Source organism: Taudactylus pleione, unplaced genomic scaffold (assembly GCF_031769625.1).
Source record: "Taudactylus pleione unplaced genomic scaffold, aTauple2 ptg000034l, whole genome shotgun sequence".
NCBI classification, from domain to species: domain Eukaryota; kingdom Metazoa; phylum Chordata; class Amphibia; order Anura; family Myobatrachidae; genus Taudactylus; species Taudactylus pleione.
Window position 1 is genome coordinate 1,169,723 of NW_028284436.1, and position 144,179 is coordinate 1,313,901.

Consider the following 144,179-nt stretch of genomic DNA (forward strand, 5'->3'; position numbering starts at 1 on the left):
GTAAGTGCCAGTCTAGGGGGTGGTATCTGTATGCAATGGGCAGCAGGGGTGTATTGTTTTCTTATTTCTGGGGGAGGGAGGTTGGAGTGTGTTTTACTGTCTGGTGGGGTGGTGTATTAATGTAATAGTGTGTGTGGAAGGGGTGTATTAATGTAATAGTGTGTGTGTGGGAGTGGTGTATTACTATAGTGTGTGTGTGTGTGTGTGTGTGTGTGTGGGGGGTGTATTAATGTAGTAGTGTGGGGTGTATATAAATGTAGTGTGTGTATGGGTAGGGGGTGTATTCATTCTATGTGTGTGTGTGTGAGGGGTTTGTTCATATTATCTGTGCTATAAGTTATATGAGGGTCAGTGATGTTCTCTGTTATATGGCTCTCACTGTGGGTCTCTCTGCGTTATATAGCGCTCACTGCGATGCTCTCTATATTTTGTGCTGCTCACTGTGACACTCTCTGCGTTATATGGCGCTCATTGCAACTCTGTGTATATAGCGCTCACTGCGACGCTCTCTATATTATATGGCGCTCATTGCAACTCTGCATTATATGGCGCTCACTGCGACGCTCTCTATATTATATGTCGCTCACTGTCACACGCTCTGCGTTATATGGCGCCTTTGCATTATAGGGTGCTCACTGTGGCACTCTCTATATTATATGCAGCTCAGTGTCTCACTCTCTGCATTATATTGAGCCTTTGTATTATAAGGTGCTCACTGCGGCGCTTTCTGCATTATATGGTGCTCACTGCGGTGCTCTCCATATTAAATGGCGCTCACTGCGACACACTCTGCATTATATCTTGCCTCTGCATTGCACTCTGCATTATATGGCGCTACTAATACCCTATCTGCTGTGAGGCCACCACTCACTAGTTCCACCACTGGGCTGCGCCAAGTAAAATAGACATGAGGGCATGCAACTGCAGCCACTCCTCACATCTCACGGCTCCGCCTCCATCCATAGCCCATCACCCACCAAGTCCAGCAGGGACAGGCCAGAAGCTGGAAAAGCAAGCAGGGTGGGCACAACTGCCTCCTTGGTCTTGAAGAGAGTGAGTCTAAAGCTGGGAACACACTTAACGATGTGTACCCAGCGTGATATCGCAACAGCGGACCCGGCAAGGACCCCAGTATCAGCAAGTGCACACACACACTTGCCGGTGCCGGGAGCGACAGAGCGATGGCGGGGCCATGCTGCATTCCACAGCATAGCCCCCGCTGATGATATCACCCGTCGGAATATATAAAAAGATAGGTGCAGAAGCGCTGCACAAACACACATTAATCTTAATTAATTAATATTAATTAATTAATATTGTTAATAAACCATTTTAACGCACAATATTATAAAAAAAATATATATAAAACTGTTCGCTAGTGTTAATCTAGATATCTGGTATAATTGCTCTTAGGTCACACAGAATAAAGTATACTAAATCACTTGTACAATATAATATGCATAAAGACGTACAGAAATAAAATGGAAAAGCTATTTGTAGTAGTCCTGAGCAAGGATAAAGTCACTAATGTAACCAATGAGATTATCCATATAATTGAGTGGAAATCTAGCGAACAATGATATGGGTAAAAATGTCTTGTAGCTCTGCTGGTAATTGTATCAAGGATAAGCGTGGCTATATGTAGCCTGAAGCACAGTATCCACATAAAGTTCACATACCCATAAATTCACCTCCTCGGATGGACAAATCTGTTAACATTGGTCATGAAATACAGTATCCTCCGGCAGCACAGTGGGATCGCTGTTCCTACCAGCTTGATTCTGGATTCAGCAGTGGGATCCGTCCGCTGTTAGAGCAAATAGCTATACCACACTTGTGGGAGCCGTATCCCAGCTGCAGATGGTGAACGTGGATATGAGGGGACATCCAATGGCACATATGCCAGACACGCTGGGTTAAGCGGCTATAGAGAGGTCAAAAGAGCTGGATGTGCACAATCTCCACAGGGTGGCAGACAGTAGCTCCGTGGGGGCGGGTATGTGGAGTGGAACGTCTGATGATAAGTCCCTTAACGCGTTTCAACGCTAACAGCGGCTTTCTCAAAAGGCAGATATCACGATCGGACCTGCATTCAGGTCTAACGGATGATTCTGCTGGCATGCACTATCTTCAGTGATATAGCGGGTACACACTGGCCGATGTGGACAATATGTCGTCCGATCCGCCAGATCGGACGACATAACATCTAGTGTGTAGCCGGCATAAGGGCCCCATTTATTAACAAAGCTAAACACCGGAAGCATTTTTTATTTAGAGTGGCAGTGACACAAACGAAAAATGCCCCTCCGGCAAGTTGAAGCAAAGTCCTTCTTGTCGGCCACATCCTCTGCTCAGCTACTGGCAGCCTAATGCTGCACGCGATGGGCTTCTGTGTAATGCGCATGCGCGATGGTCCGTCTGCGCATGTGCATGCCACTTAACCCAGAGGGGACCCGGTAGTGCCTGGAAGGCTTCACTGAAGCCGGAAAGGCAGTGCTGGATCCCCGTTGCCGGCAATGGGGACCGCATCGCTCTCGCCATCTAAAGATGCTGTGACAATCAGAAATGTTAAATACCGAAAGAATGATAAACCCTTTTAGCGAGCGCTATAGGGGTTATACATCATTGATAATGGGGCACCAAGTAAGTCAGCTGAGCTCTCAGCTGGTAGAGGGACGCTGCTGGATAACTGCGGACTGTTCTGGGAAATTGGTGCATAGAGGCCATCCTGGCCAGGGATGCTGACTGTGCTGGATGGCTGACGGGTGCTGTGCTGGGAAAGGGGTGCATAGAGGCCATCCTGGCCAGGGATGCTGACTGTGCTGGATGGCGGACGGGTGCTGTGCTGGGAAAGGGGTGCATAGAGGCCATCCTGGCCAGGGATGCTGACTGTGCTGAATGACTGACGGGTGCTGTGCTGGGAAAGGGGTGCATAGAGGCCATCCTGGCCAGGGATGCTGACTGTGCTGGATGGCTGACGGATTTTGTGCTGGGAAAGGGGTGCGTAGAGGCCATCCTGGCCAGGGATGCTGACTGTGCTGAATGACTGATGGGTTCTGTCCTGGGAAAGGGCTGCATAATTAATGAGCACAGGGGGGCTGTGCTGAATGGGTGGAGTATAGATCCCCTTCAATATTTGTACCTGGAAATGACATGCAGTGTGGGCGGAAGTTCCATGCCCATACAGTCCACAAAAAGAAGAAATTTGATCACTTGCGGGCTAGTTTCGCTCGCCACGCTTTGGGCACAGTGGCTCGCTTTGCTCACCACAGGTTTATATTCCCCCTTTATGTCCACGCGGATAGTAGGGAATGACATTGGACAGTAACTGATGACATCAGGGTACAAATACTGAAGGGGATCTATCCATTACCATGCTGAATGAGGGTCTCTAACTGCTTGATAAGGGGTGCATAATGAGGCCAGGGGTGCTGTTCTGGATGTGGGGTGCTGGCTCTCTCGTGCGCATGCGCACTGGGCCAACATTGACCCGCTTGCGAGCGCTCATCGCTCGAGAGCAGGTCTGAATCAGGCCCAGAGGTGAAATATTTGCATTACAAGGGAAGTTGTGCAGTGAAATCAACACTTAGGGTGAAAATCCCTGTGTACTTATGATGTTACTGTCCTATCAGTATTTTGTTGGGTATCCTTTATTTTTCAAGACAGCAGCACAGCGACGAGGCATTGAGCCAACCAATGTTTGGAGCTCTTCCTTGCCATTGGACAATTTTAGCCTCAATTAATTGTCTTTTATTGGATGGATGCCTCAGATGTACCAGTTTTTTTTTCAAACAGAACCACAAATGTTCTATGGGGTTCAGGTCTGGGCTGGTTCCTGGCCATCCCAGCACCTGCATGTCATTCTCCGTGAACCACTGTTGGCATATCTGTGCAGTGTGGCAGGGAGCTGAATCCTGCTGGAAAAAAATGGGCCATTATCTAGAAAAAGATCCCCGATAGAAGGTAGAAGTTTTGGTTGTAGGATGGTGTCAATGTACTTTCTGCTGTTCAGTGTGCCATCTATGACATAAAGGCGGCCTACAGCATCTGCTGTCACACATGCCCAGATCATAACACTTGTAGGATTCTTTGTTGTTGCTTGAATGCAATCTGGATGTACCTCTTCCCCGATGTGACGTCTCGCATATTTTCCCCCATCACTACCAAATATCGATATCTTAGTTTCGTCACTCAATATCACTTGTTTCCACTGACCTTCTGTCCATGCAATGTGTTCTTTTGCCCACTGTGGGCCTGATTCAGAGCCGGACGCTATTTGCGCTCGCTCGTTCAGAAAAAGGGGCCGGTTATTTAAATTGAGCGCTCGCTCTTTGCGGTCTGTTGACGCCTCTATGTCTGAGCGAGTGAATGAAACATGCGCTCGCTATTTTGTAAAGACGCCCCCTGGCCGCTCACATCTTACGTCATCTCCGCTATTTATTTGATTAATCGAGTACATCGAAAGACGTATGAACTGCTCGCAGTGCTTGTGGTAGCATTTTCCTACCGCAATCATGCGAAAAGTTCAACCAAGTGACGTGGTCGATGACGCTGCGTTGTTAATTATGCACACTCTTAAAAACGCCCGTTTTGACCTTTTGGCGCGCCTGCGTTCGGATCACCACTCCCCGTTTTCAAGCACCTTCCCCTGTTACCACCCACAAACGCCTCATCCTGTCACTCAAATTAGCAGGCACTCGCTATTTTGCGAGCGCTCGATTTCCGACCGCAATGACTGGTTGGCGCATGCGCATTACGACTAGGGATGTGCAGGCTCGGTTCTACTCGGTTCCGTTCGTTTTTTTTTACCGAATCTTATTGGCTGTCCAAAACTCGTGACAGCTGAAACCCAATAAGATTCGGGAAAAAAAACCGAACGGAACCGAGTAGAACCGAGCCTGCACATCCCCAATTACGACCCATACGCATGCGCAGATGTGCGAACATCGCTCGGAGCGACCGAGCGGCTGCTTACGAGCGGCTCTGAATCAGGCCCTGTATTCGTTTCTGCCGCTGCTTTTTATTCAGCAATGGCTTTTTTCGGGGAATCCTACCTTTTAGGCCAACCTCCGTTAGTCTTCTCCGTACCATTCTTGCACTGACAAAAACACCAGTTGCACTCAGTTCACTGCTAATGGCCGCAGATGACATCCATCTGTCCCTGACGCAAATTCGTTTTATTCTCCTATCATCAATAGCTGTTGTGCACTTTTTCCGGCCTTTTCCTTCTTTGTTTTGTATAGATTGTGTTTCCTGATAGCGTAAACAAAACTTTCGTACTCCTGATGTTGTCACATTCCCACCAATTTCTCTCGCAATTGCTGCATACAAAAGACCATTTTCACTTAACACCACAATCCTGGATCACGTCGCTGTGCTGCGGTCTTGAAAAATAAAGGATACCCAATGAAATACTGATAGGACAGTAACATCATAAGTACGCTGTTTGCGGTCTGTTCACGCCTCTATGTCTGAACGACCAAGTTTTGAACGAGCGAACAAAACTTGCGTTAGTTTTTTGAAAAAATACGCCCCCTGGCCGCTCGCATCCTACGTCATGTCCGCTATTTATTAGATTAATCGAGTACATCGACGAGGGTATGAACTGCTCGCTATTCTTGGGGTTGGTGTTTGCTACCACAATTTTGCGAGCAGTTCTGACTATAAAATAACCCAGTGACGTGGTCCATGACGCTGCTGTTTTAAATATGCACACCCATAAAACGCCCGTTTTGACCTTTAAGCACGCCTGCGTTCTGATTTCCAATCCCCATTTTCAAGCACCTTCCCCTGTTACCACCCACATACGCCTCTTTCTGTCACTCAAAATACCAGGCATTCGCTATTTTGCGAGCACATGAATTTCGGCCGCACTGACTGGTTAGCGCATGCGCATAACGATCCGTACGCATGCGCAGTTGGGCTAACATCGCTCGGAACGAACGAGCGGCCGCTTACGAGCGGCTCTGAATCAGGCCCTGAGGGGCACCATCCAAAATCTTGCCTAGGGCACCAAATTGGTTAGGGCCGGCCCTGCCTGCCTACCCGCACCGGGTGTAAAAATATGTAGGGACGCGCAGTGATTACTGCAGGCTCCCTTCTTGGCAAACTGTCCACAAGTCCTGGACAGCAGCAGGCGGTATGTTTTACCATTCCGCCTTAAGTACAGTAAACCAACTGTGACACTGAAGGGGGTCGAGACGGCCTAGAACGTACCTGTCGCTCCAATTGGTCCCAGAGGTTCTCAATGGGGTTAAGATCTGGACTCTGAGCTGGCCAGTCCATTTGGCTTACCGAATTTTCTGTATGCCAGTGTCGCCCTGTAAACGTGAGAGGTGGCATTGTTGTCCTGATAAAAACATTTGTTGATTCCATAGAACTGAAGTGCATGGGCCTCCCTACCAAGTGTTCTTGTCGGCACCGCCACATTAGTCGCCATTTGGAACTCGTGTGCAATGGTGTCACGACCCTGTCTAGTTGTCACCTTTTTGTCTTGAGACTTACCCCTGTCAGCTGCCCCATGGATCTGTGTGTGTAATTTGCCTGGAGGATTTGCTCTGATTATTGCACCTGGCCTCTCCTCGGTCTGTGAGCACTGCTAGCCCTGATTGGAATCGCAGGTGTGGTTCTGATTCTCAGAGCTGCAGAGATGAATACTCCCTCTGCATGTTGTGCCTTCCAGCACTCAGAATGCTACTACCAGACCACCTGTCCGTATCCACCAATTGCTGCCAGACCCATGGTATATATATCCTCTCCTGATAGCATTCTGGGCCTGAACATCTCGTCTTCCCGTGGTGTATGGTTCATGCTGTTTCTGCGTTCTAGTGTATCCCTGAAACCTGCTACAGCAATCCCTGGTGCAATCCAGAAAACCTGTTACAGCTATACCTGGCAATCCAGTAGACCTGCTGGCAGCAACCCCCGGTGCATCCAGAAAACCTGCTACAGCTAAACCTGGCAATCCAGTAAACCTGCTGACAGCAACTCCTGGTGCATCCAGAAAACCTGCTACAGTAATACCTGGCATCCAGACGTCCTGTTACAGCATTACCTGGCCTGTGCTCTGCTGCTAGTCCTACTCCTGGTTGGTCCCTGGCACTCGTAAACCTGCATCGTGTCACCCTGCCTTGCTTCCTGCTGTGGATCAACTCCTGCTTCTTTTACCTACCTACTCCCTCCCTGAACCTAAAATTCCCAAACCTACCCATTCCATCCTGAAACCTGTTATTCCCAATTATCCAATCCAGTCTGCACCTGAGTTCCAGCCTTTGTCACAGAAATTCCAGATTACCCTGTTTAGCCCTCGTCTCAGCATTACCTGACTTCCCTTCAGCCATTGTCACATTATTCCAGTTCAGTCCACGTTGCTCCAGTCCAGAGTCAAGTTCCAAGTTCATCAGTTCAGTCCACGTTGTTCCAGTCCAGAGTCAAATTCCAAGCTCATCAGTTCAGTCCACGTTGCTCCAGTCCAGAGTCAAGTTCTTAGTTCATCAGTTCAATTCAACAAGTCTTCCTGCCGGTCCCAGTCCGGTTCCTCCAATTCCTGTCATTTATCATCAAAGGCAGTTTTCACTGCTACACAAGTCTTGTAAATAGAGCTATCTACATCACCCATGGTTCCGGTTCAGCCGGCCTCCAGAGAATCCAGTTCATCACCTGAGACAGGTAACTCACAAGCACCAATCATGACAAATGGTATGCATTTCACTTGCACGGGGGTGTCCAGTCACTTTTGTCTACATACTGTAGTGTGTTTTGGCTTACTGAATTTCAAAGCCCTACATAACCATGGTCCAAGGTACCTGCAGCAACTTCTGATCTCTTACTGCCCCGCTCACCAACTGCGATCTGTAGATTAAGGACTATTAGCAGTACCTACAATCCCCCTTAATTAATTTAGGGGCCCAGCTTTTAGCCTCTCCGACTCTAAGGAACTCGTTCCTCGCATAGTCTGAGAGGCCTCCAATCTAGCATCCTTCATTAACAGACTCAAGACCAGCCTATGTATGCATGCATTTCACTAATCTCTTTAGTGTGTTTTCTAACCGCAAATGTAAAGCACATTGTGGGGCCTGTTCATCATCGGAGGCCGTGCGGTCCCCCATGATGAAGTATTGATCTCGCTGCGAGGGATACTTAACTATCCAACTCGCAGAGGGGGAAACTTGACACCAGAGCAATTCATCATTGTTCCGGTGTGGGGACAGCTGCTCCGAAAAGCAACTGTCCCCTCGGTTAGTGTTGCAGCTACAGATGCAGCTGCGTTACCTACCTACAGCCACAGATGTAGCTGCGTTACTTACCTACTCCATGTCATCCCGGCTACGCTTGCGTGACCTTGGGTCACGCATATGTAAAGCTGCCAGGGAGGGAGTGAGGAGGCGGCGGAGGGATTCGCTCAGACCCCTCTTCTCATTTCCGGAACTCCTTCCCATAGGAAGGAGCCAGGCTAGGGGAGTGAGCAAGCGCTGTCTGAAGATGGCACTGGTTCTCGGAAGCAAACTCCGAAAACTTTCAGTTTTCAGAGTTTGCTGAATATCAGGTGGTCCATTTGGGACCCCTGATGACTAACCTAAACAGTGCATGTTTTCCAGGTCTCCTCACAGAGGGGCCTATTCATCATCGGAGGCCGCATTAGTTACCTGCTCCCGTCGTCCTGGCTACACATGCGTGACCCGAGGCCAGGCATGCGCACAGCCGCCGAGGAGGTAGTGAGGAGGCGGTGGACGGATCCACTCGGATCCCTTTTCGCATCCCCAGAACTCCTTGCCATAGGAAGGAGCGGGGCTACGAAAGCAAGTGCCATCTAAAGATTTGCTGAATATCAGGGGGTCCTATCGGACCCATGATCGTGAATGGCCCGGTACCTAAAATATGCGGAGACTAGTGTTTCCACATAAAATAATAATATAAGCGCACCTAATGTATTACAGCTGCTTCCGTGCTTCTTATTTTCAATAGGGAGTGGAAAATTGTGTAATATGTGGGAAGCGCTTTGTGTAGGAGTTATGTTATACTAAGAATATTACAATGGTGTGTGCATTTAATACTTACTGGTGTATATGGTGGCTGCAATATGTGTGTTTAAAATTAAGTGTATATGTATAGAAATATGTGCGTTCAAACTGAGACCACTAGAACAAAATAATAATAATGAAATAATAATAATAAAATAATAAAACAAATGAATCAGCAGTGGAATGATGCACATATTGAATGTTTAAGCTCTTTTGCGGGTTGTTGTGGTGCCCGCTGCTACGGTGCAATTCTGCGGGCAGCTGTCCCTATCTTACCCTGATCCTTGACGGAAGTTTAGAGACACTTGTCTGGACCTCCCTCCGGCGCCTGTGGTTGTCAAAACCACTTGCCGGCGTTCTGCAGTCGAAGGACACTTTAGCGCTGAGTACCGTCTTCTGCACAGGGGTTGCGGTGGGCTCCTAATTCATTTGATTCGTCCTCCGGCAGTCTCTTTGGCTTGTAGCTCTATGCGGTAAGAGCCATCGGTGGGTTATTGTTTAGGCTCCAACGCGTTTCATCCATGTGCTGGACTTTTTCAAGGAAGTCGGATTGTTAGTAGCTCTTCCTCTTAATAGCCTTAGATCTAATCTAATTGGCTAACAGGGTTGGTTCCCCAGCTGGTCGTTAACTAATTAGTCGTTCTGTTCACTTTATTGAAAAAAAGAGCTTTGCGGCCATGTATGATCCTTGTTCCCCAGTTGGGAGTCTGAGATGGGTAACAAGGATCGTGCACGGCAGCAAAGCTCTTATTAGTTAACGACCAGCTGGGGAACCAACCCTGTTAGCCAAGAACCCGCAAAAGAGCTTAAACATTCAATATGTGCATCATTCCACTGCTGATTCATTTGTTTTATTATTTTATTATTATTTCATTATTATTATTTTGTTCTAGTTGTCTCAGTTTGAACGCACATATTTCTATACATATACACCTAATTTTAAACACACATATTGCAGCCACCATATACACCACTAAGTATTAAATGCACACACCATTGTAATATTCTTAGGGGGGTATTCAATATGGGAGCGAAAAGTCTGTGCTGGACTTTTCGCTCCACATCAGAGGTTTTGCAGGGATAAAGTATCAGGCACGCGCGCTCGCTTTATCCCCACATTCAATTAGAAAGCTGCGAAAACGGGCCATGGCGCAAAGAGAAGTATCGGAAAAAATTCTGATTTTTTTCGGGAATTCATCCAGGGATCTCTTGACATGGGGGAATCATTATGGGTAGCCCCGTTTTGGCCTGCGGAAGTAAAGTATGGTTTTTAAATAGCCGGGGCAGGTGTGAAGAAGAGCACTTAGTTTTAGTTTTATAAAATAAAACTAGGTGCATCAAACTTGGGGTACATGAAAATGGGTGTAAGCATATTTTTAAGTCCCTAAGGTGCATTTTTTAAATTCTTCAAAAATGCACCTGCCGCTACTACCCGCAATGAAGAAATCACCTGCCGCATACTTCCTAACCCCCCCTGAATTAATTTAGTTAGTTTCAAGCTTGTTCCCCATATTTATTTATTTTTCACCCCAAATTTAAACTTTATTTTTTTGGGGTGTCCCGATTTTTTTTTTTTTTTTTTTTTACTTTTTTGACACAGATCTTTTTTATTGGTCAATTAACAATGGTGCAGGCTTTTTTTTTTAAGCCTGCACCCCTAAACCCCAATTCTGCACTTTTTTTTGCCATGTAAAACATGGTGAAAAGTTATTCCTGTTTTTTTACAAAGACTTTTCGTAACGGCAAAAAGTCTGTAATTGAATACGGGGATAATTGAAACATGCGAAAATGACATCACCGCAGCCTAATTGAATACGGCCCTTAGTATCACATTACTCCACATGCTTACAGCGCCATTTATCGATGATGAATAGGCCCCAGAATCACAAGTGAAATAATTAGCTCCACCTGTGGATCTTTAGAAATGTGTCAGCTAGTAATGAGTACACCTGTGCACCTGCTGGGTGACCTGGAAAACATGACCTGCGTGGGGTCCTGAGGACCGAGTTTGAGAACCACTGGGATAGAATAGGGGTAGGTGCCAGTTTCCTAAGAAAAGTTCTGGATTAAGGTTTTTGGGGGCCCAGGTCACATAAATCTACGGAGATTAAGAACACAGAGTCATCAATCATAAAGGAAATACTAGAGATCAGCAAAAAAACAACACGTCTTTCTTAGTTGAAGGAGTGCCAGGAAGTGGGTTATGGGGAGCACAGAGCGTTGCCGGGCAATGTCGGTGTTAACAAAACACCCCAACACCAAAACAGTATAGACACAGGGAACCACATTACATCCAAGGGAAAGGTATCAATATAAAAATGTCTTCTAGTTAGGAAGCAATAATTACTAATTTTGAAGACCGTTTTCTTTTTGTTGTACTTAACATCTATAAATTATATTTCACTTGACTTTTGTACAGTATCAGCATGGCAGATCCCACTAGTACTGTTCAATACAGCTCGTAGAATAATTAGGTCATGGTATAAACTATTAAAGATCCCTTTTATGTATAGTAAAATAATGACCAATAAACTGTATAATTTTAATATTAATGCTAGAAATACAAATATTTTCCCCTGCAGTACAATAGGTAAAAGGAACAGGTTATATAACACTGTTACTGGCACAATATGTTCCTGTTCTGAGAAATTTGTTTGAGCAAAGTCTGTTTCTCCAGAAGGATTTGGTGCAGAACTTGGAGCCTCTATATTACGTACTGTACATATACCTCTGTTTCCCATGTCCGAGGCCAGGACCTGCAGAGGTCGGACATAGCAAACATTGGCTTTGATAAGAGAACAGCTCACAGATTAGTCAACGCTGAATTCATGCAATACTGGAAACGCTGACGCAATTAGCTTTACCAGCAGTAATGGTGGTCACACACCATCTATTGGGTAAGGCATTATAGTATCTTTTTTTATTACTTATATTTAGCCGTCTATTGCACCAGAGATAGGCAGAACAAAATTAAATCCACTAAGATCTGAATTGCCTTCAGGATGGAAAACTGGTTTATCCAAAATCCTCCATTGGTGTCAGATCCTCAACTAATTCAGTAGGGTTGGGCCGGATGCACAATCCAATCCAAGCGATTGGTGCAATGCTGAAGGGGTGGGTTGAAAATTGCACAATACATTAGCAGCCGGGGCCAAGCTACGGTATTCTTTAAATCTTATAGTATGATAGTTACGATAACCTAGAAGCGGCCAGCCCTCCAAGTTTCTCCTCCGCTGATGCTGCTGGGCTGTACATGATTTAGGGGCCTATGTATCAATCTGTTTTTTTTACATCAAATTATGTAGAAACTGCAGTTTCTGCATAATTTAATGTATTGTTCCTATGTACTAATGGCACAATGCAGGAGAATCCACGGAAATCTACGGCAAAGTGCTAATTAGTGATTCATATCTCAGTCCCCATCATCAGGGGTGCCGAGAGGGGGGGGGGAGCGGGTACAGATTGCCCGGGCTTCTTGAGGGGTCCGGTGGGGGCCCGAGTCCGGCGTCACTCCCCCCCCCCCCCCCTCACAGCAGCCCAGCACACAGCGTGTGCTGAGCTGCAGTGGAGACTGCTCGTGGCAGCAGTCTCCTATGCCTGTGCGTGGGAGCGATCACACTGATCGCGCCCCTCCTGGCTTTGCGCCGGACTGAGGGGGCTCAGAGCGCCCCCCTCCCCAGCGCGAAGCTTCGCTGCAAATCTTTTTTTTTTCCTCGGCAAGGGGGCGTGGCCACGCCTCCCGCGATTAGGCCACGCCCCCTATTACCGGGGCCCGCCACGGCTCTTGGCGGGCCTGCCCATCATTATCAATGGGGACTTACCCCTATGTACTAAAGTTTAGCCCTGGTAGTTTACACCATCTTCAGATGGGATGCAGTCAGGATGCCAACGGTTGAAATGCCGACCGCCGGCTTCCCGACTGTCAAATCCCTGGCGGGGGTCTAATGATAGGCGCCGAAATCCCGATGCCTATCATTATCCCTATGCCGGGAGCCCGACACCCGGCATACCAAACTAATGTAAGCTGGACAGTGGGCACTGACAGCCTCGGGGGGAGAGTTAGGTTAGGGGCTTAGGTTAGGCACTCTCCCGGGAGGGTTAAGGTCAGGCTAGGGGAAGGGGTGGACAGGCACCCCCGGGGGGAGGTAAGGGTTAGGCACCCCCACGGGAGACTTAGGGTTAGGCTGAGGGGATGAGGGGGTTAGGGTTTGGCACTAGGGGGGAGGTTAGGGACCCTTAAGGGAGAGTCGGGGGGGAGTAGAGTTAGTTTTACTTACCTTAATCCCCTGTTGGGATCTTCACTCCTGCTGGTCTTCCGGCGACAGGGCCGACGGTCATTCATGCTGATTCCTTTCAGATTATGTAAACTGCTGTAAGCCTATGAAGGCTCCAGGTGCAGGAGAGAGAGATCTTTCGATCTCTCCGCCGCAACCCCCGGCCGGCCCCGGAAGCTGACGCTGTGGGGCATGTGCAGCGTCAGCTTCCCCCGGAGAAGTCTTTCACTTCTGTGAAAGATTTCTACATTTTGTAGCGGATATAACTCACAGGGAAAGTGATTACCACAACCGCTGTCCCTGCGAGTTCCCCTTTGTACATACCGAAAATATCCCCGGCAAGATGGATAAATAATAATAGCAGCTGGTCTGCAATTATTAGTGCTTAGACGCCTTAATGATGATGCATCCTCTTTGACAGCACTATCAGCAGTCTGTCATGGGTTAAGCCGCTGCTGGGGCTGTGTGAGTACTGGTGTGTTGGTGTATGGCGGGGACACTGCACACATTCCTGTGGTTTTGAAATGCACTTGTTTAAAAAGCTTTCTGGCTCAACACAGCTCTGCAAATTTACTGTGCATCCTTCTGAAGGGACAGAGGGTCTCAGGGAGCCTCTGTAAATGTAACACCTTCCCAAAACTGCTGCAAGGACTTCAGAACAAACAGCATGAGGAGATGTTGTTTCAGGGAAATCTTTAGTGCAGTCTAGAAGTGTAATGACTGGTGCACTGCTTCTAGGTAATCCTGTAGAACGATCCTCTGCTATTCACCTACAGCAGCCCCTCTTCCCCCAGATGTGCTGATCGGTACTGTGTTATCCAAAGGATTTATATGCAGGCAGTACAGGTTTACAGAAGGATTGATCCTGCCATATGTGGGTAATTAATGAGACAAGATGCACTCACTAAACACAGGGCCGGATTCAGCTTGGATCGCAGTTGCTAATAGGCACGCAATCAGCCGATTGTTGCGTACTGCGCATGTGTATGCATCGCGAACCGGCCACTGCAATTGGGACTGCGATCGCAGTGACTACGCAGACCCATCGCAGAGTGATTGACAGGAGGTGCTGTTTGTGGGTGGTGACGGGGGGTTGGTCGGGGAAATGCAGGCGTGTCAGTGCGTTTCAATGCCGTTGCATGGGCGTGCATAAATTATCCACAGCGATGCCGTACGCAGCCTGAGGCCTGATAGCGTGTGATGAGATTAGCAATTCCTGACTAAGGTCAGAGCTTGTGCAAGTGTGCGTGAGGCTGCGATGGTACTCCATTGTACCGATGGATTTGCAGCCTTGCCAAACATTACGGATGTGTGTAAGGTAAGGCGGGTGTCTTTGTGTAGTGCTGCGAGGGCATAGCGATCGCAGTGGATTAGCATACTATCGCAGTTGAACTACGTACGTATTCGCAGCTGCGATTGCAATAGCGATCCTTGCTGAATCAGGCCCACAGACTGTACATATAGTATGTATACGCAGACAGCACAGCAAAGCATTAATAAACAGTAACAATAACTGAGTCGGGGAAAGGGTTATGGGCTCTGTTCCGCAAAAGTGACGATGTTGCCCTGAATTTTATCAGGCAACATTGTCACTATTTTTTATCAACTATTACAATTTATGGCTGCTATACAGAAATGTTTTATGCCGGGACAGAGGTTGCGTTAGCACGCCGTCCCTGCAATGTTATAGAAGGCGTTGTTTTCAGGATTCCGCAAACAAAACCGTCTGGTTCTGCTTCTGCACGTGCTCAGTCATGCACTTGCGAACAGTCTCCGTCCCTGCTTTGTGGTGACCGGCGTCGGGTCAGTCCAACTAGAGCCTGTCAAAAGTGTCCAAATTGGTTGAAATGTGTACACAGGCTTTATATTAGTCTGTATACATTTATATTTTTGTGCTTTTATATTTAAAATGTATATATAAATTGACATATAAATGTTAAATATAAAAGCACATAAATATAAATGTATACAGACTAATATAAAGCCTGTGTACACATTTCAATCAGTTTAGGCAGTTTTGACAGGCCGGTCACCGCAAAGCATGGACTGAGATGGGGCAGAGTTACAAGATCCTCTGTCCCTGCAGTTTTCTGGATATTTAAGGATTTTCTTCATATAACGCCATTCTGAGAGGACGTTATATAACGTAAAGATTTTTCAAGTAATCTAACTATTTGCTTTGCTGAACAGCAAAAAGCGTTATAAGCACTGTAGAGAGCAATGGCTGATCCCTACAGTGCGGTACTCTGCCAGATGGGAATTAATGGAGAAGATAATTGCGTTATCTTCTCCATTATCCCATTACTGAATAGTGGAAATACTTCAAATATGCATAAATGATAGTTTCCACATTTTTTAAGTAAATAAAATCATTGCTTAATAATAAACCCCTATATCACATAAGCCATAGACAGGTCAACAGTCAGGGCAGGGGGCTAGATGCATAACAGTCTGACATACAGGGGAAAGCAAAAGCAAGATAATATCAGACAGCCGGGGATATATTTACTGAAGTGTTTTTTTTTAGAATTGGAGATGTTGCCCATAGCAACCAATCAGATTCTAGCTATTATATTCTAGAAGGGGATAGATAAATGTTAAGTAGAATCTGATTGGTTGCCATGGGCAACATCTCCACTTCTAAAAACCCACACTTTAGTAAATATACCCCACTGAGCGCTAATACTGGCCATCAATCTTCTTGTATAGGACGAGCTCTTCAATTACAGGATCTCTCACTCTCCTGCTAACTAGTATGATACACATAGACCAGGGGCAGGAATGGAATCACCCTGTTACGTCAAGGAGTAGAGAAATGACAGAGATTAGTTATGTTCTTTTCTCTGATCCTTACACTATTCCTGACTAGAAACAGTTGAGATATAAGTTTTGATGTTTCCAATGTTTGGACCGAATGGCTCATTCACAACGACTTTGTGTGAGAGTTGGCACGCCTGTTATCAGAGCCTAATCTTCTGCAGATGCATCTTCAATGGACATTGTTAGATAACGCGTTTATGTACTGACGTGTTTTGCCGTTTTCGCTGCCATTAAGCAGTAACAAAAGAATTATGCTTGCAGAATTTTTGATACCCGAGACGTAATCCTCTTTTGTAATAAAACATACACAGGCAAATGTTTCTGCGCTGTGGAAATGACATGCACTGCGCAGCTTTGTGAAGTGGGGTTACAGTTTGGTATTTTTGAAACCCCTGAAAACAAATTGCTAAGAGGCATAAAGAAGAAACTGCTATTCAGTAGGCCAGAAAATAATCTGCCCGTGTGAAGGAGCCTGAATTGTTTAGATCAAATGTATTTTGCTAGAAACTTTCATTGTGCGCTTAAGAATAATACAATCAAAACACATATTAGTGCACGGATGGTATAATTACAATATAAACATGAAAAGACAGCATAGACCTTACTAGTTTGTGCCAATTAGGGAATACTGAAGGCCAATGAGCAGAACAGATTGCAATGAAGCTTATCTAAACTACATAGAAGACATAATTCGTCATCACTTATTTTTCACAAAAGCATGTGAACAGTAACACTTGATGATATTGCTGAACACCACTTTCAGGTGGCGTTCAGCCCCCGATAACCTTCAGAGGCTGCTGTTTACACGGCAGCCTGTGAAGATTCACAATGCAGCCACACAGCACAGGGATCTACTCGGATCCCTCCCCTGCTGTGTCTGCACTGCCGAGCCCCAGAGCTCAGCTCGGGGACTGCAGACACGTGGCTGGCTCACCGAAAGAAGACAGGTGAGCCGGGCTAAAGAGATGCGGCAGAACGAAAGGCAGGTAAGATACCGGGGAGGATCGCAAACCCGCAGGGAGAGGGAGTTGCAAAACCGCGCTGGGGGTGGAATGTCGGATAGTACACCCATGGGGGAGATGTCGGACACCCGCAGGGGGGGGTTTCGGACACCCGCAGGGGGGGAGGGGGCGCTGGAATGGATTGTACACCGAGGAGGGAGGAGGGGTGTCCGATTCGTACGCCCGCGGGGGGGGGGGGGGCACTGATGTCTGCAGCCTGTCTTCAAGATGCACATGCGCAGCTGATATGACCTGACAGCAGAGTATCGGGGTGACAGCAGGCTGGGTATGACCTGATGGCAGAGTATCGGGGTGACAGCAGGCTGGGTATGACCTGATAGAGTATCAGAGTGACAGCAGGCTGGATTTGACCTGATAGCAGAGTATCAGAGTGACAGCAGGCTGGATTTGACCTGATAGCAGAGTATCGGGGTGACAGCAGGCTGGGTATGACCTGATAGCAGAGTATCGGGGTGACAGCGGCTGGATATGACTTGGTAGCAGAGTATCAGGGTGACAGCAAGCTGGGTATGACCTGATAGCAGAGTATTGGGGTGCCAGCAGGCTGGGTATGACCTGATAGCAGAGTATAGAGGTGACAGCAGGCTGGGTATGACCTGATAGCAGAGTATCGGGGTGACAGCGGCTGGATATGACTTGGTAGCAGAGTATCAGGGTGACAGCAAGCTGGGTATGACCTGATAGCAGAGTATTGGGGTGACAGCGGCTGGGTATGACCTGATAGCAGAGTATAGAGGTGACAGCAGGCTGGGTATGACCTGATAGCAGAGTATCGGGGTGCCAGCAGGCTGGGTATGACCTGATAGCAGAGTATTGGGGGGTGACAGCAGGCTGGGTATGACCTGATAGCAGAGTATCGGGGTGACAGCAGGCTGGGTATGACCTGATAGCAGAGTATAGAGGTGACAGCAGGCTGGGTATGACCTGATAGCAGAGTATAGAGGTGACAGCAGGCTGGGTATGACCTGAGGGCCTGATTCAGAGCCGGACGCTATTTGCTCGTTCAGAAAAAAGGGCCGAATATTTAAATAGAGCGCTCGCTCTTTGTGGTCTGTTGACGCCTCTATGTCTGAATGAGCGAACGAAACATGCGCTCGCTATTTTGTAAAAAACGCCCCCTGGCCGCTCGCATCCTACGTCATCTCCGCTATTTATTAGATTAATCGAATACATCGAAAGGTGTATGAACTGCTCGCAGTGCTTGTGGTAGGATTTTCCTACCGCAATCATGCGAGCAGTTCAGGCTAACAGAGAACCAAGTGACATGGCCGATGACGTTGCTTTGTTAATTATGCACACCCTTAAAACGCCCGTTTTGACCGTTTGGCACGCCTGCGTTCGGATCACCACTCCCCGTTTTCAAACACCTTCCCCTGTTACCACCCACAAACGCCTCATTCTGTCACTCAAATTAGCAGGCAATCGCTATTTTGCGAGCACACAATTTCCGACCGGTTCGCGCATGCGTATTACAACCCATACGCATGCGCAGTTGTGCGAACATCGCTCGGAGCGAACGAGCGGCCGCTTACGAGCGGCTCTGAATCAGGCCCTGATAGCAGAGTATCGGGGTGACCGCAAACTGGGTATGACCTGATAGCAGAGTATTGAGGTGACAGCAGGCTGGGTATGACCTGATAGCAGAGTATTGGGGTGACAGCAGGCAGGGTATGACCTGATAGCAGAGTATCAGAGTGACAGCAGGCTGGATTTGACCTGATAGCAGAGTATCAGAGTGACAGCAGGCTGGATTTGACCTGATAGCAGAGTATCAGGGTGACAGCAGGCTGGGTATGACCTGATATCAGAGTATCGGGGTGAGAAGAGGCTGGGTATAACCTGAGGCCCTGATTCAGAGCCGGACGCTCTTTCAGAGCGCTTGCTCTGAATCAGGGCAGTGTTTTTTGAGCCGGCCTTCTGGCCACTCGCTAAGCTGTGGGTGACCACCCACAGCTTTGTCGAGCGGCCAGGTGATTGTCGCGATGGTCCCGACCATCGCGGCTTGCGATGAGACCCTATGGTAGGGTCTTTTCTGCCGCAAGCCCCAATGAGCTTCTGGCTCTAACAGAGTCGGAGGCTCACCACTGACATCACTCGTGATGTCAGTTGGGCCGCCCCCAAATGGCAGGTGTTCCGTTGGGAACGCCTGCGTTTGTGTAGCCACCCCCCTACCCCGCCTACAAAACGGGGCGAGCTGTCGGTCAATATCAACAGCCGCCCCTTTTGTAGTGAGTCCCGGAGCGAGAGAATTTCTCTCTCACTCCGGGGCTCGCGCATGCGCACGCCGGAGCCGGCTCTGGCATGCGCAGTGGGGGACCATCTACCCGCTGGCGAGCGCTGTGCATCGGGTGTGGTAGTGACTAATAAACCTGCGGATGGTAGTGTGATAGAGTAGATAAAGAACTTTTAACTGTGGAGGAGGAAAGGGAGGGGGGGGAGTAGGGGAGGGTCTGCTGGCATTGTTGTGCTGGTTTCCCTTTGTTCGTAGGACCACATGTGCCTGACTGGTAACTGGCATCTATAGAGCACCACTGAGCAAGTTACTGGGTACTGCAGCCACTGTGGGGGAACATTACCGAACACTACTACATGGTTTTAGTTATCCTATTATAATCAGGAGAATATGAATTTAAAAAGTATTTAAAAAAATATTGTGTGGACATAGACTTTGGTTAAAACATGCGCACGTGTGCGGAGGTGCAGGAAACATATGAACAAGGTGCGTGACGCCGGGGCCTCTTCACCAGAGACAGTCATAATTACAGAGCGCAGGACGCAGGCTGACAAGCAGATTACATGACTGCTCTCTGTGTGGTTACCTCTGCACCGCAGGATGGCCCCGTTTACTAGAAGAGAATGAACCTTTCTATTTAAAATGCACTAAAAATAAACATTGAGAAAAAAAAAATAATAATTTCGGCATTGCCAGGACGAGACGCCATAATATGGTGCAGCTCCCATCGCAGGGTTTTTCTTCTTAAATAAAAAAAAAAGTTCTGAAAACTATTTAAAAGCTATTACACCGCAGAATACCGACAGGATTAGGTAGTGTCCTAACCCTCCCCTTAACCCTCCTATCCCTAATCTTCTCCCCCTCTGCATCCTAACCACTGCATGCAGCCTAATTCTTTCCCTTCCCCTAATGCCTAAACCTGTCCCTTCCCTCAGCCCTAATACTTACCGTTGGAATTTTGGAACCGGGACTCCGGCGCTGACATTCTGCCTGTCGGCATCCCAACCGTCTGTATGCCGACTACATTCCCACATTACTCCCTAACGCACAAATATCTCATGTTAACATTTCTCTGACCAGTTAATGATACCTTGAGGGCGCTAATAACCATTATTTTAGTATTTCCTACATTGAAGCCTTTATTAAACCGTTACCCTATAAAGAATTACAGACAAAAAGGGTAAATAAACAATATTTACTTTTATTTATATAATTAAGGAATGTTTTATAAATTGTTGTTGTTTTTCTGTGATGGCTTATTTATATGATACAGCAGTGTGCACAATTACTAATAAAATGAGCCTTAGGACCCATATCCACTGACATTAAAAGCTGTGCCTGTTTTTAATTCATGTGCAAAGCATGCAGCCACTCATGTAAATGGAGTATTTATTCCAACTCCCCCCTCCCCCCCCCGCCCATTTATTCTAATGTAGCTGTGCAATACATGTAGAAACCCCACTGAAATTAATGGACCACTGACAAGAATGCAACTCCCCATCTTCATTCCAATCCCCCATTTATTCTAATAGAGCTGTGCTCTACATGAAGAAACCCCACTGAAATGTATGGACCATCAACGAGAATGGAACTCCTGAACATCATTCCAATGCCCCATTTATTCTAATGGAGCTGTGCTCTACATGTAGAAACTCCACTGAAATGGCTTTGCCATTGACAAGAATGGAACTCCACATTTTTAGATAACATTATTCTCTATTGCATGTTATAAATGTAGGGAGACTCTGGGACTCTCCTAAGTGCCAGCCAATGCAGATAGCATTGAAAACTGATTCTGATTGACTCAGCAGTTAAAGAGGTTCCAGGCCAATTCAGTACAGCCAATCTGTGGATTTTTATTTTTATTCCTGTGGATTACATATAAGGAATATTTTCTTGTGGATTACAAATTAAATATTCCATTGAATTGCTATTAAAAGATTCTGCGTGAAATTACAAGGAAATAAAATACAATCCAATTATAAATATGTTTTATTACTAAATTGGTGAACAATGTTTTTTTCCTATTAATTATACTTTATTTACAAATTACCTTGTGCTATATTTAATAATGTTTATTGTAGTTGTATATGGGAAAGATTTCTGGACTGCACAACCTGACTATATATGATGGGAGGTGCTACCTGATGAGACTAATTGCAGGCACAGAAACAGACAAATCTCAGGTGCACAACTCCAAATTATTAATAATATATATAAATGCAATAAAATTTTACAATCAATAGAGGTTTTTAGCATAATCATGGCCAAGGTTATGGGCCTACCCACCATATCCAGGTAACCTCTGTAGGGTAGGTCCCTAACATACTAGGGTTCAAATCCAGAGCGCAGGACCCCCCAAAACTGGCCCAGCCAAGCTGCCCCAGGGCACCGCCATAGTAAGAAAAGTAAAGAGATAGCTAGGAGCAGCTGCAGCTGCATATGAAGAATGAAAATAATAAAGTGAACTACATGTATAATAAACACACAGTGAAGGGTTAAAATGTGTTCTAAAGGAAAATGTGTTGTAATGCGGTGCCCTGAGACAGATTGACCAACGCAATCCAGGGGGACCCACACCCCAAAAATGAACCAAGTTGCACTACAGTATATAACTTGTTGTGCACCTGAGATTTGTCGGTTATTGTAGTTGTATAATGGGCGGTGGTTTTAGGGGTCCCTTAATATTATACTGGGACCACTAAGGTTGCAAAATTTCCACTACGGGGTCCCAATATTGTTGATTACCCTGTTACCCCCTTTTTTTGCACCTCCCCGCCATACAGGCTACAGATTACACTGATCACATTGGGATTGGAACCCATTACGAAGGCAAATCTCACACTGTGGGTTTTACTGTTAATAATGGGAACCAGGCTTGTATTCTATGTATTTAATAGGAACCCACTCTCATTGTCCCCATTTTAGAGAGCCCTAGCCCATGCTGTCAAGTCCTGGGGTAGTTGAAGAATTTGCTGTGGTGGGCACACACTGCTCATTTTTAAAGTTATTTATACACTGTACTTTCCCATTAATTTCAATAGCCATGTGGAAAGACCACTGAAATGACTGGACTACACAAGTCAATAGCAAAAGCTCAATACTGTCTTGGAAGCATTCACAAATGTATATTGAAAACACATCTACCGTATTAATAGCTACTAAAATACATAACAAATGCTAATCGGTCTTAAATCATAGCTTCCAAATGCGCTTTGCATTTTATAATGCAATGCCAGCGGGTAACTGCCTTTAGTACAACCCTCTTCTCTATATTTAGAAATTACAGTTGATTCGCTGGATCCTTTGATTGGTACCTATCAGTTATAGTGTTCATTCTAGCACCCTGCATCTGTCACAACCTATACAGTAATTATTTCCAGCCTGGGGTGTGGCTCTCTGCTCTGGTGCTTCTAGCACACTCAGCCGACGCAACAAACTGCTGAGATACAGACCACAGTGCGCTAGAAGCACCAGAGCAGGAAAGTGGAACTGCGCGAGTTGTGACAGGTGCAGGGTGCTAGAATGAACACTAGTAGTACATATTACTACATTAAATGAGAGCCACTCCAAGGGGAAACTCTGCATGAATGTTCTGTTATTTCTTGACTTTACACTATAATCTATGTAACAAAAGATCTCTGATCTCTGGGATACAATATATAAGTGGTGCACTTATTTATCTCTCTATCTCTTTATGGTGTTATGTAACAGGTATGGGAATTATTACATTAGAACTATTATTTTATATTTCTTCTGACTTAAATACACAACATGTTACAACATACTTACTTTAACTTTGCATGTTAATAGTTTTTTTCTCTTTCTTACATATTAATCTTATCTACTGGCTCTCTTTAAGTCCTTTTGAGTGTGGAATTATAAGACGTGTGCCCTGATTAGGGTGGCAACCTTGTGACCCACAGTAATAATGGCGCAAAGCCTTCATGTCCCCTTCTTTCTCCTGTCTGCCGCCCTCGGAACCACTTTCTTTATATGGTTCTTGGAGTTCAGATTTCTGGAAGACAGCTTTTCTCTTGACCCTGACGACGCTTTTTCCCGCGAACCAGACAACGCTTTTTCCCGCGAACCAGACAACGCTTTTTCCTGCGACCCTGTTGATGTTTTTTCCTTGGAACTTAATGGAAATTTTTCTTTTTTCAACTCAAAATTAAGCTGCAGGATAAAATTAAACAAAAATAAGACATAATAAAACATGTATAAACATCATTTATATGACTACACATAAACCATAAATAAAATGATAGGTTTCTGGTTTTTATGCACTATTTTAGTCCCCCAGTCATATAGGGCAGATTCATTTAGCCGCTAAGTTCTTTCAGGATATTAGATATTACACAGTACTGCAATGTTTAAGTACTATTATTTATGGTTTACATATTTCGGGGTCAAACCTATTAGGTGCAAGCTTGCAAAAGCAAGTTTGCTTTCTGAAATTCGCAAACATTGCACGAATGCTCGCTCCCGAGAAACGCAAGATCCAATTAGAAATACCTATTCGTGGCGAGGGTGATTTATAATAGCAAGCGACTTGGGAGAAGGACATGAAAAAGTGGGGAAACCATCCTCGACCCCAAAAAAGTGACAACTTTGTTAGCAGAATCATATAAAAGGCTGTTATTGGACACAAGGAAAGTTTTTAAGCGTTGTCTCAAACGGCTAATTTGTGCATTTTCTTTAAAAAAAAATGTAAAAAACAATTCTAAAAATTAAACTTTTTTTCGTTTAATCTCAAACTAATTAAACGGAAAATGCAAAAAAAATAAATAAAAGTAGATAAAAAAGTTGATTTTGTGTTAATTTCAGGCCACTTTAAATTATTTCAATAAAATGTAAAAAAATAAAATAAAAATATATATCATTGGAAATATGCTTTCAATAAATTTGGGGTACCTAAACTAACAAAAAATTGGTAATGGTAATTTGAGGCAATTGTTTTTTTTTTAAACCCAAAAATTACATGTAATTTTTGGGCCAATTGAGCTAACTGAAACTTCTAATAGCCTAATTAGTCAGTAGAGGGGAAGTCCAATGGGTTCTGCACAGTGTCCTGACATTGTTATCTTAAAATAAAGATTTTCCCTACCACCTCACACCCTTAGGGTGTGCGCTCAAAAAGTTTGGAATTGGATTCCAACTGCACTTTGCAGTGTGAGTTCACCGAGAGAACTGCTCGCACATGCCTAATTGGACTGCCCAATTAATTTGTAACATTTATTGGAGGCTGAAAACCACCCGCACTTTCCTCATCAATTGTTATTCTTCTCCCTTCTGCATCACGTGATCCCCACACCTCTTGTAAGCTCATTTGGGCAGGGCCACATTTAAATTCTGTTTCAGGACACAGTACTTAGTTTCTTTGTGACTTAGGGATCTATGTACTAAGCCTTGGAGAGAGAGAAAGTGGACGGAGATAAAGGGATCTATTAATTATATTAACTGTCAGGGTCCGTGCGGACCCCGTTAATTAATATACTAACTGGCCGTCATCATAGCTCTGGCACGGAGACAGCTAATCCAAAAATCAGTTGTCTCCCCAAAAAGCTTCACTGCTCCTTTCGGAGCAGTGAAACTTAGCACTGCCAAGTCGACTCAGCAGTGCTAGTGCGTCTGCGAGACCTAGAGCCCCGACGTACCGCGGAAGGAGCCGGACAGGTGCGGAGGAATCCAAAAGGATCCCTCTTCACAACCTGGGACTCCTTTCCAGGGAAGGAGCGGGGTGGTGCTGCAAGCGGGAGCAAACGCTATTTGAAGAATGGCGAATGCTCCTGCAATCAAGCTCCAAAAATATTGTATTTTCGGAGCTTGTTGAATTTCTGGCCCCATACCAGTGTATGGGAACAGCGGTCCATTCCGCAAGAGGAAGGTAAGTAGGAGATATCTGTGATACTTGTGTATGGGGACAGCGGGCCATTCTGCAAGAGGAAGGTAAGTAGGAGATGTCTGTGATACTAGTGTATGGGGACAGAGGTCCATTCCGCAAGAGGAAGGTAAGTAGGAGATGTCTGTGATACTAGTGTATGGGGACAGCGGGCCATTCCGCCAGAGGAAGGTAAGTAGGAGATATCTGTGATACTAGTGTATGGGGACAGCGGTCCATTCCGGGAGAGGAAGGTAAGTAGGAGATGTCTGTGATACTAGTGTATGGGGACAGCGGTCCATTCCGCAAGAGGAAGGTAAGTAGGAGATATCTGTGATACTAGTGTATGGGGACAGCGGGCCATTCCGAAAGAGGAAGGTAAGTAGGAGATATATGTGATACTAGTGTATGGGGACAGCAGGCCATTCCGCAAGAGGAAGGTAAGTAGGAGATGTCTGTGATACTAGTGTATGGGGACAGCGGGCCATTCCGCCAGAGGAAGGTAAGTAGGAGATATCTGTGATACTAGTGTATGGGGACAGCGGTCCATTCCGGGAGAGGAAGGTAAGTAGGAGATGTCTGTGATACTAGTGTATGGGGACAGCGGTCCATTCCGCAAGAGGAAGGTAAGTAGGAGATATCTGTGATACTAGTGTATGGGGACAGCGGGCCATTCCGAAAGAGGAAGGTAAGTAGGAGATATATGTGATACTAGTGTATGGGGACAGCAGGCCATTCCGCAAGAGGAAGGTAAGTAGGAGATATCTGTGATGCTAGTGTATGGGGACAGCGGGCCATTACGCAAGAGGAAGGTAAGTAGGAGATGTCTGTGATACTAGTGTATGGGGACAGCGGCCATTCCGCCAGAGGAAGGTAAGTAGGAGATATCTGTGATACTAGTGTATGGGGACAGCGGTCCATTCCGCAAGAGGAAGGTAAGTAGGAGATGTCTGTGATACTAGTACATGGGGACAGCGGCCATTCCGCAAGAGGAAGGTAAGTAGGAGATATATGTGATACTAGTGCATGGGGACAGTGGGCCATTCCGCAAGAGGAAGGTAAGTAGGATATGTCTGTGATAATAGTGCATGGGGACAGCGGCCATTCCGCCAGAGGAAGGTAAGTAGGAGATATCTGTGATAGTAGTGTATGGGGACAGCGGGCCATTCCGCAAGAGGAAGGTAAGTAGGAGATATCTGTGATACTAGTGTATGGGGACAGCGGGCCATTCCGCAAGAGGAAGGTAAGTAGGAGATGTCTGTGATACTAGTGTATGGGGACAGCGGGCCATTCCGCAAGAGGAAGGTAAGTTGGAGATGTCTGTGATACTAGTGTATGGGGACAGCGGGCCATTCCGCCAGAGGAAGGTATGTAGGAGATGTCTGTGATATCTCCTGCATTACCTTTTTGATGCATGGCCCGGACACTTATTATCTACAAGCAGGTGAAAATGTTAATTTTCACCTGCTTTTGTAGAAATTAAGTGATAATGAATATTATTATTATTATTATTATTATTATTACTACATTTTATTGATAGGGTGCCACAAGTGGTCTGCAGCACTGTACATAGTAGGACAGTACAGGGTACACAAACATTACATAACAATACAGTAACCACAACATAAACAGAGCACAAGTAACAATTAGCACCACAATTCTCAGTACACAATACAGCTGGGAAGGTGAAGGCTGTCATTGAAATGCTAGAGAAGAGGGCTGTAAGACAGTAGGGAGGAGGACCCTTCTCCTAGGAGCTTACAATCTAGGGAAATAGACCCCAAAGTGCCAACCAATCAACTCCTAACTGTCATTTTCAAACACAGCCTGTAAAGTAGCAGTTAGGAGCTGATTGGCTGGTACTTTATCTCCATCCACTTTATCTCTCTCCAAGGCTTAGTACAATAATCCCTAAATATACAGCTGTTGCTAAACCCCATTCCCCAGCGTACTTATCCCCGGCTTACAAATACAGCCAATCTTACCACTGTGGCTGCGTCCGGACCAACGATTACTGTTGAGGTCTTTGGATAATAACCATTTGCCGAAGCAGTTACAGTATACGTATCTGGTAGTAATAAGCGGAAATAATCCCCTCCTTCACCTACAAGAAATAATACGATTTACAGGGGTGAAATGTATTGTTTAAAATTGTTGTAGTAAGGAAAAACAGGAGTTTGGTACTTACTGTAAAATCTATTTCTGGGGACACTGCTACTCTGGGTAAAGAGGCTGGACACTTGGAGCTGGCACTTGACTAGTAACTAGTAAAATAAAGACACAACTCCTCTATATGCTCCCACCATCATGGGAGCTCAGTTTATTAACTAGCAAAGCCCTAAAGGATTACTAACGACCCACATCGTTCGTCGGTCAGTGCATACACACTGGACGATTTGAACAATATCATTATCGTCCACATCGTTCATAAATATCGTCTACTGTGTATGCGGCTTAAGTTTCTGCCTTCCGTCCAAGGCACCATGTCACACCCCTAGGCAGCACTCACTGCAGGAGTAGATTGAGCCTGGATGTTTTAAAGTGCTGGCCAGATGTGCACATATGCCTATTGGATTGTCACTGGGATACCGACTATTTAGATGCTGGCCAACCCCATTTGTGAACATTGTAGAGAACAAGGAGGCCATCTGTTCTATGGTTGGGCAAAGTATTATCAATGTAGATTTTTAAGGCCTGGACCAAATCCAGAACATGTAGAGCAGTGATTTCAAACCTCAGTCCTCAAGGCACACTAACAGTCCTGGTTTTAGTGATATCCATGATTGAGCACAGATGGTTAAATCAAAATAACTGAGGTTCTAATTAAGTCAGCTGTGCTTAAGTATGGCTATCCTAAAACCTGGACTGTTAGTGTGCCTTGAGGACCGTGGTTGGGAACCCCTGCTATAGAGGTTTTGCAGAACAGGAGGGACTGTCCTACTTGAAAGCTTTTAGGACAAGGTCCTGATTGAAATAGAAAGTGGACAGAACCTTTGGGTGAAAGAATGACTGAGCTGGAAGAAACAACCTATCAAGATTAAAACCCAACAAGGAAGATATATAGGACAGAGCTGTTTTGTCTGCCAATGGCCAGCAATGATGCAATCTTCTATCCAAGAAAGCACAGCTCCACTGTTTCCAGTGACTCAAACTGGACCCAGATTAAATATAAATGCCAAGGAGGAACAGGCGGGACATTAGATGGTTGGATGTGAATACCCTCCTATCTATACTTTAATAATCCAGGCCAATTTCCGTTGACATTTTTTTTTTTTAAATCTAAGCCCTGATCCAAGCTAAACTGCAAGTAGAAAAGGAGGCGTGGAAGCCTAAACAGGCAATGTATGTCTTCCAGATCCGGTGGTAGATTATTACAGAGCTGGCTTCTGGATCCGAAGCACGGTCTAGATGATCACACTACAGAGACCGACAGCCTTTAGAGTCTTAACTTCAAGTTCCATGTCGTTAAAGACAATCCACCAAAATTGGGATAACGGACCTCGGCCAAGGTGGCTCCCACAGCATGGCATGAAGATCTACATCTTAGAATTATCCTTTATTTATATGGCACCACAAGGGGTCCGCAGCACCTTTACAAAGTACATAAATAGAAACATAAGCAAGAAAAAAGTGCCTTATAGTAAAGACCATTTCAGGACATGGTATAAACATTGCTGCATCAGTGATCATATTACTCAAATAGGCAACAGGATGACAAAACCCAAGTGTTAGTTTCCATTGTAGGCAGTAGGGAGTAGATGATGGAAAAAGTAAGGGAAGGAAAAGCACACGAAGGAAGAGGGCCGTTCTCATGAGAGCTTACATTCTAAAGGGAGGGGCAGACAGGGGTGACACAGGTGGGGGAGACAATGAGCAGGGGGCATGGAGAAGTGGGTTAGGATGAGAAGTGGATGGCTTTGATATAGAAGTGAGTCTTGAGAGCCCCTTTGAAGTTTAGTAGAGAGGTTGAGAGTGTGAAAGGGAAAGGGAGAGAGTTCCAGTGGTAGGTAGCAGCACGGGCAAAATCTTGGAGACCGCAGAAATTAATCAGTTGGGAGGAGAGTTGGCATTCGTTTGTGCAGCAAAGTGGGCGGGAGGGTGTGTCAATGAAAATAAGGTCAGAGATGTAAATGGGAGAGGATTGGCTGAGGGCTTTGTAAATGAGTGTGAACAGTTTGAATTGGGTTCTGAAGGGGAAGGGGAGCCAGTGTAAGGTTTGTAGGAGAGGGGAGGCAGATTTAGTATGTTTGCAGAGGAAGATGAGCCGAGCAGCAGCATTGAGGACAGATTGGAGTGGTGGAGATGAGAGGTTAGAAAGGAGGAGGTTACAGTAGTCCAATCTGGAGATAACCAGTGAGTGGATGAGGGTCTTTGTTGCCTCCGGGGTGATCCTGGAAATATTGCTGAGATGGAAACAGCAGTACTGCGAGAGGTACTGGATGTGTGATTTGAAGAAGAGGGAGGAGTCAAGGATCCAAGACAGCACACTTGGAAACTAAAGGAGATGGTTGTGCTGTCAATAGATAATGAAATTGTGGGAGGTGAGTTTATTCAGGAGGGTGGGAAGATGATCATCTCAGCCTTAGACATGTTAAGTTTAAGAAAGCGCTTGGACAACCAGGAAGAAAAAGCACAGAGACAGCTGTAGATACAAGTGAGGACAGAGGGCCAGTCTGGCGCAATGAATATCATGTAAGCCCCTTTTCTCTTTATACTTTTGAGCACTGGCGTGAGAATGGAGATCTGGCAAAACAAGTAGCCCAGATGAAACAACCAACTGACTGTCATGGCGGCAACCAGGAACACTTGAGGATCCCTGGTTCGATCGAGCTCTGTACCTGGGAAACTTATAGTTCAGTGAGAAGCAGTAAAGTGTACCGCAGTATTCCGATACGAGGCCTGATTCTGAAATGCGAGTAAAGCAGTTCCGGATTAAGGCTTGTGGAGGCCCTGGGGAATCTAAGTTGCGGGGGCCCCCACAAAGTCACACGGAGCCTACCCCTCCCTCCCCCTCCCCTAGATTACTTACCTCTAGTCCTTTGAATATGGCTCTGTGTTCTGAATTCAGCAGCATAGTCAGTGCTACTGCATATAGCATCTCCTGAAGCCCCACATCAGTGATCAGCGTTATGGACATGATGTGTCAACGGACGCTGATGAGGGGACTCGGGAGCCGCTCTGCGCTGTATGCAGCAGCGCTGACCGTGCTGCTGCATTCAGAACACAGGGCAGCGGCACCCGAGTCCCCATCCGGCAACAGGAGCTGCTGGACACTTGTTCTCAGCAGGGTGACCGACCCTGTGTGGGGGCTCCTCTGTGTGTGGGGGCCCTGGGGCGACTGCCCCTGCTGCCCCATCCTTAATCCGGCCCTGCATTATAGCAAAAAAGAGCAGTAACTTCGCCCTTTACAAAGCCCTGTTGCACTGCATGTGTGGCAGAGAGATTTAGATTTGGGAGGGACGTGTCCAAACTAAGATCTAAATTGCAGTGTAAAAATAAAACTATCCAGCATTTGTGGGCTACATGCAAAACTAGTCAGTATTTACCCCACATGCAAAACTAGTTAGTTAAGTGCCTGCTCCAAGTGCCCAGCCTGTATACCCAGATTAACAATTCCCTCAAGAATGTACATTAGAGAAATACAATTGTTGGAGAATAAACTCACCAGACATAATGTTATGATTGATACCGGCAACTGATATCACGGCATCGGCTATGCCATTATTATTTTCATCGGTCACCATTCCTTTAATACCTTTGTGAACCTTGACAGGAAAAGAAACAAGAAGTAATGGGAGCACTTAGTTGCTGCCAATCACTTATCCCTGGGTCACTGTAACTTTATACTATGCACACAACTTTTTGTGTTTTTAACTACAGATTAATATATCACAGGTTAAATGAGCCCTGTTTCTCCACTTCCACTGAATGTCAGATAGTTATCTGCGCTCCACATCTTGCTCATCTCGGCTTAAAATGAAGGCCAGGAAAACAGGATAACCTAGTCCTAATACTTTTGATTATTTTACTGCAGGAACTGATCTCTGCCACTGAAACTCCACCGACCATTTATATTCATATTAATTATAAGTGAAATAAATACCAATGTTTGGAAGGGTTCGTTATGAATGACCACCGGACGAGAGCCCGGCGGTCAAAATCCCGACGCCGGTTGGTCAAGCAGCGGAGGTCCCAACGGAGGTGAGTAAACTACCTAACCCTCCCCTCACCCCCCTAACCCTAACCCTCCTTTAGGGGTGCCTAACCCTAAACTCCCCCATTACTGCCTAACCCTAAATCCCCCCCGGGGTTCCCTAAACCTAACCCCCCCCCCTGCAGCTATGAGGATGTGCGGACTGTACTTACCTCTTTCAGTCCCGCGTCCTAGATTCCGGCGTCAGGATTATGATTGGCGTCGGTATTTCAATGCCTATCAATAATCCCTAGCCGGCATTATGCCGCCGGGATTGTGACCTCACATGACTGCATCCCGTTTTGTGGCACAGACTGAAGGACAAAGGCTGCAGAACTAATACGTGTCCAGCTAAATACAGTACAAAGCAGCAGCCTCTGTACAAATATAAAGTACAAATAATTTGATTGACAGCAACCATTTAGGACGGCACTTCTGGCCACAGCGCCTTAGAGGTGTAGCTACAGGTCAGCAGGAGGGAATTACAGCCTAATACACCTACATACAGTAAAAGAGGGGAGCAGAGAATTTGTCTGGGGGCTCACAGACACAGGGAATGCTTCTGTAGAATCCGGCCCCATAGAGGAAGCAAGTGACTCACTAATCAAAGTGTCACCTTAACAAAAATGTCCTTTTCAAACAAGACATACACATACAACATCCAATCCTTCACAGAGTGCACTGTGTATTTAAATGCCCCCAATTCCAGCTCGGTGAGAAGAACATAGAGACAATTCTTCTTCTACCATATGTCTATTACCAGTACAGTTTGTAGAGTTTTAGGGCCTATAAAACAAAATTTAGGACTGAGCTTAGTCTGTTCTAGGTTTGTTGGCCAGTTTCATATGAACTGTAAAGTTGGATGACCAACAAAGTGAGTAGTGTATGTAGTTAGTGTAGCCGTGAGCAGGTAGGGTGCACGATGTGTGCTCTCTGTATTACACTCTTCCTACATCAATTTCCTTGTTTACCCTCAGAGGTCTGTTGGTGAAAGTAGCTCATTTACAGGAACCTCACAGCTATAACTACACAGGAGCCTCTGGGGGTCTAACAGGTCCGATACGTCAGACAGAGCAAACATATAAAACATAATCTCAGTATCCAAGTGTCAGGGAAACAGAACCGATGTTTCATAACAATGGCTCAGTGATGGCACCAGTATCCGATGGTCAGGGCCTGAACTAGGTGTGTGCGAACAGTGCCGCCGCCGAGGGTGCAGGGGTCCCTGGCACCTACATTCGGCAAAGAGAATGGAGAGGACAGCATATGGGGTAGGAGCAGAAGGGACCACTGATAAAAATTCATGGTTACCTACATACTTAGTCAAAGGGAAGACTGGGTTATAGTAGGACATTCTGTAAAAAAAAGCTACATGTTACAAGGAAATAAAATGTCCTTTACATACCACCACATTCCCACCGAGCCTATGGATTGTGCCTGCACCTGGATCCCCAACGCTGCCCTCATCCCTCCTGATCTCCCCATGCAAGCTACTTATCCACTCCAACTATACCATACTGGACGAAGCAGCAAGATGACCCCCCAAATGGACCATGGTTGTGGCCCCCAAATCTTGAGGCTTGGTGCAATTCTGCTCAACTCATTGTCTTTTCCTCTTAAGTTTAAACTAACCTCTCCATAGATGTTATATTACTGTGACCCTTGTATCCAGCCGATCTGTGTCACCCCTGTCTGTCTGCCCCCTCCCCTTAGAATGTAAGCTCTCACGAGCAGGGCCCTCTTCCCTCATGTGTTTCTCCTTACACTTAATTATACTTTAATATACAACAGCACATTACCCTTCTCTGCTGACACCATGCTGCTTATCTAAGTGTTATGCAGCAATGTATTAATCATGTATCTGTCCTGCATTGTTTGTACTGTTAATCAGGGCCGTAGCTAGGGTAGTGCGGCCGGTGCCATCGCACAGGGCACCACAGGTCAGGGGGCGCTGTTTGGGCCTGTCAAATTTCTGTTTATTATCATTCTCACTTGTAGCTTCCTCTTATTTCATCCCCAGCATCTCCTGGCCTCTCCTATCTCTTCCCTGGTCCTTCCCCATAAGTCCATTCCCCTTTTTTGGGTGCATTATGTCCCTTTGAAAAATGAGGGGGGCGCCAATGCTCTTTCTGGCACAGGGCACCAAAAAGTATAGTTACGGCTCTGCTGTTAATAACTGTATTCTTGCGTGCTCATTTGTTTATGAACATTGTAAGGCGCTGTGGAACCCTTGTGGTGCCATATAATTAAAGGATAATAATAACTTAGGACGCTCCAAGCATTCCTCATGTTTGGGAGCTGGTCCGGCACAGGTGTATTTCTATGTTTTCAGACAATCGGTGGTGATCGAAATTTTAGGTTTTGTTATTTTCTGAAGACGCTTGGATGCCTACATATACAGAAGGGGATCCAATCCAAGGGTTTGGAGCGTATGACATTTATAAAAAAAAAAAAGATTAAAACATGCGGTGTGCAAGTCTTGTCTTTATTTTAATATTTTTTTTACAGATGGACTACAGGTGCCAGCAGACCCTTAATGTCCAGGTATGCTGATATTTGTTGTTCCACAAGTGTCAGTATGCCGAGGCAGGCTTGCTGGTTCCTGTAGCCTGCCTGTAGAGGACAAATTACTTTCTATTTTTTACACATTAACCCCGCACCCACCGCCACCGGGGGGAGCCCAGTGCTGGTAGATACTCAGGAGGGTGGGACCCCAATTTATTTATGAGGTCCTGACTTGCCTGGGCTGACCAGCTTGGGGCTCGTTAATGGTATGGCAGGAGGGACCTCACGTCAATTTTTACCACTATTTTCCTGTACCAGAACAAGCTCATTTGTCATGGGGTTTGACCTGAAATATTAAAACAGACGGCATTTAGAGCTGCAAAAACTGAGAGACATCAATGCCGGTAAAGTTACCCCTAAGGGGCTCATTTATCAATGAGTTTTATCATACACGATAAAAACGAGTGATAAAATTCATTGCGTATGATAAATGGTGCTCCAGCCAATCAGCTCCCAACTGTCATTTTTCAAACAGATGACAGTTAGGAGCTGATTGGCTGGAGCACGATTATCATACGCAACTCGTTGATGAAGCCGGGTACACACTAGACGATATTTTGACCGATCTGTCCTCATCGGGCAGTGTGTGCCTGCTATGTCGCTGATGATGCGCGCTCCTGCAGGTCCCATGGGCGATATCGTCAAATGGGGCCATGCTGCTGAATGCAACATGGCCCCCCCGTCCCATCGCTGCTGGCATCGGCAAGTGTGTACGGTACCCGCCGCGGACAGCATGGTGCTAGGTACACATCATTAAGTGTCTACCCAGCATAAGTCTCAACATGGGCCCCTAACAGTGGGGAATGACAAATCTATTAGTTTTTATTGTTGACTTTGTAAAAGGGATATATCTTTCACTACATTAGTATATGGTAATGTGCTGCTTTACATAACTTATTCAGACTCAGCCAAACCAATTTCAAGCTGAATAGTTATAACATTATTACCTGTTCTAGGAATGTGATCAGAGCCTCCCGGTTACCGTACCACTCTCTTTCCAGCTCTTCCTGACGGGGAAACTTTTGGCAGCTGAGCTCCAGTGTTATATCAAAGCAATTTTTATGAAGGTAGTTAAAGTCCTGCATACCTGGTGTGATCACAAAGAGAGGAAACAGAACTGGATCAGAGAGGTCGAAGTCGTACAACAATTCGAGAGAACGTGCTGCTTAGCTAGGAAACCATTGTCATAATGGTATCCGGTTAGATGGTCGACAGCAACCATTTTGACATAATGTCTACACCACAATCAGTGGCGGGCTGGGCCGGGGGGCAGGGTCTCATGTGCCCCCTGGGCCGCAGCGTCATGCGGGCCGCGGTGCAGTCTGTGTCTCTGTGACACAGCTGCACCGCGTGTGTTGCGCTGACCGGACGGAGTTCGGTCAGCGCTACACAGCACAAACACACAGCCGCCGGCGCCGGCAGCTGTGTGTTTGCTTTAGCAGCTGATGAGAGTCAGACAGACTCTCATCGGCTGCTGCTCCCGCAGTGGGTAATGGGAGTGACGCGTCACTCCCATAATGCAAAGCTGCAGACGGAGGAGCTGATCTCGGCGGCGGGACCAGGAGCAGGAGTGGGTGTCAGGTAAGTGTTTTTGTTTTTTTTTATATATTATGTGTGTCTACTGCGGGGGTTCTGGCACTATAAGGAGGAGACCACTACTGGGGGCGCTACAAGGGGGGGGGACTACTACTACTGGGGGCACTACAAGGGGGGGGACTACTACTTCTGGGGGCACTACAAGGGGGGGGACTACTACTGGGGGCACTACAAGGGGGGGCTACTACTACTGTGGGCACTACAAGGGGGGGACTACTACTGGAGGCACTACAAGGGGACTACTACTACTGGGGGGGACTACTACTAGGGGCACTACAAGGGGACTACTACTAGGGGTATTGCATAGGGGGGAGGGGACTACTACTAGGGGCACTACATAGGGGGGAGGGGACTACAACTGGGGGCACTGCATCGAGGGACCACTGCTGGGGGCTCTATATAAAGGGCAATAGTGGGGGTACTGCATAGGGGGAACACTACAACTGGGGCCACTATTTAAGGGGCACTGTATAAGGGTTACCACTACTGGGGGCACTATATAAGGGGCTTACTACTGGGGGCACAAGGGGCACTGCATGGGGGGGATCACTACTGGGGGAACTACTCGAGGCCTGCATATGGGTGTCCTCTCCTGAGGGGGGGCGGGCACCGTAGCACACACTTTCTTTCGGGCACCCTGGCTACACGCTACTCCTCTGCCAGGGCCGCCTGCATGCATTTGCCTCCAGGCTAAAAGCTGCCAGCCAGCCCCTGACCACAATGTTGACTTTAGAATGTAAGACATGTCGACAGATACCATGTCAACATCCTCAGAATATCGGCATATCCACAATGTCAACGCCTGAAATGTTGCCATGTGCAATTTCAACATTTTGAGGACCTGTTAGAAGATGCTGGAACCGCCGCTGCTGCCAGGAGCAGGTAAGACGCAGCTAGACCACCAGGTATGATTGCTCGACAGTTATCATATTGACCTGCATCATGTCAACCAATCATACCACACCCATCAACATGATCCCTTGGCTTAGAGAGCGCCACAACCTAGACATAGTGGAGGTTGGCATCGTGTGGGTGAGCCATTATTCAGCCTACCATACCAATAGCGACTAATGATATACCTAGAGCAGAAAACATTGGAAGTTCCTAGTGAACACATAGGGGGAGATGTATCAACCCTCGAGAAAAGGTTACCCATAGCAACCAATCTGCACCTGTCATATTATAGGCTTTGCTAGATAAATGACAGAAGCTGATTGGGTACTTTGCGCAATTTCTCCACTTTATCTCTCTCCAAAGCTTGATACATTGTCCCCATTGGCTGCATTGTTCCAGCTGCCATAGTTGCTTTGCCCACTGGATTAAGGGTATATAGATGTATTCCTCCTATAGTACTAACAATGAGTAGTAATGAGAGGTCAACAAGGGAATTATAAAGAAATTATAAGGATATTAGACAAGCTCCATGACTATATGAAGACATTAGCATAGGCAGAGAGCTGTTGTATCGATCATACAACCATGGCTATTTAGATACAAAAGGTTGCAGGACCAGTCCTGTTATACAGGTCATTGAAGTGTGAGGGAACTTTGGATATGCTTATAATCTACAGAGACTCAATGGGGCATATTTATCAAATGTTATGAAGCCTCACTGTTGGTGAAAATGCAAGGTTTTATGGCGAAAAGTGGGTTTTGTTAAACGTTTCGCCCTATACACTATCAATAAAAGTAATATCAACAGGGATAGCCCTCTACTACTACCGCAGCATCTGTTCTGCTATTGCCATTTCAGGATTGAGATCGTCATCTAAGGACAGCGAGCAGACTATGCTGGGCACACACTGACAGATACTTTGGCCGATCAATTGAGCGGCCAATATATAAGCTGCTCGTCGGCCAGTGTGTACCCGTGATAAGCCGGTGAACGTCGGTGTTCACCGACATATCGCATTGGCTGTGCTGCACAGCCGATGGACAGATATGTCTGCAGACATACAGTTAGGTGCATAAATATTGGGATGTATATATCTCTGCTTTTTCTTTTATATAACAGTGTCATAAGGGGGTAAGGTGAAATGAGGGAGATTGCTAGACTCTTCAGGGAGACAGGGAGATTGCTGCTATTTCAGGGAGTCTCCCTGACAATGAGGGAGAGTTGGCAAGTATGCATTACACCCAATATTGCACCCTATTGCTACCATGCCCAGAATTCTGCAGACCGCCCATACACACTTACCGATGGACCAGATACAGTCAGGTGCATAAATATTGGGACATTGACAGAATTTTCATATTTTGGCCTCTATTCACCACCACAATGGCTTTGAAATGAAACAAACAAGATGTGCTTTAACTGCAGACTTTCAGATTTAATTTGAGAGTAATTACATCCAAATCAGGTGAACGGTGTAGGAATTACAACGGTTTCTATATATGCCTCCCACTTTTTAAGGGGCCAAAAGTAATGGGACTATCAACTCAAAAGCTATTTCATGGACAGGTGTGGGGTATTCCCTCGTTATTTCATTATCAATTAAGCAGGTAAAAGGTCTGGAGTTGATTCTAGGTGTGACATTTGCGTTTGGAACTTTTGGCCCCTTAAAGAGTGGGAAGCACATATAGAAACCGTTGGGGCCAAAAGTAATGGGACAAACTAAACAATCCTAAATCTAACTTTCACTTTTTAATACTTTGTTGCAAATCCTTTGCAGGCAATTACAGCCTGAAGTCTGGAACGCATAGACATCACCAGATGCTGGGTTTCATCCCTGGTGATGCTCTGCCAGGCCTCTACTGCAAATGTCTTCAGTTCCTGCTTGTTCTTGGGGCATTTTCCCTTCAATTTTGTCTTCTTCAAATGAAATGCATGCTCAATCGGATTCAGGTCAGGGGATTGACTAGGCCATTGCATAACATTACACTTTTTAGCCTTAAAAACTCTTTGGTTGCTTTTGCAGTATGCTTCGGGTTATTGTCCATCTGCACTGTGAAGCGCCGTCCAATGAGTTTTGAAGCATTTGACGGAATATGAGCATATAATATTGCCCGAAACACTTCAGAATTCATTCTGCTGCTTTTGTCAGCAGTCACATCATCAATAAATACAAGGGAACCAGTTCCATTGGCAGCCATACATGCCCACACCATGACACAACCACCACCATGCTTCACTGATGAGGTGGTATGTTTTGGATCATGAGCAGTTCCTTTCCTTCTTCATACTCTTCTCTTCCCATCACTCTGGTACAAGTTGATCTTTGTCTCATCTGTCTATAGGATGTTGTTCCAGAATTATATGGCTTTTTTAGATGTTGTTTGGCAAACTCTAATCTGGTCTTCCTGTTTTTGTGGCTCACCAATGGTTTACATCTTGTGGTGAACCCTCTATATTCACTCTTGTGAAGTCTTCTCTTGATTGTTGACTTTGACATATATACACCTACCTCCTGGAGAGTGTTCTTGATTTGGCCAACTGTTGTGAAAGGGTTTTTCTTCACCAGGGAAATAATTCTTCTGTCATCCACCACAGTTGTTTTCCGTGGTCTTCCGGGTCTTTTGGTGTTGCTGAGCTCTCCGATGCGTTCTTTCTTTTTAAGAATGTTCCAAACAGTTGATTTGGCCACACCTAATGTTTTTGCTATCTCTCTGATGGGTTTGTTTTGATTTTTCAGCCTAATGATGGCTTGCTTCACTGATAGTGACAGCTCTTTGGATCTCATATTGAGAGTCGACAGCAACTGATTCCAAACGCAAATGTCACACCTAGAATCAACTCCAGACCTTTTACCTGCTTAATTGATAATGAAATAACGAGGGAATAGCCCACACCTGTCCATGAAATAGCTTTTGAGTTGATAGTCCCATTACTTTTGGCCCCTTAAAAAGTGGGAGGCATATATAGAAACCGTTGTAATTCCTACACCGTTCACCTGATTTGGATGTAATTACTCTCAAATTAAATCTGAAAGTCTGCAGTTAAAGCACATCTTGTTTGTTTCATTTCAAAGCCATTGTGGTGGTGAATAGAGGCCAAAATATGAAAATTCTGTCAATGTCCCAATATTTATGCACCTGACTGTATCTGTCCATCGGTAAGTGTGTATGGGCGGTCTGCAGAATTCTGGGCATGGTAGCAATAGGGTGCAATATTGGGTGTAATGCATACTTGCCAACTCTCCCTCATTGTCAGGGAGACTCCCTGAAATAGCAGCAATCTCCCTGTCTCCCTGAAGAGTCTAGCAATCTCCCTCATTTCACCTTACCCCCTTATGACACTGTTATATAAAAGAAAAAGCAGAGATATATACATTCAAATGGGATCATTAGTATAATTTCCCTGCATTGGTTATAAGGCACAATGATCCCTATGGCTACATGTATATTCTGAGAATTATCAGTGTGTTTTCATCAACAAGTAGATCTTACTAACTGCTTTGGGGCTCATTTACATGTGGATATAAGTCATTATTATGACACGCCCACTTTACCGCCGCGCTCATAGGTGCTGCTTTCACAGTCTCCCTGAAATGCTTTTTCAAAAGTAGGCAAGTGTGATGTAATGTAATATTAGTGCAGATTTGCTGGGGTGGTTTATTTGTCCAAATGAGTTAAATCAGTGTTTAAAATTTTGTGTTTTCTAGTAGAAAAGCGTTATTTTGTAAGGCATCTTATTTCACTGCAACAACAAAATATCACTTATGTAATACAGAACATTGATTTTCTCATACAAAAGTTTTTTGGTAACACAAGTGACTGAGTTTTGTAACTTACAACATTTTCTTTTTGTACAAAATGTCCTTACTGTGTGGCATAACACCTATTCTGAAGCTTTCAAAATCAGTTTTGTTGTGCAAAGTCTATTTTATTAGAACAAAGCTGGTTTTTGGCATCTGGATAATCAATTGGTAACAGAAACTGATTTTGTGGGACAACCACTAACTCCATCCAGGCTTATTACTTATACCCCTTTTCCGTTAGATTGCTGTGTCGCACCCGGGATTATGTTCACGCGCCCATCCCGGGCGTGACCCGGCTGAGACCCCCGTCAGACAGGCGGCACTAATGATGGGTTGGACTTTATTTGGTACAGGTGGGGCAGGACAGGACTTTATTTGGTACAGGAGAGGCAGGACAGGACTTTATTTGGTACAGGAAAGGCAGGACAGGACTTTATTTAGTACAGGAGAGGCAGGACAGGACTTTATTTGGTACAGGAGAGGCAGAACAGGACTTTATTGGATACAGGAGAGGCAGGACAGGACTTTATTTGGTACAGGTGGATCAGAACAGGACTTTATTTGGGTCAGGTGGGGCAGAACAGGACATTATTTGGTACAGGAGAGGCAGGACAGGACTTTATTTGGTACAGGTGGGGCAGAACAGGACTTTATTGGGTACAGGAGAGACAGGACTTTATTTGGTACAAGTGGATCAGAACAGGACATTATTTGGGTCAGGTGGGGCAGAACAGGACTTTATTTGGGTCAGGTGGGGCAGAACAGGACTTTATTTGGTACAGGAGAGGCAGGACAGGACTTTATTTGGTACAGGAGAGGCAGGACAGGACTTTATTTGGTACAGGTGGGGCAGAACAGGACTTTATTTGGTACAGGTGGGGCAGAACAGGACTTTATTTGGTACAGGAGAGGCAGGACAGGACTTTATTTGGTACAGGAGAGGCAGAACAGGACTTTATTCTGGATAATGAAATAGAAACAGAGACTGATTTTGAGGGCCACAACCCCTAATTCCATCCAGGCTTATTACTTACAGTAGTAATGTCCTTCCTGAAGAGTGGTGGAAAGTGCTGCATGGGATAGTCCACCTCCTACACATGTCATTTTCTGGGCATACTGTAAGCTGCACACCTGACATTAAAATCAACCACAGCAGAAACACAGAACAGGACTTTATTTGGTACAGAAGAGGCAAGAAATTTTTTTTTTTTTTGTACAAGAGAGGCAGAAAAGGGCTTTATTCAGTACAGTAAAGATAGGGCTGGACTTACATTTTTACAAGAGAGGCAGAACAGGACGTTATTTATTACAGAAGAGGCAGAACAGGACTTTATTTGGTACAGGAGAGGCAGAACAGGACTTTATTTGGTACAGGAGAGGCAGGACAAGACTTTATTTGGTATAGGAGAGGCAAAACAGGACTTTATTGGGTACAGGAGAGGCAGGACAGGACTTTATTTGGTACAGGAGAGGCAGAACAGGACTTTATTTGGTACAGGACAGACAGAACAGGACTTTATTTGGTACAGGACAGACAGAACAGGACTTTATTTGGTACAGGAGAGGCAGGACAGGACTTTATTTGGTACAGGAGAGGCAGGACAGGACTTTATTTGGTATAGGAGAGGCAGGACAGGACTTTATTTGGTACAGGAGAGGCAGGACAGGACTTTATTTGGTACAGGAGAGGCAGAACAGGACTTTATTTGGTACAGGAGAGGCAGAACAGGACTTTATTTGGTACAGGACAGACAGAACAGGACTTTATTTGGTACAGGACAGACAGAACAGGACTTTATTTGGTACAGGAGAGGCAGGGCTGGACTTTATTTGGTACAGGAGAGGCAGAATAGGACTTTATTTGGTACAGGACAGACAGATCAGGACTTTATTTGGTACAGGACAAACAGAACAGGACTTTATTTGGTACAGGAGAGAGGCAGAACAGGACTTTATTTGGTACAGGACAGACAGAACAGGACTTTATTTGGTACAGGAGAGGCAGGACAGGACTTTATTTGGTACAGGAGAGGCAGGACAGGACTTTATTTGGTACAGGAGAGGCAGGACAGGACTTTATTTGGTACAGGAGAGAGGCAGAATAGGACTTTATTTGGTACAGGAGAGGCAGGACAGGACTTTATTTGGTACAGGAGAGGCAGGGCTGGACTTTATTTGGTACAGGAGAGGCAGAATAGGACTTTATTTGGTACAGGACAGACAGAACAGGACTTTATTTGGTACAGGACAGACAGAACAGGACTTTATTTGGTACAGGAGAGGCAGGACAGGACTTTATTTGGTACAGGAGAGGCAGGACAGGACTTTATTTGGTACAGGAGAGGCAGGACAGGACTTTATTTGGTACAGGAGAGGCAGGACAGGACTTTATTTGGTACAGGAGAGAGGCAGAATAGGACTTTATTTGGTACAGGACAGACAGAACAGGACTTTATTTGGTACAGGACAGACAGAACAGGACTTTATTTGGTACAGGAGAGGCAGGGCTGGACTTTATTTGGTACAGGAGAGGCAGAATAGGACTTTATTTGGTACAGGACAGACAGAACAGGACTTTATTTGGTACAGGAGAGGCAGGACAGGACTTTATTTGGTACAGGACAGACAGAACAGGACTTTATTTGGTACAGGAGAGGCAGGACAGGACTTTGGGCCTGATTCAGACCCACTCGCAAGCGGCTGTCCGCTCGCAAGTGGGTCGATGTTGTGCACTGCGCATGCGCACGACGGCGGGAGCTCCGTCGTGCGCATGCGCCAGACACGACGAGCGAAGGACTTTCCTTCGCTCGTTGTGTCTGTTCAAAGGGGCGTGCTGTCGATGTTGATTGACAGCACGCCCCCTTTGGTGGGCGTGCCGGGGGCGTGCCTCTCTGACGGGGCGTTCCCACGGGAACGCCTACCGTCAGAAGCCGGCCCACTGACATCACTAGTGATGTCAGTGGGAGTGATTTTGGCTCTGATAGAGCCAAAATCACTCCGGGCCTTGCGGTTGAAAAACTCAACCGCAGGCTCCGGCTCGCAGTGGCGATGGTCAAGACAATCGCGGCCATCAAACTGCATGCTCGTATAGGCTGTGGGTGGTGACCCACAGCTATACGAGCGTCCAGGAGGACGCTCCATAATTATGGAGGGCGGCCCTCATTCAGAGCGTGCGCTCTGCTCAGAGCGTACGGCTCTGAATGAGGGCCTTTATTTGGTACAGGCAGGGCCGTTTCCAGGGGCGGGCGACCTGTGCAATCGCACGGGGCGCTCCGCCCTGATGCGAGGTGCTCCGACCTGATGTGGAAAGCCGTGCTGGGATCAAGTGGCTGATATCAGCATCAGCACAGTAAGTAGTGATGTGTCCCCCAGCGGGACACATTGGCAGCAGGCGCTGGGATGCTGTGTCTGCTCCCAGCGCCGGGTAAGCAGTGCCGGCGGGTAGCCGGCGCTGGGACAGAGTATCTGTTGTACTATATTTGGCTGTACTATATTTGGTACAGGAGAGGCAGGACAGGACTTCTCTGGGGATACCCTAGGAATTATGAGTGGATATGCACTACATGAGTACTTATTCAACCCAGTAACTGCATTTCCTCATATCCAACCTACTTTATCCATTACTTTTCAGAAAAATAGGTGTCTGGTAAAGGAGATTTAAAAAGGCATAAATAAAATGAACATTAAATCAATTAATTGCTGCCCTCTGATGAGTGCAGACCAGCATAGTTTTAGTATACCTTAATTGCAGCCCCGGGACAGGATAGTATCGGTTATAAAACATTAGTGTACTGCTGCCTGTAGCATATATATAAATTAGGGATGCCCATAGTTAAAGCCATAAATTGTTCTATGAATATATAGTGGAGGATTTTACTGGGGGGGCTGCAGTCTCGCAGCCCTTAGGTCAAATCTGCCACTGCATGGCACTGTAGGAGGATTGAGGCCAGGGTGGTATGGAGACCAAGGACTAAGGAGAGAATGGGTTCCCAAGCCGCAGGAGTTCAAGAAAAGCAATAATGTGCGCAATGTTCTAATGAATTCTATGACACAGAGAAACAGGTTGTCAGGAGTTAATTAAATGTTTCCCAGACACATCATTGGAGCCATGAGTTATGGACATAACTTTAACTACCTGTAAAACCTCCAATGGGTTAGTGTATGGGTCTTCAACCTTTGGCCCTCCAGCTGCTGTGGAACTACACATCCCAGCATGCCCTGCCACCATTTTGATATAAAAGCATGCTAAAACTGTTGCAGGGCATCCTGGGATCTGTAGTTCCTCAGCAGCTGGAGGGCCAAAGGTTGAAGACCCATGGGTTAGTGCATTTCCATGGGTCTTTTGTCGCAGTTGCATGCTACTCTAGTTTCAGCCCTTTCTCTGGTGTACAAATGTGCTTCTGAATGTACAAGGACTTGGGCACCCACTTTGTACGTCTTTAGACGCTCACATGCATACAGCTTCCAATGGGAGCGATTAAGCGCCTGAGTTTGCGACCAGTAACGCGACACAACCACAACACTCCCATAACACACTCATAATATGGTGCATCTCCCTGCATCTGAATAGCTCCCTCCCAGTTAACGGGATCGGTATGAAATACCGCCGACGTCGGAAGACCGGCAGTGAAGATCCCGACAGGTAAGTATTTTTAACTATTACTAACCCACCCCTCCCCCTAACTCTCCCTTAGGGGTGCCTAACCCTAACCCCCCCTTCCCCGCAGCATAAACCTAAGTCTCCCGGGGAGGTGCCTAACCCTCACCCCCCCTTCCCCTAGCCTAACCCTAACTCTCCCGGGGGAGGGTGCCTAACCCTAAGTGCCCCCAGTGAGCCCCTAACCTAACCCTCCCCCCCCCCCGTGGCTGTCCGCGCCCTGATTACCTTCATTCAGTATACCAGGCGTCGGGCTCCCAGCATAGGTAAAATGACAGGCGTCGGGATTTCGACACCTGTCATTAGACCCCTGCCTGGATTAGACAGCCAACCGTGCTCCCTAATAGCAACTGTGACCATTGCCTCAGACTCAAGCCCCATGTGTGCAGCTGTTCTTAAGGCAGGTGGAGTGCTTCTTTCTTGGTACCCCAAAAAGGTAAAACTACAACACACATTACTTCCTAACAGGGGCAGATTGGGAACTTAAAGTGGTCCTGGAAAAAATTCTGAGAGTGGCCTCATTCAAATTTAAACTGTAGGTGCCCCAACACAAACATGCTAGCAAGTAGTCAACTTGACAGCCATACAACACAGAGAGCATCTTTGTGCCTGCCTCTTGGCCCCCGACCCTCTCCCTGTACAGAGTTACACTGCCATCTCCTGAGCCCCAGATTTTCTATTCTCAGTGCTGCTGCAGGGCATCTGGGCCCAGAGCTGATCCAAGCTACAGCCGTCCCTAGCTGATGCCTGCATGCATTGTGATGTCACAATGCAGGTCACAGCCCTATATAAAGGATTCCCAGCAACTGGCAGCCATTTTGTGGTCCTACATTGATTCTCTCTGAGTAGTTCCTGCTTTATTTAGGCGACTTTGGATAATGACTATTGATGTGAACTTTGTATTATATCTTCCAATAAGGTCCTGAACAGCAACATCTTCAAAAAAAAGAATCTGAATAACATCTTCAGGTAAGGACTATATAATAAATTTTGGCCTGTCACCCTTACCCTTTCAGACACCTCCCTCCATTTTATCTGCAGTTTTTAATTTAGAAACAATGGATAAAGCTAATTATTCATCTGATATGACATTGCATCACCTAAGACGGATACACACTTGTCCATTCCCCCGGGGATCCAACTCCAGTCCAGACTGTTGACAGAATCCTACTGGAGACCTGGATGCAGACTCAACAACCAGTATATGCCTATGCACCTGTCCAATTTATAGCAGATCTCAGACAGTAGATGCAGAGAATGAGGCTGCTATGGGACCCAGGCCACCTCTGAGTGTTGCTGTCACTGACCCAGCCATCTCTGCCTCCATCTATCCTCACTATCTGCCATTAGGTACAGACAGCATTGCATTGAATGTAATACAGTACATTGAGCATCAAGATGATGCCATACAGAATATCATAATGATAATACAGTAGCACCCCAGACTTGTAGCTTGACCACTTCTGGATGACAAGCTCATGTAACAGCTCTCTGGCCATAGCCCCTGTCCAACAGACTGTGTGGAGACCGGCATGGAAGATCACCATACAGTGGCAGAAATGAAAAGTAGTGCACCCACCCAGTGGGGTACGGCCAGCAGAATCACAGTACTTGTTTACGTAGTGGGCTATGGCCCAAAGAGTCACAGTGCACAATCTTATTCACATTACACCACACATAGGGCCTGATTCACATTACACCATAAAGTAGTGTCTCTTATTTATGTTACGACACACAGTAGTGCCCCTTTTACACAATGTCCACAGTAGTGACCCTTTTACACAGTAGCAGGCCCCTCAGTAGTATGGCCCCCCCAGTAGCAGACCCCCCCAGTAGCAGACCCCCCCCAGTAGTATAGCCCCCCCCAGTAGCAGGCCCCTCAGTAGTATGGATGCCCAGTAGCAGACCCCCCCAGTAGCAGACCCCCCCAGTAGTATAGCCCCCCCAGTAGCAGGCCCCTCAGTAGTATGGACCCCCAGTAGCAGACCCCCCCAGTAGCAGGCCCCACCCAGTAGTATAGCCCCCCCCCAGTAGCAGGCCCCCCCAGTAGTATGGCCCCCCCGCATCCCCAGTAGCAGACCCCCCCAGTAGCAGACCCCCCCAGTAGCGCCCCCGGCCCTTGCACAAGTAAAAAAAACAAAAACAAAACTTACCTGTATCCCTGCTGCCGCGCCGTCCGCTCTGCTGTCACACGCTGAGGAGGGAGCCGGAAGACGGAGCTCATGTGTGAGCTCCAGCCGGCTCCCTCCGTGCAGCAGCCAATGAGAGTCTGTGTGACTCTCATTGGCTGCTGTAACAAACACACAGCTGCCGCTGGCGGCTGTGTGTTTGTGTCTGTGTAGGGCAGAGCGCTATCACAGCCCTACACAATAGGAGCCCTGATGTCGGATTCTCTAGTGAGAATCCGACATCAGGCGGCCGCCATTCGGCCCTGAACGGGGATCTGAGTCAGGCGGTGAACACCCGAACAGGGTTCGGGTGGACTCGGATCCCCAATGTTCGGAGCGGTTCGGATTCCACAGAATCTGAACCGCTCATCTCTAACTTGAACCCTTGTTGCCCAATTCCTGTTTCGTGTTGGACAAAACAAATTGCATACATCTACCAGTGAAGCCTACGACCATTTCGCCCTGCTGTTTAGGTGCTCATAGTTATTCTAGTCTACATCAGTATTTTAAGTCATTGTTTCCTATAGATTAGTAAAATTAGCCAGTATTTTGGTTTACATTATTATATAAGGTACGTTTTCTCATAACTTGCCACTCGTTAGTTAGTATTCTGCAGACTAGAGTACGAGAATGCCAAATAAGTATACGTGAGTTAGTTTAATCACAATTGTACTTTGATTGCTGGTAATCTAAATATTATATGCAGGCCGTAGCTAGGGTAGTGCGGCCGGTGCCATCGCACAGGGCACCACAGGTCAGGGGGCGCTGTTTGGGCCTGTCAAATTTCTGTTTATTATCATTCTTGCTTGTAGCTTCCTCTTATTTCATCCCCAGCATCTCCTGGCCTCTCCTATCTCTTCCCTGGCCCTTCCCCATGAGGCCATGGCCCTTTTTTGGGTGCATTATGTCCCTTTGAAAAATTAGGGGGGCGCCAACGCTCTTTCTGGCACAGGGCACCAAAAAGTCTAGTTACGGCTTTGAGTATGTGTTTCTGTTAGTTTGATAAAGGGATCCTCATATGTGCCCTGTATGTTTGGATGATTATGTATTTCCCTCACCCCATTTATGAGAGAGGAGGAGTCAATTAAATGTTGAGGAGGGGAGGTCTTGTTGGCTGGGACCCACTCTGTTAATCCTCAAAGGTGAATCATACTTACCTACTCTCCCGGGGGTGTCGGGAGGCTCACAAAATTTTGGGGAGCCCCCCGCACCCCTGGAAGAGTATCCACATCTCCTGAAAAAACAGTCCCCAGGTGCATGCACACCCCGGAATTCCACAGAGGCACTCACCCAGCGGCTGGAAATGCTTGGTGTCCACAGCTGGCTAACTCATGATGAATGAGAAGATAGTCTCTAGGGGTCTGCAGGAGGTGGATGGGGAGAGACGGATGACATCTGCTGCAGCGACTGGGAGGGGCAGCAGCAGCCGCAATCCCATCATCCACAGAATAGATCCACAGGAAGTCAGTGTGTGTCTGTGTGTGTGACCCTGGCTTTGAGACACTGCCTGTGCTGCTCAACTCACATCCCTACTATCCAGCACCTGACGCACGGGGATCAGGAGGGGATGGGCTGATCTGCAGAGCACAGTCATTGGTGGCTGGTCCCTGGGGAGAGGTCAACCGCCACGAACAAATCATGTCGGCTTCAGCCGTTAATATGCCAAGGCCGACTCCCGTTGGGTGGGTCAGGTCACATATTTTAAAAACAAAAAACAGAAAAATAAATTTGAATTCAGTGGCCCCATAACAGTCTGACCAATGGGAAAACTCCCTGTGAGGTCTATGGCCAGTCCGCCCATGCATCCCGTTTTTTTTTTGCCCTTTAGTTTAACTACTTTGCTCGCGTGGTCACAATCTTCCAGCAGCCGCCAGTGTCAGAGGGACCTTCCGGCCCCTCTGCACTCGCGGCTCCACTTCCAGTTTGTCCCAATCGTTGCTGGCCAAAGTGGCTACACTGTGGGGGCAGCTCCTCAGCACCCCCACAGTGAAGCTGCGGCTCTGCCCACAGTGATTGGGCACTTGAAAGACACTTCCCATCTGGCACTGTGATCAGGCAGCCCAGCATCACCCGGCAGCTGCGGCTGACTGAAGCCACGGCTCCATCCCTAGTGTCCTTATCACGGCTAATCACAGTGATCAGGTAGTCCCCAGTGTCACCCCCACCCCACCCAGTGGCCCCTCTCTCAGGCATCATGCGGAACACCCACCCACTGCTGCTGCTCTGGTTTGTCTTGCAGGACTGTGAAGTCCTGCAATAAGCATTTCCATAGTGTACAATTATAAATACTGTGTGTATAATGCGTGTATATATTATATATATATATAATATTATGTTATAGTATAGTGGATACCTTTGATTGCCCCCCACTCCGCCCCATCCCATTCCACTCTCTCCAGCACTGACACCCTCCCCAACTCTGCCCTGTCTTTGCAGCTCTTTCATCTCTTCCCCCAACCCCCACCCCCACGTCGCTACGTCCCCCTCGGCTACCATACATACATCACTCCCAGCGGTTAGTCCTCCTCTTCAAGATCTGTCCCATCTCCCTCGCAATGAGAGCCATTGGGTTGCGCGCCAGGCTTCCACTCCACATGCATTGAGTAAACGGGACTGACCTTCTACAATTATATATATATATATATATATATATATATATATATTGAATGAATCAGGTTTAAATAGCTGTTATTTACATTATTTGATGATAAAAAAAATCGACAATTTTGGGGGCTTTTTTGGAAAATAATAGTAGCCAGTTAAGTGGTTTAATTGTAAGAGTAAAGTAATTGGAATGCACTGCTATTCTTGCAGCTACTTAGGATTACTCTGCATCACTGACACCTTATAGCGGTGTCACTTTCCCTGTTTTCCTGCAGCAAATATGTCAGGAGAAATCACAGCTGTAAATGACTGCAAATATTATTACATCTATTAACTCTTAATTGTTATTTAATGATATCACAGCAGTGATTTCCTCTAGCGATCTGCTGGCTGTTCCTGCTCACAGCCATTCAAAGCAGTGGTCAAACCAGACGGTGCTGCCTCTGTAATGAAATGAATAGTATCTGACAGCTACCTTGCATCCAGGGCATGGATACTGTTACTGAGCAGTGACATATTACTGTTCTTTGCTCTGCATGTCCTCAGACCAGAGAGAAAAAAATCATAATATTTATAGTAGGAAAACTGCAGCTGAATTTCTCTAAAAAGCTCAATAAGGGGTCAATAATATGTGGGACAGGTATGTGGAGATGTAAATGATGTGGGACAGGTATGTGGAGGTGTAAATGATGTGGGACAGGTATGTGGAGGTGTAAGTGATGTGGGACAGGTATGTGGAGATGTAAATGATGTGGGATAGGTATGTGGAGGTGTAAGTGATGTGGGACAGGTATGTGGATGTGTAAATGATGTGGGACAGGTATGTAGAGATGTAAATGATGTGGGACAGGTATGTAGAGATGTAAATGATGTAGGACAGGTATGTAGAGATGTAAATGATGTGGGACAGGTATGTAGAGATGTAAATGATGTGGGACAGGTATGTAGAGATGTAAATGATGTGGGACAGGTATGTGGAGGTGTAAGTGATGTGGGACAGGTATGTAGAGATGTAAATGATGTGGGACAGGTATGTAGAGATGTAAATGATGTGGGACAGGTATGTGGATGTGTAAATGATGTGGGACAGGTATGTAGAGATGTAAATGATGTGGGACAGGTATGTAGAGATGTAAATGATGTGGGACAGGTATGTAGAGATGTAAATGATGTGGGACAGGTATGTAGAGATGTAAATGATGTGGGACAGGTATGTAGAGATGTAAATGATGTAGGACAGGTATGTAGAGATGTAAATGATGTGGGACAGGTATGTAGAGGTGTAAATGATGTGGGACAGGTATGTAGAGGTGTAAATGATGTGGGACAGGTATGTAGTGATGTAAATGATGTGGGACAGGTATGTGGAGGTGTAAATGATGTGGGACAGGTATGTAGAGATGTAAATGATGTGGGACAGGTATGTAGAGATGTAAATGATGTGGGACAGGTATGTAGAGATGTAAATGATGTGGGACAGGTATGTAGAGATGTAAATGATGTGGGACAGGTAGGTGGAGATGTAAATGATGTGGGACAGGTATGTGGAGGTGTAAATGATGTGGGACAGGTAGGTAGAGATGTAAATGATGTAGGACAGGTATGTGGAGGTGTAAGTGATGTGGGACAGGTAGGTAGAGATGTAAATGATGTGGGACAGGTATGTAGAGATGTAAATGATGTGGGACAGGTATGTGGAGATGTAAATGATGTGGGACAGGTATGTAGAGATGTAAATGATGTGGGACAGGTATGTAGAGATGTAAATGATGTAGGACAGGTATGTAGAGGTGTAAATTATGTGGGACAGGTATGTAGAGATGTAAATGATGTGGGACAGGTATGTAGAGGTGTAAATGATGTGGGACAGGTATGTAGAGATGTAAATGATGTGGGACAGGTATGTGGAGGTGTAAATGATGTGGGACAGGTATGTAGAGATGTAAATGATGTGGGACAGGTATGTAGAGATGTAAATGATGTGGGACAGGTAGGTGGAGGTGTAAATGATGTGGGACAGGTAGGTGGAGGTGTAAATGATGAGGGACAGGTATGTGGAGGTGTAAATGATGTGGGACAGGTAGGTGGAGATGTAAATGATGTGGGACAGGTATGTAGAGATGTAAATGATGTGGGACAGGTAGGTGGAGGTGTAAATGATGTGGGACAGGTATGTGGAGGTGTAAGTGATGTAGGACAGGTAGGTGGAGGTGTAAATGATGTAGGACAGGTATGTGGAGGTGTAAGTGATGTGGGACAGGTAGGTGGAGATGTAAATGATGTGGGACAGGTATGTGGAGGTGTAAATGATGTGGGACAGGTATGTAGAGATGTAAATGATGTGGGACAGGTATGTGGAGGTGTAAGTGATGTGGGACAGGCATGTAGAGATGTAAATGATGTGGGACAGGTATGTAGAAATGTAAATGATGTGGGACAGGTATGTGGAGGTGTAAATGATGTGGGACAGGTATGTAGAGATGTAAATGATGTGGGACAGGTATGTAGAGATGTAAATGATGTGGGACAGGTATGTGGATGTGTAAATGATGTGGGATAGGTATGTAGAGATGTAAATGATGTGGGACAGGTATGTAGAGATGTAAATGATGTAGGACAGGTATGTAGAGATGTAAATGATGTGGGACAGGTATGTAGAGATGTAAATGATGTGGGACAGGTATGTAGAGGTGTAAATGATGTGGGACAGGTATGTGGAGATGTAAATGATGTAGGACAGGTATGTGGAGGTGTAAATGATGTGGGACAGGTATGTAGAGATGTAAATGATGTGGGACAGGTATGTAGAGATGTAAATGATGTGGGACAGGTAGGTGGAGGTGTAAATGATGTGGGACAGGTATGTGGAGGTGTAAATGATGAGGGACAGGTATGTGGAGGTGTAAATGATGTGGGACAGGTATGTAGAGATGCAAATGATGTGGGACAGGTAGGTGGAGGTGTAAATGATGTGGGACAGGTATGTGGAGGTGTAAATGATGTAGGACAGGTATGTGGAGGTGTAAATAATGTAGGACAGGTATGTGGAGGTGTAAATGATGTAGGACAGGTATGTGGAGGTGTAAATGATGTGGGACAGGTATGTAGAGATGTAAATGATGTGGGACAGGTATGTAGAGATGTAAATGATGTGGGACAGGTATGTAGAGGTGTAAATGATGTGGGACAGGTATGTAGAGATGTAAATGATGTGGGACAGGTATGTGGAGGTGTAAATGATGTGGGACAGGTATGTAGAGATGTAAATGATGTGGGACAGGTATGTAGAGATGTAAATGATGTGGGACAGGTAGGTGGAGGTGTAAATGATGTGGGACAGGTATGTGGAGGTGTAAATGATGTAGGACAGGTATGTGGAGGTGTAAATGATGTAGGACAGGTATGTGGAGGTGTAAATGATGTAGGACAGGTATGTGGAGGTGTAAGTGATGTAGGACAGGTATGTGGAGGTGTAAATGATGTGGGACAGGTATGTAGAGATGTAAATGATGTGGGACAGGTATGTGGAGGTGTAAATGATGTGGGACAGGTATGTGGAGGTGTAAATGATGTGGGACAGGTATGTAGAGATGTAAATGATGTGGGACAGGTATGTAGAGATGTAAATGATGTGGGAAGGTATGTAGAGATGTAAATGATGTGGGACAGGTAGGTGGAGGTGTAAATGATGTGGGACAGGTATGTGGAGGTGTAAATGATGTAGGACAGGTATGTAGAGATGTAAATGATGTGGGACAGGTATGTAGAGATGTAAATGATGTGGGACAGGTATGTAGAGATGTAAATGATGTGGGACAGGTATGTAGAGATGTAAATGATGTGGGACAGGTATGTGGATGTGTAAATGATGTGGGATAGGTATGTGGAGGTGTAAATGATGTGGGACAGGTATGTGGAGGTGTAAATGATGTGGGACAGGTATGTAGAGGTGTAAATGATGTGGGATAGGTATGTGGAGGTGTAAATGATGTGGGATAGGTATGTGGAGGTGTAAATGATGTGGGACAGGTATGTGGAGGTGTAAATGATGTGGGACAGATATATGGAGGGGTAAATTATGTGGGACAGGTATGTGGAGGTGTAAATAGAGCTGGATTAAGGCTTTGGGGTGCCCAGGGCTCCTTGAAGAAGGCTTAAGGCCGAAACGCGTTGGAGGCAACACACCCCTGCGCAGGACTACTGCACTACCCCACCTTGTACCCCATCATCAACTCCACGGCAAGGTGGCACAGAATTATGAACGCGGACCGCCGCATCATCCCCTATCACAAAGCAGTGACGAGCGCCCGTCCGGCACACCCTGCGGGCTCGCAGGGTGCCAGTGACCACCGGACCGATACCGGAGTACCCCACATCTGTACAAGGACTAGAGACTGCAACCTACCGGTAGGTAACTACAACATCAGTGCGGGACGCCGCCACTGCCACTTCACGGGACTGTCTCATAGACATCATCACTATCCTGGTCCTCTAAGACTGTGACCATAGGTCCAGCAGAGGGGACGTGCAGAAGTAAGGGCCGCACGGAAAGGAGCCCCATAAAAGGGCCCACCAACTCCCTGACCAGGAAATCACTAAACCCGCCACTCAACCCCAATCTCATTCACGATACCGCCTGGGGAGCACTGTGACTCACCAATAAACAGGTTGGATTCGATCTCAAGTGTCTGGCTTTTCATTACACACCAACAACACCTACACAGTAGACAAACACCAATACACGCCATCTATTGTTACTACATAACCACCCATATTCCGCTTTCCCACCTAACCTCCCCTGTCACCTCCCCCCCCCTTTTTCCCCCCCCCCACCCCGTTCCTCTCACCCCACCATCATATATACATACATTTCTCCCACAAACCCCCCCCCCTTTTTTCCTCCCCTCGCAGCATGTATCCACATACAGGAGCGCACGTGTAAACCCCCCTCGTCCAACATGTCCTCAGACCAGAGAGAAAAAAATCATAATATTTATAGTAGGAAAACTGCAGCTGAATTTATCTAAGAAGCTCAATAAGGGGTCAATAATATTTGGGACAGGTATGTAGAGGTGTAAATGATGTGGGACATGTATGTGGAGGTGTAAATGATGTAGGACAGGTATGTGGAGGTGTAAGTGATGTAGGACAGGTATGTGGAGGTGTAAATGATGTAGGACAGGTATGTAGAGATGTAAATGATGTGGGACAGGTATGTAGAGATGTAAATGATGTGGGACAGGTATGTAGAGATGTAAATGATGTGGGACAGGTATGTGGATGTGTAAATAATGTGGGACAGGTATGTAGAGATGTAAATGATGTGGGATAGGTATGTGGAGGTGTAAATGATGTGGGACAGGTATGTGGAGGTGTAAATGATGTGGGACAGGTATGTAGAGATGTAAATGATGTGGGACAGGTATGTGGAGGTGTAAATGATGTGGGATAGGTATGTGGAGGTGTAAATGATGTGGGACAGGTATGTGGAGGTGTAAATAATGTGGGACAGGTATGTAGAGATGTAAATGATGTGGGATAGGTATGTGGAGGTGTAAATGATGTGGGACAGGTATGTAGAGATGTAAATGATGTGGGATAGGTATGTGGAGGTGTAAATGATGTGGGATAGGTATGTGGAGGTGTAAATGATGTGGGACAGGTATGTGGAGGTGTAAATGATGTGGGACAGATATATGGAGGGGTAAATTATGTGGGACAGGTATGTGGAGGTGTAAATAGAGCTGGATTAAGGCTTTGGGGTGCCCAGGGCACTTAAGACAGTAGGACCCTAAAGCCTAAAATTAAAATCATAGCGTCAATCACTAGAGAGACAATTACAATCAGGTGGTAAAATATCAAAGATTCTTTCTAAGAAGCAATATTTATTTTAAATGTATTTCACAAAGATAGTATACAATATTTTTTAATCAAAGTTTTTTTAAATAACGTTTTGATAGATAATATATACAATATTATATATATAATATATATATATATATATATATATATATATACAAACATCTATCTATACACATATACACATATTTCCAACCCTCATCTTCCCTGCAGCCTGTGCGCCAACCAGTCACTGAGATCCGCAGTGTTAAGGCTTGGGCAGGACCATAGGGAATCAGTCCTGCAACAGCCTTGAGGGATGGTATACCTTGGCTGGATGCGGCCATGCAGCAGCCTTGCGGGCTGGGTGTGACGTGACTAGTCGTGACCTGACGGCCAAGGGTGTGATGCAGCCTTCGGCTGTGGAGGCAGCCTTGAGGGCTTGATGCAGCCTTTGGACTGTGGAGGCAGCCTTGAGGGTTGGTAAGTTTCTGGTGTAAAATGCCCAATGGTGAAGAGGTGCGACCAGTGTTGCCGGGTTGACACTGGTGGTGATGCGCTGGATTGTGCACTTTAGACTCTGAGAAGAGACGAATGTCGCCGGGTTGACACTGGCGGTGGTGCGCCGGATTTCGCACTTTGGACACTGAGGGGCAACCAATGCGGCCGGGTTGACACTGGCGACGGTGCGCCGGATTGCGCACTTTGGACGCTAAGGTGCTACAAATGTTGCTGGTTTGACACTGGCGATGGTGTGCCGGACTGCGCACTTTGGACGCTGAGGTTCGGCCAATGTCGCCGGGTTGACACTAGCCGCCGGACGCTGGCATGCGCTCCAGGAAGAGAATGCATGTCGTGCCGCCTAGATGACAAGCAGCACTAGCAGACAGCGTGCGAGCCGGGCTGCCTGGATGGGACAAACGGCAGCGGGTAAACACAGCTGAACAGGATACTGGAACTCGACTGACGAACAGGAGACTGGGCGCAACTGGAAACATGAGAAGCGCTATAACCGGCAAGGTGGCAAAAGTCCAGATGATACAAATAGGTGAGGGAGCCAATCAGCAGCATCTGAGACCACACGTCACTCGCTGCGCCTAGTAACAAATGGAGCAGAATCCGGTGCATTTCCAGTGAGAGGAAGTCCAGAGCCGGAAGGAGGCAAGACGCTGCCATGGCTTGTGACACACAGGCTGCAACTTTGCATCTCATTGGCATGAAACATGCCATCAACATGCCTGAGGAGTAACTGCCCCTTTACCACATGGGCAAGACTTTCTCTGGACCCTAGTTTTCATTGAAACCTGCAGTATCTCCAGTAGTTACCACGGCTCTACGGTGCCGGCGTCTGTGTAAGTGGCTGCAAGTAAACTAGAGGCTGCTGCCCGCGCTGTAGATCAGATCGGTAATAAGGATCCGATCTGCTGCAGGTGGCGGGGGGCCCTCTCAGCGAAGGGAACCCGGCGGTACTTCCTCCCCAGTGCTACCCCCCTTAATTTGGCCCTGGGTGTCAATGATGCGGGACAGGCTGTTGAGGCCATTAATAAAAAATTAAAAAATCTGCCATTTGACACCTTTTAAAAAAAAGCTATTACTTTCCTTATAGCCAGTAACAGTCTTCTATAGGGTGCTGCTATCTCAGTTGTCACTTGTTTGGGGCCTAGGATGGTTTCCCCACTTTCTCATGCACTTTGTCCATTTGCTTATGCCCATTTTGCGGCTCTCTGCCCCGGTATGCACACATGGTGACTCGGGTACCAGTCTTAAATAAATATAAAAAGTTGGAATGAATGGGTTAATTCTTCCTACATTACGAACGTGCAATGCAGTCACCACCAACCGACATTACCATAACTAATTATTAGCATATAAACATGCGCTCCATGGCGCTAGCACAGACGGTCTATTAATAAAACAAAGTTGTCCTGAAGTCTTTCTTGCTGAATAATTAATATACGGGCTGGAATGCTGTGTATTATAAGCACAGCACAAGTATGTAAAGTGTCTGTAATAATTTATACTTCTAGAAATAATCTCATGAACTATTTTAGGCATTTGCTTAATTTAACCTTCAATGACCTCAAACAGCCAAGTTTTTATGTATTTTGACGATTACTTACAGGAAACTATGAGTATTCCAAAGTTGTTTAAAGAATGCAATAGACTCGCGGTACATTAAAACAGCTGTTGCGTTTCCTTTGTATTTTTACTTTATTGGCACTTACATGCAAAACTAAACCAAATCCGCCCCCCCCCCTCCCCTCCCACTCCGGCCCATCAATACATGGTCTGCACCTAAAATTAGAAAAGCTACAATGGAACTCTGCTGGTCCATATGGTACAATTTTTGTAACTATGGCGGTAAATCGATTGTTGCTGATTGAGATCAGGAGTTGCGGGAGGGGTAACTTTCCATGGCCTGGTTGAAATGTCAAAATTTCTGAAAACAATATGCCGTAGGAGTAACTGCCCCTTTGCTACATGGGCAAGACTTTCTCTGGTCCCTTTTCACTGAAACCTGCAGTGTCTCCGGTAGTTACCACTGGTGGGGTTACTACTCCTTCCACTATATGACTCTCAGTCTGTTGCTTCCTGATACCTTCATTCCCCTTCTCAGATCATGTCACTGCCCCTGTCACCTGCAACCCTGTCCTCAGTAACACATCTCTCATCTCCTGATATACTCTGCGCTGCTGGGGATTCTGCTCCTTCCACAATATAACTCTGAGTCTGTGGCATCCTGCTGCCTCCCCATCTCGCATCAAGTCACTGCCCCTGTCACATGCAGCCCCAGGGCCGGACCGGCCATCTGGCAGTTCTGGCAAATGCCAGAAGGGTCGATAGCCTGATGGGCCGGTCTTGTGTTAAACTCTGGCCGAGCAACTCCACCTCCTGGCGCTCTGCTTGGCTGGGATACTGAAAGAGGAGGGCGTGCCACGAGGCCTGGCCACCGTGACTCGCAGCACGCCCCCTTGAGACGTAAACCATGCCCATTTTGTGGCGAGACCACACCCCTTTTGCGAGCGGCGCATGCACAGGGGGGCAGCCAGGACTGATCTGGAGCCCCAGTCCATCCCTATGTAGCCCTGTTCTTCTCAGACACACATAACTCATTTCCTGATATACTCTGCGCTGCTGGGAGACCCAGCTCCTTCCACAATATAACTCTGAGTTTGTGGCATCCTGTTACCTCCATTCTCCTCCTCACGCATCACACTGCCCCTGTCACATGCTGCACTGTTCACACAAATGATCGGGTCACTGTCTCCCACAAAACTTTACATCATTAGGCAATTGGCATCATACTTGCCCCGCCCCCTCCCTATGGACCGGCGATTCCTGGTATTATCTCCACATCCTGCCTACTTCACTAGAAAGTGGGTGGCATGCTGGAGATCCACCCACTCTCCTGGGGGCAGGGGTGACTAGACTACCCTAAAAATCAGGAGTCTCTTGCACCTTCCAGAAGAATAGGTAAGAATATATCAATGTGCAAATTCCACGATCCAGATGCACCTAATAGAAGACTGCTGGCATCTAAATATAGTGGATATTTTCTTGTCATACCAATGGATGCACCATATTCCTTGGCTCTACAATTGATCCTGCTGCTGATTCCTATATTTGACTAATTGGCGCTTGAAAACAACATTATTTTGTCCACCCCTGCCACAGGTCAGATACAGGGTCGGATTAAGCCTTCAGGGAGCCTGGGGCACTTATGACAGGGGATCCTGCCCCCACTCCTACGGACCTCCCCCTTGTCAACAATGCTGCAACTTGTCATCAGGCCTGCCTACTTAAACAAATTATAGAGGAAGCGTGTGCTACGGAGAAGCAGTTGGTGGCATGGAGAGGCAGTTGGTGACAGGGGGTAGCAGTGGATGGCAGGGGAAGGCAGAGGACGACTAGGGAGAGGCAATGGGTGTTTAACTAATGTGTACCAACCAATCAGATCCTAGCTGTCACATGACAGTTAAGAGCTGATTGGTTTGTACTTTATCTCCATCCCCGTTATCTCGCTCCAAGGCTTAGTGCATAGACCCCTCAGAGAGGCCATCTCGCTGGCAGCTGGCTCCTCCGAGTCTGACTGCGGTCCACTGCTGGTGCTGACTGCCTGTTTGTCAGCTTCTGCTGTGTGCTGACTCCTGAGCCTGCTGCTGGGCGTGGGCAGTATAGGAGAGGCTACACACTGATTCGAGGAGTCTGACCGCGGTCCATTGCTGGTGTTGACAGCCTGTTTGAACCTGCTGTTGGGCGTGGGTGGTAGAGGAGAGGCTAAACACTGGGTTGGGGGCAGAACTGCCTGATGACTTCTCAGATCTCTCAGCCAGTGATTCGAGGAGTCTGAAGTAACAGACAGTTCAAGTGATTTCTGACTCCTCGGATCACTGACTGAGACTTGAGATCTGAGGAGTCATCAGCCTGACCACACACTCTCCTCCAGCACTGCCGGGCCTGGCGTACTCCGAGCCCCCCCCCCCCCTTAATCCGGCTCTGGTCAGATATGCATATACTATATGGGGATAAGTACAGTACTTCTCACCTTTAGAGAGCGAATACCAGGAAGCTCCATTAGTTATTCCATTGGCAAAGTAATCTCCACAGTTCCATCCAAAGTGCATCCAACCATGAGCATAAGAGTATGATAATGCCAGCTGCAGAGAGAACAAGAATATATCATCAACTAAAACAGATGTATATAAATGTATGTAAAAGCATGCCAGCAAACCATTCCTACACACAAACATTATCATCTCATACTAATATTTCTTCTTCAAATGAAAACTATCAGAATATAACAGGATTGAGTAGGAATGACTATTACCAGCGGGCGAGGGACAGATAGGACAACCACCACACAAGGTCGGCCACCACACAACATGTGACAAGATAGGATAGCCACCACACAACATGTGAGAAGATAGAACAGCCATCACACAACATGTGTCAAGATAGGATAGCCACCACACAACATGTGCCAAGATAAGACAGCCACCACACAATGTGTGTCAAGATAGGACAGCCACCACACGTGTCCAGAAATGTCTGCCTCCACATAACGTGTTTCAAGAAAGGACAGCCACCATACGTGTCCATAAAGGACAGTTATGATGTTGACATTGTTGAAAAGTCTACTGGCAACACGTCGACATCCTCAAAATACCGGCATGTTTACCACGTCGACATCTTGGAGTGACGACATGTGAAATGCTGACATTCTTAGAATGTCAACATTAGGGTTAGGGTTAGATATTAGGGAGAGGTTAGGATTCGGCTGCTGAGGGGGAGTTAGGATTAGGCACTAGGGGGAGGGCTAGGAGTAGGGATTTGGGTCGGGTTATGGATACTGAAAAGTACTCGCCGGAACATTGGAGCATAAGATGACTCTGTCGGAACTGCTCATCATGTGACTGCTGGACCCAGAAGATGCCAATGAAGACATCACTTCCGTCAGGACCAGGTGAGTCATCGCTAGATCACCAGGGACGGTTTGTTGACATTCTATCATGTCAACATTTCAACAGTGTCCACATGACGAACATCTGCATCATTATCATCACTAAGCACTTACACCTACTCAATGCTAGGTGCAGGAGATGTGACTGAATCCGGCGTTCACAGGGCAATGTCAGTCACCCTCCGGAGTACAGTAGTAGGAGATTGGACTGTTGCGCACTGTAAAAGTGGTATAGAACTATGGGAGAGTTGTATCAAACCCTCTACTTGATAAATGCAACCTCAAAGCTGATTGGTTGCTATGGGCAACTTCTCTTGTCTACTCCACTTCTTAGAAGGTTTAATATATTTCCCCTGTGTCCTGTATAATTGCAAGGTTTTGTACTACTCATCAAGTCTAAAATACATAAATAACCACATCTTAATTCTGTATGGGATGAAGTACTGTATGCTGTTATACTGAACACAGTAACCAGAATATATGCCTCATAGTCGGGCATTCTCTAAATGTTGTGGCCACACACCAGACTCTAAAGGCTAGAAAATACAGACTTTTATTTTAGTTCTACCTCCTTACTCATTTACTGCACAACTGGTCCAGGACCACTGAGTTCATACTGAGCTTCTGGTTGCAGAGCACAAGGCACAATGAAAGAACTGACCACACCACAAGCTTTTTTATAGGCAAGATGGATGAATGTGAGACCAAATATTTCCTGGAGAGGTAGTCAGTCATGTTTCCTTTCTTTCTACAATATAGGGGGCGCTCTGCACAGTTTGTATATGGCTAAAGTTAATGTGCTACACAAATTTCACAATTGTAAGTAAGTCTCACAGTGTATTCTGATGACTCACATTAATGGGGTGAGGAAGTGTTCTGTAACAAATCTCCACAATGGCCTGATGTCTGCTCTATGCCACTCTATTGTGCCCACTGCCTCTGCTGTCGGCCTGTTACGTGGCTCCATGGCCGTCTCTATACATAACTGCTTGAGTTTCCATTCCATCTCCACTCCTCCAAATTCACACTTCAAAGAAATTCACAATTTCCTGTCTGTCTAAAACCTCTCTTGTATTTAAATAAACTGCTTTCCTGCACTATGTCAGTGCCCTCTTCTGTACTGTGCCCTCTGCTAAGTCTCTCCCCTAACATGTAAAGGTTATGGTTTATAACCCTTTCCTGACCAGATTAGTTTAATAGCCCATAGAGCATTTCAGTACCTCCTTGTCACTCCTTCCTAATAGCAGCCCTCAGTCCTGCTTATTGGTTGTGTTTTCATATTTAATTTAATTAGTTACCATCTGTTTATCCAAGGTATTAGTTTAAGAGCATTTTAATTGCCCCCCCCCCCCCCGTTATGCTGGATACACACTGGCCGTTCAACTGAATGGCCAATATATTGTGTGTGCTTCGGCCACCGTGTACAGACAATGTCTGTGAATGACGTCGTTCACAGGCATATACAGCACAGCCAATGCCCACTATCTCTGCAGATATATTGGTGCATTGTGCTGTGTGTTCCTATGCGAGCACCGTTGTAATTCATCATTGCTCCAGTGCGGAGACAGCTGATCTGAAAATCAGCTGTCTCCATGAGTTTCTTCACTGCTCTTTTCGGTCACCCATGCGCACAAAAGCCCAGGCGTCCGGCGGAAGGAGCCGGACAGGGGCAGAGGGATGTCACAACCCTGGACACCTTCCCATAGGGAAAGAGCGGGTAGCAGGAGCACTCGCCATTTCTATTCAAGAAATAAAGGGGGAGATGTACCAAGCCGAGGTGAGAGATAGCGTACCAACCAATCAGCTTTTTACATTTTACAGGCTGTGCTAGAAAAATGACAGCTTTTCAGAATAGATAGTTATAGGGAGGAGGAATGATGAATTCCTCTGGTAATTAAGTAGAACTCCATGCGAGTTCTAAACCTAATTACCTCCCTCGATATTTTAGGTATGATGAATAGGCCCCCTTATCACAGACATCAATTTTCACTCTGTCTCCTAACACTGCTTAGTAAATAGACCCCTTAGGGTGGGATGTACTGAGCACCGCATCCAGGATGCGGTACATCCAGCCTCTTATCGGGTACATACCGACATTAATTACGCCGGTATGTACTTAGAAATGCGATTAAAAATTGCAAAGGACAGCTCTCCCGATAAGAGGTGTTCTTCTGCGATACCTAGATGCTAGAGGGACTTCCGGGTTTGTTACCCAGAAGTCCCTCGCACATCGCTGTGGGGGACACTGGGAGGGATCCGATTGGATGGCTGCGTATGAATGTGCAAGGACTGTACACTCAGTAAAAACGTATGCCAGCATCTGTGGAGTCCACCGCTTACACTGAGAAGCTCGCGACAATCCCATAACACCCCCATGAGATGGACCATTTTGAGCACATTAATAGCCACCTCCCAGGAACACCCAGCACTTTTCCAAAACACACTGCAGGATGCTGTACATGTTTTTAGGGATTTTCAGGTCGGTCCATAATAAGTGTGCAAAGAGGCTTTGGAACTCCCCCCTGAGCTCTGTCTAATGTCTGTGGGGTCAATCCTATTAGGTGCGAATTGCAAGTTGCTATTTTCACTTCGAATTCGCATAGCGAATTAATTTTGCAATCCAATTAGCAACTCGCACTGAGCCAGTCAGACTGAATTCGCAACTTTCCACTCGCACCTCCTGGAGGGTGAGAGATGGGCCGGACCGGCACACTCAAAGGCCTGGCCAAGTATCTCTGTTCGGCCAGCATGCAGAGAGACAGGACATGAAACAAGACCAAATTACAGCCCCAGTCCGTCTCTCACGCTCCGGCCCTTAAAAAATACTTTCTTACCTCTCCGGTGCCTGTCCAGGCTAGCGCTGAGATCTGCTCGCAGTACACATCACTCCCGGCTCGTACTGAGGCCTGTCTGTGCTGCTCCTGCCCCTTCCGCAGCTTCTTGCTCCCAGCATGATGGTACACAAGCTGCACACCAGAGTTCCCTCTTAAACCACAGTATGGGCGCAGCCATGTTGGACTCTATCACCTGACGCTCTTCCTCCACTCAGAGCACTGCTCCCAGACCAGCTGATAACAGCATCCAATCTCACGGGATCCTCCCCTATAATTCCATTTCGTGACTGGCCTCTGTTGACAGTACAAAGTAGCTTCTTGCTGAAGTTACAGCTCTGTGCTGAGCTCCCAGGTACTCTGTATCTGAACGGTCCCAGTCCATTATATCAAATTCATCAACATTGGACTCATATTAATTAAGTTTTTCAATTCATCAACATCGGTCCCAACTGATCAAGTTCATTAATTCATCAACATCGGACTCAAACCGAGGGGAGTGGAGGTTTAGGGTACTTACCTCACGTTGTCGAGATTTCCATCTGTCGGGCTCACAGTGTCGGGATTTGAACGGGAGGCTAAACAGCCTCCGGCATTACAATACCATTCCAAGCAAACAATCAGTTTCTATCATTTATCAAGAACATTCTATAAAATGATAGCTAGAAGATGATTGGTAACTATGGGAACTTCTCCACCTGTCCTCTAGAAGGTACTGTATGTTACATTTAGTCCAAAGTATATTAGACCACAGACCTTTGCTGGGTGTCTGCTGCAAATATACTGTAACGTTTATGCAATACAACAAGATGAACAAGAAAGTACAGATGAGTATTTGTTCCAAACTTACTTGATCCGGGTCAGCTGAATTGGCCAACACACAAGTAGAAATGTGTACAAAAGAAAAAAAACAACTTTAATATGAACTTCCTAACAAATAGTAGCAGAAAAATTGATAATAATGATTTGCTAATCATCTTATATAAGCTGTGGGAGCTTAATGTAACTGCTTTTTATCGAGAGTGGTTTACAAAGTTATCAATTACCGATTTAAACAACTTGTCGTCGGCTGTGGCTGTGTAACTAGGCATGCCGCGGAAGCCTCTGCCCCGGAATTCCTTTGTTTTATCGAAGGGATAATTAGCTACAACAGCGCCACCGTGAAGATTGGCCGAGAGGACAAAATTGTAATTCTGCATCCATAGAATTGTGGCGATTGTCTCTGGCTCCGCCTGTTCAACATTAAACAGAAAAAAAAAAGTTTAAAAAGCAGCTGTCTGATTATTGAACATTATATAGAAACCTGGGTATTACATAGCTGAATAATGTACAGTACAAACTGCAATAAATACAGATTTCTAAAACTGACTTGCTGGACAGAGCTTATCCAATTTACATCACTATAGAATGATGGTATGAGGAACTGATAACACACAAAAGCCTAAAGCTTCTGAACTCTTAGGGGCCTAATTAGAAGGAATTTATGTGGAATACACCCCCCCCCCCATAACACGTGTGTTCGGGGGGAGGAGTTATTCCCACAAATATTAAGGATCCCCTAAATGTATGTATAAGGTGTCACGTCACTGAGGTGTTGTTGATTTGGGTCGGGACCCCTAGGCTGTAGCGCATGCAGGGGGGGTTTCCGAGCACACAGACACCAAGCTGCCCCCCTCCCCACCTGGCTCTGCCCCCTCCCACGCCACGATCGGAGCTTAGCTTCGATTGGGCAGTGCAGTGGACAGCCGGTCAGGTGACTGTGACCATGTGTGACCGACCCAAGTCAGAATGAGCTTCTGCACAAAAGCTCATTCTGGCTCATTCCACACCTCTCCAGTGCTTCTATCACAATATATACATATATATATATATATATATATATATATATATATATATAAATACTGCATTTTACACTGCTAGGGCTAGCTATAGTGTGTGGGAAAGCTGGAACAGACTGTGAAGATACAATGGAGTCGGGTGCTGTTAGCACAATATGAATCAGACTGTACAAATGCTGGACTTGGATGCTGTAATGCAGCAGAAGCAGTAGATATTGGGACTGAGGGCTCGATTCAAATCCGCTTGCTAGATGCATTCGCACGCACCCAGCGTATGTAAATCCGGCAAGGCAGATGATCGCACGGCAAGGCATTAGCACGCCCACTATGTCTTGGCGTGCGATCGTTTTGTGTATGCAGATGCCCACCAGCCTGTCTTAAGATGTCCACTTGCGCACGTCATCTCCAGGAAGTGTATGTAACCAACGGTACATCGGGTACCATCGGATGCAATCGCAGTGCTTGAGGCAGACCATACCCTGCCGCAAGCACTGCCAGCACTTCAGTGTAAAATCCAGCCAGATGTGTGTAGAATGATGCTGTCTATAAATTATGCACGCCTCTGAAACGGCGTTGAGACGCTCAGGCACGCCTGCGTTTGCACCACCACTCCCCCATTTCCAGCGACCAACCCTTGTCGCCACCCACAAACGGCTTCTCCTGTCACTCATTCTAGCGAGGTGGCTACGGGCAGTGAGCGAGCGCTTCACGATCACATGGACTGTTTCGCGCATGCCCTGAGTGCCCGATTCAGAAAAAGCTGCCTATTCTGGAGAAACGTGTTGAGGGAACGGAGTTATCAGTCCTGTGGCAGGACATATTCCTCTTTATGCGCACACGCGCTGTACAGCTGGATATCGATCTACCCCTTTGTGTTACTCTTCCAGCACTGCCGGCTCTTTTACGAGATACAGTTGAACTGTCCATGAGCGTCAGATTTGTATTCACTGAGCTCAGGGGGACTCATGGAGCGAACAGCCGGACACTTCTTCCTGCAGATTTTACCGGATTGCAGCACCTTTGGATCATGCATTACCGGAGTGGGGGGCCTTGCAGGTGGACTGTGTACTATGGATTACTGTGGACGGCTGGGATTTTAAGCTCTGTCCCGTACTTGGCTTACACGCCAGCATCTGCTATTCCTTGTTTGGATTATTGTGCCTATGGAGTAACCGGCTTTTACACAGTCTGCTTGCCCACAGCAGCTGCTTCATCGTTATTAACATTGTATCACGTTACAGCTCCCAATATAAACTGCTACTTATCAGAGAACTGTTACATTGTAGATTTATTTATACTACAAGACCATTACAGTAGTGGTTTATGTACTTAAAAGGGATATTCACCACAGGCTGATCTATATCAATATTTATTGATCCTATATTGATATAGTTTTTTAATAGTAGTATATTTATCCCACTCCCAGGAGTTTTCTCACATTATCATTCTGTTTTTTGTTTTTTTGTTTATTGTATGATGTATTATGTCTGGCAGATGAATGCCTTTATTAATTAATAAATATTTTTTCAATTGGATATATTGACCCATGCTGTGAGTGATAAGCGCTACCTACCTATTGTGTTTTGTCTGTTTTATTGTTGGAGGTGTGGCAAAGCCTCTGGTAGGTGTGCAGCATTGAACTCCAGCAGACGGGTTTAGTGCTCTACACCCCCTCTGGTGCTTGGGCTAATATTTTGCTTTGCAGTTAATGTTGGAACTGCGTGATTCCAACATCACCTGTAGCCTGCTTCTATTGGTGATGTTGGAACTCCAAGCTATGCACAATAGAAGCAGGCTGCAGGTGATGTTGGAACTGCGTGCTATGCACAATAGAAGCAGGCTGCAGGTGATGTTTTGAACTGTGTGCTATTCACAATAGAAACACGCTGCAGGTGATGTTGGAACTGCGTGCTATGCACAATAGAAGCAGGCTACAAATGATGTTGGAACTGCGTGCTATGCACAATAGAAACAGGTTGCAGGTGACGTTGGAAGTGCGTGCTATGCACAATAAAAGCAGGCTACAGATGACGTTGGAACTGAGTGCTATGCACAATAGAAGCAGGCTACAGATGATGTTGGAACTGTGTGCTGTGCACAATAGAAGCAGGTTGCAGGTGATGATGGAACTGAGTGCTATGCACAATAAAAGCAGGGTACAAATGATGTTGGAACTGCGTGCTATGCACAATAGAAGCAGGCTACAGATGATGTTGGAACTGCGTGCTGTGCACAATAGAAGCAGGCTGCAGGTGATGTTGGAACTGCGTGCTATGCACAATAGAAGCAGGCTACAAATGATGTTGGAACTGCGTGCTATGCACAATAGAAGCAGGCTACAGATGATGTTGGAACTTCATGCTATGCACAATAGAAGCAGGCTACAGATGATGTTGGAACTGCGTGCTGTGCACAATAAAAGCAGGCTACAGATGATGTTGGAACTGCGTGCTGTGCACAATAGAAGCAGGCTGCAGGTGATGTTGGAACTGCATGCTATGAACAATAGAAGCAGGCTACAAATGATGTTGGAACTGCGTGCTATGCACAATAGAAGCAGGTTGCAGGTGACGTTGGAACTGCGTGCTATGCACAATAAAAGCAGGCTACAGATGACGTTGGAACTGAGTGCTATGCACAATAGAAGCAGGCTACAGATGATGTTGGAACTGAGTGCTATGCACAATAGAAGCAGGCTACAGATGATGTTGGAAATGCGTGCTATGCACAATAGCAGGCTGCAGGTGATGTTGGAACTGCGTGCTATGCACAATAGAAGCAGGCTACAAATGATGTTGGAACTGCGTGCTATGCAAAATAGAAGCAGATTGCAGGTGATGTTGGAACTGCGTGCTATTCTCAATAAAAGCAGGCTACAGATGATGTTGGAACTTCATGCTGTGCACAATAGAAGCAGGCTACAAATGATGTTGGAACTGCGTGCTATGCACAATAGAAGCAGGTTGCAGGTGATGTTGGAACTGCATGCTGTGCACAATGGAAGCAGGCTACAGGTGATGTTGGAACTGCATGCTATGCACAATAGAAGCAGGCTACAAATGATGTTGGAACTGCGTGCTATACACAATAGAAGCAGGTTGCAGGTGATGTTGGAACTGCGTGCTATGCACAATAAAAGCAGGCTACAGATGATGTTGGAACTGCATGCTATGCACAATAAAAGCAGGCTACAGATGATGTTGGAACTGCGTGCTGTGCACAATAGAAGCAGGCTGCAGGTGATGTTGGAACAGCGTGCTATGCACAATAGAAGCAGGCTACAAATGATGTTGGAACTGCGTGCTATGCACAATAGAAGCAGGCTACAGATGATGTTGGAACTGAGTGCTATGCACAATAGAAGCAGGCTACAGATGAAGTTGGAACTGCGTGCTATGCACAATAGAAGCAGGCTACAGATGATGTTGGAACTGCGTGCTGTGCACAATAAAAGCAGGCTACAGATGATGTTGGAACTGCGTGCTATGCACAATAGAAGCAGGCTGCAGGTGATGTTGGAACTGTGTGCTATGCACAATAGAAGCAGGCTACAAATGATGTTGGAACTGCATGCTATGCACAATAGAAGCAGGTTGCAGGTGACATTGGAACTGCGTGCTATGCACAATAAAAGCAGGCTACAGATGACGTTGGACCTGAGTGCTATGCACAATAGAAGCAGGCTACAGATGATGTTGGAACTGAGTGCTATGCACAATAAAAGCAGGCTACAGATGATGTTGGAACTGCGTGCTGTGCACAATAGAAACAGGCTGCAGGTGATGTTGGAACTGCGTGCTATGCACAATAGAAGCAGATTGCAGGTTATGTTGGAACTGCGTGCTATTCACAATAAAAGCAGGCTACAGATGATGTTGGAACTGCATGCTGTGCACAATAGAAGCAGGCTACAAATGATGTTGGAACTGCGTGCTATGCACAATAGAAGCAGGTTGCAGGTGATGTTGGAACTGCATGCTATGCACAATGGAAGCAGGCTACAGGTGATGTTGGAACTGCATGCTATGCACAATAGAAGCAGGCTACAAATGATGTTGGAACTGCGTGCTATACACAATAGAAGCAGGTTGCAGGTGATGTTGGAACTGCGTGCTATGCACAATAAAAGCAGGCTACAGATGATGTTGGAACTTGGTGCTATGCACAATAAAAGCAGGCTACAGATGATGTTGGAACTGAGTGCTATGCACAATAGAAGCAGGCTACAGATGATGTTGGAAATGCGTGCTGTGCACAATAGAAGCAGGCTGCAGGTGATGTTGGAACTGCGTGCTATGAACAATAGAAGCAGGCTACAAATGATGTTGGAACTGCGTGCTATGCACAATAGAAGCAGGCTACAGATGATGTTGGAACTTCATGCTATGCACAATAGAAGCAGGCTACAGATGATGTTGGAACTGCGTGCTGTGCACAATAAAAGCAGGCTACAGATGATGTTGGAACTGCGTGCTGTGCACAATAGAAGCAGGCTGCAGGTGATGTTGGAACTGCATGCTAAGTACAATAGAAGCAGGCTACAAATGATGTTGGAACTGCGTGCTATGCACAATAGAAGCAGGTTGCAGGTGACGTTGGAACTGCGTGCTATGCACAATAAAAGCAGGCTACAGATGACGTTGGAACTGAGTGCTATGCACAATAGAAGCAGGCTACAGATGATGTTGGAACTGAGTGCTATGCACAATAGAAGCAGGCTACAGATGATGTTGGAAATGCGTGCTGTGCACAATAGAAGCAGGCTGCAGGTGATGTTGGAACTGCGTGCTATGCACAATAGAAGCAGGCTACAAATGATGTTGGAACTGCATGCTATGCAAAATAGAAGCAGATTGCAGGTGATGTTGGAACTGCGTGCTATTCTCAATAAAAGCAGGCTACAGATGATGTTGGAACTTCATGCTGTGCACAATAGAAGCAGGCTACAAATGATGTTGGAACTGCGTGCTATGCACAATAGAAGCAGGTTGCAGGTGATGTTGGAACTGCATGCTGTGCACAATAGAAGCAGGCTACAGGTGATGTTGGAACTGCATGCTATGCACAATAGAAGCAGGCTACAAATGATGTTGGAACTGCGTGCTATACACAATAGAAGCAGGTTGCAGGTGATGTTGGAACTGCGTGCTATGCACAATAAAAGCAGGCTACAGATGATGTTGGAACTGCATGCTATGCACAATAAAAGCAGGCTACAGATGATGTTGGAACTGTGTGCTGTGCACAATAGAAGCAGGCTGCAGGTGATGTTGGAACTGCGTGCTATGCACAATAGAAGCAGGCTACAAATGATGTTGGAACTGCGTGCTATGCACAATAGAAGCAGGCTACAGATGATGTTGGAACTGAGTGCTATGCACAATAGAAGCAGGCTACAGATGATGTTGGAACTGCGTGCTATGCACAATAGAAGCAGACTACAAATGATGTTGGAACTGCGTGCTATGCACAATAGAAGCAGGCTACAGATGATGTTGGAACTTCATGCTATGCACAATAGAAGCAGGCTACAGATGATGTTGGAACTGCATGCTGTGCACAATAAAAGCAGGCTACAGATGATGTTGGAACTGCGTGCTGTGCACAATAGAAGCAGGCTGCAGGTGATGTTGGAACTGCATGCTATGAACAATAGAAGCAGGCTACAAATGATGTTGGAAATGCGTGCTATGCACAATAGAAGCAGGTTGCAGGTGATGTTGGAACTGCGTGCTATGCACAATAAAAGCAGGCTACAGATGACGTTGGAACTGCGTGCTATGCACAATAGAAGCAGGCTACAGATGATGTTGGAACTGCGTGCTGTGCACAATAAAAGCAGGCTACAGATGATGTTGGAACTGCGTGCTATGCACAATAGAAGCAGGCTGCAGGTGATGTTGGAACTGTGTGCTATGCACAATAGAAGCAGGCTACAAATCATGTTGGAACTGCATGCTATGCACAATAGAAGCAGGTTGCAGGTGACATTGGAACTGCGTGCTATGCACAATAAAAGCAGGCTACAGATGACGTTGGACCTGAGTGCTATGCACAATAGAAGCAGGCTACAGATGATGTTGGAACTGAGTGCTATGCACAATAAAAGCAGGCTACAGATGATGTTGGAACTGCGTGCTGTGCACAATAGAAACAGGCTGCAGGTGATGTTGGAACTGCGTGCTATGCACAATAGAAGCAGATTGCAGGTTATGTTGGAACTGCGTGCTATTCACAATAAAAGCAGGCTACAGATGATGTTGGAACTGCATGCTGTGCACAATAGAAGCAGGCTACAAATGATGTTGGAACTGCGTGCTATGCACAATAGAAGCAGGTTGCAGGTGATGTTGGAACTGCATGCTATGCACAATGGAAGCAGGCTACAGGTGATGTTGGAACTGCATGCTATGCACAATAGAAGCAGGCTACAAATGATGTTGGAACTGCGTGCTATACACAATAGAAGCAGGTTGCAGGTGATGTTGGAACTGCGTGCTATGCACAATAAAAGCAGGCTACAGATGATGTTGGAACTTGGTGCTATGCACAATAAAAGCAGGCTACAGATGATGTTGGAACTGCGTGCTGTGCACAATAGAAGCAGGTTGCAGGTGATGTTGGAACTGCGTGCTATGCACAATAGAAGCAGGCTACAAATTATGTTGGAACTGCATGCTATGCACAATAGAAGCAGGCTGCAGGTGATGTTGGAACTATGTGCTATGCACAATAGAAGCAGGCTACAAATGCTGTTGGAACTGCATGCTATGCACAATAGAAGCAGGTTGCAGGTGACGTTGGAACTGCCTGCTATGCACAATAAAAGCAGGCTACAGATGACGTTGGACCTGAGTACTATGCACAATAGAAGCAGGCTACAGATGATGTTGGAACTGAGTGCTATGCACAATAAAAGCAGGCTACAGATGATGTTGGAACTGCGTGCTGTGCACAATAGAAACAGGCTGCAGGTGATGTTGGAACTGCGTGCTATGCACAATAGAAGCAGGCTACAAATGATGTTGGAACTGCGTGCTATGCAAAATAGAAGCAGATTGCAGGTTATGTTGGAACTGCGTGCTATTCACAATAAAAGCAGGCTACAGATGATGTTGGAACTGCATGCTGTGCACAATAGAAGCAGGCTACAAATGATGTTGGAACTGCGTGCTATGCACAATAGAAGCAGGTTTCAGGTGATGTTGGAACTGCATGCTATGCACAATGGAAGCAGGCTACAGGTGATGTTGGAACTGCATGCTATGCAGCAGGCTACAAATGATGTTGGAACTGCCGTGCTATACACAATAGAAGCAGGTTGCAGGTGATGTTGGAACTGCGTGCTATGCACAATAAAAGCAGGCTACAGATGATGTTGGAACTTGGTGCTATGCACAATAAAAGCAGGCTACAGATGATGTTGGAACTGCGTGCGGTGCACAATAGAAGCAGGTTGCAGGTGATGTTGGAACTGCGTGCTATGCACAATAGAAGCAGGGTACAAATGATGTTGGAACTGCGTGCTATGCACAATAGAAGCAGGCTACAGATGATGTTGGAACTGAGTGCTATGCACAATAGAAGCAGGCTACAGATGATGTTGGAACTGCGTGCTGTGCACAATAAAAGCAGGCTACAGATGATGTTGGAACTGCTTGCTGTGCTCAATAGAAGCAGGCTGCAGGTGATGTTGGAACTGCGGTGCTATGCACAATAGAAGCAAGCTACAAATGATGTTGGAACTGCCTGCTATGCACAATAGAAGCAGGGCTTCAAATGGTGTTGGAACTGAGTGCAATGCACAATAGAAGCAGGTTGCAGGTGATGTTGGAACTGCGTGCTATGCACAATAGAAGCAGGCTACAGGATGATGTTGGAACTGAGGCCCCTCATTCAGAGGCGGTCGGAGGATGCAAGCGGTCGCTCAGAAACTGGACGGTCGCTTGCATCCTGACCGGGCCGCCTCTGTTTCGGTCATTAGGCTGTGGGTTTACACCCACAGCTCTAACGACCGCTAGGGTGATGGTCGCGATGGTCATAGACCATCGCGACCATCGGGGCTTACGACGAGACCCTAGGGTAGGGTCTCACTTGTCGTAAGGCCTGGGAGAGCTTCTGGCTCTGTCAGTGCCCGAAACTCTCCACTGACATCACTAATGATGTCAGTGGGGGCCTCCCCCAAACGGCAGGCGTTCCCATGGGAATGCCTCCGTTTGGGCTGCCAGCCCCCCGGCCCGCCTTCCCAAACGGGGCGATCTGTCAATCAACATCGATAGCTCGCCCCCTTTGGAAAGAGACCCGCTACGACCGGCGCTGTCGGTCGTAGCGGGTCTCACGCATGCGCACGAAGGAGCCGGCTCCCTCGTGTGCTTGTGCACTGGACAAACATCAAGGCGGCCGTGCGGTCGTAGACCGTACGGCAGCCTCTGAATGAAGCCCTGAGTGCTATGCACAATAGAAGCAGGCTACAGATGATGTTGGAACTGAGTGCTTTATTCAGAGGCGGCCGTACGGTCTACGACCGCATGGCCGCCTCGATGTTTCTCTAGTGCGCATGCGCACGAGGGAGCCGGCTCCTTCGTGCGCATGCGTGAGACCCGCTACGACCGACAGCGCCGGTCGTAGCGGGTCTCTTTCCAAAGGGGGTGAGCTGTCGATGTTGATTGACAGCTCCCCCCATTTGGAAGGCGGGCCGGGGGGGGTGGCAGCCCAAACGGAGACGTTCCCATGGGAACGCCTGCCGTTTGGTGGAGGCCCCACTGACATCACTAGTGATGTCAGTGGAGAGCTTCCGGCTCTGACAGAGCCAGAAGCTCTCCGGGGCTTACTACAAGTGAGACCCTACCCTAGGGTCTCGTCAGAAGCCCCGATGGTCGCGATGGTCCTTGACCATCGCGACCATCACCCTAGCGGTCGCTAGAGCTGTGGGTGTAAACCCACAGCCTAACGACCAAAACAGAGGCGACCAATCAGGATACAAGCGGCCGCCCAGTTTCTGAGCAACAGCTTGCATCCTCCGACCGCCTCTGAATGAGGGCCTGAGTGCTATGCACAATAAAAGCAGGCTACAGATGATGTTGGAACTGTGTGCTATGCACAATAGAAGCAGGCTACAGATGATGTTGGAACTGAGTGCTATGCACAATAGAAGCAGGCTACAGATGATGTTGGAACTGCGTGCTGTGCACAATAGAAGCAGGCTGCAGGTGATGTTGGAACTGCGTGCTATGCACAATAGAAGCAGGCTACAAATGATGTTGGAACTGCGTGCTATGCAAAATAGAAGCAGATTGCAGGTGATGTTGGAACTGCGTGCTATTCTCAATAAAAGCAGGCTACAGATGATGTTGGAACTTCATGCTGTGCACAATAGAAGCAGGCTACAAATGATGTTGGAACTGCGTGCTATGCACAATAGAAGCAGGTTGCAGGTGATGTTGGAACTGCATGCTGTGCACAATGGAAGCAGGCTACAGGTGATGTTGGAACTGCATGCTATGCACAATAGAAGCAGGCTACAAATGATGTTGGAACTGCGTGGTATACACAATAGAAGCAGGTTGCAGGTGATGTTGGAACTGCGTGCTATGCACAATAAAAGCAGGCTACAGATGATGTTGGAACTGCATGCTATGCACAATAAAAGCAGGCTACAGATGATGTTGGAACTGTGTGCTGTGCACAATAGAAGCAGGCTGCAGGTGATGTTGGAACTGCGTGCTATGCACAATAGAAGCAGGCTACAAATGATGTTGGAACTGCGTGCTATGCACAATAGAAGCAGGCTACAGATGATGTTGGAACTGAGTGCTATGCACAATAGAAGCAGGCTACAGATGATGTTGGAACTGCGTGCTATGCACAATAGAAGCAGACTACAAATGATGTTGGAACTGCGTGCTATGCACAATAGAAGCAGGCTACAGATGATGTTGGAACTTCATGCTATGCACAATAGAAGCAGGCTACAGATGATGTTGGAACTGCATGCTGTGCACAATAAAAGCAGGCTACAGATGATGTTGGAACTGCGTGCTGTGCACAATAGAAGCAGGCTGCAGGTGATGTTGGAACTGCATGCTATGAACAATAGAAGCAGGCTACAAATGATGTTGGAAATGCGTGCTATGCACAATAGAAGCAGGTTGCAGGTGATGTTGGAACTGCGTGCTATGCACAATAAAAGCAGGCTACAGATGACGTTGGAACTGCGTGCTATGCACAATAGAAGCAGGCTACAGATGATGTTGGAACTGCGTGCTGTGCACAATAAAAGCAGGCTACAGATGATGTTGGAACTGCGTGCTATGCACAATAGAAGCAGGCTGCAGGTGATGTTGGAACTGTGTGCTATGCACAATAGAAGCAGGCTACAAATCATGTTGGAACTGCATGCTATGCACAATAGAAGCAGGTTGCAGGTGACATTGGAACTGCGTGCTATGCACAATAAAAGCAGGCTACAGATGACGTTGGACCTGAGTGCTATGCACAATAGAAGCAGGCTACAGATGATGTTGGAACTGAGTGCTATGCACAATAAAAGCAGGCTACAGATGATGTTGGAACTGCGTGCTGTGCACAATAGAAACAGGCTGCAGGTGATGTTGGAACTGCGTGCTATGCACAATAGAAGCAGATTGCAGGTTATGTTGGAACTGCGTGCTATTCACAATAAAAGCAGGCTACAGATGATGTTGGAACTGCATGCTGTGCACAATAGAAGCAGGCTACAAATGATGTTGGAACTGCGTGCTATGCACAATAGAAGCAGGTTGCAGGTGATGTTGGAACTGCATGCTATGCACAATGGAAGCAGGCTACAGGTGATGTTGGAACTGCATGCTATGCACAATAGAAGCAGGCTACAAATGATGTTGGAACTGCGTGCTATACACAATAGAAGCAGGTTGCAGGTGATGTTGGAACTGCGTGCTATGCACAATAAAAGCAGGCTACAGATGATGTTGGAACTTGGTGCTATGCACAATAAAAGCAGGCTACAGATGATGTTGGAACTGCGTGCTGTGCACAATAGAAGCAGGTTGCAGGTGATGTTGGAACTGCGTGCTATGCACAATAGAAGCAGGCTACAAATTATGTTGGAACTCCATGCTATGCACAATAGAAGCAGGCTGCAGGTGATGTTGGAACTATGTGCTATGCACAATAGAAGCAGGCTACAAATGCTGTTGGAACTGCATGCTATGCACAATAGAAGCAGGTTGCAGGTGACGTTGGAACTGCGTGCTATGCACAATAAAAGCAGGCTACAGATGACGTTGGACCTGAGTGCTATGCACAATAGAAGCAGGCTACAGATGATGTTGGAACTGAGTGCTATGCACAATAAAAGCAGGCTACAGATGATGTTGGAACTGCGTGCTGTGCACAATAGAAACAGGCTGCAGGTGATGTTGGAACTGCGTGCTATGCACAATAGAAGCAGGCTACAAATGATGTTGGAACTGCGTGCTATGCAAAATAGAAGCAGATTGCAGGTTATGTTGGAACTGCGTGCTATTCACAATAAAAGCAGGCTACAGATGATGTTGGAACTGCATGCTGTGCACAATAGAAGCAGGCTACAAATGATGTTGGAACTGCGTGCTATGCACAATAGAAGCAGGTTTCAGGTGATGTTGGAACTGCATGCTATGCACAATGGAAGCAGGCTACAGGTGATGTTGGAACTGCATGCTATGCACAATAGAAGCAGGCTACAAATGATGTTGGAACTGCGTGCTATACACAATAGAAGCAGGTTGCAGGTGATGTTGGAACTGCGTGCTATGCACAATAAAAGCAGGCTACAGATGATGTTGGAACTTGGTGCTATGCACAATAAAAGCAGGCTACAGATGATGTTGGAACTGCGTGCGGTGCACAATAGAAGCAGGTTGCAGGTGATGTTGGAACTGCGTGCTATGCACAATAGAAGCAGGGTACAAATGATGTTGGAACTGCGTGCTATGCACAATAGAAGCAGGCTACAGATGATGTTGGAACTGAGTGCTATGCACAATAGAAGCAGGCTACAGATGATGTTGGAACTGCGTGCTGTGCACAATAAAAGCAGGCTACAGATGATGTTGGAACTGCTTGCTCTGCTCAATAGAAGCAGGCTGCAGGTGATGTTGGAACTGCGTGCTATGCACAATAGAAGCAAGCTACAAATGATGTTGGAACTGCCTGCTATGCACAATAGAAGCAGGCTTCAAATGGTGTTGGAACTGAGTGCAATGCACAATAGAAGCAGGTTGCAGGTGATGTTGGAACTGCGTGCTATGCACAATAGAAGCAGGCTACAGATGATGTTGGAACTGAGGCCCTCATTCAGAGGCGGTCGGAGGATGCAAGCGGTCGCTCAGAAACTGGACGGTCGCTTGCATCCTGACCGGGCCGCCTCTGTTTCGGTCATTAGGCTGTGGGTTTACACCCACAGCTCTAACGACCGCTAGGGTGATGGTCGCGATGGTCATAGCCCATCGCGACCATCGGGGCTTACGACGAGACCCTAGGGTAGGGTCTCACTTGTCGTAAGCCTGGGAGAGCTTCTGGCTCTGTCAGTGCCGGAAACTCTCCACTGACATCACTAATGATGTCAGTGGGGCCTCCCCCAAACGGCAGGCGTTCCCATGGGAATGCCTCCGTTTGGGCTGCCAGCCCCCCGGCCCGCCTTCCAAACGGGGCGATCTGTCAATCAACATCGATAGCTCGCCCCCTTTGGAAAGAGACCCGCTACGACCGGCGCTGTCGGTCGTAGCGGGTCTCACGCATGCGCACGAAGGAGCCGGCTCCCTCGTGTGCTTGTGCACTGGACAAACATCAAGGCGGCCGTGCGGTCGTAGACCGTACGGCAGCCTCTGAATGAAGCCCTGAGTGCTATGCACAATAGAAGCAGGCTACAGATGATGTTGGAACTGAGTGCTTTATTCAGAGGCGGCCGTACGGTCTACGACCGCATGGCCGCCTCGATGTTTCTCTAGTGCGCATGCGCACGAGGGAGCCGGCTCCTTCGTGCGCATGCGTGAGACCCGCTACGACCGACAGCGCCGGTCGTAGCGGGTCTCTTTCCAAAGGGGGTGAGCTGTCGATGTTGATTGACAGCTCCCCCCATTTGGAAGGCGGGCCGGGGGGGTGGCAGCCCAAACGGAGACGTTCCCATGGGAACGCCTGCCGTTTGGTGGAGGCCCCACTGACATCACTAGTGATGTCAGTGGAGAGCTTCCGGCTCTGACAGAGCCAGAAGCTCTCCGGGGCTTACGACAAGTGAGACCCTAGCCTAGGGTCTCGTCAGAAGCCCCGATGGTCGCGATGGTCCTTGACCATCGCGACCATCACCCTAGCGGTCGCTAGAGCTGTGGGTGTAAACCCACAGCCTAACGACCAAAACAGAGGCGACCAATCAGGATACAAGCGGCCGCCCAGTTTCTGAGCAAACAGCTTGCATCCTCCGACCGCCTCTGAATGAGGGCCTGAGTGCTATGCACAATAAAAGCAGGCTACAGATGATGTTGGAACTGTGTGCTATGCACAATAGAAGCAGGCTACAGATGATGTTGGAACTGAGTGCTATGCACAATAGAAGCAGGCTACAAATGATGTTGGAACTGCGTGCTATGCAAAATAGAAGCAGGTTGCAGATGACGTTGGAAGTGCGTGCTATGCACAATAAAAGCAGGCTACAGATGACGTTGGAATTGAGTGCTATGCACAATAGAAACACGCTGCAGGTGATGTTGGAACTGCGTGCTATGCACAATAGAAGCAGGCTACAAATGATGTTGGAACTGCGTGCTATGCACAATAGAAGCAGGTTGCAGGTGACGTTGGAACTGCGTGCTATGCACAATAAAAGCAGGCCACAGATGACGTTGGAACTGCGTGCTGTGCACAATAGAAGCAGGCTGCAGGTGATGTTGGAACTGAGTGCTTTGCACAATAGAAGAGCAGATTGCAGGTGTTGTTGGAACTGTGTGCTGTGCACAATAGAAGCAGGCTGCAGGTGATGTTGGAACTGTGTGCTGTGCACAATAGAAGCAGGCTACAGATGATGTTGGAACTGTGTGCTGTGCACAATAGAAGCAGGCTGCAGGTGATGTTGGAACTGCGTGCTATGCACAATAGAAACACGCTGCAGGTGATGTTGGAAGTGCGTGCTATGCACAATAGAAGCAGGCTACAAATGATGTTAGAACTGCGTGCTATGCAAAATAGAAGCAGATTGCAGGTGATGTTGGAACTGCGTGTTATTCACAATAAAAGCAGGCTACAGATGATGTTGGAACTGCATGCTGTGCATGATAGAAGCAGGCTACAAATGATGTTTGAACTGCATGCTATGCACAATAGAAGCAGGTTGCAGGTGATGTTGGAAATGCATGCTATGCACAATGGAAGCAGGCTACAGGTGATGTTGGAACTGCATGCTTTGCACAATAGAAGCAGGTTGCAGGTGTTTTGTCTGTTTTATTGTTGGAGGTGTGGCAAAGCCTCCGGTAGGTGTGCAGCATTGAACTCCAGGAGGCGGGTTTAGTGCTCTACACCCCCTCTGGTGCTTGGGCTAATATTTTGCTTTGCAGTTAATGTTGGAACTGCGTGCTTCCAACATCACCTGTAGCCTGCTTCTATTGGTGATGTTGGAACTCCATGCTATGCACAATAGAAGCAGGCTGCAGGTGATGTTGGAACTGCGTGCTATGCACAATAGAAGCAGGCTACAAATGATGTTGGAACTGTGTGCTATGCACAATAGAAACACGCTGCAGGTGATGTTGGAACTGCGTGCTATGCACAATAGAAGCAGGCTACAAATGATGTTGGAACTGCGTGCTATGCACAATAGAAGCAGGTTGCAGGTGACGTTTGAAGTGCGTGCTATGCACAATAAAAGCAGGCTACAGATGACGTTGGAACTGAGTGCTATGCACAATAGAAGCAGGCTACAGATGATGTTGGAACTGTGTGCTGTGCACAATAGAAGCAGGTTGCAGGTGATGATGGAACTGCGTGCTATGCACAATAAAAGCAGGCTACAGATGATGTTGGAACTGCGTGCTGTGCACAATAGAAGCAGGCTACAGATGATGTTGGAACTGCGTGCTGTGCACAATAAAAGCAGGCTACAGATGATGTTGGAACTGCGTGCTGTGCACAATAGAAGCAGGCTGCAGGTGATGTTGGAACTGCATGCTATGAACAATAGAAGCAGGCTACAAATGATGTTGGAACTGCGTGCTATGCACAATAGAAGCAGGTTGCAGGTGATGTTGGAACTGCGTGCTATGCACAATAAAAGCAGGCTACAGATGACGTTGGAACTGAGTGCTATGCACAATAGAAGCAGGCTACAGATGATGTTGGAACTGAGTGCTATGCACAATAGAAGCAGGCTACAGATGATGTTGGAACTGCGTGCTGTGCACAATAGAAGCAGGCTGCAGGTGATGTTGGAACTGCGTGCTATGCACAATAGAAGCAAGCTACAAATGATGTTGGAACTGCGTGCTATGCAAAATAGAAGCAGATTGCAGGTGATGTTGGAACTGCGTGCTATTCTCAATAAAAGCAGGCTACAGATGGTGTTGGAACTTCATGCTGTGCACAATAGAAGCAGGCTACAAATGATGTTGGAACTGCGTGCTATGCACAATAGAAGCAGGTTGCAGGTGATGTTGGACCTGCATGCTGTGCACAATGGAAGCAGGCTACAGGTGATGTTGGAACTGCATGCTATGCACAATAGAAGCAGGCTACAAATGATGTTGGAACTGCGTGCTATACACAATAGAAGCAGGTTGCAGGTGATGTTGGAACTGCGTGCTATGCACAATAAAAGCAGGCTACAGATGATGTTGGAACTGCGTGCTATGCACAATAAAAGCAGGCTACAGATGATGTTGGAACTGCGTGCTGTGCTCAATAGAAGCAGGCTGCAGGTGATGTTGGAACTGCGTGCTATGCACAGTAGAAGCAGGCTACAAATGATGTTGGAACTGCGTGCTATGCACAATAGAAGCAGGCTACAGATGATGTTGGAACTGCGTGCTGTGCACAATAGAAGCAGGCTACAGATGATGTTGAAACTGAGTGCTATGCACAATAAAAGCAGGCTCCAAATGATGGTGGAACTGCATGCTGTGCACAATAGAAGCATGCTACAGATGATATTGGAACTGCGTGCTATGCACAATAAAAGCAGGCTACAAATGATGTTGGAACTGCGTGCTATGCACAATAAAAGCAAGCTACAGATGATTTTGGAACTGCGTGCTAAGCACAAAAGAAGCAAGATGCAGGTGATGTTGGAACTGCGTGCTATGCACAAAAGAAGCATGCTGCAGGTGATGTTGGAACTGAATGTTATGCACAATAGAAGCAGGCTACAGATGATGTTGGAACTGAGTGCTATGCACAATAGAAGCAGGCTACAGATGATGTTGGAACTGCGTGCTGTGCACAATAGAAGCAGGCTGCAGGTGATGTTGGAACTGCGTGCTATGCACAATAGAAGCAGGCTACAAATGATGTTGGAACTGCGTGCTATGCAAAATAGAAGCAGATTGCAGGTGATGTTGGAACTGCGTGCTATTCTCAATAAAAGCAGGCTACAGATGATGTTGGAACTTCATGCTGTGCACAATAGAAGCAGGCTACAAATGATGTTGGAACTGCGTGCTATGCACAATAGAAGCAGGTTGCAGGTGATGTTGGAACTGCATGCTGTGCACAATGGAAGCAGGCTACAGGTGATGTTGGAACTGCATGCTATGCACAATAGAAGCAGGCTACAAATGATGTTGGAACTGCGTACTATACACAATAGAAGCAGGTTGCAGGTGATGCTGGAACTGCGTGCTATGCACAATAAAAGCAGGCTACAGATGATGTTGGAACTGCGTGCTATGCACAATAAAAGCAGGCTACAGATGATGTTGGAACTGCGTGCTGTGCACAATAGAAGCAGGCGGCAGGTGATGTTGGAACTGCGTGCTATGCACAGTAGAAGCAGGCTACAAATGATGTTGGAACTGCGTTCTATGCACAATAGAAGCAGGCTACAGATGATGTTGGAACTGAGTGCTATGCACAATAGAAGCAGGCTACAGATGATGTTGGAACTGTGTGCTATGCACAATAAAAGCAGATTGCAGGTGATGTTGGAACTGCGTGCTATTCTCAATAAAAGCAGGCTACAGATGATGTTGGAACTTCATGCTGTGCACAATAGAAGCAGGCTACAAATGATGTTGGAACTGCGTGCTATGCACAATAGAAGCAGGTTGCAGGTGATGTTGGAACTGCATGCTGTGCACAATGGAAGCAGGCTACAGGTGATGTTGGAACTGCATGCTATGCACAATAGAAGCAGGCTACAAATGATGTTGGAACTGCGTGCTATACACAATAGAAGCAGGTTGCAGGTGATGTTGGAACTGCGTGCTATGCACAATAGAAGCAGGTTGCAGGTGACGTTGGAACTGCGTGCTGTGCACAATAGAAGCAGGCTGCAGGTGATGTTGGAACTGAGTGCTTTGCACAATAGAAGAGCAGATTGCAGGTGTTGTTGGAACTGTGTGCTGTGCACAATAGAAGCAGGCTGCAGGTGATGTTGGAACTGTGTGCTGTGCACAATAGAAGCAGGCTACAGATGATGTTGGAACTGTGTGCTGTGCACAATAGAAGCAGGCTGCAGGTGATGTTGGAACTGCGTGCTATGCACAATAGAAACACGCTGCAGGTGATGTTGGAAGTGCGTGCTATGCACAATAGAAGCAGGCTACAAATGATGTTAGAACTGCGTGCTATGCAAAATAGAAGCAGATTGCAGGTGATGTTGGAACTGCGTGTTATTCACAATAAAAGCAGGCTACAGATGATGTTGGAACTGCATGCTGTGCATGATAGAAGCAGGCTACAAATGATGTTTGAACTGCATGCTATGCACAATAGAAGCAGGTTGCAGGTGATGTTGGAAATGCATGCTATGCACAATGGAAGCAGGCTACAGGTGATGTTGGAACTGCATGCTTTGCACAATAGAAGCAGGTTGCAGGTGTTTTGTCTGTTTTATTGTTGGAGGTGTGGCAAAGCCTCCGGTAGGTGTGCAGCATTGAACTCCAGGAGGCGGGTTTAGTGCTCTACACCCCCTCTGGTGCTTGGGCTAATATTTTGCTTTGCAGTTAATGTTGGAACTGCGTGCTTCCAACATCACCTGTAGCCTGCTTCTATTGGTGATGTTGGAACTCCATGCTATGCACAATAGAAGCAGGCTGCAGGTGATGTTGGAACTGCGTGCTATGCACAATAGAAGCAGGCTACAAATGATGTTGGAACTGTGTGCTATGCACAATAGAAACACGCTGCAGGTGATGTTGGAACTGCGTGCTATGCACAATAGAAGCAGGCTACAAATGATGTTGGAACTGCGTGCTATGCACAATAGAAGCAGGTTGCAGGTGACGTTGGAAGTGCGTGCTATGCACAATAAAAGCAGGCTACAGATGACGTTGGAACTGAGTGCTATGCACAATAGAAGCAGGCTACAGATGATGTTGGAACTGTGTGCTGTGCACAATAGAAGCAGGTTGCAGGTGATGATGGAACTGCGTGCTATGCACAATAAAAGCAGGCTACAGATGATGTTGGAACTGCGTGCTGTGCACAATAGAAGCAGGCTACAGATGATGTTGGAACTGCGTGCTGTGCACAATAAAAGCAGGCTACAGATGATGTTGGAACTGCGTGCTGTGCACAATAGAAGCAGGCTGCAGGTGATGTTGGAACTGCGTGCTATGAACAATAGAAGCAGGCTACAAATGATGTTGGAACTGCGTGCTATGCACAATAAAAGCAGGCTACAGATGACGTTGGAACTGAGTGCTATGCACAATAGAAGCAGGCTACAGATGATGTTGGAACTGAGTGCTATGCACAATAGAAGCAGGCTACAGATGATGTTGGAACTGCGTGCTGTGCACAATAGAAGCAGGCTGCAGGTGATGTTGGAACTGCGTGCTATGCACAATAGAAGCAAGCTACAAATGATGTTGGAACTGCGTGCTATGCAAAATAGAAGCAGATTGCAGGTGATGTTGGAACTGCGTGCTATTCTCAATAAAAGCAGGCTACAGATGGTGTTGGAACTTCATGCTGTGCACAATAGAAGCAGGCTACAAATGATGTTGGAACTGCGTGCTATGCACAATAGAAGCAGGTTGCAGGTGATGTTGGACCTGCATGCTGTGCACAATGGAAGCAGGCTACAGGTGATGTTGGAACTGCATGCTATGCACAATAGAAGCAGGCTACAAATGATGTTGGAACTGCGTGCTATACACAATAGAAGCAGGTTGCAGGTGATGTTGGAACTGCGTGCTATGCACAATAAAAGCAGGCTACAGATGATGTTGGAACTGCGTGCTATGCACAATAAAAGCAGGCTACAGATGATGTTGGAACTGCGTGCTGTGCTCAATAGAAGCAGGCTGCAGGTGATGTTGGAACTGCATGCTATGCACAGTAGAAGCAGGCTACAAATGATGTTGGAACTGCGTGCTATGCACAATAGAAGCAGGCTACAGATGATGTTGGAACTGCGTGCTGTGCACAATAGAAGCAGGCTACAGATGATGTTGAAACTGAGTGCTATGCACAATAAAAGCAGGCTCCAAATGATGGTGGAACTGCATGCTGTGCACAATAGAAGCATGCTACAGATGATGTTGGAACTGCGTGCTATGCACAATAAAAGCAGGCTACAAATGATGTTGGAACTGCGTGCTATGCACAATAAAAGCAAGCTACAGATGATTTTGGAACTGCGTGCTAAGCACAAAAGAAGCAAGATGCAGGTGATGTTGGAACTGCGTGCTATGCACAAAAGAAGCATGCTGCAGGTGATGTTGGAACTGAATGTTATGCACAATAGAAGCAAGCTACAGATGATGTTGGAACTGAGTGCTATGCACAATAGAAGCAGGCTACAGATGATGTTGGAACTGCGTGCTGTGCACAATAGAAGCAGGCTGCAGGTGATGTTGGAACTGCGTGCTATGCACAATAGAAGCAGGCTACAAATGATGTTGGAACTGCGTGCTATGCAAAATAGAAGCAGATTGCAGGTGATGTTGGAACTGCGTGCTATTCTCAATAAAAGCAGGCTACAGATGATGTTGGAACTTCATGCTGTGCACAATAGAAGCAGGCTACAAATGATGTTGGAACTGCGTGCTATGCACAATAGAAGCAGGTTGCAGGTGATGTTGGAACTGCATGCTGTGCACAATGGAAGCAGGCTACAGGTGATGTTGGAACTGCATGCTATGCACAATAGAAGCAGGCTACAAATGATGTTGGAACTGCGTACTATACACAATAGAAGCAGGTTGCAGGTGATGCTGGAACTGCGTGCTATGCACAATAAAAGCAGGCTACAGATGATGTTGGAACTGCGTGCTATGCACAATAAAAGCAGGCTACAGATGATGTTGGAACTGCGTGCTGTGCACAATAGAAGCAGGCGGCAGGTGATGTTGGAACTGCGTGCTATGCACAGTAGAAGCAGGCTACAAATGATGTTGGAACTGCGTTCTATGCACAATAGAAGCAGGCTACAGATGATGTTGGAACTGAGTGCTATGCACAATAGAAGCAGGCTACAGATGATGTTGGAACTGTGTGCTATGCACAATAAAAGCAGATTGCAGGTGATGTTGGAACTGCGTGCTATTCTCAATAAAAGCAGGCTACAGATGATGTTGGAACTTCATGCTGTGCACAATAGAAGCAGGCTACAAATGATGTTGGAACTGCGTGCTATGCACAATAGAAGCAGGTTGCAGGTGATGTTGGAACTGCATGCTGTGCACAATGGAAGCAGGCTACAGGTGATGTTGGAACTGCATGCTATGCACAATAGAAGCAGGCTACAAATGATGTTGGAACTGCGTGCTATACACAATAGAAGCAGGTTGCAGGTGATGTTGGAACTGCGTGCTATGCACAATAGAAGCAGGTTGCAGGTGACGTTGGAACTGCGTGCTATGCACAATAAAAGCAGGCTACAGATGACGTTGGAACTGCGTGCTGTGCACAATAGAAGCAGGCTGCAGGTGATGTTGGAACTGAGTGCTTTGCACAATAGAAGAGCAGATTGCAGGTGTTGTTGGAACTGTGTGCTGTGCACAATAGAAGCAGGCTGCAGGTGATGTTGGAACTGTGTGCTGTGCACAATAGAAGCAGGCTACAGATGATGTTGGAACTGTGTGCTGTGCACAATAGAAGCAGGCTGCAGGTGATGTTGGAACTGCGTGCTATGCACAATAGAAACACGCTGCAGGTGATGTTGGAAGTGCGTGCTATGCACAATAGAAGCAGGCTACAAATGATGTTAGAACTGCGTGCTATGCAAAATAGAAGCAGATTGCAGGTGATGTTGGAACTGCGTGTTATTCACAATAAAAGCAGGCTACAGATGATGTTGGAACTGCATGCTGTGCATGATAGAAGCAGGCTACAAATGATGTTTGAACTGCATGCTATGCACAATAGAAGCAGGTTGCAGGTGATGTTGGAAATGCATGCTATGCACAATGGAAGCAGGCTACAGGTGATGTTGGAACTGCATGCTTTGCACAATAGAAGCAGGTTGCAGGTGTTTTGTCTGTTTTATTGTTGGAGGTGTGGCAAAGCCTCCGGTAGGTGTGCAGCATTGAACTCCAGGAGGCGGGTTTAGTGCTCTACACCCCCTCTGGTGCTTGGGCTAATATTTTGCTTTGCAGTTAATGTTGGAACTGCGTGCTTCCAACATCACCTGTAGCCTGCTTCTATTGGTGATGTTGGAACTCCATGCTATGCACAATAGAAGCAGGCTGCAGGTGATGTTGGAACTGCGTGCTATGCACAATAGAAGCAGGCTACAAATGATGTTGGAACTGTGTGCTATGCACAATAGAAACACGCTGCAGGTGATGTTGGAACTGCGTGCTATGCACAATAGAAGCAGGCTACAAATGATGTTGGAACTGCGTGCTATGCACAATAGAAGCAGGTTGCAGGTGACGTTGGAAGTGCGTGCTATGCACAATAAAAGCAGGCTACAGATGACGTTGGAACTGAGTGCTATGCACAATAGAAGCAGGCTACAGATGATGTTGGAACTGTGTGCTGTGCACAATAGAAGCAGGTTGCAGGTGATGATGGAACTGCGTGCTATGCACAATAAAAGCAGGCTACAGATGATGTTGGAACTGCGTGCTGTGCACAATAGAAGCAGGCTACAGATGATGTTGGAACTGCGTGCTGTGCACAATAAAAGCAGGCTACAGATGATGTTGGAACTGCGTGCTGTGCACAATAGAAGCAGGCTGCAGGTGATGTTGGAACTGCGTGCTATGAACAATAGAAGCAGGCTACAAATGATGTTGGAACTGCGTGCTATGCACAATAGAAGCAGGTTGCAGGTGACGTTGGAACTGCGTGCTATGCACAATAAAAGCAAGCTACAGATGACGTTGGAACTGAGTGCTATGCACAATAGAAGCAGGCTACAGATGATGTTGGAACTGAGTGCTATGCACAATAGAAGCAGGCTACAGATGATGTTGGAACTGCGTGCTGTGCACAATAGAAGCAGGCTGCAGGTGATGTTGGAACTGCGTGCTATGCACAATAGAAGCAAGCTACAAATGATGTTGGAACTGCGTGCTATGCAAAATAGAAGCAGATTGCAGGTGATGTTGGAACTGCGTGCTATTCTCAATAAAAGCAGGCTACAGATGGTGTTGGAACTTCATGCTGTGCACAATAGAAGCAGGCTACAAATGATGTTGGAACTGCGTGCTATGCACAATAGAAGCAGGTTGCAGGTGATGTTGGAACTGCATGCTGTGCACAATGGAAGCAGGCTACAGGTGATGTTGGAACTGCATGCTATGCACAATAGAAGCAGGCTACAAATGATGTTGGAACTGCGTGCTATACACAATAGAAGCAGGTTGCAGGTGATGTTGGAACTGCGTGCTATGCACAATAAAAGCAGGCTACAGATGATGTTGGAACTGCGTGCTATGCACAATAAAAGCAGGCTACAGATGATGTTGGAACTGCGTGCTGTGCTCAATAGAAGCAGGCTGCAGGTGATGTTGGAACTGCGTGCTATGCACAGTAGAAGCAGGCTACAAATGATGTTGGAACTGCGTGCTATGCACAATAGAAGCAGGCTACAGATGATGTTGGAACTGCGTGCTGTGCACAATAGAAGCAGGCTACAGATGATGTTGAAACTGAGTGCTATGCACAATAAAAGCAGGCTCCAAATGATGGTGGAACTGCATGCTGTGCACAATAGAAGCATGCTACAGATGATGTTGGAACTGCGTGCTATGCACAATAAAAGCAGGCTACAAATGATGTTGGAATTGCGTGCTATGCACAATAAAAGTAAGCTACAGATGATTTTGGAACTGCGTGCTAAGCACAAAAGAAGCAAGATGCAGGTGATGTTGGAACTGCGTGCTATGCACAAAAGAAGCATGCTGCAGGTGATGTTGGAACTGAATGTTATGCACAATAGAAGCAGGCTACAGATGATGTTGGAACTGAGTGCTATGCACAATAGAAGCAGGCTACAGATGATGTTGGAACTGCGTGCTGTGCACAATAGAAGCAGGCTGCAGGTGATGTTGGAACTGCGTGCTATGCACAATAGAAGCAGGCTACAAATGCTGTTGGAACTGCGTGCTATGCAAAATAGAAGCAGATTGCAGGTGATGTTGGAACTGCGTGCTATTCTCAATAAAAGCAGGCTACAGATGATGTTGGAACTTCATGCTGTGCACAATAGAAGCAGGCTACAAATGATGTTGGAACTGCGTGCTATGCACAATAGAAGCAGGTTGCAGGTGATGTTGGAACTGCATGCTGTGCACAATGGAAGCAGGCTACAGGTGATGTTGGAACTGCATGCTATGCACAATAGAAGCAGGCTACAAATGATGTTGGAACTGTGTGCTATACACAATAGAAGCAGGTTGCAGGTGATGCTGGAACTGCGTGCTATGCACAATAAAAGCAGGCTACAGATGATGTTGGAACTGCTTGCTATGCACAATAAAAGCAGGCTACAGATGATGTTGGAACTGCGTGCTGTGCACAATAGAAGCAGGCTGCAGGTGATGTTGGAACTGCGTGCTATGCACAGTAGAAGCAGGCTACAAATGATGTTGGAACTGCGTGCTATGCACAATAGAAGCAGGTTACAGATGATGTTGGAACTGCGTGCTGTGCACAATAGAAGCAGGCTACAGATGATGTTGGAACTGCGTGCTGTGCACAATAGAAGCAGGCTACAGATGATGTTGAAACTGAGTGCTATGCACAATAAAAGCAGGCTCCAAATGATGTTGGAACTGCATGCTGTGCACAATAGAAGCAGGTTGCAGGTGATGTTGGAACTGCATGCTGTGCACAATGGAAGCAGGCTACAGGTGATGTTGGAACTGCATGCTATGCACAATAGAAGCAGGCTACAAATGATGTTGGAACTGCGTGCTATACACAATAGAGGCAGGTTGCAGGTGATGTTGGAACTGCGTGCTATGCACAATAAAAGCAGGCTACAGATGATGTTGGAACTGCGTGCTATGCACAATAAAAGCAGGCTACAGATGATGTTGGAACTGCGTGCTGTGCACAATAGAAGCAGGCTGCAGGTGATGTTGGAACTGCGTGCTATGCACAGTAGAAGCAGGCTACAAATGATGTTGGAACTGCGTGCTGTGCACAATAGAAGCAGGCTACAGATGATGTTGGAACTGCGTGCTGTGCACAATAGAAGCAGGCTACAGATGATGTTGAAACTGAGTGCTATGCACAATAAAAGCAGGCTCCAAATGATGTTGGAACTGCATGCTGTGCACAATAGAAGCATGCTACAGATGATGTTGGAACTGCGTGCTATGCACAATAAAAGCAGGCTACAAATGATGTTGGAACTGCGTGCTATGCACAATAAAAGCAAGCTACAGATGATTTTGGAACTGCGTGCTATGCACAAAAGAAGCAAGATGCAGGTGATGTTGGAACTGCGTGCTATGCACAAAAGAAGCATGCTGCAGGTGATGTTGGAACTGAATGTTATGCACAATAGAAGCAGGCTACAGATGATGTTGGAACTGAGAGCTATGCACAATAGAAGCAGGCTACAGATGATGTTGGAACTGCGTGCTGTGCACAATAGAAGCAGGCTGCAGGTGATGTTGGAACTGCGTGCTATGCACAATAGAAGCAGGCTACAAATGATGTTGGAACTGCGTGCTATGCAAAATAGAAGCAGATTGCAGGTGATGTTGGAACTGCGTGCTATTCTCAATAAAAGCAGGCTACAGATGATGTTGGAACTTCATGCTGTGCACAAATAGAAGCAGGCTACAAATGATGTTGGAACTGCGTGCTATGCACAATAGAAGCAGGTTGCAGGTGATGTTGGAACTGCATGCTGTGCACAATGGAAGCAGGCTACAGGTGATGTTGGAACTGCATGCTATGCACAATAGAAGCAGGCTACAAATGATGTTGGAACTGCGTGCTATACACAATAGAAGCAGGTTGCAGGTGATGCTGGAACTGCGTGCTATGCACAATAAAAGCAGGCTACAGATGATGTTGGAACTGCGTGCTATGCACAATAAAACCAGGCTACAGATGATGTTGGAACTGCGTGCTGTGCACAATAGAAGCAGGCTGCAGGTGATGTTGGAGCTGCGTGCTATGCACAGTAGAAGCAGGCTACAAATGATGTTGGAACTGCGTGCTATGCACAATAGAAGCAGGCTACAGATGATGTTGGAACTGCGTGCTGTGCACAATAGAAGCAGGCTACAGATGATGTTGGAACTGCGTGCTGTGCACAATAGAAGCAGGCTGCAGATGATGTTGAAACTGAGTGCTATGCACAATAATAGCAGGCTCCAAATGATGTTGGAACTGCATGCTGTGCACAATAGAAGCAGGTTGCAGGTGATGTTGGAACTGCATGCTGTGCACAATGGAAGCAGGCTACAGGTGATGTTGGAACTGCATGCTATGCACAATAGAAGCAGGCTACAAATGATGTTGGAACTGCGTGCTATACACAATAGAAGCAGGTTGCAGGTGATGTTGGAACTGCGTGCTATGCACAATAAAAGCAGGCTACAGATGATGTTGGAACTGCGTGCTATGCACAATAAAAGCAGGCTACAGATGATGTTGGAACTGCGTGCTGTGCACAATAGAAGCAGGCTGTAGTTGATGTTGGAACTGCGTGCTATGCACAGTAGAAGCAGGCTACAAATGATGTTGGAACTGCGTGCTATACACAATAGAAGCAGGTTGCAGGTGATGTTGGAACTGCGTGCTATGCACAATAGAAGCAGGCTACAGATGATGTTGGAACTGCGTGCTATGCACAATAAAAGCAGGCTACAGATGATGTTGGAACTGCGTGCTGTGCACAATAGAAGCAGGCTGCAGTTGATGTTGGAACTGCGTGCTATGCACAGTAGAAGCAGGCTACAAATGATGTTGGAACTGCAAGCTATGCACAATAGAAGCAGGCTACAGATGATGTTGGAACTGCGTGCTGTGCACAATAGAAGCAGGCTACAGATGATGTTGGAACTGCGTGCTGTGCACAATAGAAGCAGGCTACAGATGATGTTGAAACTGAGTGCTATGCACAATAAAAGCAGGCTCCAAATGATGTTGGAACTGCATGCTGTGCACAATTGAAGCATGCTACAGATGATGTTGGAACTGCGTGCTATGCACAATAAAAGCAGGCTACAAATGATGTTGGAACTGCGTGCTATGCACAATAAAAGCAAGCTACAGATGATTTTGGAACTGCGTGCTATGCACAAAAGAAGCATGCTGCAGGTGATGTTGGAACTGAATGTTATGCATAGTAGAAGCAGAAATATGCTGTGAAGCAACACTGGAGTGGGTTTTCTGGATAGCACTGAACAGAACGCTGAGAAGCAATGTTAGTACAAGTTTTCTGGATAGCACTGAAGCTGAATTATGTAATGCAGGTGCAGGTATGCTAGAACACTACTGAGGTAGAATGCTTGTGAAGTAATTACTGGAAAAGGTGGGCTGGAATTTGCCTACCGATGGCTTTTGATGGTGTCAGCAGTTGGAGCCTATCAGTTACATACCAAAGAGTTTACAAGGTAAGGAACTCACAGAAACTGCTGTGATCCTGCACCGATAGATATGTCATTTGTTATCTCTTGCTCCATCAAATAACAATCAATTTTCCTTCCGTGGGTTCAAATCCCCTTGCCTGTATGCTCATTCTCTCAAAGTGACTGTCACTATGGGTCCAATATTATTCACTCTGGGCCTGATTCAGACCCGCTCGCGAGCGTTGAGCGCTCGCAAGCTGGTCGATGTTGGCCAAGTGCGCATGCGCACGAGGTAGCCGGCTCCGTTGTGCGCATGCGCGAGACCCGCATAGCGACGGGCAAGCCGTCGCTATGGGTCTCGCTACAAAGGGGGCATGCTGTTGATGTTGAGTGACAGCATGCCCCCTTTGGTGGGCGTGCCGGGGGCGTTGCTGCCCAGACGGAGGCGTTCCCATGGGAACGCCTACCGTCTGGGGCCGGCCCCACTGACATCATAAATGATGTCAGTGGGAGTGCTTTTGGCTCTGATAGAGCCAAAAGCACTCCAGGGCTTGCGTCAGACGAGACCCTACCACAAGGGTCTCGTCGCAAGCCCGATGGTCGCGATGGTCTATAGCTGTGGGTGGAAACCCACAGCTATGCGAGCGGCCAGGAGGCCGCTCTAAAAAATGAGAGGGAGGGCACTGATTCAGAGCGAGCGCTCTGAAAGAGCGTCCGGGTCTGAATCAGGCCCTCAGTGTTAACATTATTAACATTTCGATTTATACATAATAGCAAATGTCGTATTTAATTGTGCGGTAACCGGCGGCTGTGTGCGAAACACCAATGCGTGTTAGCGGCCGCTGATTGGTTGCTGGCTCCTGACAGTTCACACGTGGGCTGAGCAGTCAGGAGCCGGTTAGCGGTGTATGTGGTCACACGCATACATCGCTAATGTAAGTGTATGGTCCGGGTGGTGGTTTGTTTTTTTGCCAAGACCCGGGCTATGGAGACCAGCGCCAGGATGGAGGTGAGTATAGAATCTATTTTTCACAGGTACTCCCATTGGATTTCTGCTTGGAGAAGTGGACCAATCATCGGGCAGCGGGTAAGTATGCGTGAGTGAGGTAGGTGTATGTAATAAAGTTGTACTTTCTACGGTGTGTGTGTTGTGGCTTTTTAACAATTATTTTACAGCGGGAGTCGTACGGGTGCCGGCCGCCTGCTGGCACTTTTAGATCCACAAGTTCCAAAGGGCAGGCATGCTGGCACCTGTAATTCCATGGTAAAATAACAATAGTTTCTAACTATTTACACTACTATTACCCCTGTACCCAGAGCTCTTCAGACTAAGCCTGGGGTGCTCGGGAGAGGGGGGACCCGATTAGGGGGTCCTGAGATCCCTGGCTTGGGCTGACTAGCTTGGGGTGATAATGCTTTTTCTGTGGTGAAGCAGTGATATGGTCCCCTGGTTGTGGCATTACAACCCAGCCTGATTTGAGTCCGGTGCTGGTTTTAAAAATAGGAAGATCCATACGCATTTACCCCCCCTATTTTTAAAACCAGGACAGGCTCAGCAGCCCAGTGCTGGTTCCTAAAATACGGAGGAACCCTACTTGTTTTTCCCCCTGTATTTTTAGGGACCAGCACTGGCTGAGCAGCCCGGGGCTGGTTATGCTTTTTTTGGGGGGGGAACCCTACATCATTTTTTTTTCACATTTAACCCTTTACATAAGGTTTACGTGCAGAAACATACACAAATCACACTGTGTATGTATCTGACAAACTTGCAGATCAGGAGGTGGTCTATTTGAAAGTTCTGTTTAGCTGCGAGTTTGCTACAATTACACCCAAGATTGTAATCTCGTTTCTTAGTAAATTCCCGAGTTATATCTTTTTCATGAAAAGTACTTCCCAGTTTGGCCGATGGTGAGTTTTTTTAAGTTTACAATCAGACCCGAATTTTACGTTGAAAAGAGAAACATCTCACCTGATTTTGTGTTTAGTAAATTTGTGAGTTGAAAATAATGCCTAAACTCCCCCGAGATTGCAATCTCGACCAAGCCCGAAATTTTGTAAATTTACCCCCAAGGCTTGATACATCTCTCCTTAAATGTATATACTTCAAAACTATAGATATTTCAGGAGAGGGGGGGCTTTTTTTTCATCTGCAGAGCAGATGTCTTGTACGTAATCATAGCCAGATCATAACAGAGAGCAATAGCTTACAGTAAGTTACATAGCAGATATGAATACATTGTGAAACAGTTTCTGTCAAGGTAACAATAACTGTATGACAAGGCAGCTGACATATAGGAACTTACCGTGTTCTTCCAGTTGTCGGGAAGGGGTAGGTGGTCAGTCGGTCCTCCATGCTTTTCATTTTGGTACATGAGCAAATTGAGATCAGGGAAGTTTCGGTTCAGATCTACGTCATTGAAGTTGTTTCTCCCAGTCAGATATCCATTGGCATCTGGCCCCTGAGGAGTAGATCGCAGCTTAGCATATAATGCAGCAATAGATATTTTATATTGTGCATATGTTATCGCCCTGCAATGCATTATAGCTTATTTCATTACAGTCAAACACCACATTTTGGATTAGAATCCAAAATGAAAAAGAATATTCCATGTTATGGGCACTCAAGGTCTAAAAGTTGAATAATAGGGATTGCCCCTTAAAATCACTATTTTATAAGCTATGCATTATAATGAATAGCACTCACGCTATCAGCAAGGACTAACGGCTCAGCAAAATATACAAAACGTGATTGAAGGTGCCCAAAAGTGAAAAAATAATAAAAATAATAATAATAAATCAGAGACTACAGACAAAGATAAAAAACACCACATTAAACAATAATCCCCATGGTGAATGATATCCAATAATGTGTTGAAATATTGACATTGTAACTGGTTATACAAAGTATTCACTCTATAATTATTATACAAATGGAAATCAGAGGTTAAGGTTAGTGAAAATATAAATAATTATTAAGATTGATATTTCTGGTGATTAAACACAATACTGCAGAGGAAAGTGTGGTATTTATGCAAATCCTTCCAGTTGCTAGATTGTTTATATAATTGTAAAGCCTCTAAGTATTTATATTTGTTATAGGCATTTATTTTTGTGTAAGTTCCACCTAATGGTTAGGCCTGATATCTGTTGGTTTGAATTTCTTAGGCTGCCATAGTAAGCTTCCCAGATGCACCCTGGGTAGGTCATAGTGCAGACTCCATCTTAGGCCCTCATTCAGAGCCGGACGCTATTTGCGGTCGTTCGTTTAAAAACAAGGGGTGGCTATTCAAATGATCCGTACGCACATTGCAGTCTGTTCACACCTCTAAGTCTGAACGAACGAGCAAAACATACGCTCGTTTATTTGTTAAAAACGCCCCCTGGCCGCACGCATCCTACGTCATGTCCGCTATTTATTAGATTAATCGAGTACATCGACCAGCGTATGAACTGCTCGCTATTCTTGTGGTTGGTGTTTGCTACCACAAATTTGCGTGCAGTTCTGGCTATAAAATAACCCAGTGACGTGGTCAATGACGCTGCTGTTTTAAATATACACACCCATAAAACGCCCGTTTTGACCTTTAAGCACGCCTGCGTTCGGATCTCCACTCCCCATTTTCAAGCACCTTCCCCTGTTACCACCCACATACGCCTCATTCTGTCACTCAAAATAGCAGGCACTCGCTATATAGCGTACAAAGGATTTTCGGCCGCACTGACTGGTTCGCGCATGCGTACTAAAAAGCGTACGCATGCGCAGATGTGCAAACATCGCTCGGAACGAGCGTACTGCCGCTAACGAGCGGCTCTGAATGAGGGCCTTAGTTTCTACATGGATCTCTGGTTGTATCTAGATCCCTTTCAGCTATTGGACGTGACGTCGAGTGATGGTGGACGTGCGGTTACATGCCCTTAAAATGCTGTTATTTTGTCCCAAATGTAGTATCTGGCCACCAACAGTATAAACTTGTACCCCCACGGGCTCGTTTGGCTCGCCACACTTTCAGCCTAATGCCTCGCTCCACTCGCCACAGGTAACTATTCCCATTAGATTTCCACGTGGATAGTAACTGATGACATCAGGGTCCATTAACTGAAGGGGATCACTGCAAACAGGTGGAGAGAGAGAGATTTTCCGAGCATTTGAGCTTATGTGTACCGCCCAGAACACCAAATAGGAATGTTTTCAATATACTTCTCTGTGTGTCTGTCTGAAATCGAAACTAAGACTCTGTACAAACACAATCGGGAAGCGTACACGGTGCGAACATCAGCATTGCGTGTAGTCAAAGTCAGGCCCTATATGTATAACCAAATAATAGAGATCACATTGCTTGTCATACTAAGGGCCTGATTCAGCAATGAACGCAGATGCTAATACGCACGCAATCGGTCGATATTTATGCTCTGCACATGCATCGCAGTGCGCTAACTAGCAATTGCGAAAGGAACTGCGATTGCTGAGGCACTTCCTGTCAATCATATGTGGTGGTGACGGGGGGTTGGTCGGGCGAACGCAGGCGTGCTGGTGCATTCAACGCAAACAAAGTATCAATCACATTAGATTCTCTTAGATAATTACAGATTGGGGTAAATGTAATAGGTATCGGTTAAATATTTTCAACTTTAAAACATCGGCCACGCTTGCCGGGAACTCACCGAACTATTACATTTTCCCCATTGTCTGATCCTGAGTCACATGCAACTCTGTATGCCAACCCCAACAGGAAGTCTTATGCGCAAATCCACCTGTACTCTGAGCTGCCTAGATCTCTGCATCAGCGCTGCCCTAAGCACAGCGTCCGCCAGAGCAGATGTCATCACTGTAATGGGCATTTACATCAGGGGTGTTTTCACAGATGAGTGGGGCTGTGTGCAGCGGGCCCCTATATTATGCAGCGGGGCCCCCCTCTCATTCCTGTGCCAGCAGAAGTGCTGAAGAATCCCTTGTAAGTGGTCCCTGGGCTGCCATCTTTCCATTGATATTCGGAGAGAAGGAGCATGCGCAGCAGGGGGCAAAGACTATGGCACACTGACAGAGTATTTGCTGTCTGAATACATTATGGTAAAGATGGCGCCGTCGGGATCACTAACAGGGGGTTCTGCCGCACAGATTATCTCATGGGTGCAGGGTGTGCAGTTCGGGGACCCTCAGGACCCATGGACCAGTGAGCACCGCACACCCTGCACCCATTATAGATAAGTCACTGACTTACACCTAACCCATGCTAGGTGCAAGGGATCTGTGTGAAATAGGCTTCTCCTTGACATATGCACAACTCAGAAAATGGCACTACATGCCAACTAGACCGTTCTCTCCAATGGGAGGACCCCTTTGCCACCCAGCGGACACCCAGTTACATCCCTTTCATGGACTCAGCGGAGGTATGCACAGATGCCTATGCCAGCTGTGGCACATGTGCAGTTTACAGACACTCGCTAGATACGGACGCATTCATGTGACTCAGAATCAGGTCCTTAGGGGTCTATTTACTAAGCAGTGCTAGGAGACAGAGTGAAAAGTGATAAGGGGTCAGCCAATCAGCTCCTAACTGTCATTTTTCAAACACAGCCTGTGAGATGATAGTTGGGAGCTGATTGGCTGGCACCTTATCACTTTCTTATCACTTTTTACTTTGTCTCCTAACACTGCTTAGTAAATAGATCCCTTAATCTGCAACCTGTACTCTCACACTTTCCTGATTGCTTTACAATCAGGACATTTCCCCAACGTGATCAGCAGTCAGTGTCACCTTACACAGATGAGAGCTGCATCACCTCCCATGGTAATGGCACTAGTGTCACATATTAAATCTTAACTACTTATTAATATTTCTGTTGCTATACTCCCATTCTCTCCAGAAAATGAGAGCAGGCAATGTCCCCTGTCTCCTATACTGACATCAGACACAGGGGAAGAGATGAATGATGCGGAGGGAGAGTGACAATTCTATATATGGAAGCAGGCGAGCGCTGCCCGGCTTCCTGCATCTGAACAACTCATGTTCTTGAACCAATGGAATTTTTACACTGGGACTTAATAAATCCCTTATGGTGTTCATATTAGCACACAATTATGTAACTTTCCCTGTGGTTTATACCATATACAGAAACAAGAGCATAATGTTGGTATTCGCAAACATGGAAAATATCCTTAATTTTATTTTATAGCTAGAATGTGCTGCATGTAATCTAGCCACAAACAATTCCTGGTCGGCATACTCACCAGACCATAAGGCAGACTAGGGAAGTGTTTATGGGCCTCCAACTAATAGGGGGGCTTAATTATAGCTGGAAACCCAGGGCCTGATTCAGATGGGCACACGGACGCCGCCGCGGCTGTGACTGTTTGCAGAGCCGCAGTGGCGATCGTATGCAAATGCTAGTGTTGGCCTTTACATTGTGTACTATTAGTGCCCTGGCACACTGCAACACTGCCAGTGGTTCTGTACAATCCACCATCAATGCTCTGCGTATGAGAACATAGCAGCTTTCACTGACACGCCCCATACAGTCCCATCACACGCCCCCGACACTCCCATCACACCCCCGACACTCCCATCACACGCCCCAACACTCCCATCACACACCCCGACACTCCCATCACCATCACACGGCCCCGACACGCCCATCACACCCCCCCGACACTCCCATCACATGCCCCAACACTCCCATCAGACACCCCCGACACTCCCATCACCATCACATGGCCCCGACACTCCCATCACACACCCCCGACACTCCCATCACATGCCCCAGACACTCCCATCACCCCCCCTACACTCCCATCACACACTCCAGACACTCCCATCACACCCCCCAACACTCCCATCACACACCCCAGACACTCCCATCACACCCCCCAACACTCCCATCACACACCCCACACACTCCCATCACACACCCCGACACTCCCATCACACGCCCCCAACACTCCCATCAAACACCCCCGACACTCCCATCACACACCCCGACACTCCCACCACACACCCCGACACTCCCATCACACGCCCCCAACACTCCCATCAAACACCCCCGACACTTCCATCACACACCACTGACACTCCCATCACACACCCCCGACACTCCCATTAAACACCCCTGACACTCCCATCACATACCCCTGACACTCCCATCACACACCCCTGACACTCCCATCACACACCCCCAACACTCCCATCACACGCCCCCAACACTCCAATAACATTACAAAACAGCGCATTTGTGCATATACATAGGGTAACACATGCGTCGTGGGGGTGGTTTCCAAGATGGTTTTGTGCATGGGCAGTAGCAAATAAGCTCTCAGCTATGTGAACATAAGCATTGCTGTGCAGTTAGGGTGCACCGCTGAATCAGTTCCCCATTTGTAGTTGTGGGGTGTGGTTCAATAGATCGACAATAAAAAGGGCGACAGTGTATAGGTCGACAACAAATGGTCAACAGTCAATGGGTCGACAGGGACAAAAAGGTCAACAGGTACAAAATGTTGACACACAAAAGGCCAACATGAAAGTAGGTTGACAGGTACAAAAAGTCGATATGGGAATTAATTGAAACAAAAATGGTCAACACATTTTCTGTTTTGTTTTCTAACTCTAATCTTCACCTAAACCTAACCATCCCCTTGGTGCCTAAACCTACCCGTCCCTTCTAGTGCCTAAACCTAACTGTCCTACCCAGTGCCTAACCCTCGGGGAAAGTGCCTAACCCTAACTGTCCCTCCTAGTGCCTTACCCTAACCCTCCAGCAAGAGCCTAACCCTAACTGTCCAACTTAGTGCCTAACCCCCGGGGTAAATGCTTAACCCTAACTGTCCATCCTAGTGCCTAACCCTGACTGGCCAACCTAGTCCCTAAACCTCCAGCAAGAGCCTAACCCTAACTGTCCAACCTAGTGCCTAACCTTAACCCTCCAGCAAGAGCCTAAAGGTGCATACACACTAGACGATATGCTCCCTGAGCGATATCGTCTAGTGTGTCCCCGGCAGGCTGTGCTCAATGTCGTTTATGACAATGAGCACAGCCGCTGAACGATATCATTAACGATATCGTTCAGCGCCGGGCTCTCCCCCCCATTCCCTGACATGCAGCAACCTGACGAGATCGTCAGGTTGGCCTGCATGTCAGCCCGATGAACGATGATGACGAACGACCCGCGGGAACGCACGTCGTCGTCATCGTTCATCTTTTTGGGCTTAAAAATGGACGATAAAGTGGACGACTGAACGATAACGATATCGTTATCGTTCAGTCGTCCACTTTATCGCCCAGTGTGTTCGCACCATAACCCTAACTGTCCAACCTAGTGCCTAACCTTAACCCTCCAGCAAGAGCCTAATTCTAACTGTCCAACCTAGTGCCTAACCCCTGGGGTAAGTGCCTAACCTTAATTGTCCCTCCTAGTGCCTAACCCCCGGGGTAAGTGCCTAACCCTAACTGTCCTTCCTAGTGCCTAACACCCGGGGTAAGTACCTAAGCCTAACTGTGCCTTCTAGTGCCTAACCCTCCAGCAAGTGGCTAACCCTAACCGTCCCTCCTAGTGCCTAACCCTAACCCCCCGGGGAAGTGCCTAACCCTAACCCCCGAGTTAAGTGTCTAACCCTAACCCCCGAGGTAAGTGCCTAAGCCTAGCCCCCGAGGTAAGTGCCTAAGCCTAACTGTCCCTTCTAGTGCCTAACCCTAACCCTCCTGCAAGTGCCTAACTCTAACCGTCCCTCCTAGTGACTAACAATAACCTGCGGGGTAAGTGCCTTACACTATACCAACCTTTTGACCCTGTTGACCTTTTGTCCCTGTCAACCTATTGACTGTCTACCATCTGGTGTCGACCTATTGCATGTTGACCTTTTTACTGTCGGTCTTTCAACAGGAACCCATAGTTGGGCACTTTCTCCTTGTTGTCTATGCATCATTCAAATGACACAGCCGAGCCTGAAAGCTGTCACTTTACCAATTACATGTAAATGCTGCTTTGTGACAATTAATACAGTGGAAACAACTTAACCGAGAACACAAGAAAAACAAAAAGAGTTCCCTGATACACAGACCCTCACTCACATTCCTCTTGTTACATGTTAGAATGGGGCTTTATGCAACTTATACCCCTTTTCCACCAAAAATTTGAACCGGGTCCTTCCTAGGCTCAACCCTGGTCATGACCAGGGTCAGATTCCCCGGTCACCCGACCCAGGTTACTTTTCAGGGACCCTTTTCCACTGAGCCATGAGGTAGATCCGGCAATAACCCAGGTTATTGCGGCAGTGGAAAAGGGGTAGTAGTCACATACACCACTGCAGAGTCCATGAATACCCCAAATACAGCAGCATATTATGGGTACCAGCCTCACAAATACTCCAAAGCTCTGCAACCACTCACAATTCTTTCATCAGCAAATAATTACATGTACAGCGCTAAGAGGAACTTTTTCTGTCACCAAGTGGCGTGTACTCCAGCAAAGTTCTGGGTGTAATAAATAAATAAAACAACACTCAAATAAAGGTAACAAATATGGGATGCAACCAGTGGCGGCTCCAGAGGTGGGGCTGCAACGCAGTCCAAAAATTCAAATATGATAAACCACACCAACTGCCAGTGAGTCCTGGCTAGACCATGTTTGGCAGCGTTTGGGCGGCAGTTGGTGTGGCCCATCTATTTGAATTTTGGACTGCGCTCAGGGGTGGTTCTAGGCACGGGCTAGCAGGGCTGTCATCCGGAGCGCCATAGCCTAAAGGCTGCTGCCCTGCCTGAACTCCGTCACCATTGGCTGGCGCTGGAAAATCCCACCCCTAGCTGGCGTTAAAGGGTATTCTCTCAGAGGGAGGGAGCAGGGAAGGGGAGCAGCAGTGCAGCACAGGGTGGCACTGGGCACAGGGAAGCCTAGCGCCAGCCCTGACTGCGCTGCAGCCCCACCTCTGGAGCCACCACTAGATGCAACCCCTCAAATATGCTCCAAATGCACAGACCCCGTCTGTATTTTATACATTGCAAAAGGCCTATTTTGCAAATATAAGCCCTACTCTAGTTTAGTTGTTTGCTAGATAAATGCTCTAGAAGAGTGTACTTATGTGAATTAACAAAATCAACATCTTCTGCTATATGCGTATCCAGGCAACTACTTACTGCACTCGCTGCTTGGACACTGCAAATACTCCCCTATCTGTGTACTGCTTTCGTTGATTGATCATTGTCGATCAGAACACTTCGGACTGGATCAGCTCGGGTACATTGTAATTTTGTCCTCATACTACATAAATTCAATTTGTATTGCCTTTTCCAATTGTGTCACATCTATCCACTTTAATCATTTGTTTAATAACTAATTCCTGCACCCGCTACTCACACACCTCTCCTTTATATATCACTTTTGGAGCTGTGCTCCTACATTAGCAGCGCTGTTCTTTACATGTATTTTTGAACATTTAACAACTTTAATCCACACTGTCTCTATATCACACTGTCTCTATATCACACTGTCTCTATATCACACTGTCCCTACATCACACTGTCCCTACATCACAGCCTCCACATCACACTGTCCCTACATCACACTGTCCCTACATCACACTGTCCCTACATCACACTGTCTCTATATCACACAGCCTCCACATCACACTGTCCCTACATCATACAGCCTCCACATCACACAGCCTCCACATCACACTGTCCCTACATCACACTGTCCCTACATCACACTGTCCCTACATCACACTGTCTCTATATCACACTGTCCCTACATCACACTGTCCCTACATCACACTGTCTCTATATCTCACAGCCTCCACTCCAGTTTACATCAAACTTATTACCTTGTCCACAGCATGAACACCCTTACTTCACACAAACCCCATATTCTATGCCCACATAATCCTCTACTTTATCCATCCCTATCCTCCCCCTCTTGTTTCCTCCACTTGCTGTTCCCCCTTTTTTCTCTCATCAGTCTGCTTCCAACCCTCTGCTTCTTTCCCCCACCTCTCCTGTCCCTCCACTCTCAACCACCTCCCTCCCTCCATGGCCTTGTTACCCCACCACTAAGCCCCATTCCCTCCTGGTTCTGTCTGTCACCTCCAGGGCTGCCAAGAGAAATTCTGGGCCCGGGTACTGCAACATCCTGTGGGACCACATCATGTATGGCTGCACCCATTTGTGAGTGGGTCTAGCATGTGAGATGCACCCACTCACAGGAGCATGGCATAGCACCCAGCAGCTGGGACTAAAGTAGTCACTACTGTATCAGGATGGCGGGACAGTCCCATAATAGCTGCATTTTTTGTCAGGCTGTATATAGACGCTAAAATGTAACACAACAATTAAAGTGCTGCAACTTTATTTTGTACATCTCTCATGTAAATAACACAAACAATCTATTTTCTGTCATAGAGATAGATGTATGAAGGACTTAAGTTTTATATAACATCAGGTCATCTTATACACACACATTCCGCAGCACATATCCTAACCCACTGCTCCATGCTCCTTCCTCACTATCAACCCCTCTGTGTCGCCCCTGTCTGTCTGCCCTTCGCTTTTAGAATGTAAGCTCTCATGAGCAGGGCCCTCATTCCTCACGTGCTTCTCCTCCCCCTACTTATAGTATAATTTACTCCTAACTCCCCACAACGGCACCTAACACCTGGTTGTCCTTGTCCTGCATTGTTTTGTATTACTATTAACTGTTTTTCTTGTGTGCTCATTTATGTACTGTGTAAGGCGCTGCGGAACCTTTGTGGCGCCATATAAATAAAGGATAATAATAAATAATAATAATAATAATAATATTGTACTCTAGTGTATTTCCTGCTGCGTACATTACTGTCTATTACAGTAGACAATGGGCTTGATTCTGAGATGTACGCTAATGCAATTGCAACTGCGATCTTTTATGGATCGCATTAGCGAAGATATTCTAAAGTCTTCCATAGCTTCCCCGAGCATATCGACGCCCACTGCTGCCTTCTCATATCTGTCTGATGACGTACAACAGCGTAAACATTGGAAACATAGAAGCAGATCGGGCAACCAAGCAGCGTCTGAGTGAAGTCTGTCCTGTCTTAAACCCTGCGTCTTTCCTGACACGCTGAGAGCTCTCATGCTGCAAAGGAGATTGCAATGGCTAATTGATGCACACCCATGATATTTGCATTTGCCTAGCCACTCCCCATCACTTACCTGCATATACCTAGCCACGCCCCATCACTTACATGCATTTACCTAGCCACTCCCCATCACTTACCTGCATATACCTAGCCACGCCCCATCACTTACCTGCATTTACCTAGCCACTCCCCATCACATACCTGCATTTACCTAGCCACTCCCCATCACTTACTTGCATTTACCTAGCCACTCCCCATCACCTCCCCTAAACACTGACCAGAGCCATAGCTAGACTTTTTGGTGCCCTGTGCCAGAAAGAGCATTGGCGCCCCCCTCATTTTTCAAAGGGACATAATGCATCCAAAAAAGGGGAATTGCCTCATAGGGAAGGGCCAGGGAAGAGATAGGGGAGATGCTGGGGATGAAATAAGAGAAAGTTATAAGTGAGAATGATAATAAACAGAAATTTGACAGGCCCAAACAGCGCCCCCTGACCTGTGGTGCCCTGTGCGATGGCAACGGCCGCACTACCTAGCTACGGCCCTGACGCTGACTACCTGTCATCACTTTGCGAGTGAATCCTCCCTGTGAGAGTAATCACAAACCATTTGCTCTTCGTAATTATCAATCTCTGCTCATTTTCCTGCACATCCCAATGAGGCCTACACTCGCCCATTCCAGGAGGAACCATGCAGCCATCACAATGAATTAACTTCACAGTAGCATAACAATTATTTGTTATTATTCATTTATTTTAAATAGGTTTATGTTATATTATTGCATGTTATTGGGTCTTAAATGATATTGTTTGCCTGTATGTCTACTACTATGTGCTGTGTCTACCATGTCTACCGAAAGACACCGAACTTGTACAAGTGTCTCACAGCGGGAAAGTAGTTGAAGGTTGAATCCCCCATATATTGAATTATTAGATGAAGTTCACCATACTTTTGTAAGAATTTTTTTAAAGAATTTTTTGTAAGAATTTTGACAAGAGGCAACTTTATTTTCTTTATCTTATCTTTCGAGTGTCATATCTCCATATATACGTCCTTGATTCAGGTGCCTATTTGTTATTAGCAGCTGATGGCTCCACATAAATCAGGTGTCTAATTCACCGGAGCAACTCAGAACTTCTCTGGTGCCGGGACAGCTGCTCCAAAAAGCAGCATTCCCGCGATCCCCAACAGTCAATCTTTGGCCACTAATTAGTAGCCGCGACAATTAACGATGCCAGGCACATGGCGGACAAGGTTGTGATCCCAATGGATCCCTTTTTCGCACTCTGAATCGCCATCCTATTGGAGGAAGCAGGACTCAGTCATCAGTTCCTGCCGTCCAGCTCTCGAAACCGTTCATCACTCTGAAAATGTCAACATGTTAACTGTCAAGGCTTTGAACATGTAGCAATGCTGAAAGTCGGCATTCTCAACATGTCAACATTATCATGTCGGCATTAATAATGTCAACATATCATACCCAACCCATGAAAGCAGTCGTCCCCTCATAACGATGTACAGGTATCAGAATATGGACCTGCAGATAATATGCGTTTTTGAAACTCAAATACCTCTCCCCCACTGATAGGACTGCAGGGTTCCAGGTCTCGTGGCACCTGCAACCGACAATTCTCTTACAGCTTTGAATATAAACTCTACTGCTCGAGGTTTTCTGAGATAAAGTGATTGGACAGAGCAACTGTCTTTTTTAGCTTCTCTCCGACAACCTCGAACAATACTACATTCAAAACTCTTCTACCTGTCCTACCTGATAACTCAGTGGTAGCAGGTCTCAGAGGGCCAGCTCCTCGTCAACTAGGGTTATGGACAATATAAGACCACAGAGTTTTGGGCGGTTGTAAATGGCTCAATAAAGTGAAATTGGGGTTAAGGATTGAGGATTAATATATATACAGTATATATTAAAATGGACAAAGAGATTACCTTGATTGGAATAACAAATTTGGATTACACAGCCTGGCCAAAGGAGCAAGCATCACGACCAATGGTTGCGATGGTGATCCCAGACTGTCACAGCTCTGGGATCGCAGATGCAGCAAAGAGAGGTCTGTTTCCTAGAGACACCTCCCGCTGCATTAGCATTTTAGATGGACGGAATTACACAGCCGCTTGTGTGACGCTCTGCAGTTCCGCCCATCTCTGAATCCACAGTCCACAGTCTGTAAAGCGACAGCTAGGAACTGATTGGTTGATATACATTATCTCTCTCCACTTTATCTCTCTCCAAGCTTTGATGCATCTCCCCCTATATTATTAAGAGGCCCGGAGACAAGTGTTTCAGTAGGTGATCCATCATGAAAAAAAGTTTTTGGAGAGTGAGGTTCCATAGCTTGTTTTTTACCCAAGGTCTAGTTCACCTTTAATTTTCAACTAGGGTTTGGCATTATAAAACCCATATGGCCTGATGTTCCTCTAATAGACCTGGGTGGGCTCAAACACCTTAGTACTGCTTGTGTCCACTACACGATGAAAGAACGATTGAACGATAATGACATCGTTATCGCTCAATCGTTCATTAATCGTGCAGTGAAAATGCCGACAACAACCAGCGATGCGCGCTCCCACTGGTCGTTGTCGGCATCTGTCATCGCCTGAACATACTGCCCAACCTGACGATATCGTCAGGTTGTGCATGTTCGGGGATGAGGGAAGGTGCCTGCACTGAACGACATATCGTTCAGTGTGGGCACATTAGGCCTGATTCAGACCCGCTCGTAAGCGCTATGCGCTCGCAAGTGGGTCGATGGCCGGGCAGTGCGCACACGCCGCGTGCAAGCCCCGGAGCGAGTGAAAAAATTAACTCGCTCCGGGGCTCGCTACAAACGGGGCGGCTGTCGATGTTGATCAACATCTCGCCCCATTTTGTAGGTGGGGCGGGGGGGTGGCTGGGCAAACGGAGGCGTTCCTAAAGGAACGCCTGCTGTTTGTGGGCGGCCCTACTGACATCACCAGTGATGTCAGTAGTGAGCTTCCGGCTCTATTAGAGCCAGAAGCTCACTGGGGCTTGCGGAAGACCAGATCCTACCACTGTGGGTGGTCACCCCCAGCTTAGCGAGCGGCCAGGTGGCTGGCTTTAAAAAAAAAAGGGGCCACCCTGATTCAGAGCGAGTGCTCGCTTTTTGCAAGCGGCTCTAAATCAGGCCCATTATCCACAGTATAATGAACGATAACAATGACGTTATCATTCAATCGTTCTTTCATCGTGTAGTGGATACACGGCTTTACTCAGTAGCGTTACATACATCCCACAGCCGCAGTGCAGAGTAAGAGCTAGACGTGGGACCTACATCCTGTTGTGAATGGCAGAGAAGAAACACTACGGTACCTGTTCTGCAGCAACTTCATATCCATCTGGATTCATAGAAGGCATGATGTGTATCCTCGTGTTATGTATTAGTTTGATTATCCTTTCGTTGCCGCTTCGATACTCCTCGCACAGAAACTCGGCCAGCTGGATAAGGAGTTCCCTCCCCAGGATCTCGTTTCCATGCATGTTCCCCACATACTTAAATTCCGGCTCCACTAGCAAGAGAAAGAAAATATTAAGGTTTGCCTATATGCTGACCCCCCCCCCCCCACAAAGAGTTTAACCAGATGATACATTTATTACCATTTAGGTGTAAGGCGCCCACAGCGACAGATTACGGGGAAAACAGCGTTTTTATAGAACATTGCGCATATATAACATATAAGTTAAACAAAATAAGTCAGGATATAAAAAGCAAAGTGTAGGGAGGGTGCCCCTCTCATGACATTATAAAATCGCGGGGATTACGGAGTAAATCTACTGTGGTATGAGCCTGTTGTCACATTGAAATACAGATTATCCCACGAATGTCACAAAAGCCCTAAATTAGTAACAGAGCACTGAATAAACGTATACCCCCTCTGTGCCAACACTCTCTCAAAGCAGGAAAAGAAAATACTAAAAGTAAAAATAAATAAATAGAATATAACTAAAGGGGCCCAAACATATGTGCCGCAATTCACCGATCCCCCGACACCGTTCCGATCTGCCGATCGACTATCAAAACCGTCTTGCGGACGGGCAACAATGATCATCAGTCCGGCAGGAAATCTGGGCGATTCTGCATGTTAAAAATCCCCGATTTGCAGATCCCGATCATTTTGTGGTGCCAACCAGGGAAATCCAACATATTGCATTTCACAGATGAGTCGACCCCGGCGTCTGGGGATCGGGTAATTGCGGCAGTCCATCGCTGATGTATGGCAGCCATTAGAGGCACACCTATACTCCATCAAATGAAGGGGTCAATTCAATTAGCTTTGACAAGGCAAGAGCCCTACATCGACAACTTTGCCTCGTAGCCATACAGGTGGGTCGGAAACTTGGTGATGTGGTGGCTACCATAATAGGCAAATATACGTTAGGCCGTACATCACGGGCGATGTTTGGTGGCACATTGCTTCTAATTGAATTCACCCCTTATTCATGCTTATGCAACAGCATTAATGCAAAATGGAATTATATTTGCTCCTCCTGAATCCTGTTGTCATTAGGAGGGGGCCGAATACACTACACTAAGCTCCACCTGATGTGGAGACCGAGACTGGTTTACATTGTACTGACATGATTCTGCAGGTGAAAGGACCAGGGGCCACAATCTGCGTGTGCGCGAACCAGTCATTGCGATGGGAAAGTGCTCGCCCATAGCCCGCAGTCAGGCCGCTATTTTGAGTGACAGATAGTGCCGTTTGTGGGTGGTAACAGGGGAAGGTGCTTGAAAACGGGTATGTGGTTGTGCGAACGCAGGCGTGCCCGACCGTCAGAACGGCATTTAATGGGTGTGCATAATTAGCAAAGTAGCGTCATTACACACGAGACTGGGTTGTATTTTAGCCAGAACTGCTCGCAATGTTGTGGTGGTAAAAGGCTACCACAAGCGCTGCGAGCAGCTCCGATGGCTCTCGATGTTCCCGATTAATCCTACAACTGCCGGAGATGACGTGTGTTGCGAGTGGCAAAGAGGCGACTTTATACAGGTGCGAGCGCATAGTGCGGCCGCTCGCTATTACTTAGTGGGCGGCTTTACGCCACGCAGTGCGAGCACATGATTTAAATAGCCGGCCCCTTTTAGCCGGCGAGCGGCCGCAAATAGCGTCCGGGACTGAATCAGGCCCCAGGTCTCACCTCTGTGCAGTCCTTTATACAAAAGCATCACTTACAAAGGGACAATCAGAAAGATTTCAAACTGCTGTAAGTAAATCACTGATTGTAGAAAAGCAAGACGCTGACACCGCTCTGTGCCCCCTACTGAGAGATGCACCATGCAGGACAGATGAGACTTGTCAATGGCTACTGCTGTCATCCTGCAATGCTACACTATGCCACTACACTGGCTGATACCCATGTTACACTATGCCAGGTTAACTAATGGAAATAGAAGCAGATCTTGCTACAACACAATGCAATATGAGTAACTACTGGAAAGAGACCATTACATTTGTATACACAATTCTGTGGCTGGAAAAAAAAGAAATCACCAGTGACCCAGAAACGTAATTGCAAATTGCAGGACGTGGGTTTGAACATGAAAGAAAATGTCTCATACAGTAACTACAAAGAGTTTTCCTCTATCTCTCCTTCTGCAAATTAAACCCAAATATCCAAAAAGCTGTCTCCTGTATGAAAAGTGTATGAGAGAGAGTACATATGTACGTGTGTATTCAGTTTGTGTATAAATACATGAGAGCGTGTGTGCATTCAAGATGTGTATATTTACAAGTGTGCATATAGATTATTGAGTGTATATTTATTTACACGTGTAAATATAGTCAGTGTGTGCAAAAACACATCTGAGTGTGTGTATTTACATGTGTATATATCCATGTGTGTGTATATTTATTGGCATTCACCGGGACGAGGGGGTCCCACTTACCCCAAACCCCCCCTACATTTACCCCAGCCGCACATTCTGCGGTTCCTTCTCTCCATCTCACCGCAGTTGGGACCAGTGGAGTGGAGGTGGAAGGGGGGCAAGGACAGGTCAGACATGCTCCCTGTTGAGCAGATTTTAGGGGTAAATTTACTAAAGTGAGAGTTTTTAGAAGAGGGTTTTAAAACACCTCCTAGAAGATAATAGCCAGAATTTGATTGGTTGCTATGGGCAACATCACTTTTAAAACTCTCTTCTAAAAACTCTCACTTTAGTAAATTTACCCCTTAGAATTATTATATAGATATTTATACATATATAGATATACAGTGCCGGAATACGGCTATACCACCACTTCTCCTACCTCTTCTAGTGTAATACTATGAAATTCCATCCAATGACTTTCCCATACTGTCACTTTCCAATTGTCAATCACTATATGTGTGCACGCGTATGCATATAATTATAGGTGTGACATAGGTAAATGACATGTCAGTATGACATTCCCCCTACTTACATAGTTCATGTCTCGCAGGGTGATCGCTGAACTCGATAACATATAGGTGCCTCTGCAGATGGCTCTTCCCAATGCTGTATATCCTGGTGATATAAGGACACGCGTTGTGCACATCATACAGGGCTTGGATTAGCTCATCATATCGGTGGTAGCTGAAGTTGACTGAGAACGCCACCTTACACAGGAGGAGAAGTTGGAGGGCAGAGCACAGTTTCAGGTTCATTCTTCCAGCTTTTCCCTAAGTTCCCATCTATAAGTAACAGAGCTCCTGTTCTCTCCCTCCCTCTACAAGTGTGCTCAGCAGCCAGCCTGCTCCAGTTACACAGCCCAGTGCCAGCCCTCTGCAGCCCACTGGATGGAAGTTATGTGAGGTGGACTATTTAGGAAAAAAAAAAAAACTTACTTTAGTAGAACTCCTCCCTATACAGCATCCTACAGAGGGGCTTACAGCTGGCAGTTCCAGCATTTGTTTGCCAAAGAGTCCCCCTCCCCTCCCAGCCCCCCTCCATTCAGCCTCCATGCTCCCACCAGGTAAGCCAGCCTGCACTGACCCCAGTTCATTTATTAACCAGAATGCAAATAGCCTAGCGGAACTAAATTAATATTTATTCAAAAAGGGTCAGGTGTTTTTTTTTTCTGGGAATATGGAGCTAATTGGGAGTTCCTGGATTTATCCAATCATGTGTTACCTTCCCATTAACTTCTATCAGAAGTCAGCAGAAGAATTATGAAAGGGCGAGAAGCAGTATTGCTAGCCAAGATGGCTACACAGCATGCTGGTACTTGTGGTTCTCCATGTACCAGCATGCGGGGCAGGCTTGCTGGGACTTCTAGTTCTCCTGTAAAAGACAATATTATTTATTCTATTTTTTCACACAATCAACTCGGCACCCACAGCCCAGGGGTGCCAGGGATAACCACAGGCCTGGGGTGCACTGGAGAGGGAGAACCCCTTTATCGGGGGGTCCCCACTTCCCCAGGGATCCCCAGCATGGTCTGACTAGCGTGAGGTGATAATGCTTTGGCCAAGGGACCCTGTGAAGTGGGTCCCATGGCTGTGGCATTACACCCCCGCTAGAAAGAGTCCGGTGCTGGTTGTGGATAATATGGGGGACTCCTACTCATTTTGTCCCCATATTTCCACAACCAGGACTGGCTCACTGAGCCTGGTGCTTGTTGATGAAAATATGGGGGAACCCTACATCTTTTTACCCCCATATTTTCACAACCCAGATGTGATTTTAGGGAGGGCCCACACGTCATTTTTTTAATTTATGTTTACAGTATTATAGCTTTATTAAACACAGAAGCATGCACGGACCTCACTGATCTGTGCATGCCTCTGTGTAATTCGCATTACAAGGTGCGAGTTTACCCACAGTTTTGACTCACCTGCACTCGTATGTGAGTCAAAATGGGACCCAATTACCCACACCCTATTACATTTGCGAGTTACAGGACAAACTCACACATTCTAAATGTGCAAGTTTGACTCGCACAAAAAAAAAATCTCACACTATGGTTTCATTTCCACAGCGTTGCCGACATTCTGGCTGCCCCGTCCGGTCAGGTGTGACCGCGCGATCACTTCAACGTGGCCCAACCCCCCACTACACAATGCAGACAGTACCGGCATTGTGAAGCAGGGGGTGGGGACACAATGACATTTATGGCCCCCAAGTGGAAAGCTGCGGAGGGGATGGGGAAGGGGGGGGGGGGTAGCCGGGAGACTTTCCCACTTTGCCGGGTGGCCGAAATCTCCGCCCAATCGTCGGGAGCCTCCCGGCCATTGCAGGAGAGCAGGCAAGAGTGCTTTTTCGTAGTGTGGTTTATAAAAGCATACATGATTGGTTGCTATGGGCAATGCCATACTGTAGTTTTTTTGCGCATTAGTCTTCATAAAATCCAGTGTATATTACATTTTGGCAGAGTGAATTAATTCACCAGGAGAAAAAGCTGCACAGTTAAACCAGTGTAAACGCCTCAGGGCATGTCACGTAGGGTTACTAAACTGCACACAAACCTTGTTTTCAGGAAATATTTCGCCATACCATACTGTAATACTGTAATCACTGTGAAGTCACTAACTCACAGCTCAGCCTTGTCCATGTCGCAACTTCAACACAGAATGAAGAATGTTTTAAAACTAATCTCCATGAACAGTGATACTGAGCATTACCCCATTACATCCAACAACGTATAACTGTACATCGCTGCATCCAACAGCATTCCACAGTGTACACATTAATAGTGATACTGAGCATTACCCCATTACATCCAACAACGTATAACTGTACATCGCTGCATCCAACAGCATTCCACAGTGTACACATCAATAGTGATACTGAGCATTACATCCAACAGTGTACACATCAACAGTGATACTGAGCATTACATCCAACAGCGTACACATCAACAGTGATACTGAGCATTACATCCAACAGCGTACACATCAACAGTGATACTGAGCATTACATCCAATAGCATACACATCAACAGTGATACTGAGCATTACATCCAACAGCGTACACATCAACAGTGATACTGAGCATTACATCTAACAGCGTACACATCAACAGTGATACTGAGCATTACATCTAACAGTGTACACATCAATAGTGATACTGAGCATTACATCCAACAGCGTACAAATCAACAGTGATACTGAGCATTACATCCAACAGCGTACACATCAATAGTGATACTGAGCATTACATCCAACAGCGTACACATCAACAGTGATACTGAGCATTACATCCAACTGCATACACTACACATCAGCAGTTATACTGAGCATTACATCCAACAATGTACACATCAACAAAGATACTTAATGCTACATCCAACAGTGTACACATCAGTAGTGATACTGAGCACTACATCCTTCGGCGTACACGTCAATAGTGATACTGAGCCCTCATTCAGAGTCGAGCGCAAGAAGCGATCGCTCACTCTGAATGAGGGCTTATGACCAGACCCTAAAGTTGGGTCTGGGCTCTCGTAAGCCCCAGGGAATTTCCTGCTCTGTTTGAGCAGGAAGTTCCCCACTGACATCATCAATGATGTCAGTGGGGCCACCCCCAAACGGCAAGCGTTCCGACTGGAATGCCTCCGTTTGGCCGGGCACGCCCCCGGCCCGCCCAGCAAACGGGGCGAGCTGTCACTCAACATCGACAGCTCGCCCCGTCTGCTACGAGACCCCTAGCGACGGAGCGCCCGTCGCTAGCCCTGTCTCGCGCATGCGCACGACGGAGCCGGCTCCGTCGTGCGCATGCTCTGTGGGGACCATCGACCCAGTTGCGAGCGCATCGACGCTTGCAACCAGGTATGAATGAGACCCAATATGTGTATACTAGTGATGTGCACCGAGCCCCGTGTTTTGGTTTTGGTTGGGGATTTGGATTATCTTTCATGTTTTGGTTTTGGCTCTGGTTTTGAAAAACCAACCTCATGTGTTTTGGTTTTGGACCTGTATATATTTTTTTTTAATTATAAAAACAGCTAAAGTTTTTGTTCCTACAGTATTATTAAACTTTATTACCATTCATTTACCATTCATTTCCAGTAAATTTTGACCATTTCACAGCTCACAATATTGTTTTCACTACTTTTTACCAACATTGGCCAAAGGCTGCAGCGAGCTGGCTGGCTAAAGTAAGCGACAGAGCAGCGGTACAAACGCACGGCAGTTTAAAAAGTCATCTATGAAACATTGCCACACAGCAGTGGCAGACAGGACGGCAGTTACATAAACTATAAAAATGTCAGTCAGCAATGCCCCAAACAGCACATTATGCAAAGTAAAGAGAGGGACAAGTTGGAATTGTCCTTGGGAAATATGTTGGATATTAAAAAAGAAAATGCACAGTTTAACAAACCAAGCACCTTAGTGACAAGGATTGACATTTTTGTGGCTGAAGTCCCTGGTTTGTTTGGGCCCCCACAAAACAATCTTCTGAAAGGACTACCTCCAATCATAAAGGGGGAGGTTGATGATGAGGGTGTTGGTGGTGGAGATTGCATGTGCTGGTCCAAACTGCTGGTAGTTGATACTGGACTGCTTGTTATTATTTTACAAATTATTATAATTTTGTTATATAATTTGCATGAACTCGCTACAAATGATGTAACAGGGAGGAGGTGGCTAGATGGTTAGTGTCCCTACCTCTACTATCTTTGGCTTCACAAATGGTATAGATGCCCTCACTAATGTTTTCAGGATTCAGGTTAAAATAATTCCACACCCAAGAGGTGGCTTTTCTGGTCTTATGCCCAGGCATGACAATGGCTTTTTTTTTCATGAGCAAGAACTGCTGCCATTGGTGGCTGATTTACACAACCAACATCCTCATCATGAACATCCTCGTTAGTGTCAGATAGTACACAAATATCCTCCTCATCCTTCTGTTGCACTTCCTTCATACTACCATCCTCAATTTCTGATATTTCACCATCTAATAGTATCATAGCCGTCACTGCGTCAGTGATCCGCTGCTCAACTGGGTGACAGCTGTCATACTTGCTTCCTCTATCAAAGGATTGTTTAACAGTCAATTGTTTCTTTTAAATTTCTAGAAGACTTCTTGGTACACTTCTGGGATGAAGATCCATCCTAAGCAGCAGTAGCATCAGGGCTAACACTCAAGGATTCTTCTGAGGCTTCCTGGATAGGGGAGGACTGAGTTAGCCTTATCAAATTGGATGCAGGACTAGTTCTGAGCTTGGTTAAGGATATTGATGATGAAAGTGTTGGTGGTGAAGATTGCAGGTGCTTGGATCTATCAGAGAGAAGGGACCTTGCTGACTAGTTGGACTGCTTGTTGTTACTTTATTAGCATAAGTTTCTGATTTTGCCAAAAACTTTTCATGCACGTGATGCAAATGACGTTATAGGGAGGAGGTTCCTAGATCGTTTAAGTCCCTACCTATGCTTACTGTGGCTTTACAAATGCTATAGATGGCAAGACAATTGCTGTCCGGCTTTGGGTAAAAATAATTCCACACATAAGAGGTGGATTTTTTCATGTTATGCCCAGGCACGACAATTGCCTTCTTCTTATCACGGGCAAGAACTGCTTCCACTGGTGCCTCATTTATACAAAGAACATCATCAACAACCTCATTAGCGCCTGCGTCAATTACACAAATATCCCCCTCATCCTGTTGCACTCCTACCACAGCAACCTCAATGTCTAGGTCAGCAACTTCTTGACTATTGCTGCTCATCCCCACATTGCCATAGAGAGCAGATATGGAGGAAGGAGGTTTCTCTATGAGTTCAGAAAGGATCAGCCTTACATATGGCACTCTCCTCAGGGATTTGTGATGTTTGTGAACACAGTTTGCTCTGCTGGCTTAGTGGTTTTACTTTTCCTTTGCACAAATTTTCCGGTTTTAATTTTTTTGACACCTCTTCTACACTCTGAGGGGCCTATTCATCATTACTTATTTTTTCACAAAAGCATGTGAAAATTAAAATTTTCACATACTTTTGTAATAATTAAGTATCAGGGCCATTCATTAAGTTCCGAAAAAATTTTTTTTTTTTCGGAACTTGGTGTTACTGAATGCCATCCTGAGATAGCATTCAGCCACCGATAATCTTCACAGGCTGCTGTTTACACGGCAGCCTGTGAAGATTTACATGCCAGCCACAGCAGAGGGATCTATTAAGATCCCTCCCTGCTGTGTCTGCACTGAAGAGACATGTTGGCGGGACTCACGGAAAGAAGACAGGTGAGCCAGGATAAGGGGTTGCAGCAGCGGGGGTGGATCGAACACCCCCAGGGGTGAGGGGTGGCCTGGATCAGACACCCACGTTCGAGATCTGACACTCACAGGGGGAGGCGGATCGGACACCGGAGGACATGCAGCAGTTAGGAATTCCTTGTGGATACTTCAGCTGCAGTATCACTTTTCCGAAAAGCTGACTCCGCAAAAAGAGCAGTTTTTCAGAAGTGATACTTTTGTTAGGGAGGCATAATGAATGCCTCCAAAACATTTTTTAAACTCGCAGCGAGTTTAAAACATAATTATCACTAGTGATAATTATGTCATGATGAATAGGCCCCATGTGAGAAGGGCTTGCATCGTTATCATGAGAGACAGAAGAAGTTGCCTCACTGACAGCAGATTCAGAACTACCACTCATAAATGAAGGCCTGAGCCTCCTTGTCACTGCGTGTGTTGAATGGCATGTTGGCAAATTTATATTATTTGTGCAATAAACTTTCTCTTTTTTTGAAATGTTTTTTTTCTTTACCACTTTAACATATTGATTTTTGGGTTTCAGAAGCCTATGATGAAGCGTTAGCGAAACGTACGTTAGGAGTACCGCACACGTGGACCAGCGTTTCCGTTGGTTTTAATTGTTGTATGTTCACTCAGATATCCTCCGTATACAATGTGTTGCTGGGCGATACTGTTACCAGCTAATAAAAATAAGATGCTTTGTATGCAAGGCTCGTACTAGTAACGGACTATAAAAGTGACAGAGCTCTCATACCAGCCAGGAGTACCGCACACATGGGCTAGCGAGTCCGGGAGTCTGTGTTGGTGTATGTCTATCCACATGTTTTCCCTATACAGTGTGTTGCTGATTGATATCATTATCAGCAAATAATAAATATATGATACTGTGAATGTAGGACTTGTAGTAATAACGGATATAATAAGCGGCAGAGTTCCCATACCAGCTTGTATGACAATCATGCCCCCATATATTCTATGGCAATAACTATGTGTCTAGATGATTAAAAAATGTGGCAACATAACGCTATCTGCTATACAGAGATGCTGTGAATATAGGACTCATAATTAAAATACCGGGTGTAATAAGTCTGCACTCCTTATTATTGCTACAATATTTCTATGTGTGTCTCAACAGACAATTTGATACTATTTATCTAGGGAATAATATGACTATCACCGTTATAAGCAACTCATAATTGTATGAATTAGGCTGATTATGGATTGCGGTGACTAATCATAACGATACTAATCTATGAACAGACATATATACCATCTATTTCAGTATATAGTCCTCATACTTGAACACTGTTACAATATTTACAATCTGGGTCACAGGCAGTAACTATAACACTGTGTGTCTACTGAACAATGTGGCAACACAGTGGTATATAAATGAGAAGGATATTACCATCATAAGTTATTCACATTGTTAACAACAGGTGACCACAGATTGGGGTGATGAACCATAGCCGTAAATACTTATTATCAGGCACATTAGACCCCCTACCAGATCACCGGATTAAATATTATTTTAGGGGTGTTGAATACAATTTATGAGCGTGATGATGAATTTAATTCACATGCCCTGATGATAATAATTATAATTTTTGTACGAATGAGACACACTTAATAGATCCATCTATCAATCATTTGACAATATATCAATTATTTTGCATGATAAATACTTAGTTTTACTGTATATTTTAATTGATAAATTAAAAGTTATTTTTAAGATTTTCATTTTTCTTGGGTTACCAGTTATGAGATTTCCATAGCAGAATGTTTTCATATTAAATAGTCCATGAGTGCCCCTTTTTGGAACACTTTCTGTTTCTTCAGTATATATGGTTTCAGAAGCCCTGAAGCTTTAATATCGGGTTCATCATGATGACTGGTGGCAGCAGCTGCAGCGCTAGCACATGCTTGTTGCTTCTGCTCTTCTCTCAAGTGATCATTTTCCATATTATTGAGTTATCAAAGAATACACAGACGTAGTACAAACAATAGAAGAAATTATTTATTTATTTAACACTTTTGTAAATGTGCAGCTCAGTTGACACTGTGTGCATTCATAGCGCTTATATGTACATGAACACAACGCACTGAGGGACAGCGCATAGACATAGTACAAACAATAGAAACAATACTTTTTTTTCACTTTTTAAATGCGCAGCTCAGCTGACACTGCGTGCATCCACGGTGCTTATATGTACGTGAACAAAACGCACTGGGGGACAGCGCACAGTCGTAGTACAAACAACAATATAAATAATTATTTGTTTCCAATTTTTAAAATGCGCTGCTCAGCTGACACTGCATGCATTCACAGTGCTAATATATACGTGAGCAAAACGCATCGGGGGACAGCTCACAGACGTAGTACAAATAAGAATACAAATAATAATTTTCTCTCCACTTTTTTAAATGGGCAGCTCAGCTGACCCTGCGTGCATTCGCAGTGCTTATATGTATGTGCACAAAAACACACTGGAGGGCAGCGCACACAGGTTGTATAAACAAAACAATTTTATTTTTTACTTCTTTATTTATTTTTTTACTTTTTCCGCAAATGACAACTGTGGTGTCACACTGCTAATATCGCAGTGGGGTATGGACTGCGGAGTCACAGTGCTGCACCACTATGTGACTACTATAATAATTCCTCCACTACAAAAATAGTAAACAATGATTTGCTATCTGCCAGTACTGTAAATCTAGCTCGGACAATATTAACACTACACTACTACTATTAACTCTGTGGATTCCAAGTGTCAAATTCGTTGCCCAAGGCTCTTTAACCATACTTACCTACCTTTAATAATCTCTTCCTGGGAGAAGCCCGGGTAAGAGAAGCAGCAGGGGGCCGATGGGGGCGGAGCCTAACAATTTGCATCATTAAGCCCCGCCCCCTCAAGGCAAAACTGCCGCGATTGTGTAAAATTTACATAGGGGGCGGGGCCAAATGCTGTGATTCATGCAGAATAACATCTTAAGCCCCGCCCCTTCACGGAGACCCGCGATCGCCGCGGGTATTCTCCTCATTCTGCCCACTTCACTAGGAAGTGGGCAGAATGCGGGAGAAATGCCTACCCTTCCAGGGCTGCGGGGGGTTACCCGAAAAATCGGGAGCCTCCCGCGAAAACCAGGAGGGTAGGCATGTATGTCTTTAACCCTTGCACAATTACAGCTACTTATTCAAATGTATTAATTGGTGCCTATGCCCACTTTAATGCCCTATTTCAGGCCCAAAACCTTGTTGGGCAAGGCCAATTGCAAGTGGGTCATATGTAAGTGACTCCCCTGTGTGGATTCCAAGTGTCAAATTTGTTACCCAAGGCTCTTTAATCCTTGCACAGCTACAGCTACTTATTCAAATATAGAAAATCTGGTCCCTGTGCCCACTTTACCACCCAATGTCATGCCCAAAAGCTTGTTGGACAAGGCCAATTGCAAGTGGGTCTTATGTAAGTGCCCCCCCTCTGTAGATTCCAAGTGTCAAAATTGTTACCCAAGGTTAGTTAACCCTTGCACAACTACTTATTCAAATATAGAAAATCTGTTCCCTGTGCCCACTTTACCACCCTATTTCATGCCCAAAAGTTGTGTGGGACAAGCAAAATACAATTGAAATTTGTGTAATAGATACCATATTTTGTTTTTTCAATGTAAGCTTATTGATTCTATTTGATAAAAATGTTTTAATATAACATGTTCTGAATAAGAAGCTGGAGCTGGAATAAGAAGCTGGAGCTGGAATAAGAAGCTGGAGCTGGAATAAGAAGCTGGAGCTGGAATAAGAAGCTGGAGCTGGAATAAGAAGCTGGAGCTGGAATAAGAAGCTAACTTCAGCCTCGTTTCGACACAAGTGCTTGGAAAAAGGGAAAAGCTGCTGGATGGTAATATATCCTGTTTTTCTTACAATACTAATTTATAGTGACTGGACATATATTTATTTCTCTAACATAACTAATCGGTATGCTTTGCTGCTACTAATATCCATAATCCAAGTCTGCTTTTTAGCTTCAATATCAGCTGTGACTGGACCTTTCGCTGCAGATTAAGCGCTTACCCTGCTGCATAATTGTGTTTACTGAGACCGGGACATTGTACTTACCTGTTAACACTTACATGCTTCAGCCGGAACCGTGAATCATTGTATTTCCATGTGGCCACCAGGCTTTTTATTATGTTATTATTTTCCACTGCGTACCATGGTACAGTTGAGCTTTTAATGTATTTTTATTGACTGTTGATTAAATTGTTTATTTTCAAACCAGCAGCCGTTTTAGCACTCCCATTACTTTTTCCTTTTACTTAATGTTGGGAAGTGTTGGGTAATGGACTTTGGGATGCAATCGGGAAACCGGCTGTCTTAATACCGACAGCCGGCTTCCCGACTGCTTTATCCCGGCGAGGGTTAAATGACAGACGTCTATATCTAGACGCCTTTCATTTTCCCGACGCCGGTTTAGGGCTCCCAGGGGGGACTTAGGGTTAGGCACCCCCCCGGGAGGGTTAGGGTTAGGCACCCTCGGGGGGACTTAGGGTTAGGCACAGCCCCGGGGGACTTAGGTTTAGGCAGCGGGGAAGGGGGGGGGTTAGGGTTAGGCACTTAGAGGGGGGATTAGGTTTAGGCACTTGGGGGGGGAGGTTAGGGTTAGGCACCCATAAGGAGGGTTAGGGTTAAGGTTAGGTTAGTTTTTACTTACCTTTAAGACGATCAGGATTTCCAGCGCTGTCGGTCTGCCGCTCCCGGGATTCGAACTGCCGGCCAGAGGGCCGGCGGTATTTCGTACCGATCCCTTGGACTTTGTAGGTGAGGGAAAGCAACTTGAATTGAATCCTTTAGGGTATAGTAGGTATTTACAGAAAGGTGCTGTGTATGAGCTGCATTATGCACAGTTTGCAGAGGTGAAACACAGGAGAAGGGAAGGCCATTGAGCTAATAGTTTAGTACTTACAGAGTGAGCAAGAGGTAAATCTTGTGAAGGAGGAGGGGAAAGGACAGTAAAGAACTGGAACTGGTTGTGTCAGATGGATCTAACTGAAAAGTCAATACAAACCATGAGGTACCAAGCTTAAGCAGACATGTGGGATAGGGATAGCCATCGATGGTGCCATTGGTGGTTTTCATCAATGGCAAGAAACCATAGATGGGGAAATATTGATGGCGGCCAGCACTAATTGGGGAGGCTGGCGGTGGGCCAATTAGGGAAGAGGGAATGGTGGCTTAGCAGCATGTCGAGAGGAGCAGAGCTATGCTCCATGTCCCCTGCGGCAGGTAGAGGAAGAAAAAACATTGCCGCTTTCCTTTCAATTGATGGTGGAGAACCACTGGATCTCCAACATTGATGGTAAAACCATCGACCATTAGTGGCAAACAATCAATGGTTTGCAGCCACCGATGAATAGTCAACCCTAATGTGGCATAAGATAGGAGAGATGTTAGGGATGAAAGGTAGATTTGGTTGTCACCTGCTTAGACATGGCACCATGGTTGTCATCTGCTTAGAGTTCACCAAGGGAGGAGGTGTAGAGACGGAGATAAAAGCAGAGGCCCATCAATAGAGCCTTGAGGGACACAGATAGAGAGAGGAAGAGGAGGGGAGTGAGAGTCATAAGCTGAGGCACTGAAGGAGCAATCAGACAGGTAGGAGGAAATCCAGGAGAGGACAGTGCTGTGAGGGCCAAGTGAGTTGAGGGTATTGACGAGAAGAGAGTGATCAACAAAAGTAGTGGTGGGTCAAGAGATACCAGAATGAAGAAGTGACCATTTGACTATGCTAAGAGTAGGTCATTAATTTCATCAGTTTGATTAGAGTGAAGAGGGTGAAAACCAGACTGTAGAGGAGATAGTGGGCAGAGAGATAGTGATCCTGATTCTGAGCAGCAACGTGTACAGCATTGGCGCTGTGGGTGGTAACCCACAGCTATGCGAGCGTCCATGAGGCCGCTCCAAGTTGAGGGAGGAGGGCCCTGATTCAGAGCGAGTGCTCTGGTCAGAGCGTTCGGCTCTGAATCAGGCCCAGAGCTCTCCCATGAAACCCATCTGCAGTTGTCGGCACCCCATGTGACACCATTTAGCCCTGTGGGAGTGTTAGACTCACAGAGCTGAGATCAGTGAGACTCGTGGAGCGAGAGTCCGTGACACTGCGCCGGGAGGAATCTTCACATTGCTGGAGGACACACAGTCTGAGAGCTGCTGGAGCGGTATTACACACTTGTGGACAGTGAGTACTCCAGAGAACTGGTTTTAAACTACCCCTATTCACTTTGTATATAAATATCCTGACAATCTTGAAGTCTATTATTGGAACATCGTGGAACATTGGAAATATTAAGCTCTGGCTGGGAGCATCTAACAGCAATAGCAACTTGCTACAATTGTTGAAGTCTATCAGCAATATCTATGTCTCTAGTGAGAACTGTTACACAATAAAGAGGCCTATCCATTAGGCGACCTGAAAAATTGAACGTTTAGCGTTCAGTCCTTCAGGTCGCCCGGTGCCCGCACTGAATGGCGTTCACTGAACGTCTTTCAGTGCAGGATCCCGACCTCCTATCTCGGAACATGGGGAACCTGCCGATCGTCGTCAGGTTGACCAGTATGTTCCGTAGATAGTCGGGATCGGCAAGGAGCCTGAGTGCACGCGCATCGCTGGTCCTTGCCGGCTATCCATTACACGACTTTGTGAACAATGTGACCAAAACCTCCTGGTTTTGGTCACATCGTTCAAAAAGTCATGTAACGGATAGGCCCCTTAACATTGCCATTTGTCAAAGACTCTGTTGGATAGTGAGAGTCCATTCATAGTGGTTGATGTCACTTTGAAAGCTATCTGCCACAAGTTTAGTCATATTTGTGGAATTTATTTGATGTATATATTTTTTCTTTTTATTGCGATTATATTGATGTACATATAACCCCACTCCCGGGAGTTTTATAAGTGTTGATTGTTTATTTATTATTTATGAACAAAACTTTTTTGGTTTAAATACATTTCTATACAACATCCCTTGCTGTGTGTGATAAGCGCCACCTACTGTACTATTCCTGTTTTCCTTATGCATATTGTCAGAGGTGTGGCAAAGCCTCTTGTAGGTGTGCAGCATTGAATACCAGAGAGGGAGTTAGATCTCTACACCCCACTGGCGCCTGGGCTAAGATTTAGTTTTTTCGAACACTTAAAACAATGGGCCTGATTCAGAGCCGGACGCAGTTTGCGCTTGCTCGTCCAGAAAAAGGAGCTGGCTATTTAAATTGACCGTTCGCTCTTTGCGGTCTGTTGACCCCTCTATGTCTGAACGAGCGAACAAAACATGCGGACGTTTTTTTGTAAAAAACGCCCCCCTGGCCGCTCGCATCATACGTCATCTCCGCTATTTATTAGATTAATCGAGTACATCGAAAGGCGTCTGAACTGCTCGCAGTGCTTGTGGTTGGATTTTCCTACCGCAATCATGCGAACAGTTCAGGCTAAGAAACAACCAAGTGACGTGGCCGATGATGCTGCTTTGTTAATTATGCACACCCTTAAAACGCCCGTTTTGACCTTTTGGCACGCCTGCGTTCGGATCTCCACTCCCCGTTTTCAAGCACCTTCCCCTGTTACCACCCACAAACGCCTCATCCTGTCACTCAAATTAGCAGGCATTCGCTATTTTGCGAGCACACGATTTTCGACTGCACTGACTGGTTCGCGAATGCGTACTAAAACCCATACGCATGCGCAGATGAGCGAACATCGCTCGGAGCGAACGAGCGGCCGCTTACGAGCGGCTCTGAATCAGGCCCAATGATTGCTATTGTAACATTAATTTCCATACATTTTCCCAACTAAAAAAAATACAAGTAAATGTAAAAATAACTGTGGTTTTATGGCCTTAACCTGGTGACGTTTCTCTCTAATGTTTTGGCAGATCTTTTACACTAGTGAAACAGTTAAAGTTGAGCCAATCATAAAAGCAAAGCATGACAAATTAGTACAACTGATGTCTGTAAGTGGTTCCCATTCACCTTGGACAGGAAACATATTATATATTGTGTTACAGACAGCGATCATTTTTACTGTGGTCATGCATGATTTAAAACATCAACGCAACCCCTGGCACATGTTCCTCTATTGTTATTAGATAATAAAACACTGACATAATATTTTTTTTTAGGGATGGCCAACTATAAGAACCATAAGGCTTAACCATCGATGGAGCCATTGGTGCTCACCATGAATGGCATGAAACCATTGACGGGAAACCATTGATGGTGTCACCCATCTCTGCTCTGTGACATCCTCAGGTAGTGGGCCAATCAGGGAAGGGGCATATCCTCACATTTGCGACTGAGCAAGAAACAAATGGCTGTGGTGATGGTAAACCATTGATAGTTGCTAAGCATACATGGCTAATTACCATCCCTACTATTTATATTCATAGTCACTAAAGTGTTTGTGCTAGAGCCAGCTAACACAGGGCCTGATTCAGACCCAGTCGCAAGCGCTGAGCGCTCGCAACTGGGTTTATGGTGGCCCGCAGCGCATGCGCACGACGGAGCTGGCTCCGCCGTGCGCATGTGCGAGACCCGGCTAGCGACGGGCAATCCGTCGCTCCGGGTCTCGCACCACAGGGGGCGTGCTGTGGATGTTGAGTGACAGCACGCCCCCTTTGGTGGGCGGGCCGGGGGGTGGCTGCCCAAACGGAGGTGTTCCCATGAGAACGCCTACCGTCTGGGGGCGGCCCCACTGACATTACAAGTGATGTCAGTGGGAGAGCTTTCGGCTCTGTTTGAGCCAAAAGCTCTCTGGGAATTGCGGCCACGAGACCCTACCACAAGGGTCTCATCGCAAGCCCGATGGTCGCAATGGTCTTGACCATCGCGACCATCATCATTGCCGCTCGCAATAGCTGTGGGTGGTCACCCACAGCTATGCGAGCGGCCAGGAGGCCGTTCTAAAATGAAAAAAGCCCGGCCCTGATTCAGAGCGAGCGCTCTGTCAGAGCGGCCAGGTCTGAATCAGGGCCACTGGCCAGTCCTATGGATGGACACTAGAAATCGATGGTTAGCATATTGATATTAGTATGACCTGGGTGGTTAGTCCACATATGGAGGTCTTTAACCAGATTTGCAGGTTAATTGATAACAGCGGTAACACACAGGGTTAAACAGAGGTATGCACTATACACAGCAGTGGTCAGTATGCACAGCTGAGGTCACAGTGATGGCTATGATACCTAACACAGGCAGTACTCTGAGGAGCTAAGTGCACAGTACTTTGGCAGCACATGAGCAGTAACCCCTCAGGTTGGAAGTCACACCTCCAGGTGACTCTGGGTCCTAGTGCCCAGAGTGTATTGCAGAGAAGAGACATAGGACTTGATTCAGAGATGGATGGATTTGCAGAGCCGCACAAAAGCGGCTGTGCAAAACCATCCATCTCAGATGCAAATGCAGAAAGAGGTGCAGAACACCTGAAGCTTCCCACTGCCTGGCCGGTGCCTGGATACGCAAGAGGCCAGAAATCTGCATCCACTGGCCCTGGCCTCGTCCCTCCAGGAAAAGGGAGGCAACACACCTCCGTTTTCCAGGAATGCCAACCAGGCATGCCCCCGCTCCGCTCCGCAGCATGTTAATACTGCAGCTTGGGGGGGTCTACAAGGGAGATTGCAGGACCCGTTCTGCACATGCGCTGAATGTGTCCTGCGCAGACGTGATGAACGTACATCTCTGAATCAGACCCAAAGTGTTCCCGCTAGGCTGTTTTAGCGGGGTGCTGCGCCCTGCCTCATTTTAAAAGGGCAAAATGTGCACTACCCTTTTAGCGGTTCCCCCTTAAGACAGCCTGCACTGAGTTCCAGTTTGTATGTCAGGTGGGATCTCAGCAGTTTTTGATTGTAGCACATAGATTGATAGATAGATTTATAGATAGATAGATAGATAGATAGATAGATAGATAGATAGATAGATAGATAGATAGATAGATAGACAGATAGTGTCGAAGCCGGATGGTTGGCTGAGACCTAAATTGTAACAATAATATCTGCACAACGCCATTTTGCGTTGTTCGCATGACACCATTTTGCGTTGCCTACACGATACCTCGTGTACAGCACTGTTATGATTATTAGCGTCGTGCATCTGCCACTGCCCCAGGTTAAAAGTCCTCATTATACAAATACTTACATTTATTACTACATATAATATGAAAAACCCAGCAAAGCACGTACCATGGTATACTCCACAACCACGTAGACGTACAACGCATACTAGCGTCTTTTCTTAATATCCCCACACCGACACACTACATACTTACACATAAAGGTTCCCTAGCATTAAGGTTAATATTAAAGGTTTTATTCGTTATCAAGTCTATTGTGAAATACATATATTTGGTATCTAAGGTTTAGTACATGATAAGCAGACCATGTTTGGTGCCATTCTAAACTACTGTTTATTTGCAGATTTCCGGTTCCATCGGCAAGAAAATCGCAACATGCGTCTGCAATTTATGGATCATAGAGAGATAGGCATTGGCATGTACTCTGTAATGTAATGTTTATTAGCCAGTTTAGACTTGTTCTTCATCAGGAAAATGCACACAAAGAGCCGTTTGTGGGCTGAACTATTACAATACAAATTGACCTATGAACTGTATCGTAACAGAAGAACCAGGAGGAAGAACCAATGGGATTATGCCAACTCGTTCTATTGTATTGCCTATCTCTGTAAGGGTATATATGCAAGCACTCTACATCTGGTAGTTAGTCATCCTTTTCATTCTGTTGGCGGAGGTTTCATTCACATTTGATGCCGGGAAATCTGGATCCAGATGTATCGACTGTACCTTGTATATGTATAATCTTTTTGGGCTAAATTGTGTTTAGATCAAGGCGTGTAACTGAATGCTTTTTATATAATAATAAGTTATTGTGCTTTGGAGAATTTGTTATGATCAGAAATTTCTTGTGTTCAGGTTGTCTGACAGATCGATAGGAAGGTCCGTATCAAGTGTTGCTGACGAGTACAACTTCCTTGAAACTGGCAGAGAGAGATACCTGGGTCCATTCCACTCACTGCAAACAGATCAACCAACCGGTGGGGAGACAAGGCGGAGTCGAGGCAGATAACATAAACCTGTCAATTGCAAGCCTGTTCCAGGAGGGTTAAAAGTTGCAGTGAGATACCTGAGCTAAAGAAATTTGTAGATCACTGTTCCAGCAATGGAGTGGTATGCTGGGGTTACGTTTGTGTCTTCTTCCAGAGATTTCATTATCCTAGTTTGTTTCGGGATTTCTGGTTTCTGTGACGGAGAACAGATGACAGAGAGGGGAGCTGATGGTGATATCGATGGAGTGGAGTTAGGAGAAGGAGTGCTAAACCAACCGGGGGAGTATCTGACCAAATGCAGTACAGTAATTGCTAAGAGATCTGTTAGCCTAGAAACTCGGAGACAGTGCGAAGGTCTATCATCTGAGGAATATTGTATTTGTGAGTTTTGTGGGTCCCAAATTGATGAGAGATGCACCCAACGGTGCCAGCCTAAGTATAACCCGTATTGGGGTGGGTATCCTTTAGAGGATTATCATACCATGGTGGGCAAAGTTTTAAACCAAACTGACTGTTGGGTGTGCTCTCACGTGCCTCAAGGACAGCAATAATGTAGGATTAGTGCCATTCCCATTGAATGTCTCTGAGGTTTTAGAATTGGAAAGAAGGGATGCACTGGATGGAAAATTTCTTATGTCCAACCTCATTTTAAACTCCACCAGTACCAAGTAGATAGATCACTTTTATGTTTCAACATCACCAACTTCAACAAACCAGGAATTTGGGAGGCGACTGGGAATAACCAGACGATGACCTTCTCACATTAGAGCTGATAATGAACCTATAAATTTTGAAGTTTTACGCACAATTAGACTAGGTGGAAGACACTTCCGGTATAAATATACACTACGTTCCACCAAGGAAATGGTTGGTAGGGTACCAGAAGGGTACTGTGCCAAGGTAATAAAACCAGAAACTTGTATGAGTCAAATGGGAGAACCTGAGATAGGATCACTTGCTAGGGAAATGTGTTTGACGATAATGATGCATACTATCCCTTATGTACTCCCTGATGATGTATATTTTATATGTGGAAGGAAAGCGTATAAGTGGCTCTCTCGGAGTTCAGAAAGTTTATGCTGCCTAGGAAGAGTAATTCCAGAGGTTATGACCCTTACACATGGTGAAATGCTTGGTATCCATAAAAACACACCATCCCCATATCTTCATACACAATATGAACACCGTGACAAGAGAAACATGATACCTGGTGATGTACATAAAGCCACACAATTGATAAGTGAAACAACTGGCTTTCAAGTTTTAGTAGTATTGGATCCCACCAGGATCGCTCGGGATACTCTAAATTTCAGGTATATTCAAGACCTTGCTAAATTAATAGATAATATCACTGAGATGTATGATGACATGTTTAGGTATACAGGTAGGGAGTTACAAGCTTATAAGAAAGAACTTGTGCAACATAGGCTAGTGTTAAATTATTCAACAGCTGTCACTGGAGGGTACTGTGTAACTTTAGCCACCCAATTTGGTGTCAAGTGCTGCACGTATATCACAAATAACACTAGTGACCCCAGGGAGGTAATAGACCGGAAGATGGATGAAATTCTACAGTTAAAATGGGAATTTCAGAAGAACCATAATGCTTCACTGATTGAAGTAGAGGAGCAGGTAGAAGAGTGGTTCACTTGGTTGAACCCTGTGAAGTGGTTCTCCGGTCTAGGAGAATGGGTCCAGGAACTAGTTGCCACTGTGGGTAAGTTCCTAATCCTTATACTGATTGTCATCTTGATAATTGGCTTATGTGTCAGATGTGTTCCTAGTGAATTGAAGTGTGAAAAATGCACCAGGGCGAACCGAGAAACCGAGATGATGGTGATGAGCAATGATATTATGGATACCAAGGTCAAGGAAGAACTGTATTACAACTCTGAACTAGAATGTACCATCAGATGATGTATAGATTTAGCCATGCATGAAATGTATTATTAAATGTTATCCTAAATAATGTAAGTCCCAATCCCATTCAAGACTTTCTTTATAGGATAAATGCATCCCCACATCTTTCCCATGATCTTCCAAGATCCGCGTGTACGTATAAGGGTAGTTTTATGTCCCTCCCAGGGACACATTATTGAGAGTTTAATGACCACATTGTGCCATCCCATAATATAACATTAAATAATATGTCATAGCGTAAACCTAAAAATAAATTTAAGATCAGAGTGTGATAGCATATTGTTTGCTATCAAAGGGTGGACTGTTGAAGCCGGATGGTTGGCTGAGACCTAAATTGTAACAATATCTGCACGAGGCCAATTTGTGTTGTTCACATGACACCATTTTGCGTTGTCTACAGCACTGTTATAATTATTAGCGTTGTGAGTCTGCCACTGCCCCAGGTTACAAGTCCTCATTATACAACTACGTACATTTATTACTACATATAATATGAACAACCCAGCAAAGCACGTACCATGGTGTACTCCACAAACACGTAGATGCACAACACATACTAGCGTCTTTTCTTAATATCCCCACACCAACACACTACATACTTACACATAAAGGTTCCCTAGCATTAAGGTTAATATTAAAGGTTTTATTCGTTATCAAGTCTATTGTGAAATACATATATTTGGTATCTAAGGTTTAGTACATGATAAGCAGTCCATGTTTGGTGCCATTCTAAACTACTGTTTATTTGCAGATTTCCGGTTCCACCGGCAAGGAAATCGCAACATGCGTCTGCAAGTTATGGATCATAGAGAGATAGGCATTGAAATGTACTCTGTAATGTAATGTTTATTAGTGAGTTTAGACTTGTTCTTTGGTGGGAAAATGCACACAAAGAGCCGTTGGAGGACTGAACTATTACAATACAAACTGACCTATGAACTGTATCGTAACAGAAGAACCAGGAGGAAGAACCAATGGGATTATGCCAACTCGTTCTATTGTATTGCCTATCTCTGGAAGGGTATATATTCAAGCACTCTATATCTGGTAGTTAGTCATCTTTTTCTTTCTGTTGTCGGAGGTTTCACATTTGATCTCGGGAAATCTGGATCCAGAGCGCATGCGTATGTATCGACTGTACCTTGTATATGTATAATCTTCTTGCGCTAAATTGTGTTTAGATCAAGGCGTGTAACTGAATGCTTTTTATACAATAATACGTTTTGTGCTTTGGAACCACACTCAAAGTCTGGAAAGCAATTATTTCTTGTGCACCTTACAACGCTAAATAGCGACTTCAGGGTATAAAGATTAATAGGAATTCATAATAGATAGATAGATAGATAGATAGATAGTACTTGTGTCCACAGCCTGAACGTGGAGGCAAGGTCCATCGGCTACTGGAAGGCCTATCACAAGGCATGCTATCTGGTTCAGTTGAAATCACCAGTCGTGCTCACAAGTTATGTAACCATGGAGCTGAGAAGCTTTTATATTCCACCTCCAATATTGTTTAAAGAAAAGTTCATTGTGTCATGTACTTACAACATGTATTATATATATTTATTTTTAACGGATTGCGCTCCATGAAGACTTCCATCAAGGAATACTGGATAAAAGGGAGGATAATAATAGTAATAATAATGATCTATTCTATAATGAGCTGAAATTCTTTCTCCACAGATGTGCACTAGAGATGAGTGAACCTTCCCCCCCCCCCTTCAAAGATCTTAGTGGCAGCTGGAGAGATACAGGGCCCACCCCACCTGAATCCGGCCTACCTCCACCTGCCCGCAGCCTGCCAACAAGCCATTTAGTCCAGTCAGTTATGCCTACTTCTCTTCTTCTACAACACTGGCACATCTGACATTCAGTGTGGTTAACCCTGCCCACATCCCTCGTCCTCAATACCAGCTCTCGGCTACCCCGAACATCACAGCCTCTTCTCGCCCTTCTCCTATAGGCCCTGCCAGCCACCAACTGTTGTGGCCTCACCTCACACAGTGACTTCAAACGTCCCTTCCACAGCATGCAACCCACTCTCAATGCATTTCAAATATTGGTCTGTGATCGGCTAATATATCGGTCAGATGCAGGATATTTTTGCCAGCGCTGATATATTGGGAAACAGCAAACAGGAAAGTGAGCAAGAGAACAGTAATGATAGAGAGAAATGTAGGTGGGGGGAAAAGAGAGAGACAATGTGGGTGGAGAGATAGAAAGAGAGAAAAGGGGAGATGAAAGAGAGTGAGAGAATGGTTGGGCTTGGGGGAAGAGTGAGAGAGAGTAGATAAGGTTAGAGGGAGAGATGGATGGGTGAGCCAAGAGAGACAGCGAAAAACATGGGTGGGGAGAAGTGCAAGAGAACTAGGGTGGGGGAAGAGACAGTGATAGAATGGGTGGTCTTGGGGGAAGAGAGAGAATAGATAAGGTTATGAGAAGAGGGAGAGTGAGAGATGGATGGTTGAGCCAAGAGAGACAGCGAAAAACATGTGGGTGGGGAAGAACACAAGAGAATGTGGGTGGGGAGAAATGCAAGGGGTGGGAGAAGAGAGTTATAGAATGGAGGGTTAGGGGAAGAGAGAGAGAAATGGGATAAGAAACAGAGACAACTGGGAGTAGAGGAGAGAGAGAGAATGGGAGGGGGGGTGCCTAAGACAGAGAGAGAATGGGTGGGACCCTGCAATGCTAGCCGGCTTATGATGGTTCTAAAGTACTAGTTATAATTAATAGGAATATTGATTAAGAAACTTGAATTTGTGGTGGCAGAGTGGTTAGCATTGCTGCCAAAGAGCACGGGGATCATAAGTTGGATTCTGACTAGAGCCCTATGAGTGTGGAGTTTGTATGTTCTTACCATCTATTTTGTGAATTTGACCGGGGAGCATCAGTTTCCTCCCACAGTTCAAAAACATTGTGCTAGGTCAAAAGACGTCTGTTCAAATCAATCCTAGCATGTGATAAGGAATATTGGGCATAAATCAGAGTTGCACAGTATTGCACAGCTGCAGGGAAGCGGCTGTGCAATGCCGAACAACTAATATGGTAATGCAGCAGGAGGCATCCAGTGTAAATAGACGCTTCCTGACTGCATCGCAGATCCGAGTGCTGCGTCCTAAGGAGCAGCACTGGGACCTCTTCCAGACCGTCGCCTATCTGAGTAACCCTGACGTTACTCAGATTGCCCCTCGCAGCTCTGTAGGCCAGGAAGTTTGCGCCAGAAGATGTAGACTCTGGCCTCTGCACACCCCTGAAAACAGGGGGCGTTTTGTGGAACGGGTCCGGTCCCGCCCACTACCTGCACCCAAAAGCTGCGCAGCTTGTCCATCAGGCTGCGGCTTGGGGGAACTGTGAGTGATCTCAGTGGGAGATGTGCACATGCGCAGGTCTCACCATCGGTGAGATGGTTTGTGCACAACACCGATTGTGAGAGACCTGCACAACACTGATTCAGGCCCATAGAGCGTAAGTTCTTCAGGGACAGGGACTGATGTAAATGATTAAATATTCTCTGTAAAGTTCTGCAGAATATGAAAGTGTTATATAAATAACAACATCAATAATAATCAGGGTCGGCCCTAGGCATAGGCATTAAAGGCAAATGCCTAGGGGCAACTGGAATGCCTAGGGGCATCCCAAGCCTAGGGACAGATGTCATTTTTTTTTCTCTTTGAGCTGCTCAGGTGCGGCAATCCGAGGCAGCCAGCAGGAGAGATCAGGTGGCTGCAGCAGCAGGGCATTCACAGGCAGGAAGTGTTTTTAGTTTCACTTTCACTTTCTGCCTGTGAGGCTGACGCGAGCTACTGCAGAGTGCAGAGGAGAAGCCAGGCAGCACCCACGGAGCTGCTGACAGACTCAGCTCCACCACTCAGGATAAAGGTAAGAGCTGGATGAGGGGTGGCAGATACATTTGGGGAGTGGGGGCTGATGGCACTACTATGGGAGGGGGAGACAAAGACATATGGGGAGTAGGGGCTCAGGGAGCTGATGATACGGCTATGGGGGAGGGAGAGATATATACATTTGGGGAGTGGAGGCTGATGGCACTGCTATGGGAGGGGGAGACAAAGACATATGGTGAGTAGGGGCTCAGGGAGCTGATGATACTGCTATGGGGGAGGGGGAAGGCAGATACATATGGGGAGTGGGGGCTGATGGCACTGCTGTGGAAGGGTGAGAGAAAGACATGGGAAGTAGGGACTCAGGGAGCTGATGATAATGCTATGGGGGGAGGAGGAGGCAGATATATGTGGGGGCTGATTACCTGTTATGGGGAGGCAGAGACAAGGGTGTGTGGGAGTTCAGGGTTGAGGACACTGCTATTGGGGGGAGTGCAGAAGGCAGAAACACATGGGGAGTGGGGACTCAGGGTGTTTATGCTTTGGGAGAAAGGGGGAGAGATATTGGGAGTGGGGCCCAGGGGAATAGGACACTGCTCAGGTGCTTGTGGTAGATTTTTCTTACCGCTATCACTGCGAGCAGTTCAGGCTAAAAGACAACAAAGTGACGTGGTCGATGACGCTCCTTTACTAATTATGCACTCCCATTAAACGCCCTTTTGACCGTTTGGCACGCCTGCGTTCGGATCTCCACTCCCCCATTTTCAAGCACCTTCCCCTGTTACCACCCACAAACAGTACATTCTGTCACTCAAATTAGCAGCCCCTTGCTGTTTTACGAGCGCATGATTTTCGACCGCAATGACTGTTTTCCGCATGTGCATTACGACCCAAACGCATGCGCAGTTGTGCGAACATCGCTCAGAGCGAACGAGCGGCTGCTTACGAGCAGCTCTGAATCAGGCCCCCAGTGTGTGCACTAGTGATGATGATGTCACCAGGATAGAAGGGGGTAGGAAGTAACAACAAGGTGCAACCATCAGCTACCATTCTACTGAGATGTGCTACAACAGCCTACATGGGTGCCCTGTAAACTTATATGCAGCAGGTGGGGTGTGGGGGTATGCCTGTACTGTGAGTGATGGGTGCTGACTGCGCTGTGCTGGCTGTGGGGTGTTGTGGTGTGTTGCTGGGCAAGGGGTAATGGGTGCTGTGCTGGGAGAGGTGTTGGGGAGGGGTGATGGGTGCTGTGCTGAGTGAGGGGTACTGTGCTTGGAGAGTGGTGTTGGGTGCTGTGATCTGTGCTGGGTGAGGGGTGCTGTACTGGGAGACAGTTGCCATGCTGAAAGAGGGGTGTTGGGTGAGTGGTGGTTGGTGTTGTGACCTGTGCTGTGTGAGGGGTTCTTGGTGATGGGTGCTCTACTGGGTGAGGGGTGATGGGTGCTGTGCTGTAAATCTGTGCTGTGAGGGGTGTTGTGCTGTAATCTGTGCTGTGAGGGGTACTGTGCTGGGCCACGGGTGCTGTGAGAGGTGCTGGGAGAGGGGTACTGTACTGGTTGCTGTGCTGTGAGGGGTGCTGTGCTATAATCTGTGCTGTGAGGGGTGCTGTGGTGGGTTAGGGATGCTGTTCTGTAATCTGTGCTGTAGGGGGTGCTGTGTTGGGTGATGGGTGCTGTGCAGAGAGGGTGGAATTTGCCCTATAGAATGTTTTCTGCAGTGGGGGTATAAGGAACTTTCCCCTAAAACCTGTCCCTTTTTTCTTTAGTTACAGCAGTGTGCTGCGAGGGGAGAACCTGGGATTCCTGCTGGGGCCACCAGAGAAAATCTTGCCTAGGGCACCAAATTGGTTAGGGCCGGCTCTGATAATAATGAATAAAACTCACTTTCATGATTTACTGATGGCAGAATAATCTTAATGCGGAAGCTACCATAGGATCCTCTTAAACATACCAGTACCGAGCCTTAGCTCATAGGAAGGGCAGCTAGGGGAGGAAGGAGGAAGAAGGAACAGACACAAGTGGTAGTACGGAAAGACTGTGAACACATGCTACAGTAGCGCAGTGATTGAATGACGCGATGAAAGCACAGACCAGCTCTCCCGGGTCTTCAGCGGTGGAGTTAAATTCTTTGAACCGCTCCTCTCAGAACCCTAAGACTTTGATCTCAGGCCAGAACGTTTTACTTTGTTCTGTCTGACAACTAATTAACAAAACCACCAGCACCCACACAGCTAAAACTAGAACAATGATACCCAAATGAACTAATGGATTCCAATACTTTGTAAGTAAACACACATGTAACTTGTAAATGATCTTTGTGACAAGTTAATGAACCAGTCCGTGAGAGTACTTAGAGCGCCCTATAGAATGGGAGTGTGTCAGGGATAGGAAAGGAACGGGCAGATCATTCACAGGCTGGATGGATGAACAGAGCTTGTTTAAGTAGAATTGGCAAATTAACTTTTTATACATTTAATTAACACATAGCTCGCTCAGATATGTCATTATTGCATATCCTAAATTGTCAAAATTGTGATCCTGCTTGAGAGCGTTATTAACTACAGTAATGCAGGGAAATAAATGCGGGTAGTCACTAGTATGCAGAATTGTATACAACTATGTGACTCATTACATAAATAATGCCCTTCCATTCGCACATTATATAAATAATGCCCTTCCCATGCCCCCTTATATAATTTATACCCATCCCATGCCCCATTATATAAATAATACCCTTCCCATGCCCCCTTATATAAATTAAAGATACTGGATTACTACCTCTATACGCACCTACCTATACCTTCTAAAACCTGCCTATAAACCTCTAATATTGATGCTATTTGAGTACGCAGTCATACAGTGAAATAAAGACTTTAGACCTTGAACATGTGTTTCCAAAGCACAAAGTATTATTCAAGTAAAGTACAGTCAGTTACATGCTGTGATCTAAGTACAATTTAGCGCAAAGAATTATACAGACCCAAGATACAGTCATACATACGCACACGCTCTGGACCAGATCCCGGCATCAGCAAGATAACCTCCGTCAATCAGCAAGAAGACTCCCGACTGGGGTCACAACCCACACATTTATACCCTTCCTGAAATAGACAACACAATAGAGAAGTTTGTTGCTGATCCCATTGGTTCCCCATCGTGGTACGCATGTTACAGGGCATTTAACAGGTTGATTCAAATGGACACAGAACAGCCTCTAACAGCTTGCTGCCTCCATTTTCCGCCTCATGCAAATCTTGGCTGTTGGTTTTACAATGTACATTCTGGCACTTTAAGTCTCTACGGTCCATAAGTTGCGAATGCATGTTGCGATATCCGCACTGAGATACCGGGAAGCTATTGAGAGAGTGCAAATCAGAATAATACCAAACACGGCTTACTTATCACGTATTAAACCTTAGATACCAAAATAGTCTTTATTTCACAGCATTTGTAATAAATGAATAAAACTTCTTTTACTTTATAGCTATTGAACCTTTTGTGTAAGTGTGCATTATGTAAGTATTAGGGATATGGGTAAAGACGCTAGTTAGCTTTGTGCAGAAACGTGCGCACTAAGCTTATGGAAAGCGTTCGCATGCTGGGCCTTATGCATTCGCTAATGTGCGACATTTTAACAGTGCAACTCTGTGTATTAATGTGTGTATGAGGTAAGGCAAAAGATGCGATCGCTTAATGTTAATAGTAGCATCACCATATGTACTTACGTGTGAGTTTAGCTAAATAGCGCTGAGCGGCCATTCGCAAAATGGCGCCTTGCCGATCTCATTTCCAAAATGGTGTCTTACGGCCATTCACAAGATGGCGTTGTTTCGATCTTATTTTGAGCTGATCTTGTCTCAGCCAATTATCCAGCTTCAACAGTCCACCCTTTGATAGTGAACAACATGCTATCACATCCTGATGTTAAAATTAATTTTAGGCATACATACATATATAATTTAATGTTATTATGGGATGGCATAAGGTGGTTCTTAATCTATCAATAATGTGTCTCTGGGAGGGGAGATAAAGCTACCATTATAAGCACACCGCGGATCTTGGAAGATCATGGGAATGATGTGGGGATGTATCAATCCTATAAGGGAAGTCTTAAGGGGGATCAGGGACTTACATTACTTGAGATGTTTAAAAATAACATTTTAATAATAATACATTTCATGCACGTCTAAACATAATACACTATATGATGGTATTCCCACGTTCAGGGTTGTAATGCAGTTCTATATTTACCTCAGTATTCATATTGTCATTACTGACCACCATCATAATTTCATTCCTTCATTTTACTTTATTTTGCATTTTCCACACTTCAACACAATAGGAGCACATCGGACACATATGCCAATTACTATGATGATGACCAGTATAAGGATCAGGAAGTTGCCTATGCTTGCAATCATTTCCTGGGCCCATTTCCCTAGGCCTGAGAACCATTTTACGGGGTTCAACCATGACACCCATTCCTCTACCTTTTCCTCTACTTCAGCCACTGAAGCATTATGGTTCTTCCAAAATTCCCATTTCAGCTGCAGAATTTCATCCATCTTTTGATCTATTACCTCCTTGGGATCGCTGGTATCATTGGTGACATAGGTGCAACACTTCAATCCGAATTGGGTGGCCAAAGTTACGCAATATCCTCCAGTGACAGCGGTTAAGTAATTTAACACTAGCCTGTGTTGCACCAGTTCTTGTATGCTCGCAATTCTCTACCTGTATACCTGAAAGTGTCATCATACATCTCGGTGATATTATCTATCAATTTAGCAAGATCCTGAATATATCTAAAATTTAGTGTACCCCGAGCGATCCTGGTGGGATCCAATGCTACTAAAACTTGAAAGCCAGTTGTCTCACTAATTAACTGAGTGGCTTTATGCAAGTCACCAAGTATCATATTTCTTTTGCCTCTGTGTTCATACTGTGTGTGAAGATATGGTGATGGTGTGTTTTGACGAATAACGAGCATTTCAATATGTGTGAGGGTCATAACTTCTGGGACTACTCTTCCCAGGTAACACAAACCTTCGGAGCTCGGGGAGAGCCACTTATACGCTTTTCTGCCACATATAAAATATACATTATCGGGGAGAACATAAGGAATAGAATGCATCATTATCATTAAACACATTTCCCTTGCAAACAGTCCTATCTCAGGCTCTTCCATCTAGTACATGCAAGTTTCTGGTTGTATTATCTTAGCACAATATCCATCTGGTACCTTACCAAGAATTTCTTTGGTGGAACTCAATGTATAACGATACCTAAAGCTTCTCCCATTAGATTAAATTGAGCATAACAGATCATGATTTGTAGACTCATTATCAGCTCTCAGTGAGAAGGTCATCGTCTGATTATTCCCCGTCACATCCCAATTCCCTGGTTTATTGGAGTTGGTTATGTTCAAACACAAAAGTGATCTATCTGCTTGGAATTGATATAATTTGAAATGAGGTGGTTTGGATGAGAGGAATTTTCCATCCAAGGTTTTCTTTTTTTGCAATTCTAAAATTTCCGTGGTATTCAGCGGAAATGGCACCAACCTTACATTATGTTGACACTGTGGCACATGTGAGCACACCCCACAATCAGTTTGGTTTAAAACTTTGCCTATCATGCTATGATAATCCTCTAAAGGATACCCACCCCAGTACGGGTTATATTTAGGTTGGCACCTTTGGATACAGTTCTCATCAACTAGGGACCCACAAAACTCACAAATACAAGAATATTCAGATGATGAACCTCCACACCGTTCCCGAGTATCCAAAATAACAGCTCTTTTAACAATTACAGTACTAAGATTGGTCAAACATTCCCCTGATTGGCATAGCACTCCTCCTGACTCCACTCCATCAGCGCTGCCATCAGCTCCCATCTCCTCTATCGGTCCCCAGACACAGAAACCGGACATTCCCGAACCAACCAGGATGGTGAACACTCTAGAAGAGAATATGAAAATGAACACAGCAGGCCAGTCCATTGTCACAACAAAGACCTGCAAATTTCTTTTAGTTCAGGTATCTCACTACGACCTTTTCAATCCTCCCGGAACAAGCTTGCGAAAGACAGGTCCACGTTATCAGCCTTGTTTCTCCACCAGTTGGTTGACCTTTTTGCAGTGAGTGGAATGGACCCAGGTATCTCTATCAGCCACCTTCAAAGATGTAGTACTTGTCAGCAGCACCTGGTACGGACCTTCCCACCGATCAGTCAAACAACCTGAACGCAAGAAATTTCTGATCATAACATATTCTCCTGGTGCAACATCATGACATTTAGTTTCAGGCATATCATGGGACAACAATTTCAGTTTCTGCTGTTGCTGTTTTAACTGTTTACTCATTGATATAAGATACTTTACAGTTACCTCGTTGTTACCCTTCAGGTCTTCCTGTGGACTTATAATCAAATGAGGTTGTCTACCGAACAATATTTCAAATGGGGACAGATTCAGAGGAGGTCTAGGAGTGGTCCTTAACGGTAATGCTTCTGGCCATCCTAGTCCAGTCTCTGCCATGATATTACTTAACTTATTTTTAATAGTCCCATTCATCCTCTCTACCTTGGTGCTGGCCTGCGGTCGGTAGGGGGTGTGAAATCGACTATTGACACCCATCAGTTTACACATGTTTTGGAAAACATCACCTGTGAAATGGGTATCCCTATCACTCTCAATAATTTTAGGGATACCATATCTGCATACAAACTCCTGTACTATTTTCTTGGCAGTAAACGCAGCAGTATTAGTGGCCACTGGGAAGGCCTCAACCCAGTTGGAAAATACGTCAGTACACACTAATACATACTTGAGATTCCTGCAGGGTGGTAATTGGATTAAATCAATTTGTATTACCTGGAAAGGTCCATCAGTCGGTGGAATGTGGGATGGTTCAGTAGGGATCGCTTTCCCTATGTTCTTCCTCAAGCAGGTCAGACAGGACATTGCTCTCTTTTCTGCTTGTGAAGAAAAACCTGGTGCGCACCAGTATGCTCTCACCAATTTACACATACCTTGCTTTCCCAGATGAGTCAGACCGTGTGCTGCCTCAGCCAGGCTGGGGTAATATGCTTTGGGGGCTACTGGCTTACCTTGTCCATCCCTCCAGAGCCCGGAGGACTCCTGCCCACATCCCTTGAACTTCAAGATCGAGTTTTCCTGGATTGAACACAAATTTTGCATCTCAATTAGTTTCAGCATATCAATTGTTTGGAAAGACATAATTTGTTCTGTTGGGAAAAACATTTTTAACCCTGCTGCCCATTTTGCAGCGTCATTGGCTCTGTTGTTGCCCAGTGACACCGGGTCACTCTCACATGTATGGGCTTTGCACTTAATTACTTCCACTGTTGCGGGCAGTTGGATTGCTTATAAAAGATGTTTTATGTGTCTGGAATGTGCAACTGGTGTGCCTGCTGCTGTCATAAAATTTCTCAGACGCCATAGAGCTCCAAAATCGTGCACGACTCCGAACGCATACCTAGAGTCAGTGTAAATGTTAGCAGATTTGCCTGCTGCCAGTTCACACGGTCTTCTTAGTGCTACTAACTCTGACACCTGGGCTGAGTGAGGAGGCCCAAGAGGTTCAGCTTCTATGATGTCTGTGTCATTTACAACAGCATAACCTGTACATAATTCACCTGTGTCTGTTTGTCTATGACAACGCCCGTCCGTGTAAAATGTCACATCCACGTTCTCTAAAGGTGTGTCATGTATGTCAGGTCTAGCAGTAAAGGTCTGATTCAGATATTCCATACAATCGCTTGTATCGTTATGTCCGCTGAACTCACTTCCCACCAGCAGCTCGTCTCCTTCCACCCTTTGTACATCATGTTGCACATATGGTAAATACGTTGCTGGATTCAGCGTACTGCATCGTTTAACAGTAATGTTTGCAGGTGCAATTAGAGCTAGTTCCCATTTGGTAAACCTAGCTGAAGAAACATGTCTGGTTTGGGCAGCGTTCAGCAGAGCAGATACAGCGTGGGGAGTGTAGACAATCATATCATGGCCCAATACTATGTCCTCACTTTTACTCACCAATAGAGCCTTTGCTGCTACACTTCTTAAAAACGTTGGGAGTGATCTTGCTACAGTGTCCAATTGGGCACTGTAGTATGCTACGGGTCTACTGGCATCACCATGTTTTTGCGTGAGGACACCTGCAGCACAACCATCGGCTTCCGTACAATACAAATCAAAGGGTTTTTCATAATCAGGTATTCCCAATGCAGGTGCTTTTGTCAGACTATCTTTAAGATTAATGAAAGCCTGCTCTGTTTCCTCTGTGTGTATGACACAATCGGGCTTTGAGGAAGAGACTAAGTCCTGTAAAGGCAAGGCCAAAATAGAAAAACCTGGGATCCACATTCTACAGTATCCACACATTCCCAAGAAGGTACGAATTTGCTGTTGGTTCTGCGGCAGTTCTATATAGCTTGAATTCTGTCATTTGTGAGATGTCATAACCCCTGGGTTAGGCAGTGTCCCCAATATTTTACTCTGGATTGGCACGGCTGTAGTTTGTCCTTAGCAACCTTGGGCCTGATTCAGACCCACTCGCGAGCGGCTGTCCGCTCGCAAGTGGGTCGATGTTATGCACTGAGCATGCGCACGACGGAGGGAGCTCCGTCGTGCGCATGCGCCAGACGCGACGAGCGAAGGAAAGTCCTTCGCTCGTTGTGTCCGATCAAAGGGGGCGTGCTGTCAATGTTGATTGACAGCACGCCCCCTTTGGTGGGCGTGCCGGGGGCGTGCCTCCCTGATGGGGGCGTTCCCACGGGAACGCCTCCCGTCAGAAGCCGGCCCACTGACATCACTAGTGATGTCAGTGGGAGTGATTTTGGCTCTGATAGAGCCAAAATCACTCCGGAGCTTGCGGGTGAAAACCTCAACCGCAGGCTCCGGCTCACAAATTCGATGGTCACGATGGTCTCGACCATCGCGGCCATCACAAAGCACGCTCGTATAGCCTGTGGGTGGTGACCCACAGCTATACGAGCGTCCAGGAGGACGCTCCATGAAAATGGAGCCCGGCCCTCATTCAGAGCGTGCGCTCTGCTCAGAGCGTACGGCTCTGAATGAGGGCCTTTGTGTCCTGTTTGCGAGAGGTGAAGCAACAAAAGTTTAGTATCATTTAAGCATGACATAAACGAATCAGAACATAGCAATAAATCGTCCACATATTGAATTAGAACAGATCCATTGGCAGGTTGGAAAGATTGTAAACAGTTGTGTAAGGCCTGGGAGAAGATACTGGGGCTGTCTATGCAACCTTATGGCAATCGTGTCCATGTGTATTGTACTCCCCTGTATGTGAAAGCGAATAAGTACTGACAGTCAGGGTGAAGAGGCACAGAGAAGAAAGCAGAACAGAGGTCAATGACAGTGAAATGGGTTGCATTTGGTGGGATCTGCATAAGAATGACAGTTGCATTTGGCACTACGGGAAATTGGCTCTCTACTACCTTATTAACACGTCTAAGGTCTTGTATCAGTCTATAACCCCTCCCACCACTCTTCTTTACCGGAAAGATGGGACTATTGGCTACACTAGCTGTACGAACTAAAATTCCCTGTTGTAATAATCGCTCAATTATTGGATAAACCCCTAATTCTACCTCCTGTTTCAGTGGGTACTGGGGAATTTTTGGAGCTTGCCTACCGCCTTTTAAAGTTACCATTACAGGGCTTACGTTTGCCATTAATCCAGTGTCCTGTCCATCCTTGGTCCAAAGTGAATCTGGAATTTGGGATAACATTTGATCTACCTGAGATGGATTTTCATTTACACTGGTAGAGTGATACATTGTCACGACCCTGTCTAGTTGTCACCTTTTTGCCTTGAGACTTACCCCTGTCAGCTGCCCCATGGATCTGTGTGTGTAGTTCTCCTGGGGGTTCTGCTCTGACTTCTCTATGCATTCCTGTCACAGTGATTATTGCACCTGGCCTCTCCTCTGTCTGTGAGCACTGCTAGCCCTGATTGGAATCGCAGGTGTGGCTCTGATTCTCAGAGCTGCAGAGATGAATACTCCCTCTGCATGTTGTGCCTTCCACCACTCAGAATGCTACTGCCAGACCACCTGTCCCTATCCACCAATTGCTGCCAGACCCATGATATATATATCCTCCCCTG

General features: G+C 46.1%; 1 protein-coding gene across 2 annotated transcripts; it reads right to left on the reverse strand.

Annotated features, from left to right (window-relative positions):
• Positions 1–20,600: 20,600 nt before the first annotated feature.
• CPN1 (carboxypeptidase N subunit 1) lies at positions 20,601–111,727 on the reverse strand. Of its 2 annotated transcripts, XM_088452157.1 has the most exons (9): positions 111,410–111,727; positions 108,321–108,517; positions 95,178–95,333; positions 64,907–65,092; positions 60,115–60,226; positions 34,956–35,095; positions 30,916–31,015; positions 27,236–27,354; positions 20,601–23,545 (listed from the first exon to the last, which is right to left on the reverse strand). In XM_088452157.1, exons 1-9 carry the CDS (start codon positions 111,630–111,632, stop codon positions 23,315–23,317), a joined length of 1,464 nt encoding a protein of 487 aa, XP_088308283.1. In that variant the 5' UTR covers positions 111,633–111,727; the 3' UTR covers positions 20,601–23,314. The 2 variants fall into 2 exon arrangements, with proteins under 2 accessions (XP_088308283.1, XP_088308284.1); XM_088452158.1 differs by lacking the exons at positions 20,601–23,545; positions 27,236–27,354 and adding an exon at positions 28,405–28,840.
• Between the last annotated feature and the right edge of the window lie 32,452 nt (positions 111,728–144,179).

What these genes read in the sequence shown, in the direction of transcription:
- CPN1 (XM_088452157.1), bottom strand. Translation starts at nt 111,632, where the DNA reads ATGAACCTGAAACTGTGCTCTGCCCTCCAACTTCTCCTCCTGTGTAAG. An exon ending in ACGACAAGTTGTTTAAATCG is followed by an intron (nt 60,227 to 64,906) that starts GTAATTGATAAC and finishes TTCTCTCTGCAG; the next exon opens with CTGGCATTATCATACTCTTA. An exon ending in TGATCACATTCCTAGAACAG is followed by an intron (nt 31,016 to 34,955) that starts GTAATAATGTTA and finishes TTTCCTGTCAAG; the next exon opens with GTTCACAAAGGTATTAAAGG.